At 40.3% G+C, this 115,711-nt stretch overlaps 11 protein-coding genes across 15 annotated transcripts; 8 read left to right on the top strand and 3 right to left on the bottom strand.

The window, feature by feature from the left end:
- Nucleotides 1-8,417: 8,417 nt before the first annotated feature.
- Nucleotides 8,418-12,135, bottom strand: nkiras2 (NFKB inhibitor interacting Ras-like 2). Of its 2 annotated transcripts, none has more exons than XM_085454733.1 (4): nt 12,067-12,135; nt 11,506-11,628; nt 10,867-11,108; nt 8,418-9,905 (listed from the first exon to the last, which is right to left on the bottom strand). In XM_085454733.1, exons 2-4 carry the CDS (start codon nt 11,597-11,599, stop codon nt 9,663-9,665), a joined length of 579 nt encoding a protein of 192 aa, XP_085310859.1. In that variant the 5' UTR covers nt 11,600-11,628; nt 12,067-12,135; the 3' UTR covers nt 8,418-9,662. The 2 variants fall into 2 exon arrangements, with proteins under 2 accessions (XP_085310859.1, XP_085310860.1); XM_085454734.1 differs by having other exon boundaries at nt 11,506-11,660; nt 12,067-12,103.
- dnajc7 (DnaJ (Hsp40) homolog, subfamily C, member 7) lies at nt 12,078-18,354 on the top strand. Its single transcript, XM_085454731.1, has 14 exons — nt 12,078-12,220; nt 12,954-13,042; nt 13,185-13,309; nt 13,760-13,873; nt 14,131-14,205; nt 14,355-14,473; nt 14,958-15,111; nt 15,241-15,405; nt 15,524-15,615; nt 15,775-15,848; nt 16,008-16,154; nt 16,493-16,645; nt 16,768-16,830; nt 16,950-18,354. The coding sequence occupies exons 1-14, from the start codon at nt 12,093-12,095 to the stop codon at nt 16,985-16,987; spliced, it is 1,536 nt and encodes a 511-aa protein (XP_085310857.1). The 5' UTR covers nt 12,078-12,092; the 3' UTR covers nt 16,988-18,354.
- Nucleotides 18,355-18,840: 486 nt separating this feature from the next.
- odad4 (outer dynein arm docking complex subunit 4) lies at nt 18,841-23,630 on the top strand. 2 transcript variants are annotated; one of them, XM_085454735.1, is made up of 11 exons: nt 18,841-19,072; nt 19,156-19,287; nt 19,396-19,549; nt 19,633-19,694; nt 20,662-20,812; nt 20,971-21,189; nt 21,278-21,485; nt 22,090-22,176; nt 22,279-22,475; nt 22,629-22,729; nt 22,815-23,630. In XM_085454735.1, exons 1-11 carry the CDS (start codon nt 18,959-18,961, stop codon nt 22,848-22,850), a joined length of 1,461 nt encoding a protein of 486 aa, XP_085310861.1. In that variant the 5' UTR covers nt 18,841-18,958; the 3' UTR covers nt 22,851-23,630. The 2 variants fall into 2 exon arrangements, with proteins under 2 accessions (XP_085310861.1, XP_085310862.1); XM_085454736.1 differs by lacking the exon at nt 18,841-19,072 and having other exon boundaries at nt 19,170-19,287; nt 19,467-19,549.
- A 917-nt stretch (nt 23,631-24,547) lies between these two features.
- Nucleotides 24,548-29,207, top strand: cnp (2'',3''-cyclic nucleotide 3'' phosphodiesterase). Of its 2 annotated transcripts, none has more exons than XM_085454737.1 (4): nt 24,548-24,671; nt 26,159-27,520; nt 27,612-27,736; nt 27,864-29,207. In XM_085454737.1, exons 2-4 carry the CDS (start codon nt 26,197-26,199, stop codon nt 28,329-28,331), a joined length of 1,917 nt encoding a protein of 638 aa, XP_085310863.1. In that variant the 5' UTR covers nt 24,548-24,671; nt 26,159-26,196; the 3' UTR covers nt 28,332-29,207. The 2 variants fall into 2 exon arrangements, with proteins under 2 accessions (XP_085310863.1, XP_085310864.1); XM_085454738.1 differs by lacking the exon at nt 24,548-24,671 and adding an exon at nt 24,735-24,889.
- A 1,304-nt stretch (nt 29,208-30,511) lies between these two features.
- aclya (ATP citrate lyase a) lies at nt 30,512-54,941 on the top strand. Its single transcript, XM_085454739.1, has 28 exons — nt 30,512-30,665; nt 32,917-33,077; nt 35,312-35,434; nt 39,488-39,550; nt 39,679-39,869; nt 42,689-42,768; nt 44,979-45,109; nt 46,215-46,333; nt 46,856-46,992; nt 47,090-47,151; nt 47,247-47,364; nt 47,491-47,645; nt 48,290-48,383; nt 49,797-49,938; nt 50,083-50,251; nt 50,333-50,437; nt 50,534-50,730; nt 50,803-50,884; nt 50,972-51,082; nt 51,196-51,323; nt 51,419-51,512; nt 51,609-51,763; nt 51,853-52,003; nt 52,123-52,266; nt 52,469-52,582; nt 53,097-53,179; nt 53,387-53,463; nt 53,556-54,941. The coding sequence occupies exons 2-28, from the start codon at nt 32,919-32,921 to the stop codon at nt 53,648-53,650; spliced, it is 3,279 nt and encodes a 1,092-aa protein (XP_085310865.1). The 5' UTR covers nt 30,512-30,665; nt 32,917-32,918; the 3' UTR covers nt 53,651-54,941.
- Nucleotides 54,942-56,021: 1,080 nt separating this feature from the next.
- Nucleotides 56,022-59,895, top strand: LOC146711758 (kelch-like protein 11). The gene is made up of 2 exons (XM_085454740.1): nt 56,022-56,588; nt 56,791-59,895. The coding sequence occupies exons 1-2, from the start codon at nt 56,125-56,127 to the stop codon at nt 58,373-58,375; spliced, it is 2,049 nt and encodes a 682-aa protein (XP_085310866.1). The 5' UTR covers nt 56,022-56,124; the 3' UTR covers nt 58,376-59,895.
- Nucleotides 59,896-61,726: 1,831 nt separating this feature from the next.
- On the top strand, nt 61,727-67,703 carry LOC146711759 (cytosolic 5'-nucleotidase 3-like). Its single transcript, XM_085454743.1, has 9 exons — nt 61,727-62,241; nt 63,219-63,311; nt 63,408-63,477; nt 65,595-65,641; nt 66,650-66,735; nt 66,811-66,900; nt 66,995-67,157; nt 67,238-67,438; nt 67,512-67,703. The coding sequence occupies exons 1-9, from the start codon at nt 62,095-62,097 to the stop codon at nt 67,614-67,616; spliced, it is 1,002 nt and encodes a 333-aa protein (XP_085310869.1). The 5' UTR covers nt 61,727-62,094; the 3' UTR covers nt 67,617-67,703.
- A 1,668-nt stretch (nt 67,704-69,371) lies between these two features.
- On the bottom strand, nt 69,372-75,451 carry LOC146711760 (peptidyl-prolyl cis-trans isomerase FKBP10-like). Its single transcript, XM_085454744.1, has 10 exons — nt 75,250-75,451; nt 74,579-74,724; nt 74,303-74,492; nt 74,063-74,208; nt 72,531-72,720; nt 72,274-72,419; nt 70,853-71,042; nt 70,497-70,639; nt 70,238-70,401; nt 69,372-70,114 (listed from the first exon to the last, which is right to left on the bottom strand). Exons 1-10 carry the CDS (start codon nt 75,447-75,449, stop codon nt 69,929-69,931), a joined length of 1,701 nt encoding a protein of 566 aa, XP_085310870.1. The 5' UTR covers nt 75,450-75,451; the 3' UTR covers nt 69,372-69,928.
- Nucleotides 75,452-75,526: 75 nt separating this feature from the next.
- Nucleotides 75,527-83,383, top strand: p3h4 (prolyl 3-hydroxylase family member 4 (inactive)). The gene is made up of 8 exons (XM_085454745.1): nt 75,527-75,584; nt 77,399-77,944; nt 78,772-78,921; nt 79,029-79,200; nt 79,283-79,411; nt 79,502-79,647; nt 80,152-80,235; nt 82,476-83,383. Exons 2-8 carry the CDS (start codon nt 77,498-77,500, stop codon nt 82,623-82,625), a joined length of 1,278 nt encoding a protein of 425 aa, XP_085310871.1. The 5' UTR covers nt 75,527-75,584; nt 77,399-77,497; the 3' UTR covers nt 82,626-83,383.
- A 1,651-nt stretch (nt 83,384-85,034) lies between these two features.
- Nucleotides 85,035-104,270, bottom strand: LOC146711762 (disintegrin and metalloproteinase domain-containing protein 11-like). Of its 2 annotated transcripts, XM_085454746.1 has the most exons (26): nt 103,561-104,269; nt 102,690-102,880; nt 100,197-100,273; nt 99,853-99,919; nt 98,113-98,195; nt 97,939-98,002; nt 97,796-97,856; nt 96,823-97,007; nt 95,397-95,468; nt 95,051-95,217; nt 94,873-94,957; nt 93,269-93,359; nt 92,781-92,832; nt 92,221-92,320; nt 92,011-92,082; nt 91,792-91,884; nt 91,385-91,465; nt 91,249-91,299; nt 91,107-91,170; nt 90,880-90,985; nt 90,057-90,176; nt 89,770-89,938; nt 89,382-89,493; nt 88,505-88,595; nt 87,262-87,279; nt 85,035-86,950 (listed from the first exon to the last, which is right to left on the bottom strand). In XM_085454746.1, the coding sequence occupies exons 1-26, from the start codon at nt 103,751-103,753 to the stop codon at nt 86,935-86,937; spliced, it is 2,481 nt and encodes an 826-aa protein (XP_085310872.1). In that variant the 5' UTR covers nt 103,754-104,269; the 3' UTR covers nt 85,035-86,934. The 2 variants fall into 2 exon arrangements, with proteins under 2 accessions (XP_085310872.1, XP_085310873.1); XM_085454747.1 differs by lacking the exons at nt 85,035-86,950; nt 87,262-87,279; nt 88,505-88,595 and adding an exon at nt 88,602-89,035 and having other exon boundaries at nt 103,561-104,270.
- Nucleotides 104,271-107,108: 2,838 nt separating this feature from the next.
- Nucleotides 107,109-109,843, top strand: 42sp43 (P43 5S RNA-binding protein). Its single transcript, XM_085455467.1, has 9 exons — nt 107,109-107,468; nt 107,578-107,678; nt 107,746-107,842; nt 107,975-108,063; nt 108,310-108,383; nt 108,549-108,629; nt 108,723-108,952; nt 109,110-109,163; nt 109,325-109,843. Exons 1-9 carry the CDS (start codon nt 107,334-107,336, stop codon nt 109,583-109,585), a joined length of 1,122 nt encoding a protein of 373 aa, XP_085311593.1. The 5' UTR covers nt 107,109-107,333; the 3' UTR covers nt 109,586-109,843.
- The last annotated feature ends 5,868 nt before the right edge of the window (nt 109,844-115,711 follow it).

Genomic DNA, 115,711 nt, shown 5'->3' on the forward strand with positions numbered 1-115,711 from the left:
TTGTTTTATTTTGGATTTTTTTTTTTTAAATTTACATCCTTTACAGCAAATAACTTTTTTAGATTGTATTACTGCTACAACAATATAATATAGTTTTAAAGACAGGAAATGTGACTTCACACACATTTAAGATGAGAAATTTCACAATCGTCACTAGTCAGAATGTAACACAGAAAAACAGCATATTAATAAATAATAATAAATAATATTAATAAACAACAGATAATCCTGATTATATTCAAAACACTGGGATGCTGTTGTGCTGTAAAATAGAAGCATCAATAGTGCCGTATTGATGCCACTGTTTGTGGTACAAAAAAAACCCAAATTGAGACTAGAGTTTGTTAAGCAGTGGAGTAAATCAATTTGTTCTTCAGCTTCCACTTTATTGATGATAAATGGTCTTTCTATTGACTGGCGAGACGTTTTGTCCGCTTGTTCCCAAGTGTTCGCCAGATGTGTCAAACACTTCCAACAGACTCACTGAATGCACATAAACACATCGTGGTTTAGGACAAAATACGAAAAACAACCTAGATCTTGTCTTTGCGAGGTTCAAAACGCCTTCAGCCTGACTTATTAAGATGAACTTACCCTGTGCTTTCAGGACAAATGCTCTGTCTCACAAGCTCGTGGGCAGTCAGCACAACAACTAGCATGCGACACGACTGATGGCTTAAAAGCAGCTGATATTTACAGCTAGAAGAAGGTCAGTAGCTCAGAGAATAAAGGTGGCACTGATACATAAACTGCTCGTGTTTACTGCTGTGTGGAATTGTTTTGTTACCCTGGTGTTTTGTGATGGTGAAAATGAAAAGAGCATCAGTGCGGCAGCTTCCATAGTGGAAGTTTTTTTTTTGTTTTTCCTTTGAAAAGACGACGGAATTTAAAATGTTATCTATTTTATGGGTCCCCGTGAGAGCTGGATGCTCAACCGCAATCATGAATCGCACTGTCATGCATCAGTAAAAGAGTCGATGGTATTGCATTGCCTTGTTGCCCTGTGACTGTGACTAGCAAGTAAAAATCTTCCCTTTTGAGGTTAGTGTTGTCAAAAGGAGGAAGAACATTCATAAATCATCCAAGCAAGTGACAAATCAATCCTTCCACAGTGAATGTTTTAGAATTTGTGTTGTTAAAGTCTTTTTTTCTCTCCCTTTTTCTGTCTTTTATGCGGGTCAATACAGCCACTGAGCTATTACACAGAGAGCCTTTGACAAGAAAACATATTGGCATTTTACAGAAATCTCTTCCTCGCTTTTTGAGCTCAGGGGCATGAAAATTAACACCATTGTGTACTGTCATCGCCCAAATGTATGGTACAATCACTGAACCACTGGATCAATTCTAGGCCATTAAAAAGAACATGATTGAAATGAGATGGTACATGATAACACCCTCAGGGGGAAACTAAGGTGAGTGTAATATAATTTCTTAAATGTTCCACTTGAGGTTTTCTCATTATCTTGCATTAACCTTTCCAGTCAACATGCCTGTTTGGAGCCGGCAGATCATTTCCTTTGCTGAAATTTCCAGACCCTGTCTAACTGACATTGTTTCTGCTAAAACTTCTAAACAACAGATGAATGGAACAAAATTAATTCATGTTCCAGTAACACTTTTTATCTTTAACTTGTTTTAGCTGTAAAATTGCAGATCAAAATCCACTGTATGTTGGTTTTGGTGAAATGTTAGGGCAATGAACCAGTAGTCATTATTGTCCATGCTGCCCAGCATGGACACTAGTAAATTAAAATATTATTCCTGGATGGGGGTCAGACTTAATTGGACAATTGACCTACAAGCAGTTTCCTGACCTTCATGACAAATGAAAGAGACATAATGTTTTCAGTTGAGTCACAGTGTTGAATTTTTATTTTATCATTTTCATTGTAATTTTAAAAATGATGCCCAAAGAGAAATCAGTGCAATTAGGCTGGAGAAAAAAAAGCTATCAGAGAGGTGAATGCACTGCCCGGGTCAGATACACAAACAGACCAGAGAGACCACAGGAGGACACTAAAGTGCATTGTGACAGAATTATTTCCACAGGCAAGAGGACCAAATTTGACTTTTCCGGAAAGCATCTAAAAGACTTTGTAGAGTTCTGGGGAAAAAAATCTTTGGACAATAAGAAAACAATAAGAATTTGTATTACAATGGAAAGAGAAAAATATGAAGAGGGAGAGAAACAGCTGATGATCCAAGGCATACGCCATTATCATTCAACTTGAGGCAATGTATGCTGGCAACGTTATATATGGCTGCCAATAGAACCACTTCACTAATGATGTTATCGCTAATAAATGGCACAGGATGAATCCTGAAGTCTACACACCTATACTCTTTATCCAGATTTAGCCAAATGCTTAAAACTGATCAGTGTTTCATGAAGCAAATGGATAGTGACCCAAAGTGAAATGCAAATGCAGCCCAAGAGTTTCTCAAGGTGAAGAAATGGAATACTTTTTAGTAGCTCAGTCAGTCAGTCCCAACAGAGCTTGATTTTTGGTTAATAGATGGAAAACTGATTACAAAAAGACCCATAAACAAGCACAACTAAAGGTGGCTGCAGTAAAGGCCTGGCAGAGCCTCTCAAAGGAGAAAACACAGCGTTTATCTACATGGGTTTAAGACTTTAGGTAGTCACTGACTGCCAAAGATTTTCATCCAAGTATTAAAAACAATTCTTATATCTAAAATTATGTTAGTGTGGCCAATTAAAAATGTCTCCAACTTCTAAAAATCTGTACATCAATCACATTGGTTGTTTGATTTAACACCCGCTTATGTTGTGTACTGAGGCAAAATTACAAGTTCAAAACTCATGGACTTAACCGGAAACCCTCCCATGAAACACAGAGTGGAATTTATTGATTTACATCGGCAGAAAACTTTGTGCCTCACATAGACAAAAACTGCCTTTAAAAAACAATGTCTGTCTTCAGTAAACAAAAGTGTTTGCTACGTAGTTTTTGGTTATAGGCTAAAGTGCAAATCCTGTCTCAATCTATTCACATAGTTCAGAACATAACTGCAGAAAATCAATTGCTGCTTTTTGTTTTTATTGTGCTGGACAAACTTGACTCTATGATGTGGATTCCAGTATGTCCAGATGTATATCCTAGTGTGATGTTAAAAAAAGTGTATGTTTCTGTTCTGTGTACTGTTTGTTTGTATATGTGTTTTTCTGGCTGCTGTTACAACCAAATTTCAATTAAAGGATTATTCTATCTTATTCTACAGTTCCTTACAGTGACCACTGGAGGGCACCAAATTCTCCTATTTCAGTGTGTATGTTTCAACACTAGCATCCCCAGGCTTCTACCTTTCTACCTATAAAACCCGGAGAGCAGCCAAATGGCTTTTAGCTAAGCTTTAGCTTCAGCCAAGTGGAAGCTAAATTGGCTAGTCATTCATATGTATATTGGGTCGTTATCTGGGAATTCTGGAGGGAGGGGAGTGGGGGTGTGTGATTGAGGGCGTGGGGGAGCTGCTAAAAGCTGTGCACTTCCTTTTGTGTTTCATCTTGATGCATTCTCAATAATCCAGGGAAATAAATCTCCAAAAGTCACCAACTTGGAGTGTTTCAGTTTGCCATCTTAGGGAGAAATCAACACACATGGGTGTATGTCCTTTGTTGCTCAGATTTATTGATAAAAACAGTACAAAAAACCAACCATTTGTACACATATTTACAAATAATAATAAAAAGTGAGTGAGTTAGTGATGGGTCGTTCGCGAACGAAATGGCTCTTAGAGCCGGCTCTTTGACGTGAACGACGCGAGCCGGCTCCTTATCGCGAGCCGTCACGTGGGGGGTTTTTTTCTTTTTTTCTTTCTCTCAGCCTCTCTCTCGCACTTTTTTTCCGCTTCACTCTGCACGCGAGCCTTGTGCTTTACGCTGGGCAGAGGGGGGAGGGGCGGTAGTTACACTCAGTAGCACAGGAACAGAGCCAGAGAGAGAGAAAGAGAGGCAGGGACAACAACATTAGAAAGGTATAGTAATCATCCACAACTATTTTCGGTTGCAGATGATAAAGGATTGAGAAAGTTTATTCATGCAGGTCCATATGACAGAGAATATGCATGTTCTTTTAGTTTTCATATTATAATTTATATTTAATTGTGTTGTGGTTTGCAGTGTTTTGTGTTCTTTTCACTTTAAATTTGTGAAAGGAAAAAGCTGAAAATTTAAATAGTTAAAACTTGAAATGTGAATAGTTGATTTTTGTATTATATGATTTATTTATTACATTTTATGTGGAGTGAATAAATAAAAGTATATTTACGGTGGCCCCTAGAGACAAAGCACATACAAACTTCAAATCACGTACGAACTCTGAAGCATGTACAAACTCCAAAACACGTACAAACTCCAAAACACGTAAAAACACGTACAAACTCCGAAGCACGTAAAAACTCAGAAGCATATAAAAACTCAGAAGCACATAAAAACTCAAAACACGTACAAAAGACAACAGAAGTGCTCCAGGATGCTGGGCGCAGTGTTGAGCCTTTGTTATCTTGTGGCTACACAAGCCAGCAAGTACCAACGACCGGATTTGGTGTGTGGTAATAACAGGTAAATGAACTTTTTTTTAAATTATTTGAATATATATATGAGTGCCTGTGTATAAATATACAAACAATACACACATGCTTTCAATTGTGTAATTTAAGTGATCTAGTAGCTCTGCTTTGGAAGTTCAGTTCATGCTAGAAATGTGTTTTGGAGTTTGTACGTGTTTTGTCTCTAGGGGCCACCGCATATATTTATATATAAACATATATAAATAAAACCACTTGTTTTTACGTTAGTAATTCCTTTTGTACATAATTTTATATTATTGTTAATAATAAATAAATTAAAGCAACAAAACAACCTGAAGAGCCGGTTCGGAGCCGAAAGAGCCGGCTCTTTTTAGTGAGCCGAACCGAAAGAGCCGGATCTCTAAAAAGAGCCGGAAATCCCATCACTAGAGTGAGTACAAACAATTCAACATTTTCAGCAATCACTCACAATCCTGGCACTGCCATGGTATCTGTAGTCTGCATTTACCACATGTGTATCTTTTGCAGTGAACACATCGCACAGTGGCATGATTGTTCTTGCAGTTGTGTTTGACCTGACACGTGGCTCTTTTTCCAGGGCTAGGTGTGGAGGGTTGTGTCCGAAGCAACTGTTCTTTTCTTGCCTTCTTCGCAGCTACATGAGAGCGAGCCAACTCTGTTGCAAGCGCCACCAGGAAGTCCACCCGTCTTTCCTTCGTCCCGGTGCATGCTTGATACAGCACATGTGCATTCAGTGCTGCCATGTCAATCATGTTATAAAACACGGCGACTGGCCAGCGCCGTGTTCCTTTGCGGACAGTGTACTCCCGAACCATCTGGTCCATCACATCCACGCCACACTTTGTTTTGTTGTAAAGGGAGACAGTGTTTGGCTTCCTTTTGGTGGTGTTATGACAATAGAGTCAACAGGATTCGCAGGGAAATTCCTCAATCCACTAGACAGACAGATCGCAATGTATTCACCACTCAGGTATGTTACAGGTCTTTTGTGGTTCTATGTTTATGTGTTTCATTGTGTGTAAAAGGGCTATGGAAATAACAATTTATCTTATTTCTTAGGTGTTTTCAACCTCTGCTGCCACGCTGACGGCGTATGCGGCCAAACGGAAGAAGACAGTCTATATTCTTAGCAGCATGCACAGCGTGGTTCAGACTGATAACACCACCAAAAGGAAGCCAAACACTGTCTCCCTTTACAACAAAACAAAGTGTGGCGTGGATGTGATGGACCAGATGGTTCGGGAGTACACTGTCCGCAAAGGAACACGGCGCTGGCCAGTCGCCGTGTTTTATAACATGATTGACATGGCAGCACTGAATGCACATGTGCTGTATCAAGCATGCACCGGGACGAAGGAAAGACGGGTGGACTTCCTGGTGGCGCTTGCAACAGAGTTGGCTCGCTCTCATGTAGCTGCGAAGAAGGCAAGAAAAGAACAGTTGCTTCGGACACAACCCTCCACACCTAGCCCTGGAAAAAGAGCCACGTGTCAGGTCAAACACAACTGCAAGAACAATCATGCCACTGTGCGATGTGTTCACTGCAAAAGATACACATGTGGTAAATGCAGACTACAGATACCATGGCAGTGCCAGGATTGTGAGTGATTGCTGAAAATGTTGAATTGTTTGTACTCACTCACTTTTTATTATTATTTGTAAATATGTGTACAAATGGTTGGTTTTTTGTACTGTTTTTATCAATAAATCTGAGCAACAAAGGACATACACCCATGTGTGTTGATTTCTCCCTAAGATGGCAAACTGAAACACTCCAAGTTGGTGACTTTTGGAGATTTATTTCCCTGGATGATTGAGAATGCATCAAGATGAAACACAAAAGGAAGTGCACAGCTTTTAGCAGCTCCCCCACGCCCTCAATCACTCACCCCCACTCCCCTCCCTCCAGAATTCCCAGATAACGACCCAATATACATATGAATGACTAGCCAATTTAGCTTCCACTTGGCTGAAGCTAAAGCCTAGCTAAAAGCCATTTGGCTGCTCTCCGGGTTTTAAAGGTAGAAAACGCCAAATGGCGATCCGTGGGGGTTTAAGTGTCAATCAAGGACTGCACAGTCGCTGATTTCAATGGTACGTTGGTCTATGTAGGTTCTCATTCATGCAAGTCGTGGCGGTCTTAAGCAGTGTTGGTCAAGTTACTTGAAAAAAGTAATCAGTAACTAATTACTGATTACTTCCCCAAAAAAGTAATCCCGTTACTTTACTGATTACTTATTTTCAAAAGTAATTAATTACTTAGTTACTTTTTAAAAACACGATTTACAACCTGAAGAGGTGATAAAGCATAGATCTTTCAGCCCAATTCTACTTTTTCTACATAATCCATCATACAAAATGTAATCAAATGGAGAGGTACCTTTTGATAAAAACTTGTTTTATCAGTTTTAATCTTTTAACTTTATGCATCAAGCAAAATTTTAATTATATGCAACATTCTCTGACTTGAATAAATTAGTTTAACATTTAAACCTATTTTCTGCACATTCCAGCACATAAAATAAAATATTTTTTGTGTTTACACTCACTCTTTCAAATAGATGCAAGTAAAACACAGCAGAAAATAAATAAAGTCAAAGACTCAGCGGTCCTGTTGCTCTATTTTCATCTGTAAAGCAGAACTGCGGTAGGCGGAGGTTTACCCTGGTGCAGGTGTGCCACGGTCAGTTGAAGAATCCGCGAGTTTCTCTGTGAGTTTCCCATTACGTCATTGCGCACTCGGTGCTTGCTTGGAAGGGGTTTTTTCGCTGTAAAAAGAAGTTTTCTTCCCACGCACGATGGACACTAATGTTTTTGTCACTTTTTATGGAATCAAACTCAAAGTAAGGTCAATACTTCCACGCTTTAAACGCTGCACGCTCATACTCTCTCCCACAATCGATATATGATCCATTGTTGATCTGCACACAGCTGTTGTCACTAACGACGCACTCGCTTACATCACTGTCGTGAGACATTCTCGCAAAAATCACGGTTTTAGTAACGCAGCGTTTCTACGGGAAAGTAACGGTAATCTAATTACCGTTTTTGCAATAGTAATCCCTTACTTTACTCATTATTTGAAAAAGTAATCAGATTACAGTAACGCGTTACTGCCCATCTCTGGTCTTAAGTGCTTGAGTTGAAGGGAGCTGCATTTTTTAAGCTTCTCCAAGCAGGCTCACCTCTCATCTAAAAAGTCTCTCCAGTTCTAAAAGCCCACAGTCACATTGATAATCATTGACCCACCCTGTCACTCACATTTAAGTCCACCAGCTCTAAGGCACTCTCGAGAGGCGTTTCAACCCACACTCATGTAACCTAAAGGACTCCAATTAGAGGTGAAACATCTTAAAGGCGTGGGCAATTAATTTTCCTAAGGGGCCACATGAGAAACTGGGACTGTTGTGGAGTGCCACCCACATCACTGGTGGTCCTTCAAATGCCATGAGTCTATTTTCAAGCGTGTGAAGACAACAAACATGTTTTAACTGATATTAGATGTGACTTGTGATAATCGATTAGCTACAGTTGAAAGTCAAATGAAAGTAGGGTCTTTTTACAAAACCATGTGAAAAATCCTGTTTAACCACAAGATCAGAGACTTCTGCAATAAAATAAGTGACAGCAGAGGTTGCTTTTACTCAAAATTTCTAAATCAGATTAAATCTTCAGTCTTCAATTCCAGCTTCTGTTTTTTGAGTTTTACATCTTACTGACACAATTTTGTAAATAGAAAAGTAGAAATAAGAAGAACGGTGCAGAAAATAGCAAACAGAAAAATAGAATGACACCTGTTCTATGTTGAATTACCTAACCCACAACCACAAATTCTAATTAGGCACAGTCAAAGGCTTTAATCTGTTTACAAAACATGCAAACATCTCAAAAAAGCACATTTTCAGGATATTTATACATAAAGGTTAATCTTCACAAGAAAAAAAAGCTGCATGATATAGTGTTGACAGACCCTGGAACTGACAAATTTTCACATTTCCCCATTTTAGTGAAACTAACATTAAAAGCTGCTCATACATGACTTCATGCTACACCAGTCCAGTGATAGGTTCTACTTTACACCCCAGAAGAAAAAAAAACCCAATACACCGATTTCATCAGTGACGAATGAATCGTGTTGACATTGAAATGGAATTTAACTAAATCGAGTGTTCTCTTTTACATGCAACAAGAAAAAGTAGCACTTCAGCCTGCAGAAACACTGAAATATCATCTGACCATCTTGTAGTCAGACTCATCACACCCGTACAGAAAGCTAAATGTGATAAAGAATCTGAGTGATTCACGTGACAATATTAAACAGTAAATCTCAGCAACAAACGTGTAAGGTGTAACAAATCTCCACATCAACAGACAGGACAGTTTATGTACAATATAAATAATGCATCTATGAAACCCTTTCAGTCATCATTCCTTTTCCAATATGATATTCAGCATTTGTGTGATGCAGTTATTGGGTAACATTTGAAACTGCTGCCATTTTTGGTTCAGTCCGTGTATACATTTAGTGCACAGGTTTACCGAAAGAAAAAAAAAAGTAGCCAGTGTACAAACTATGTGTAAGGTCCTTCGTCATCATTACAGTGAGCCTCAAGTGACTATGATAGCTTAAATCTCTGGAATCTCAAATATAAACTGAGATCAAAATGATGATTGTCAGTAGATCAAGAGCTACAGTATGTAGCTCTAAATCACACAGTCTATCGCACATGTTTATCAATGCAGGTGAAACAGTTTGAACATTTTTCTACCTGGAAAAAATGGGAATTATTTGAGAACGGGAAATGTGATACATATACAGATGACAGAGACATAAAGAATTTACAAAAATCATAATTAGTTAAGAATTTTGTTTTTAACAAATATGAAATGCAGGTGTTTTATTAATATTAACAGTGCTCTCTGTTTACAAAGATCCATACAATCATCCTGCCTTCCTTCTCAACATAATTTCTCTGCCTTCTCAAATTTTTACTAAGTCAATCCTTCATGTTGATAAAATATATATGTTTTAATAAAACAGGGTTTCCTTTAACATGCCTCCCCTTTCAAAAGCTGTTTCGGATATTTTAGCTATCTGTTGAACCACTGCCCTTATTCTTATTGCGGCTGAGAGGGAAAGTGGACTTGCTCTGTGGCTGGGTCATTTTGCTGGCGAGGTAGACAAAGGGTTCAATGAGTGTACGTCGGTCCACTACAGACACCTCCCACAGACGCACCTTCTCATTCTTCGCCCAATTCTGGGCCACGTTCAAGTCAACTCTCCTCTCTTCCTGCTTGTCCAGTTTATTACCCAGCACAACAATGGTTACCTATAGATCAGATTATCAAGTTAGTTCCACATTAGTCACTGTACAACTCTTCACATTGTGCTTCATGACAGCTGCTGTGGCTTCAGATACAGCAGATTGTCTGGTGAAAATTAAATATGACTGGGAGGAAACAATATTCAAATTAATAATTTAGAAATATCATCCCAGGACATAGGGCAGATGAATCAATATCTGGCATCTCTGGCTTGCTTGCTTCTTTAATATCCCAGAGACCTGTATCAGACCCAAAAAGCTCTCGAACTGCTGTGTCATGAATTTATAAAGGCTTGTCATCCCTCTTTAAGTGCACATTAATGAAACATGACCCCCAAAGCAAGGCTACAACAATGACTAAAGCCTGACAACTAATGTTACAATATTAAATAACAATGCATTCTGCATACTGGTGCAGAATATTCTGCAGCTTTATGTATTCTATATTGTACTGTTTTTATCCATCCATTTTCTTTCCCTTATCCAATTTAGGGGACAGCCTGGACAGGCCCTCAGTTTAACGCAAGGCAAATAGAGAGATAAACAACCAGTCACACTCACATTTACACATAATGGCAATTTAGAATCACCAATTAACCTAACTCATGCATGTCTTTGGACTGTGGGAAACTAGACAACCCAGAAAGAACCCAAGCAAAGATGGGCAGACAGTCACACAGAAAGGCTGGTGGATTAAAACCTAAGACCTCCTTACTGTGAAGCAACCATGCTAATCACTACACCACCTATACTAAACCTTTTTATGTATATCTATTTATTAAAAAATAGTGATATATTAGATATCACATATATTAGATGAGCCACACTTTGAGCAGAATATTTATGAGGTTTTTAATAAACATAACTTCTTCTATTCTGAAATTACTAGAACAGAACAAGTAACTGTGAGGTGTACCAATCAAAACCCATGCCCTCACTATACACATTAATTGTATTTACTGCTTACCTCTTTCTTGTCTCTGTGGCGATCAATGTCTTTCTTAAGGGCCTCCATTCGTTTAAAGGACTCTTTACTATCAATGCTGTAGACTAGTACGAAGCCATCAGCAAAAGTGTAGTAATGTCGGGGAAACTCCATCCCATCCCGGAGTCCACGGGTGTCATAGAAGCGCACCTGCTCTCGTGTGCCACGGTCAGTTTCTATGGAGCCAATATAGATATCCTCAAGGGTCTCCATTGGCTCTGAACCTACCAAGAAATAAACAAAGGTGGACACAAATGATGTGATATGCTGCACAAATATTAAGATGACAACATGCGAGTCTTAGATGTTATAAACTTTTAATACAACTGTTATATACTGTTAACTCACCAAGCGTTGAGTTAATTCATTTAAACTTTATATAGCACCAAATCAATTTTGCTACGTTTTAATCACGATTTCAGTTACGATTACATACTGTCACATTAGTTATAAATAACTAATGGACGACAGAGAGAATACTCACTCAATAACATCAACACTACTGCAAGTCGACAACAAATTATATTATGCTTTGCTGCGATCACTCGGGGATAAACCACATTGACCATACATCATTTGACTCATTGAGGTAATATATGATAATGTAGGGAAGCGACATACCTGCAACATGATTGGCATACAGTAGTTGTTCTAACACAGCCGTTTTTCCTACTGCGGCTTGACCACAAACCACCACTTTACAGCTTTTACCCATGACGGTTTCTCACTCTCCAGTCCGAAAATCTGTTTAGGACAGAAGAAACAAAAAACAAAAACTACCCAATTGATCAAAGCCATTACTTAGAAACAATGCAAAACACAACAACACAGTACGCCTTATTTGGTTTCCTTTGTAGATAAACTGTGCTACTATGCACACTAGCTAACTTACAAGTTAGAAGAGCCCACTGGCAAAAAAACACCCCTTTTATCTGACATAGTTATTTTAAGTTTTTGCGTCGCAAACGATAGCTAATTTGGAGACGTTTGTACAGAAAATAGCTTAGCATTAGCTTCGGGAAGACACAAAACCACTATATCACAAAACCAGCCATTAATGTTGCCTGTATATGACAAATGCTAGTAAAAACGTGTCTTCAAAAATACACACGCTGATACTTCTGGTTATTTTGCCGACATTTATTTGCTAATTGTCATAATTTCGCTTGAGAAAACGCTTACCTTCCCAAATGTGCTACTTCCTGTTTATGTTGTACGTAACGACTGCAGTATGTAGCCCCGCCTTTCTCATTGACGGCAAAATGGCGACGGAGAGCTGTGATGCTGTGAACATGGACCCTGACATGGAACTGCTCAGCGATGAAGAATTAGAAAGGTGGTGGAAATTACAGCTATGTTGTCAGCGAATGAAAAACGCGTATATCAAAGTCTTTTATTGATATGTGTGCTCAAAAGCCCCCGTCGTGTTAATTTTCTTGTCGCAACATGAGAGCTTACCAGCGCGCTACCGCTAACAGTTTAGCTAAATTTGGCCCTGGAAAGCATCTAGCTCGGTTGCCTTCCACTTTAGCTAGCCCTTGTGTTGGATTTCTGGGTTTCGTTCACAGTAACGTATGTAAGTTGGTGGTTAATCGTTAAGTGTGAAAGTTGATCGGAGTTAAGAGTTTTGCTTTCACATCCCAGAGATGACCAAAGCTGGCTAATTACTTAATGGCACCATTCAGTTAATGAGTGTTCGTGATGTGAAGTATGACAGGCCTCCAAAAAAAGTAACGGCAGTAGCCCTTCAGGATGGTGTCATATGTTCCTGGCTCAGTCTCATTGCTGCGTGTTGGCTGGGAATACGTGCACTCTGTCCTGCTAGTTTGACTTGTTCTATGTTTAGCTAACTCAGTCCAGCAAACTGTCAAATGCACATTGTGTCATTCTTTCTTTACTCGAAAACATGAATATGAAAAAAAGTAATTACCTACCTCTAGTCAAGAAACAATTCAGCAAGTCTACCTCTACTTATCTTACCACCTGTCATGTGTTTTTCTCTTCTCACTTGTTTTAGATTTGCCTGCAAGCTTTATTTGATTTCTTTCTTTTTGCCCATTTCTACACAGGGAAGCAGAGAGCTTCAAAGAACAAGGCAATGCTTTTTATGTCAAGAAGGATTATGCAGAAGCATTCAATTATTACACCAAGGCCATTGGTAATTCTTTCTAAACAATTTCAGTATATATTTCTGTGGATAGAAGCTATGCTAATTTCTCATGTGGACGAGAATTTTAACATTTGCATCCAACATGTCCCTGGTAGAATATTAATAAAATTTTCTTAATTTAACATAACAGATATGTGCCCAAAGAATGCAAGTTACTATGGAAATCGGGCAGCGACACTAATGATGTTGTGCCGGTATAGAGACGCTCTAGAGGATTGCCAGCAAGCAGTACGACTAGACAACACCTTCATCAAGGTGGGTTGAAGAATTAAAGAAATTCCATTCATATATATATATATATATATATATATATATATATATATATATATATATATATATATATATATATATAGATATATATATAGATATATATATAGATATAGATAGATATAGATATATAGATAGTAGTGAGGATTTTCCTTTGTAAATATTTCTAACAAGCAATGGCTTTAGAGCAATACAGATTTTCACATAGACTGTAAAAGCTTTTGTTTATTGCAGATCTTGTATAAGTCACCAGTGGTCTATATCTGTAGTATTACAAGGCCAATAAACACATAAGCTCCAGCACTGTTGTTGGTTGTAGTCTAGTAATATATTACATAACAGATAAATATTTTAGAGGCAGTCATATGTTTTTAATGATGTTGGTCATTACAGGGTATTATCACTTTAGGCTGTGAACTGTAAATCTTTTACTTACAGGGCCATCTGCGAGAGGGCAAGTGCCACCTGTTGCTTGGGAATGCTATGGCTGCCAGCCGCTGTTTCCAGAGAGTTCTAGAGCTGGAGTCAGACAACAGCCAGGCCCAGCAGGAGGTGAGTTGGCCTCAGTTGCAGAGAGCATGACCTAACAACTTGGACATGATTATCCACTATTAAATTGGCTTTGGCCAAGCCAGTGAAAATAAAGAGCAAAAAAAGGTTTGAATGGAAATCCAGTAGTAGTAGTTCACAATCACTTGTACTTATTCTGACCTGGATTTAATAAGCATGGCACTCAAGAGACTAGCAGTTTCTGAGAAGCACTGAAGTTCTTCCTCATGGTTACTGAATATCATAAATTCCTTTGGCAGGTGAAGAATGCAGAATCTATCCTTGAATATGAGAGAATGGCAGAGATTGGATTTGAGAAGAGAGATTTCAGGATGGTAAGCTACTCATTAGATACAGTTTTAGTTGTTTTTTTGTTTTGTGTGTGTGTGTTTTATTTGTGAGGTGTGTTATTTGTGAGGTGTATTATGTCATAAATACCTGCCAAGTCAAGCATCACGTACTGCAGGTATCTGCTTGTGTTTAGGTTGTCTTTTGCATGGACCGTGCCTTGGATTCTGCCTCCGCTTGTCACAAGTTCAAGATACTAAAAGCAGAGTGTTTAGCCCTGCTGGGGCGATACCCCGAGGCTCAGTCTGTAGCCAGGTAAGAATGCACACTTGAAAAGATTTATTTATTTTTTGACATTATTGTCAAAGGGATATAATGGGGGAAAAGTCACTGAGGTATGTAGTTGCCCTAACATGAAGTACAACAAAACAGTATGCCTTTCTCAGACAGGGCCACTGAAATGTGCAAGCAGTGATTTCCATGCAGGTTGAAGAACTGTCAGGATGAAAAATCACAGCTGGTCAGGGCACGGATCCTTAAATTTAATCACTCCAGTTTGCCTTGAACATGAAGATTCCTTGTTGTGTTTATATGTAGTGCTTACTATATGTTCTGAATAGTGGGAACAGCGATTGTCATGATTTGACTCTTCTGATCTTTACTAGGTTGTCTGCAATACATTAAACAGTTGAGTTTTCAGAAATGAACTTCTCCTTTGAAGATGGTGTAACAGTACATTTTTTAATGTGATTTACTCTTTTTAATTGCACTTTGCCTGTAATTATCTGTTTGTATCCAGTGATATTCTTCGAATGGACTCCACTAACGCGGACGCTCTGTACGTGCGTGGTCTTTGTCTGTACTATGAGGACTGCATTGATAAGGCTGTGCAGTTCTTTGTCCAGGCCCTGCGTATGGCTCCTGACCACGACAAGGCTCGGCTTGCGTGCAGAGTGAGTAACTCAGTAGCTAACAGCTAACACAAATTTAGCAGGGGGAAAAAAATCTCCTTCACCAGTCTGCTTGAGGTTTCAGTTAGCTCAGAGGAGCTTTTAAAGCTGCTGTATGAATTTTCTACCCAGAATGCCAAAGCGCTAAAAGCCAAGAAGGAGGAAGGAAACAAGGCATTCAAGGAGGGAAACTATGAGGCAGCATGTGAGCTGTACTCTGAGGCGCTAACAATAGACCCTAATAACATCAAGACAAATGCCAAGCTGTACTGTAATAGAGCTACAGTCGGATCAAAGGTAAGACATAACATTAGTTTCATTAAAATATGTCAATTGTAGGCATACAGACACCACAGGTCACTACCTTTTCCTGTCTCTTTGCCTCACATGTTCACATTTTCTTTTTCTTTGAAAGCTCAAGAAACTAGAACAGGCCATTGAAGACTGCACGAAGGCCATCAAACTGGATGAGACCTACATCAAGGCCTATTTAAGGAGAGCACAGTGGTATGCCGAAGATTTTACTTTGTTGTTAGTAGACAGACCAACTTGTATGTCATTTGGTTTCTTTAAGCAGAAGCTTCACTTTTTTACCGACACTTTTGTATTTTATAGTTCAAATTGAGTAATGAATTGACTGAAAGACTTGTGCTTGGTGTCCTGCAGCTACATGGACACGGAGCAGTACGAAGAGGCAGTGCGGGACTATGAAAAGGTTTACCAGACAGAGAAGACAAAAGGTGGGGGCAGAGCAGATATTACCACCTCACAGTGCTCCTTTTCCACATATTGGCACCTTTGGACTAGTATTAAGTTGCCACTTTAGAGACATTACATAACTGTTTTTAATGCAATGCTTACTAATCTACATGCTGTGTGTTTTTGACTTTATTACCTAGAACACAAGCAACTCCTGAAGAATTCCCAGCTGGAACTGAAGAAAAGCAAACGGAAAGATTACTACAAAATCCTCGGGGTGGATAAGAACGCAACAGAAGAGGAGATCAAGAAAGCTTACCGCAAACGGGCACTTTTACATCACCCAGGTGCTTGATTTCTACGTAAAAAGAGAACTAAACATCACATCAATGAAGAGTCCTGAATTGTAGGGGGAAGTTTTTCTGCAGCAAATATGGCCATATAATTTCCAGTGAAAAGATATTTTAAAACATTATTTTAGGGAACTGTTTTTTTTTTTTTAATCTTATCTTTATTCAGACATTTGAAATGAAAATCAGTTTAGATAATCCTTCAAAATAACTGCCTAAATAAGTGACATGGGTGATTTTTGGTATGGCAGCTGAGCTGTGAGATTTGCTTCTAGAAGGACTTTGATTTAAATTACCAAATATAATACTGCTTTCATTTTCCCCCCTCCCTTTAGACCGTCACAGTGGAGCTAGTGCTGAGGTACAGAAGGAAGAGGAAAAGAAGTTTAAGGAAGTGGGCGAAGCTTTCAGCGTGCTTTCTGACGCAAAGAAAAAGTCTCGCTACGACACCGGACAGGATCTAGAGGATGACGGCATGAACATGGGAGGTGAGCATATGGGCCGACTTCAGTGTGTGAGGTCTCAAGGATGATCAGATTGAAATGATACGAGAAAATTCAGCCAGATAGTTCCGTGTTCATGTCGCTTCTTGTGTTTTCTTTCTTTCCAGATTTTGATGCCAACAACATTTTCAAGGCATTCTTTGGAGGTCCAGGGGGTTTTAGTTTCGAAGGTAACATATGTTCTGTTTGAAAGTAAAAATCTGTCCCTCTGCCAGCCATTTGGAAGGAGTCCCACAATCTGAGAATATCCTAAATGCGCTAATGGTTTTGTTTTTTTTATTATTTTCAGCATCTGGACCTGGAAATTTCTTCTTCCAGTTTGGTTAATTGGAAGAGTCGACTACCTAAACAGTTACTACATCAGGACTTTCCAACAATGTCAACCCCACAACCCATCATCTGTATTTAATAACTGACTGATTTGCAAGTCAGTTTCCTGTATATGCCATTGACTGAATGAATGCAACCCAATGCAGCAAATGCCCGTCTAGCAAAGGACACCAAGTTGGCTCAAACTGAGTTGGTAGTTTTACTGGTTTTGGATTTAGTTTTCTTCCTTCCAGAATTAAACAAACTTGAAAGTCGGTAATGGCTAACAACACTGGTCCAAATAGTCTGGATTTTTCAAATAGGAAAGATTGCACAGCTATTATATTAGAGCTTTTAGGGATCCATGCAGGAAGTGCCATCCTGGGGAAAACTCTCGAGCAAGCTATTATCCTGCTCATCTCAACTTACTGCTGAGGGGGGGTATTCTCTGCATGACAGTTAATAACTTGCTCAGTGATTTGTGATGGAAATCACTGAGCAAGCTGCACCATCCCCGTTTTTTTTTTTTTTGTTTTTTTTTGACGAATCTGTCACACAGACAGTTGGCTGCTACGAATTCGCACTGAAAACTGCCTCCTTGTCATAAGCCTTTGGGAGCACTCAATCTTCTTTTTTAAGTTGACAACAGCTGGAGTCTAGACCTACGCATGTAATTCAGCCGAAGCACACTAGAAAGGCGGCAGAGGAGACGGCCGTGCTGGTTTTGTTGTCAGCAAAGTCTCCGTCCCTTCTGTTGTTTCACATTTGATGTTGCCATTCACAGATTGCTGCATTGTACATTTTACTGGAATGTAAAGTGTTGATTTGTGATAATAGTTGAGTTTCTTTTTTTCCATTTTTTTATCGTCATAATGTATATTTATTGTAAATTTGCTGTCTGATATAAACGTCAGCGTAAGATGAAGATGCTCTTCTCCTAAGATTGAAAGAGGCACCCACCATGAACACTACGTTGGGAAAAAAAATAACCAAAAAACCTCAGGAAGATGATTGGTTTGCTAGATCTGCATGGCATTTTAAGCTCAAATCGATTACAGTATACAGTAGAGGTTATTTGACATTGAAGCTGTCTAATTTTATTCAATGCAAGGTGGAGGCATCGAGCAAAAGTGACAACTTTATTGCTCCACATAAAGTGAAATCTGTTTGCTGTTGTCCAAAATGTTCAGGTGCTGTGTGATGATTGAAACGTAGGAATGTTTAATCATTTCCCCATTAGTCCATTGGTGCACTTGAGTATGAAGAGTGTCCTCATTTTGCTCTGATTGTTTTTGCTCTTTATGGTGAGAGTGAGACCATCCACTCTTTTCCCTGGAAAAGTACCAGCCATGACAATAAAGTTGGCCTCCTCTGGGTTTCCCCTAGATTGATATCTTTCTTTTGTTTGGAATCATTAGTTTAGAAGTATTGCATAAAGATACCGTGTGGTTTTACAGATTGCTGTGGGAGTGAGTCCTGCAATCTGGTATCATGCCAAAAAAGTGATGTCCTGTATTTGCCAGAAAAGAATGATGTATCTCGTGAATAGAGCTGCAAACAGTTATTGGGGAAAGTGACTTTTATATGTCTTATTTGTTCTAGTAAAATTTCACGGACATTAAAAATGTCTTTTTCAAAAGAGATCTGACCAAGAGGGCAGCAGAAATTAAAACTTTAAAAATATTTTAAGTTGCCAAAAAAGAACTGGAGTGAGTAAAATGTGAACCATAGAGTGGGGAAAATATCATAGTCATAAAGAGGCTTCTAAAATAGGTTTATATCTTTGTTTTGTTTCGGAATTTTAAGAAAAAAGTAGCGTGGAGGTTGGTGTACTGCAGGAGATGAGCAGCAGAGGGCGCTGCTTCCTCGCGATTCGTTTGTTGGTGTTGCTAGGATACCAGCTAAACGTGGATCGATGCGTTGGGCTAAAGTTTATACGAGTTAAACTGGCTTCAAGTTGACGGAAAGAAAGTTTAAAAGTGGCCAAAAATGGCAGACCTCGAAGACCAGCAATCTAAGGGCGTATTCGCAACTTTAATGGCCGATGGGAAATGGATGTACCAGGCAGGAGAGTATAAAAAAGCTATAGACAGCTTCACAGAGGTAAGTGTTAAGTGTCGTCGTTACCTTTTCTCTGATTTTTTTTTAAGCACTCTAGAAATGGCTCACTTCTTTTCTTTGTTTAGGCACTGGCTTTAAAGCCTAGTGACAAGCAGTGCTTTGTTGCTCGGTCCAGATGTTACCTGAAGATGGGAGGGTTTGACAACGCTTTGAGAGATGCAGAAGCTTCACTTAAAAGAGACAACTCGTTTTTTGAGGTAAATGTTTTTCTGCTGTCATGATAGAAAATGAGTAAAATGTATCTTTATATCCCCGCTAAAGGTTCAGTGCCTATTGTATACATTTGTTTTGAATCACCATTTTAGGGTTTGTACCTGAAGGCAGAAGCTTTATACTACATGGGAGAATTTGAATTTGCCCTGGTGTTTTACCACAGAGGCCATAAACTACGTCCACAAATGCAGGAGTTCAGACTGGGTATCCAGAAAGCACAGGAGGCCATAGAAAACTCTGTTGGCAGTAAGTGTCTTGTTAATAGTGTTGCAATCATCTCACATCTCCTTACCTAAAATATGAGCCGCTTGTTCTTTGCCATCTTTTAGGTCCTTCCAATGTGAAATTGGAGATTAAAGGAGACCTGTCATTTCTCAACATAGGTGGTGAGGTGAGTCTTTGGTGCATATATCTTCAGTAAATAATAATAATAATAATAAAAACAACCCCAATGAGGTAAGTCACAATTATCACAGTACAGCACAAACTCAGTTAAACTTAAGGGACATCATCTTACCAGCTGGGATGCTTAAACCAATGTGAATCGTGCTTTGGTGCATTGGAGAGGTAAGACCAAGGAAACCTCCAAAAGTCTTTGCAGCTGGTAACTAGGATGAAACTAGATGTGTATCTAGGATGGCACATCTATTCAATGTGCCATTGCAATGACGTTTTCTTTGTCTCCCAACACAGTTATCAGAGTGTGGAGCAGTTTGGTCAGAGCAGCATGAATGATTAGCCTTCTGGAGGTCTTTTTGTAGGGCTGTGGCAGTGCTCCTCCTGTTCCTCCTTGCACCAAGGAAAAAAATACTGGTGCAGCTCTCTTTAACAGCCTTTCTCCTGATACAAGTTCCCTTAATTTTTATTTGAGCAATGTATTTAACATGCAGGCTTAGAGGCAGAGCTGTTCTAATGGTACAAGGGAAATAACAATAAAAATGACAGTATTTGTCATTTAGCCAGGATTCGTTGCAGGAAGGCACTACAGCTCGCTGTATATCAAAACTGCTAGACAATAGAAAGATTTCTTCCCTCTTGCTATGAATCCAATGAACAGTTGTCTTGATGCATGCTTAATCATCCAGGTAGGTAAATCCATGTCTGAAGAAGTCACTTGGATGAACAATGAAACATTTCTCCCACTGAAAGAGACTGAAAATGTTACATAAACAGTTAAATCCATGCACACTCAAATCCTATCACCACCTGTATGTATTCTGTAGAACAAGGCTGAGTCATTGCTTCAATTATGTGTCTTGTCTCAATCCCCCCAAAACCCCTGCAGTTTTCTGTATGCAATGTTTAGCCTGACCTGTCTTCTGATGCACAGTGTTATGTTATGTTTCTGAACTGTTAAGAGGGCCAAACCAATTGCAGCTATCCAGAATCTCACAAAGAAGAAAAATCAGAAGACTGAGAAAACCCCAAAGAGTGAAAAGACAACCAAACAACTTCTGGGCGAGTTTTATAGTGACAAGAAATATCTAGAAAATCTGATGAAAGATGAAGGTAATTTGCTATTTGTTCAAATTTACACACACTGTATGTTTCTATGTATCTAACTGTCACCTAGCATATACTGTTCAAAATGTTTACTTAAAAAAAACAACTATATCTGTTTCATTCTTGTTGAATAATATTAATAGCTGTTATGTAATGATTTGCAGACTTGATAGAAGGTACAACAAAGAGTGGGGAGAAGGTGAAGGACATCATTCAGAGATGTCTGTCTTACCTTGACACTTGCACTGAATTTTGGCACCAGGAGAAGCCTACTTCTGCACAAGAAATGAGGCAGAAGTTCATGCAAGAGAAATGTACAAAGCGCCGTAATAGCGCACTCTCTTCTGGATTTCTGCTGAAAAGCCTGGATGAAATTGACAGAGGCAAGATAGCATTCTGGATAAACATAGACCTTGATTCTCTCTTTTACTTTCAGTTTAAAAATTCTCACTGTCCTCTTTGTCATCCCAGAGTTTATGTCCGGAAATGCAGAAGGCACTCTGAAGAAGGCAGAAGAAGTCATGAAGATGGTGCAGAGGTGGTCTGAGAAAGAGGTTCCTAATAAAAAAGAGGTTTTGGGCACCTTGCACAGTTGCATTGGCAATGCTTTGGTTGACCTGGGAAACATGGACAAAGCATTGGAGCATCATCAGAAAGACCTGGAGTTGGCCAAACAGTGGTGAGAAGAAAGGCAGAATAGGAGTAAAACTACATATTTGGACGAGAGATTAAATCCACCACACAAACTTCTTCATAGACCAGAACCAGTTCTATAGAACATATTACTATTGACCGTCAGCAGCTTCACTGGCTTCTTGTAAAGTATTGCATTCATTTTAAGATTTAGCTTCTTACTTTCAAGTCTCTCCATAATCTCGCACAACCTTATCTCTCTGGTCTTCTGCACATTGCTACTCCTTGCTATACCTTGAGATCCTCCTCCTCTTTTTCTTTCATTATACCACCTACTTGTCTGACTACCATGGATTTTAGAGCTTTCAGCCGAGTGGACCTCTCATCTTTAGAAATCTCTCCTGTAGCACACTCACAATATTGATTTTCTTCCTATTATTAAAACCAGCATTAAAATACATCCTTTTAAGCTCGCTTATTCTCTTTGATTCTGTAGTATTGAATTTTAATTCTACAATTTTTCCATTTTTTATACATACAGTTATGTGTCCCTGAGTGTCTTGAAAGGTTCCTATAAATATTTTTTAATCACTATTATTATTATTATTATTATTAAACATTAAGAAATCTTTTTTTTTTTTTACCTACAGCAAGCTCCCAGGAGCACTGTCCAGAGCTCTGGACAACATTGGCCGAGTCTATGTTCGAAATGAAGAGTTTGCAGAGGCCATTCAAGTGTAAGTAAATAATCAAATAATACCTGCACTTGAATTCATCCAAAAACTATGTTTATTTCTGACACATTTATTTAATCCTTTTTATTCCATTTTGTTTATAAGCTGGGAAAAGAAGCTTCCGCTGGTTTGCAGTGATTTGGAGAAGACATGGTTGTTACATGAGATCGGTTTGTGTTACCTGAAGCTCGATCACCACGAAGAAGCTCGAGATTATGGCGTCCGTTCAGTAGCTGCTGCTGATGGAATCGCCGATAAGAAGTGGCAGTTGAATGCCAATGTTTTGGTTGCACAGTCAGAATGTAATTGGTTATTTATTTATGATGCATCACTTTATATTAACAAAACAGAGACACGCAACTTTAATACTTTACTTCTTAAACCACAGTGTGTTTGAATCAGTCATACTGTTGCACAGTTCTTTAACCTGATCCCAGTTTACTCTTTTATATCAGTGAAGCTTGGAAACTATGAATCTTGTGTCACCCACTTTGAAAGAGCTTTGTCCTATGCCAAACTTCTAGAAGATGATTCTGCCATGGATGCTATTGAGAAGGTTCGTGCTTCTTTGTTGTATACATTCTTTTGTTTTCCTTTTTACGTACGTTTTTTCAGTCCTGACATTTCTCATTTGTTTTCAGGCCCTTCATGAAGCAAAGCAACACCTAACACAATGAGGAACCCCTTCAGTCAGAATGGTTGAGGAAAAGAAGAAGAAAGACTCATTTTGTGTGTGTGTGTGTGTGTGTGTGTGTGCGCGTGCGTTCATTTACACACCTATATGGAACACAGCAATAAAGCAGTAACTTAATCAAATGAGAAGATCATATTCAGAGTTGTAAAATATATCCGTTTTATGAACAGTGATTCGTTGTGGAATAAAAGTGTTTATGGGAGATGCTTAAAACTTGAATTTCGGATGTTCAGAAGAACAATGCATACCGACATTTTCTGTAGCATTTTTACTAAAGCTATAATTCTTAAAGCTTATGCAGAATTATAGTAGTTCTGAAAAACTCTTCTTTTTTTTTTTTTTAAATGAATATATTCAGGTACAGTCATGATGTAATTGCTGAGCCCATATTTTTGTTCTGTGCAAGTTCCATGACAAACTGAAATGTTATCTGGAAAATGTGTCACTTGATATACAAAGTTCTGTTTACTGATATAAATACTGAAACCTGGCAACCATTAAGTCCCATTAATCAGTATTACCTTAGAGCTTCCATATATAGAGATTAACTTATTATAGAGAACTTCCTTATTTCACCTTCCTAGTACCCCTATTACAAGGCGTGCACTGTGTGATTTGCAAACAGATGACTGCTTCTTGCAAATTTCCCATTGATAGAAACACAGCCTGCTTACAGTTCATAGTTTCTTCACAGAACCTTTATTTTACTGAAGTTTTAATAAGATGTTTTTCCATTAAAGAGAAGTTGTGTTACTGTCACGTACCCAAGTGTTTATGCAAACTTTTTTTTTACTGAAACACAATTGTTGTGATATGAGTGACAGTGTGTGTAGTGCCCTTTGAATTTTAACCACATACAATGTTTGCATAATATTACCTGTATATGCAAACTAAGATATACTAGAAACCTGTTTGCCTTTTTAAAATTTGGATATCTGTTTTTTTTCCTCTCTTGACTCTGTGACTCTTGTGTGACTTTTGTTTGGTAGTGGTTGTGACAACGGAAAATTACTTCCCTTTCTTTTACTTATACTGTTGTTGATATCTGTATAATTTAATTTAGTCTGAGGGTAGGTTAAAAGGAGGATATGTTTTATAAACACCTTTATTCGTGATTAGGACAAAAGTATTTGTGCCTGAAAACATAATACTTTGCAAAGTGAGATTCAGCCTTACTGTCAACTTTGCATTGTGTACAGGTTTAAACAATGGCTTTTCCACTGACCCAATGTGAACAAAATATACGTAAAATGGAACAGAGAGCTGTAACAATATGGATAAGAAACTACAAATGAGGTATCAAATATAAATAGGAATTACAAGAGATATATTAAAGCCTATATAACTGCTATAGATTAAAATATGTCTACAAGGTTCTAATTGTCATTAATATTTTAACTGCCATTCATTTTATAAAATGGGGAGTATAACTAATTAAACAGCAGATGCTCTATTATGTTAATATCAGCATCTATTAATACTATTTTGTCTGTAGTTTTAGTTCCATTCACGAGCTTCTCCTGAAATCAATGCAAATACACTGGAAAAAAGAAAAATAACCGATAAAATAAAGATTAGATTAAAGGTACAGCTTCCACAAAAGACTTCCGGTCTATAGAGGCGTGTCCTTGACCACGCCCAGATGCGCGTTCCCGGGATTTACTTTTTTTTTTTTTTTTCCGCCTTCCACCCCTTGAAGAGTGGGGCGGGTACCCGTCTGTGCTCAGGATTGCGTTGTCATTGTATTCAGAGAAACGCGTGGTCAGCGGCAGCCACGACCAGCTCCACAGCAGCGACATAACTGGTAAGCGGACGTTTTAGCGAACAAAACTCTTTTGAACTGCTTGCTTCAACGCTTTTGTTTTCCCGAACTACCTTAAAAATAAATTGGCCCAGTAACACGCGTCGACTTGTTTACACCCTGCGTGTTAAAGTTGTCGAGTCGTGGCGTTGCGCCTGCTGATGGTCCAGCTAATTTCTACTGACTGCCAGATTAAATTGGTTTTGTCTGGGCTGCTAACGGTAGGTGCACGCCACTCCCCGCCTAGCCACAATGTGCTGATAGTAAAATGCAGGCTAATCGCCAAACTCCCATCGATTTCCTTTGTTTAAAACGGTATTTAAGGTCCTCTGGAGGCTATCTCATAGATTTGGTTAAAAGAAATAGTTAGCGTTTTAATGTAATTCAAACTTTATTTAATCAACAAAATGAGAATTATCGTCATTTACTGATTATTGTGTATGAGATAAAGACGAACCCATTTTTTTTTTTCTGTTCTTGTTGCCCCTCTTTGTGTCTCTGGTTTCGATTGCTGTGCATTTAGGGTTTTTTTTTTTGGTTTTTTTTTCTAAACTGGAAAACACCGGGATTAACGACGGCCAGCTTGGCTTTGTTGCCACATTGTTTCGTGAGAGCTTCCCCCTTCTCCCCAATGACACGTCGTAGTTTCACCCTATCTGTTAAATCCAGCGTTTAGCAACGCTTTAATATTTGGTCAGAGCTTGCCATACGGTTACACTATGAAGTAACTACACTTCCGCGATGCCCCATTTTCTTTATTGCCCTTTGTCTTGTTTTTTGCTGGCAAGCTGTGGCGCATATGCAAGGTTTTAATACAGTGCTTTCCCTCAATTTACCAGTGAACTGGAGATTTTTGTGGTTTTACCAGATGAATAGGAATTCACGTAAAAGGGGGAGGAGAAGAAGACGGCATTCTTCTTTCACTTCTATGTGCACAAAGCTGCAAAACCCCCTCCGTCTCCAAAAATGAACATTAAAGCTCAAGTTATTTGCATGCCAGAATTTTCTTTTTTTCTCCCCACCTTCTGCAGATGTAAAATAGTGTGTGTTACTGATTTAGGGGAGAGGAGTATAATACAGCCTCTGCAAATTTTCAATATTGTGTAACTTCCCCTTAAGACATTCTGATTGCAATTCTTGCAGCACTGTTTAAATTGATGACCATCAAAAGACTTCAGAAGTGACAGTTATGGGGGAAAAAAAGACTAGGAGTTCCTTTTTCAAATATGTTTGCTGCACATTTGCATCGTCAGTTGTAGTTAAAGTGGGGTGTTTTTGTTTTTTGTTTGTTTTAACTGGAATTGATTATTTTTCTGTCTGATACACTTCTGGAAATCCCAAAATGTAACCGGGTCTTAAATTTTTAAGTTAGGCTAATGTGCTAGATCCGTTTTAAAAGTGATAAATGAATTTAATATCCTTAGTGAGCCTTTCCTTTCCTGAATTCAGTAAATTGATAAAACGATTTGTCTTCTGATTGTATGTTTAAGGTACATGGTGGTGTTTAAAGTTGGACTTTGAACCAGAAATGGATACTGAGAAGAGTGGTGAGGTTTTAGGTGCGTCAGAGACTCCACAGCAAGCGGAGACTGCAGTGGAAAAAGCAGCTGTGGAGACGCCAGTGGAATCCACAGAGCTTGAGAAGTCACCAGCTGCTGAGGAAGCAACTGGGAAGATGGCAGTACATGGTCAGGAAAGCGAGGTCGTGAAAGAAATGGAGGCGCTGAGTGTGACAGACAAGGTGGCGATGCCCACAGAAAAAGCTGATGCAGACTCGGTGCCTGGCGCAGCAGCGTCACAGCAACCAGAAGAGTCATCTGAAAAGAAAATCTCTGAACAGCAGCCAGAGAACAACCCAGAATCTTTGGCTTTGCAAACGCCCCTGGCAGAGAGCGCCCCTGAACCAGCGCCAGAGAAAGCGGCCGAATCTGTTCCAGAAATAAAAGTGCAAACATTACCTGACTCGGCCATGACACAGCAGCCAGTAGATACACAGCCACCGGGCCCAAAAGAGAAGGAACAAGCTGAGTCTGTGGGAGAACTGCAAAAAGCAATGGATACTGAGGCTGAAGGTGACTCCGGAGCTAAGCCTAAGGAGAAGGAAGAAGCCAAACCAGAAGAGACTGTTGTGGTGTCTGACACTTCTTCAGAAAAGCCAGCAGAAGCTGATATGCTAAAGACTGAGGCTTCAGCAGAAGTTGGAAATGTGAGCCCTGAGTCGGAGCCTCAAAAAGAAGAGGATATCGTCCCAGCTTCTGGCTCTCTGTCTTTTGCCCTTTTAGAACAGGAGCAGACCAAAGATGCCCTCCGAATCTCTCGTACCCTTGTTGTCCTTAGAGGCCTTCCAGGGAGCGGTAAAACCTTTTTGGCACGTGCCATAGCCGACACCTACAAAGACCACTGCACCGTCATTAGTGCTGATGACCATGGTGTTAAACCTGAAAAACCAGAATCTAATGCAGAGGGCTACAAAGCACTGGATGAAGCTGTAGTTGCTCGTTGCACAGACGGAAACTCTTCCTCTGTGCTGATAGTGGTAGACGACACCAACCACACCCAGGATCGCCTGGCCCGTCTAGGAGAGATTGCCGAGGAGAACAATCTTGTTGCTATCTTCTTGGAGCCAAAAACTGAATGGAACAGAGATCTTGGACAGCTGACCAAGAAGACCAAGCGTGGCCTAGAGGAAGCCCATCTGGCAGCCATGAAAGGACCACTTGAAGAAGTGTCCCTTCCTCTTTACTTTGGCTGGTTCCTTCTGTCCTCTATCCAGGACAAGATTAAATGCACGTCAATGGACTTCCTGAAAACACTGGACACCTTGGAGGCCTTCAAGAAACATTTGATTGACTGTGAGTGTCTAATTTTTATTACCAAGTAACTGAACTCTCTTAATTAGGGGTGAAAACTTATTTCTTTCTTTTCCTTTTTTGTCATAAACAGTTTCAGGAAAAGCTGAGGAGGTGGACCTTGAGCAGTACTTTCAACCAACAGGAATTCTCCATTGCACTACGAAATTCTGTAACTATGGAAAAGCTGAGGGTGCCAAAGAATATGCAGAGAAACAGGCAAGAAACAATTCAATTTTCCCAGAAATGAAAGCATTATTCATTTACTTGTAATTGCTGAACTAACATTGAATACTAACCATAATTTCATTTAATTTGATCTCTTTTTGTATTTCCTCTTCTCTAGGCTGTAAAAGATTCCTATGGTTCCATCTTCGATCTGTCACTTGGTGCCCTCTTTGTAACCCCTCGCACATTTGGTGCCAGAGTGTCTCTCACTGAGGAACAGCTTCAGTTGTGGCCAGCTGATGCTGATGCTGAAAAGCAGGTGGAGTCGGTCCCCGCAGCTGCCTCACTGCCTCTGGGAAGCCGCGCCCATGTCACTCTGGGCTGCGCAGAGGGTGTCGAGCCCGTTCAGACGGGCATCGATCTGCTGGAAATCTTGACCTTGCAGCAGGAAGGCCAGCAGGGGGAGCAAGTTGAAGAGATGGAGCTCGGCACGCTGACCTATTACGGTACGGGAAAGTGGCTGCTCAACCTCAGAGAGCCAATTAGTGCACCAGCCTGCTTCTCCAGCTTCTACGGGTGCAAGGAACCTGAGCCGACCAAAAAAGACCACGAGAAGAAAAAGAAGCCAAAGTGTATGATCTTGTAAATGGCAAACATGGGATGTGTGAGCTAGGATGACTGGAATTAAACTTGGGCTTCTTCTGTGCAAAGTTTGTGTGTTAGTTTGGGGTTTCACTTATAGCCATCCTAAATCCACAAGTTGTGTGCCTTTTTTACCATTGATTTGCACCACAACCCAAGATGCCTTCAATCCCATTAGGCTTGTTAACACGGTTCAGTATTTTCTTTTACAGATCAGTGCCAGAGGTTGCAGTACCTGGCTGTTTGAGGTCTTGTTAGCTGCAGTTTTACATAGTCTGCCCTCCTTCAGCTCCACTTATCACTTCTTTCTAGATTTCCTGTCTACATCAGTGTTTCTCACTATACTCAGCTGTGATAAACTAGGTACTTTCATTGCATGCTATGACGTATTTACACATTACTGACCTGCTAAGAGTAGCTCTGCCACTTTAACAGAATTTGTCTTTCCTTTGACGTAGTAGTGTCATTTCTGTGTGTTTGCGCAGCCTAGGAAGTAATAGTGACAATAACATATGGGCCAAAGTTGCGTATTTGAATAAGTGTATTAGATTGAATGTCATTTTTAGAGAACCTTCCTAGTAAGAATCTTTGCACTGTGCATAGTTTGAGAGGGAGAATGCTGATGGCATTTTGTTTCTGCAGCTTGCACTTAGTACTTATCAAATGCTGTGAATCAAAGTCCATGTGTTGCAATTTTCTTTTTTGTACTGCGTAATACTCATTCATTCTCTACAAAAAGCACTTCATGCATTGAATTACAATTTGTATCCTGTGATGGAACCTTCTGAAGGGCAAGTCCTACTTTGTGTCGCTCTTATGAATCACTATTTTTGCACTTGTTTTGTACACTTAATAAAAAGAACATGCTTTGCTCCAGTAATCTGTCTGGTTACTCTGGTTCCATGCATGCAAACTGAAAAAGTCATTATCTCCAGATGGTCGTTTTCTCACAGTGCTTGTAGTTGAGCACTCCAGCAGAGGGTGCTGTTGGTTGCCCCATGCTGCCATTACACTTTGTTTTTGTTTGTGGTAAAGTGTTGCCTGCAAACCATTAATAGCTTGTCATTTAACGTTCAAGAACTAGCTTTAATACTTTGCAAATACTGCAAGAAGATATGAAACATTACAATCACAGATTGGCTTGCAATACTTGTCTGAACATCGGTGTACCTTGCACAAGAATCTGGCACAGTATACATGTTTCAAACTTCTTCATAGACATGATGGCTGCCAAAAGTATTTCACGTGATGAAGCAAGTGCTCAGATGTAATCTGCATTTATAAGCTGACATGGTTAACATGTTCTAATATAGTGTGATATTTCATCTATCCTTCTATTACCCCATTAGTTTAAAAAAAATCCATTAGTTGTGCATACTGTTACAATACAAATACTACTTCTGGTTCCACCTCAACCCCCCCCCCCAGGCTGTATTGATTTTTTTTTTCCTTTTTTCCCATGCCGCTATCTAAAGTGCGCTTACCCTTCACTGCACCTTTTGAGCTAAAAATAACTGACCATGGATGGGTAAACTCGGCCATAACCCGGTGCTCTATATGTCATAAAGTTGACCTCTTAGTTCATTTTCTGTGCAAGACTGGATGTGCTGGTTGTGTGTTGGATCAAGTGATTTCCTCATTGGCTCAGGGTAGATAAAGAACAATGACAACCAATCAACGTCAGGGGTGCACGATCGCACTGTTTTCGTTCTCTGCCAGGTTTGTGAGAAAACCATTGATAGCTTCAAGTGCTCCCAGAAATCTTTCCTCTTATTGTTTCTAGTATGCCTGCTTTTCCTGTGTAAGGTTAATCTCTGTCGATGCTTCATATTTTAAAATGTTATTATAAATGTATTATTTAATTGTCTGATTATCTTCAAGCGCAGTATGAATAAAACTGCCCACTCACACATCCATCAATAAAGACAATAATGTAGGAAAGATGCGCACGTGGGCTAAAAACGTTTAATATCAAAGCTATAGCTACAGAAGCAAAAAGATAAGCATTAAAAATTATGTATTAAAATTAAATTACATATATACAGTGTTACCAGTTTATTTGCCTCGAGTGTGTCTTCCGTAACTTAGTTGTAATATTTCTTACTGTTCATGAAGGCAGCAAAAGTGTACGTTATGGAAAGAGCCAATCAGAGCCCAGGAAACATCAGCTAAGCCTGTCAGCAGATAGGCGATGGAGACAAAACTGACTGGGAACCTCGTTCTCCCGCACCAGTGGTCACCGCAGGCGGCAAGAGTGGAGCAACACTGCCGAGGAAATTCACCCATCAGACCATAACAAACTTATACAGCTGCTGACGACATAAAAACAAAAAACAAGGTAAAATACGCCACTTTGTTACTTAAAAACGCGTCTGTGGTTTTTCTTTCTAACTTCCTTTAACTATTTGTCTATTGTTTTCTCTCTCTGTCTGATAAGAGAAGTTAAACTAGTCAGTCCGTAAACCACGTTTAACTTGTACTTTTCCTACATCCTGGTTTTTAGTAAGTTTGAGTAAGACTTTAGTGAGTAGTGATGTGGATGTTTGCCAGATAACTGCGAGGCTGTCTGACCGGTTTGTAAATGAATGAACCAGACTGACCAAATCCTTCCACTGAGGGATGTGTGACTCAATCAGTAACTCGGTCCTTTAACTGTGTCAGGAAGATTTTGTTGTAATAGTTAGTGGGGTTATAATGAAAGCTAAAAATTATACAATGACCTCCAATTTTGATATTGGATTGCATTCTTTTAAAACGGCTTTTTATTTTGCTTCAGTTCTCCCTTCCCCAGGCATCCATCACCCTTTGTTATTAATTTAGGTTATAGTGTGTAATCTGAACCAGTGTTTCTGTGGATCAGTGATATTTAACACCTTTGACAGGTCAGGTGCAACAGAGAAATGAGATGATGTATGTGACCCCCGATGAGCTTTGCTTGAACCACATTTGCTGGTCTGGACTCGGTGCTGTTGTGACTCAGAGACAGCAGTGATCAATAATGAGAAAGCTCCATGACAGTCCCATTAATCCGTTAAAGAAATAGCTGCCAGGTCCGCAGTGTAGCACGCAGAGAACTGCGAGCAGACGTCAGAGCTTTCAGCTTATTAAATCTCTTATAGCAACAGACTGAGCAGGTACTCCATCCCTGAAAGGTTACATGGAGAATCCAGAGCGTCATCAGTTTACCAACACACTGTTGGAGGGTCAACTACATCAGTCAGTGTATCAGAAGTGTATGACATAAACACAAGTGAAGGCATGCAGTTAAAATAACAATGCTTAAATAAAAAATTAAATTTAAAAAACTAAAAACTTCAATGATCTTAAAACAGATCAGATCTAATGGACACCAAGAAATGATGGTAAGAAGGCACATACGTAGATTTTCTCAGTAAAACTGAAATGTCTAACAAGTTCGAAATGGAAATGGTCAGAATTTCAGTAAGTTGAAGTTGAACCTAAAAAGAAAAAAAAGCTAAGATCTAATGCCGTGCTTCTGCAAGATGTTCTGCACAGTATGCAAAGAAAAATGCAAGTCTTCAGTGTGAGATTTTCTCCTGTTTAAAAATGAACAGCTGTCATCGGAGATGGGTTCGGTGATGCTGCAGAAGTACTAGTTTCCTTATATTTTTGCTGCTTCTACATTATTTCTCTCATTTTTAAGTCCTGAAGCTGTTCATGACTGTTCATATCAGCATATTTACTTTGCTGTGGTCTTGGTATTATGAAATCAGATGTGTCTGTGCATAATAGGCTGCTTATAAAACTCAAACACTGATGTCCTGTTTTGACCTCTGTTGACTCCAGTGGAGATGACCTCACTGAGTGAAACATGCGGCAAAAGTGTAAAGTTCACGCCCCACCCTTTAGCAGTAAAATTTTACAGATGTTATTACAGATGCCTGAATTTCTTACTTTACTTCCGTCACATTTTGTCAGTAAAGGAAAGCAGGTCCTGCATCCAAAGATTATTTCTTATCTGTGCTGCATATTTATTGTTTATAATCATCATATAATTCATCTTGCAACTGTAAATTTGTGAGGTGAGTTTATTTAGTCATTTCTCCTCCTGCTCTGCTGGAGCTTTTGTGTGGATCCGGTTGTTGAGCAAATAACTAACTGCCCATGACTTCATTAGTGTGCAGATGAAACAAACCCATACTAATCACATTAGGGTTGGCTTTACTGTTCGTGTCCTGTCAGGTTGAAACAAACCTCATATGTGATTGTCCAGAAGGATAGAAGGCCTGATAGTGCCTCTAACCATGTTTCTTATTGCTTTACCGTTAAGTATGTCTGTTATTACTCACACTGAATATAAACCGCTGAGCTGTCTTTCAGTCATCTTGTTAGCAGACCATTTCTTGACAGTTCTGGGAGCACAGCAGTGCATTAGGGAACTCTTGCATAATTAGTTTAAAAAAACAAAACACCCCCCCCCCCCCCCCCAAAAAAAAAGCATGCTTCAATGTAACATCTTGTGCTTAGTTTTGTTTCTATCCACCACATGTTTGCTTTTCTGTATCAACCCTTACTTCTCATCTGCATATCTCCTCATACATCTCTCTCTGTTTGTCTCACCCGAGCAGTCATGTCAGCCAAAGCCATCTCTGAGCAGACGGGAAAGGAGTTCCTCTACAAGTACATCTGCACATCAGCGGCCATCCAGAACAGGTTCCGCTATGCAAACGTGACACCTGAGACCAACTTTGACCGACTGGCTCAGGAGCACCCATGGCTGCTCACAGAGGTGAGGCAGGAGAAACATTTAGGGCGGTAATATATGTGGATGGTGAAGTAATATTTTATTTAGCTGACTGAACAGTCATCTTGTTATGTCTCTAATTTATAGACCATTGATCTCCAAAGCACAGTCTCTTTTGCTTGTGGAAAAGGATATCCTCTTTATAGGCACGATTACTTAGGCTGGCAGCTGAGCGCTCTCTTGGTGCTTGTTAGCTGAAATCACAGACAGAGGAGGAAACCATCAGTTCTGTTCCATACTTGGTGGAAATTGGGCAAAGTAAAAGCACAAGAAAAAAAGAAGACGTAGAAAAAATTCATATTTGCACCACCAGAAGCCAAATGTTGAGCTGGGTTTTGCATTTTTGCACAGGTTCTCCAGGCTTCCAGTTTGCTCTTCTGTTACGTACATAGACAGCTATCATATCAGTTAATTTAATTACTCTGTTGCTCATCTTGCTCGATGAAATGTCATTCTCTGTTTGCCTCCCTCTCTGCTGATGGATTTTATCTGGAAGGTATTAGGAGGATGCTTAGGGCAGATCCACAGTGATGTGTCCTGCTGCAGAATTGATTCAGAAATTGCATTAACGTTCACCCTCAGCCCTCTCCTCATTTGCTCACTGGCAAGCACCCAGATAGTAATGGCTCCATTGTCATAAGTCATTCTTTTCATCTGAAGTAAGAGGAACTGGGTGATGCCAGTAGGGGTTTTATGTAATTTTTCAATTGCATCGTATGGGATGGTTGGTAGATGAGAGATAATTTCTCAAATACATGGCACCTCATCGTTCAGGTACTAAATACTTGGGATTTCCAGAGCAGTAAGGAATTGTTTAGCAATCCTATAAAAAACATACCTGCAGTCTTGTGGTCTGAAATAAAATGAACTGAGGAAAACAGTGTGTGTTTTATCACTGCAACATGAATATGCTGGCCCCTATCCATGCCTTTTCCATTCATTAATTCACTTTGAAACATTTGGCTTACACTGAAAGCAGAATTCATTCAGGACTGCAAATAACAGCCCCAGATTTTACCATTACTCTGCCAATTAATGCAGTGATTATGCATTCTACTGTTTAATAGATGTAGAAAGCATCATAAAATTCATGATTCATAAATTATAATTCCCAGAAGGCAAAGATTACATCTTTCTTTTTCTTTTTCTTTTTTTCTTTTTCTTTTTTTTTTGGAAGATTGATAAAAGTTAAAATTGCACTGAATAAACTTGAGATGGCATAAAGATAGGCGACATCAGACTCAGTCAGATTCAGACATCAGACTCCATCCTGTTTTTGCACACCTGCCACCACACAAGGTGCTTAGCTCGATAAGTGCAGACTTCCAAACCTCCTGTTATTAAAATCAACACAAAACCTGCGCCGGCAGGTTCGTGGCATGGGTGTTGAGCAGCTCCCGTAGGTAATGGGTATGTGGCTCAGTACTTTTACTATATACTTTATAATGAAATAGTTGCACTGAAGCTGGAAATTTCAAAAGGATTGATTAAGAATCACACACACACACAATGCACCCGACCCCTATGGCGCCTCCTGCGGGTGGTGGGCCTGCGGGAGGATGGGCCCATGTCTCCTCTTCGGGCTGTGCCCGGCCAGGCCCCATGGACTAAGGCCCGGCCACCAGACGCTCGCCCTCGGGCACCCTCCCCGGGCCTGGCTCCAGGGCGGGGCCCCGGTGACCCTATCCCGGGCAGGGTAAACTGTTCCCTCGGTGTCCTTTTCATAAGGGTCTTATGAATCGCTCTTTGTCTGGTCCCTCACCCAGGGCCAATTTGCCATGGGAGACCCTACCAGGGGGCAAAAGCCCCCAGACAACATAGCCCCTGGGATCCCTGGGACACACAAACCCCTCCACCACGATAAGGTGGCGATTCAAGGTGCCCCCGCGACCCGACCCCGGACAAAGCGGATGACGATGGATGGATGATTAAGAATCAGATTTTGGTTTTTTTTTTTGGGGTCATTTTTACCATTGCACTGGTGTCAAATCTCATATTTATGCTGTTAAAATGCATTAAGTGTTACCTCTAGAAACCTCTCCAGCTTTAATATTTTAAATTTGCTCCTTTAAAGTAATATTTACATACTAGTGTAAAAGCAGAATGACTACAGATTAAATTAGAACATTTACTTTAGACTTAGCTTTTCAAACTGAAAAGGTCAATTTGATGAATTCATTCAAAGTTTGCTGATAATATTTTTTCCCTTCCTCCTTCAGAGACTGGTGGTGAAGCCGGACCAGCTCATCAAGAGACGAGGCAAGCTGGGTCTGGTTGGCGTCAACCTGGACCTAAATGGCGTCAAAGAGTGGCTCAAACCCCGCCTTATGAAAGAAACCACAGTACGTCATCCACCCTCTGCCTCTCTGCTGTCTCTCAGGCAACTCCCTCCACCCACCCTTCTGCTTGAGAGCGTGCATTTTGCTGAACCGTCCTCCAGTCAATATTATCCCAGTGTTTTTCTTTTCCCCTTTTTTTCCCTTCTTCTTTCCCCTTTCTCTTACCCTCCTTCCCAGTTTTCCTTGCATGTGCCTGGTTTATGTTTATTCCTCCCCTGATGCACGTTTGCCTAAACAGCTGCCCAGTTTGTTATTGACTTCATTGCTAGCCTGCTGGTATTAAATCAATCCAGTCAGCTGAGGCAAGTGCTGCCACTGAAGAAACACTCACTCCATCAACATAGCACTGAGACGCCGCTTTGCCTCATAAACCCAGAAGTGAGTTACGGAGAGACTGGGTTGGTTCATAAAGCACTGAAGAAGAGTGTGTGTAGCACTGAAACTGCATATCTTCTTGCAAATTAGGTGACAGTGTCAGCAGTGCTACTGGCTGTAAATACGAATAAATGCAGCAGTAGTAATATACCTGCACTGGTTTTTTGCCAGCCCCCCCAACAATAAAGGTTGTTTCCTTAACAAGAGCATCCGAGGACACGCACCCTAACGTTCACATAGAAAGGCGCACACCCCTAACTGTACCTCTATAGTTTCCACCTTTTTCTTTACAACCTGCTCTTTATCTCTGCATGTCAGAGGTCAACTGAAACCAAATCCACCTATATAAAATCACCCCATCAGACACACGGTATTTTCCTCAGCACTTCACAACTGCCGCAAGGTATATCATTTTAATTTTTTTCTTTCGGACCCCAGACACAGCGGTGTGAGGTAGTTAGCACACAATTTGGCTATGTAGAAAACATCGTTTGTTTGGAATCAGCCGAGAGGTAGAATTACTATATATTACTACTTGCAGCCACTGCTGCTCTGTTGATGGTCTGTGCAGTGTTTCAGTTTGCTGGGCCATGTCATCTTTATTGTCCTCTCCCGAGGAGAAGTGTAATTCAGTAGAGTAATCATTTTAACTGGATGAAGTAATTTTGCAGATAAATTACCTTCACTAGTACAAACATGTATATTTTATTCATATGTCATTTACTTCTTTTGCCCTCAAAATGCACACAGTGAATGCATATTATTAAAATACTGGCACTGACCAGTGCTACCCCTCAGCATCCTACTGTAGAAACAGCTATAGCATCGATTTCAGAATCCTACGTCTCCTTGTTATTACATTAACGCATTCACAACGTTTTAGCAAACCTGACCTTTGACCTCTGCTCTTTAGTTCAAGGTCACTTAGATTCCAACTTGTCTGAGATTTTTAGTGGATAAATCTATGGTATCAATTTGAAGCTCCCATGTCATTTCGTTGTTTGTTATCACATCCACAGACTTAGACATCTACGCTGTTCGCCCTCCCGCGGGCATTTTAACATTAACTCTTCTGATCTCATATTTTCTGATGCTTGTCTTCCTCTCTGACTCTATTTCAATGAAAAAGTAAGTGGTGCTGTTTACAGGAACAACACCCATACTAGATTAACTTCCTCAACATCACTTCTAAATAAATATATCCTGTCACTTCCTTTATGATGCTCACACTTTGCTTGCCCACACATCTTCAGTTTTTTCAGTTAGTATTTAATGTTTTGTGGGGTAATAGTGACATAAGTGGTTAGGTTGAAAAATTCAGGTACAATATGACATTCTATAAAGGCATTGCTTTCTATTTTTCTTTATCAGCCTGTTTCATATTTGCCACTTTATTTATCTGAGTATAAGCTACTGTGAGTTTTTCAATCATTTTCACTACTGTCATCAATCTTTTCTTTTTATTTCTCCCCTTGAAAATGGCAGCTTTCACCCTTATTATATGTATTTTTTTTTCTTTCCTCCACGGCTGGTTGCTCTCAGCCGGTCCCTGGTTGCGTTGCGCCTGTTGGCCTTTAACAGAAGAACAGTGACAGCTTTCACTGAATGAGCTGTGGCTGTGTTAGCACTCTATGCCTGCAGTTCTACATGAGAGCATTTCCTTTTTTGTCATTTAAAATGTCAGTTCCTTCATTCACAGTGCTATTTCTGCACTTTATCATTTTTAATTTCATGTACATATATGTCTGCTTCTCCCACAGTAAATTTATCTTTAAATTGGAATTAGGCAGTAATGAAACATCTGTTGTTTTCCATAATAGATAGATATAGACCATGCTATAATGTGTTTTAACCCATGTGAGCTGCTCCCACACAATAATTATATATATACACACATATATATATATATATATATATATATATATATATATACATACATACATACATACATACATACATACATACATACATACATACATACATACATACATACAGTGGGGCAAAAAAGTATTTAGTCAGCCACCGATTGTGCAAGTTCCCCCACTTAAAATGATGACAGAGGTCAGTAATTTGCATCAGAGGTACACTTCAACTGTGAGAGACAGAATGTGAAAAAAAAAATCCATGAATCCACATGGTAGGATTTGTAAAGAATTTATTCATAAATCAGGGTGGAAAATAAGTATTTGGTCAATAACAAAAATACAACTCAATACTTTGTAACATAACCTTTGTTGGCAATAACAGAGGTCAAACGTTTACTATAGGTCTTTACCAGGTTTGCACACACAGTAGCTGGTATTTTGGCCCATTCCTCCATGCAGATCTTCTCGAGAGCAGTGATGTTTTGGGGCTGTCGCCGAGCAACATGGACTTTCAACTCCCGCCACAGATTTTCTATGGGGTTGAGGTCTGGAGACTGGCTAGGCCACTCCAGGACTTTCAAATGCTTCTTACGGAGCCACTCCTTTGTTGCCCGGGCGGTGTGTTTTGGATCATTGTCATGTTGGAAGACCCAGCCTCGTTTCATCTTCAAAGTTCTCACTGATGGAAGGAGGTTTTGGCTCAAAATCTCACGATACATGGCCCCATTCATTCTGTCCTTAACACGGATCAGTCGTCCTGTCCCCTTGGCAGAAAAACAGCCCCATAGCATGATGTTTCCACCTCCATGCTTCACAGTAGGTATAGTGTTCTTGGGATGCAACTCAGTATTCTTCTTCCTCCAAACACGACGAGTTGAGTTTATACCAAAAAGTTCTACTTTGGTTTCATCTGACCACATGACATTCTCCCAATCCTCTGCTGTATCATCCATGTGCTCTCTGGCAAACTTCAGACGGGCCTGGACATGCACTGGCTTCAGCAGCGGAACACGTCTGGCACTGCGGGATTTGATTCCCTGCCGTTGTAGTGTGTTACTGATGGTGACCTTTGTTACTTTGGTCCCAGCTCTCTGCAGGTCATTCACCAGGTCCCCCCGTGTGGTTCTGGGATCTTTGCTCACCGTTCTCATGATCATTTTGACCCCACGGGATGAGATCTTGCGTGGAGCCCCAGATCGAGGGAGATTATCAGTGGTCTTGTATGTCTTCCATTTTCTGATGATTGCTCCCACAGTTGATTTTTTCACACCAAGCTGCTTGCCTATTGTAGATTCACTCTTCCCAGTCTGGTGCAGGTCTACAATACTTTTCCTGGTGTCCTTCGAAAGCTCTTTGGTCTTGGCCATGGCGGAGTTTGGAGTCTGACTGTTTGAGGCTGTGGACAGGTGTCTTTTATACAGATGATGAGTTCAAACAGGTGTCATTCATACAGGTAACGAGTGGGGGACAGAAAAGCTTCTTACAGAAGACGTTACAGGTCTGTGAGAGCCAGAGATTTTCCTTGTTTGAGGTGACCAAATACTTATTTTCCACCCTGATTTACGAATAAATTCTTTACAAATCCTACCATGTGGATTCATGGATTTTTTTTTCACATTCTGTCTCTCACAGTTGAAGTGTACCTCTGGTGCAAATTACTGACCTCTGTCATCATTTTAAGTGGGGGAACTTGCACAATCGGTGGCTGACTAAATACTTTTTTGCCCCACTGTATATATATATAATTATTTTTTATTTATTTATTTTTTTAATTGGTGCTCCCTAAGAAGATTATTATTGTGTTAATGACTTGCAGGTGGGAAAAGCCAAGGGTGTTCTCAAAAACTTCCTCATTGAGCCATTTGTCCCACATAAGCAGGTAAAATAAATTCCTACCTTCTTTATATCTTAGCCTATTCATATCGTATTACCACAGATGCTAAATCAAATATTTAAAGTATTCAAGAAATATAATGGACAGATTTGTAAACTTTATCCATTGGTCAGGAGGAAGAATTCTATGTGTGCATATACGCCACTCGAGAAGGGGACTATGTGCTGTTTCACCACGAGGGCGGGGTGGATGTAGGAGACGTCGACGCCAAGGCACAGAAGCTACTAATTAAGGTGGATGAAAAGATCAGTGAAGACCTGGTGAAGAAAGACCTGCTGACTCATGTCCCCAATGACAAGAAAGTGTAAGTGGGATAGAAATGGTAAAGGGAGTGCATGTGCAGAATCTTGATGTGTGCAGGGTAGACAAAGACTGGGAGTGGACACAGTATGTACAGTTTATGAAAATGAGCATGAAACTCAGCATTAGTTAGAATTTGCATTTTTTTTTGCATATTACAGACTAGACTGGGGTTTCTGTTATTGTGTACTCTGTCAGTTTCTGCATATTTAGCCTTTAAGGAAGACTAAATATGTTCTCTTGCAGGAGTAATATTGTATATTGCCTTTACACAGTCTCATCCTCACAGAATAAGCAGCATCTTTGTGAAACCTGTTTAAAAACTAATACACCTTTTACATGATTAAATTGTTTTTTACAGGAAGCCTTTACCTTATTTCGTAGTAAGTCCCCACAAAACAGTATGTGCACTTAAACAAGAGAACAATTAAACATTTATAGACCTTCTCATATTAAAAAAGACAACATTACTGAATAAAAACATTGTAAAATAATATTTTGTTAACAATTTTATGTTCATTAATACACCCTGTCACCCAAACATTGATGTATTCATCACTAAACTGCTAAAAATAGAAGGAACTACTGACCAACAGGGAGGAGCAGCAAATAAATTAAGCTGGAGAGAGCACTTTAATATTGGCAGTAAATGTGGGGGGAGCAGTACACGGGCAGAGGGTTTCCATTTGCCCATTAGACAAATGACAAACTCCCTCCTTGGCTTTGCCTTTCTTCGATCAGCCTCCACCTCCCAGCCTTTTTTTTTTCTTTTTTTAAACGCTACAGCCACATTCAGAACACGTCCACTTATTTTGATGGGAAGGATACAGTGGCTGACCCTCCGCCAAACCCTCTTATCCATCTCTTCAGCATTGCTCTTGTGATGGCAGATTCTGGCCGTCTCACTGTCTTGGCTGACATTGAAGAAGCCATCCCAGAAATCACTCTGCCAGCCCCAGCTCACCTCCTCACCCCCACAAACACTTTTTTTCCTCACACTCTGGACTCAAAACAAAACCTGCATTTAGCTAGCAGACATGAGAAGCTGAGTCACTTGGGGTTTCGGTCATTCTTTTCCCCCCACGGGCCACTCGACGACCTGACAAAAGGCTGATACGGGTACAGAGGCTCAGAGCTGCCTGCAGAACTGACAGACAGGAGAGGAGAGCAAAGCACTGCCTCCCCTACAGCAACCTCTCACTTCTCTGTTTTGACATGTGATGGAGAAGGCAAATTAGATTGTTTGCATGCAGCTCCTGTTGTGTATATTTATAGCATTATTGTTAATATGCAGAGGATAATTTGTTTTGCAGATTAAAGATAAAAATAGTTAGATTCAATTCAAGAAATTGAATACAGACCATAGAAACTGTGCTTTGCATGTGAATGTTTTGCAGGTTTTACATTTTTTTGTCATGGAGATTTTGATATTCAAAAAGAGATGGATTCACAAAGATGAGTCCTTTTGCAAAGTTTTCATTGCTGTGTGTCATAAGCATACTAAAGGGACTCATGGGAATCAGAGTCTACCTAGGCAAAGATCATAGACTGTACTGTGTATAACAGATGGGCCCAGTCTCATTTTCTCCCTCACATCTGCCATCTTTTATGATTTGCCACAGGTGGATCTGACTGAAATAACATGAATGACCCATGCATCTGTATCACAAGCATGGAGACAGAGCACAGGAGGGAAAAACAGCTGGCTTCACAATATGCAACCCAGCTCTAGAACTCTGTTTCACTATTGATTCACAAGCTTGTGACCACAAATAAATTTCACTATCAAAGGATAATTTTAGCACCCTATTCCTAATTATATTTTGCTATCAAGATGATCTAATTAGTTAAGAATTTTTTTAAACATAATAAAATCACCACATAAATAGATCATACAGTCATCCATGATGCAAATTCTATACCTTTAAAATGCAATGTGTAAAAACTAAGTATAATTAATGTCAGTATAAAGGAGTTTTCCTTTTCTGTTTTATCCTGTTTGTGATTTTGCAAAAAGCACAGCTGTTTGCTTCCTCAGCTTACTTCTGTTGGTTGTGACTTCCACCACACTGCACCTTCATGCAATACAAAGTCCATGGGAAGGGCAGTGCAGTGTTTTCTCCTCTCTTTTTGAATGGCTAATAATTAATTGCCCTCTTTTTCTCTATCCTGCTTGACTGTCTTGTTTATTATAAGTAGGACTATGATTTACAAGATGAACATCTTGCAGATTAGATTAAATGAGGTTTCGAGCACTTCCCCATTTGTTTCAGATTTTACACCTGGCAGCCTGTGTCTGTCATTTAATTATACTGTCTGTGGCAAAGGGTAAAGTCATGCACTCATATTTATACTTTGTAGTCCTTCCTTATCTAAACATTCTGTGGCTTGTATCAGTCATGCTTCATAGAATAGATTTATAAGACATGAGTCACCACTAATATAATAATAATAATAAAACCTTATTATACTGGGGGAAACAAGGCGTCAGTGACAACTCTAGGGAATTTTTCTTCATAATAAATTGGCTGTAGTGTATTTAGTTGGCAACTTTTTTTCTTCAAAGCTAGTCTTTCAAGCTATTACACTCAAGTAAGTGACTAAGAGCTTGAGCTAGCCCAAGATTTGTAGCCAGCAATTTGTTTTATATCAGTGGATTTTTCATGTATTTAATTTTCCCCCCCTATTTCTAATGTGATTGTCTTGTATTATGCATCACGGCATCCAGACATCTCCATTTAATTCAGGCACTGCTGCAACCAATCCAAAAATCAGGCTTTTATACACTGAACTTATTGTTTCTCTCTCTCTCTTTTTCTGCAGCATCTTGGCCAGTTTCATTGTTGGACTTTTCAACCTGTATGAAGACCTGTTCTTCACATATCTGGAGATCAACCCTCTGGGTAGGGTTTTTTTTTTTCTTTGATTTTCTCAAGTCCACAATAACATAATAATAATAATAATAATAATAATAATAATAATAATAATAATAATAATAATAATAATAATAATAATAATAATAATAAACTTTATTTATAAAGCACACTTAAAAACCAAGGGTATGCCAAGGTGCTTAACAAGTAAAATAGAGTATAGGAGGAGGATAATAGAAATAGGACCAAAGCAAGTACTAAATATGCAAGCAGATAACTGTCACTAATACATAGGAAAGCAACAGGTACAGAGCAAACAAGAATTTAAATGAGCATAGAAGTGCATGATATAAAATCATAAAAGAAATATTAACTAGAGGGAAAGGCAAGATTGAATAAGTGGGTTTTTAATCGTGATTTGAACAGTGCAATGGAATCAGATGCGCGGAGGTCGAGAGGAAGGGTATTCCACAGTACCGGGGCAGCCAGAGCAAACGCACGGTCACCCCGGGACTTCAGTCGAGATCTGGGTTGGGTCAGAAGTAGTTGAGTGGCAGATCTGAGTGTTCTAGCAGGAGTATGTGGTTTGAGAAGTTCACTAAGATAACTTGGCGCTAATTTATTAATAGTTTTGAAGGTAAGGAGTAATATTTTAAATTGAATACGGTACTTTATGGGCAGCCAATGCAGGCTAGCTAGGACAGGGGTAATATGGCAAAATTTCCTGGTACCAGTCAAAAGGCGGGCTGCTGCATTTTGGACTGTTTGCAGTTTAAGAAGAAGAGAAGAGGGAAGACCATAGTACAAGGAGTTACAATAATCCAACCTGGAGGTCACAAAAGCGTGAATAAGCTTCTCCAGGTCCTCATGCGGAATATAATGCCTAGCCTTAGAGATAAGGCGCAGTTGGTGGAAGCTAGATCTCACTACAGCAGACACTTGCTTATCGAGTTTGAGCGAGCTATCCAGCAGTACACCCAAGTTACTGACATAGTCACAAGAAAAACTAGCAAAGGAACCCAGGGCAGCACAGAGTTGGGCACTATATCTGAACAGGCTACTGTTATAGCATCTACACTTTATTCTTGCACCAGCTTATTAATATGTTATCAGGTTGTAAAATTGGAAAGGGGACATCAAAAGGAAATTAGAGCGGAAAGCATCACAAAAAAATCATCATGAAACACACAGTTTTGACACAGAGGGGGGAAAAACATTAAATAATACATGCACTTTCTGTTTGATGAAGGCAGCATGTGTTTGCAAAGATGTAATTAGTAACCAGTACATGCCCTCTGGTAGTTTTTCCTGTTGATGTGGTGTAAGTTAAAGGATGTATAATCACTGTTTTTTTTTAAATGTGGGTTTTATTATATCCAGAAAAGACAAATTATATGGAAAAATGCTCTATCATGAAAACAGGCTATTTTTAGACATAGGTGAGCCCACAAAAGATGTCAGCTGAACAAATCTTGAAAATAATACTTAACGAAAGAAGACCTTAATCAAACAGACCTAACCGAATTCAGTTCAACTCAGTTTTATTTAAGTAACCCCAAATCACAACAACAGCGTCTTATGGCACTTTACATGGTAAGGTAAAGACCCTACAATAATGCAGGGAAAACCCCAACAATCAGATACCCCCTATGAGCAAACACTTGGCAACAGTGGGAAGGAAAAAAAACCCTTTTAAAAGACAGAACCAAGCTCAGGGAGGGGGAACTATCCACCATGACTAGCAGTGGAAACCACAGGGACTAAAAAGTAAATTTAATGTAAAGAAACCACATTCCCTTAATGCGGTCTCAGCAGATGGTTACGTTCAATTGGTTGGCATTTAAAACACCTTCACCCTTAGCCTCCTCCTTTGTTCAAAATAAGGCGGAGTGCATCAACAGAGAAGTAACACAAGAAAACCGAGGAAATAAATAATTAATGTATCTTATATAAATCAATGACAAAACAATATAAACCAAATGTGGGTGCCATCATTTAGAATACAGTGTAGTGTCTTAATGTGTATTAAAGCACATTAATCATACTTAATTAAATCAAACTAATCATTTGCTATACAGCTTCAATGACTGCATGTCACAATAATGTGGGAATGTAAGAACTTAAATCTGTATCTGATTTATATGATTGTGGTGTGTGTTTAATTACAAGATTATTTCTAGTTTATACTAGCATGCTGGAGTATACGTTTTAACATTACATCTTGACATCTCCCCTTTTAGTGGTCACAAAAGATGGAGTTTATGTGCTGGACATGGCCGCTAAGATCGACGCAACAGCTGATTACATCTGCAAGGCCAAGTGGGGAGATGTGGAGTTTCCTCCACCGTTCGGCAGGGAGGCTTATCCCGAGGTGAGGGGAGGTCTAGAGGGACAGAGGTAGAGATGCATCAGACTTATAATTGTGACCTCTTGAGACTGTTTCTTATTATTGCTCATTAGCTTTTTATCAGAGGTACAGTAGAACATCCATCACCTTCATCATTTCATAAATTGTGCCTTCCCAAACTAAAATAATGGCACTGTTTCAGTTAATTAAAATGTCCTAGACCTCTTGTGATGGCCTTCCTCAGTACTTTAAAGGTAAGAAGAAGGGGATAGTGTTAACTGCGATGGATCCTGTAAACCTGTTTTTAACCTGAAGAATAAATTGTATTTTTTTTTTAAATGGGTTTAAACAGGTTAGCTCCTGTATAATTATTTAGAAACAGTGGTATCGTCAAACATATTCACACGTAAAAATACTGTAGGTCTCACTTTGGAGAGGAAACGTGTCTCCAGAAAAGATTGCCTGGGCTGCAACATGTGCATAACGATTTGGAGAAAATAAATAAATTTACCCCATAGATGCATGAAATGTTCTGCTTTATTTGTTGTGGGAGCTATATTTATAATAAATGAAAGACCTATAACATGAAAGATTGTTTCAATAATTAGAAGATGAATAAGACTGATTATTGTACTTTTGAATGACACTGACAGAACTTAATATTTAATGTAGTTAAATATTAACTCGTAAGCTTGTAAATGGAAAAGGGCTGGGTTTTTTCTTTTTCATTTGTTTACAGGATGGTTGTTTTTTTGTCTGTTTTTGGGTGAAACATGTGGGAGCTGGTTTGAGACAGACTGTCTGTCTGTGTAGCAGACGGCCCGGTCTAATTGGGCTGCTGCGAGTCGAAGTGGAGATGAGGGACAGCAGGTGCCTTTGATTGGGAGCTTTTTTTACTCTCAGCCACCAGCTGTGGACCTGACTGTCACAAACAACCACTGATGTGCATCACATCCTCTGTCGCTGTCAATATCTATACAGTATTTCTAATTAATGGCCCCTTTAATGTTACAGGGCAGGCAAAGGACAAATTACAACTATGTAGTGAGATGCTTGTAAAAGGTCCGTCTCTGATTAAGGCAATATTTAACAGTGCCCGTACTTCTTTATCTTCCTTTTCCTTTTGTAGGAGGCCTATATTGCAGACCTTGATGCTAAGAGTGGAGCCAGCCTCAAACTCACTCTCCTTAATCCTCGAGGCAGAATCTGGACCATGGTGGCAGGCGGCGGTGCCTCAGTGGTGTACAGGTACTCAGTCATAGTGCTAACATACACACTAGAATCCATGGCTCTCAAGACTAAACAATCTCTAGTATTGATCACCATTAAATTCATTCCTCTGTGCATAATTGGGTTTAGCATTAGGGGAGAATGCCAGAGATGCAGTAGGGATACTGATAGTGCAGCAGTTTAGACTCTGCCCATTCAGCTGCCAGCTAAATTGGATTCCTAGATGTTGCTGTTTTACTGAGAGTCTGGAAGAAAGAGCGGTGCCTCACTTGCTCTGCCGTCTGTCGGGGGTGTAGAGTGGGACTTGCAGACCCATCAGGCGTGACTAATTATTTCCCCTGTGCACTGTTAAGTTGTATCTGTTTACAGTGCAGTATTAAATGAATAAAGGGGATGTGTTCTGGAGGTCTGTTTTTCCTGAAGTTGTGTTTATTGTTGCAGCTGAAAATGCCCCATATAAGAAAAACAGAGCTGTGGTTGCTTTTGTTGATCTGTTTCTTCTCTCTATTCTATCTCTTTACTAATATGAAACACCCTCAGTGACACAATCTGTGATCTTGGTGGGGTTAACGAGCTGGCCAATTATGGAGAGTATTCTGGAGCACCGAGTGAACAGCAGACCTATGATTATGCCAAGACCATCCTATCTTTGATGACGAGAGAAAAGCACTCTGATGGTGGGAATTGTGTAAACTTTCTTACTTACTTTCTTTCTTTTTTATTATTAACAATATTATTTCTATATGAAATTATTTCCATATTAATGTGTTCCAGGGAAGGTTTTGATCATCGGAGGAAGCATTGCAAACTTCACAAATGTTGCAGCAACATTTAAGGTACAGTGTGCATTTTGTTTGCATGGTGTTAATATATCAATATTTCTTATTTAATGTCATGTGTTAATTGAGCATCTCTGTCATTTTGGACAAAGGGAATTGTTCGGGCTATCAGAGATTATCAGGAGCCACTGAAGGAGCATGAGGTCACTATTTTTGTGCGGCGTGGAGGCCCCAACTACCAGGAAGGTCTAAGAGTGATGGGAGAAGTTGGTATGTTTTTCCTGATATGTTATAAATTTAGGCTTCATATTGTAATCTATCAATGTAGTCTTGAGACTAAGCACCTGCCAGCTGTTACACACCACAGTTAATTCGACTCTGGACCTTTCTCCACAGGAAAGACCACTGGCATCCCAATTCATGTCTTTGGCACAGAAACCCACATGACTGCCATTGTTGGCATGGCGCTGGGCCACAGGCCAATTGCCAACTTGCCTCCTATTGCTGCCCACACTGCCAACTTCCTCCTCAACTCCAACAGCAGCACATCGGTATGACGCGCACTGGCCTGATAAACCATCGAGATATTCTTGCAATTCACTGTGAAGTGTATTTACATCAGTCAGTTCCCTCAAATGTAGGTTGCATGCCACAGCCTCTGTTTCAGTCACTATTATCTTGTCCTCATAGTGAACCAGATTACACAGTTCCCTGCAATGCTCTTATATAAAGAGCATTGCAGGGATCTGTGGGCTGCTTTAGTCGTGAGTCTGCAGTTGGAAGTGCAAGGTTGTAGCGCGCCGCTCGAGGCATCCATTAAAAATGTGCAGTGCAAGATTTCAGCAAAGGAAGTGCGTGTGTGTGCATGCCTGTTTGTCTTTGCTTCAGATGTGCGCTACAACAGAAGAACAAAGTGAAATGAAATATGAATTGTCCTACTGGGAATTGGTGTGAATAAATGTGAAGTACTAGGAAACTGGGGTCATCAACAAAAACTATTTTTAATAGATTTCCAGGACACATGCACATCAAGTGCACGTGATCTCAACTTATCCAGCGGCTCTACCATTTATCACAGCTATCACAGCTAAAGCTGTCCCAACTAGGCTGTCCTTACTGAGAAACGGTTTTTTTTTTAGATATGCGAGGGGAAAAAAAGTTACTTTTTTCTTCTTCTTTTTTTAATACTTTCTAGACGCCAGCGTCCAGCAGGACTGCTTCTTTCTCTGAAAACAAAGGCAAAGTTGAGAGTTCACCAGCAAAGAAGCCTAAAACTGGAGCCCCCGTTGGTGAGAAACACCCCGACCATGAGACTACACAATAAATGCCAAAACCTTTCTGTTTGTCATACTTGCATCCATAGCTGGACTGGCCATCGGGCATACCGGGCATTTGCCCGGTGGGCCGCTGGCGATTTTTTGTTTTTATGGGCCGATCGATTTTTTTTTTTTTTTTTTTTGGAAGGGTATAAATAATGAAAGGTGTTGGATAGACGAACTAAAGAAAATGGAGAACAAAAAAAGGAAAGAAGGTGCAGAAAAAATTAGGGCCAAAAAGCCCTTCAGGCAGACGCTGCCAAATGTGTAAAAATAACTGAATTGTTTGGCGGTAGCTATGGCATAGCTTCCACAGATTTAGCAACATCAGCAAGTGGTGGAGGCCAGCAGGTGGATAAGGGAAAGGGGAGGCAAGAGGAGGAGAGACCGAGGCGGCCGCCGGTCATAGTGGCAGAGGAACTGAACTTCAGGCAAGAAGTTATGACCTGCTGTCTGTGTCAGATATAAACCAAGTTTAGTTGTAGTTTGTTTTCGTTGTGCTGACTTTTTACAGGCGCTTAGAATAACTGGTACTGCGTACTAGCTAGCATGATGGAGTTTATATACTGCTGGGCGGGTGCTATGAAGTTACTGATAGTAAATTTTATTTTATGCTTCAGGTTAGTTTCTCAAACTCCTCAAAATCTTAACAAATTGTGCCAATCCTTACATGTTGCACCAGGCTGATTTATCATCTAAAGTGGAGAAGTCTGTGACAGAGGAGACAGAAGAGCAGCAGAGAGAGATGGAGAGATGACTTCATGTCATCCATGAGGGATGCATTTGACATATGTTTCACATATTATAGCCCAACAAGTTACTCATAGCAATTTAAATACCAGCAATCAGTTTTTGGCAGACAATCACTTTTTGGCACAACACCGGCTATTGCAGTTAATAATACAACAGCTTCTTGCCATTTTTTGTGTTTCTTTTTATCGCTGTGTAACTGAGCTCAATTGAAAGCCTGCATGCGCTAGTACCTCTTGCCACAAGTTCCCAGAATCCTTTGCGGTTTTACCCCTGAATGACGTCACATTTTTGGTGGGCCGGTCTCTAGTCAAAATGCCCGGGCCGATTTTTTGTCCCAGTCCAGCCCTGCTTGCATCCATCACTGGATAGTAGGTAGAGGCGTTGTATGTCTGCACAGTTCACTATAGGTATTATAGCGCCCTCTGTGGTCAGCAATAGGTTTCTGCAAAAACTATTTCCATGCTTCCACTTTCAAATTTCATTTTCATATTTTCCAAACTCTGGGAGAAAATGGAGGTTACAGTGTTTTAATACAAGGACTCACATATCGATTTTCTTTTTTTTTTATGTCCAATTTTATTTAAACACTGCTAACAGTGCCACCAGTATCTAAGAGTTTTCCTTTCTCTGTAGGAAAGGCAACTACCCTCTTCACTAAACACACAAAGTCGATAGTGTGGGGCATGCAGACTCGTGCAGTACAGGGCATGCTGGACTTTGACTATATCTGCTCCAGAGCTGAGCCATCTGTCGCAGCTATGGTCTACCCATTCACGTATGTATGCTGCGCCTGTCCTCTTTAGCTTGTGTCTGCTCTCAGTGTAATGCCCGTTTGCTGTAATATAACTGTAAGAACCTCTGAGAGTACTGTACTGTTTTTACTGTTTCTTATATGCGTTTCTTGTTGGCTGCCTTCCAGTGGAGACCACAAACAGAAGTTCTACTGGGGACATAAAGAGATCCTCCTCCCTGTGTATAAGAACATGAGCGATGCCATGAAGAAGCATCCAGATGTAGATGTGCTCATCAACTTTGCCTCTTTGCGCTCAGCCTTTGATAGCACCATAGAGACCATGCAGTACCCACAGGTACCCAGCTGCAGCATCTGTGGCCTATAAAAACTTTAATAAGGGCTTCACAGTTAAGCATTTCTCTTTGTTTGTCTTCAGATTCGCACCATTGCCATCATTGCTGAGGGAATCCCTGAAGCCCACACTAGGAAGCTTATCAAGACAGCAGATGAGAAGGGTGTCACAATCATTGGACCAGCAACTGTTAGTTTTTCTTCACCTCTAATGAGAATTTACCAGATCTTTCTGTTTTGTTGTTGTTTAATTTAAGTAAACCACCTTTTGTTTTGTTTTGTCTAGGTTGGAGGAATCAAGCCAGGCTGTTTCAAGATCGGGAACACGGGAGGCATGCTGGATAACATCCTCGCCTCCAAGCTGTATCGCCCAGGAAGCGTGGCCTATGTGTCCCGATCAGGCGGCATGTCCAATGAACTTAACAATATAATCTCCCGCACCACTGATGGTGTATTTGAAGGTGTGGCCATCGGTGGGGATAGGTACGTATGTGCTTTTTGGCTCTGGATTTAAATGTGGTGTGAGCTGGGACATAATTCATAATTCTTCTTCAGATACCCAGCCTCTGTGTTTACGGACCATGTGCTGCGCTACCAAGACACTCCTGGAGTAAAGATGATTGTCGTACTGGGAGAGGTGAGGAGTAAATGATCACACACTGGTGCTCGGAGCTTTAAACTGTTGTTGGCTGCTAATTTTTGACTGTCTGTGCCCTTGTAACAGATTGGTGGCACAGAAGAATACAAGATCTGCCAAGCTATCAAACAGGGCAGAATCACAAAGCCAGTTGTGTGCTGGTGTATTGGCACCTGTGCCACTATGTTCTCCTCAGAGGTAAGAGGGCAGATTTAGTGTTTGATGCATATTAAACAGATGAGTAATGAGACATTCCAGAAATTAATTGTCGCTTTAATTGTGTTCTTCAATGTGTTACACAATGTGTTCAGGTTCAGTTTGGCCACGCAGGAGCTTGTGCCAACCAGGCCTCTGAGACAGCAGTAGCTAAGAACAAAGCTCTGAAGGAAGCTGGTGCATTTGTCCCTAAAAGCTTTGATGAGCTTGGGGATATCATCAAGTCAGTGCATGTTCATGAGGGGGAGGGTTAATATTCTTATGCAGCGATTCTTGATCTAAATGTAATTAATTTTTGTGTTATTTTTAATTTTGCAGCTCTGTATATGATGACCTTGTTGCGAAGGGAGTTATTCAGCCAGCTGAAGAGTTGCCTCCTCCCACTGTACCAATGGATTACTCGTGGGCAAGAGTGAGTATGCCAGAAAGAATAACTTTTTAAGAGCAGAGCTTTTAAAGGGTGTGATGGCAGTTGTTTTTCATTTTTCTCATTGTTTTTGCCTTTCAGGAGCTCGGTCTGATCCGTAAGCCAGCTTCTTTCATGACCAGTATCTGTGACGAGAGAGGTCAGGAGCTCATTTATGCTGGCATGCCCATCACTGAGGTCTTCAAGTCAGAAATAGGTCTCGGAGGCACTCTGGGGCTGCTTTGGTTCCAGAGGAGGTCAGGCTTGTAACTCAGCCATAAATAGCTCCGGAAAAATCTTTGAACTATGCAACCTTTTTATGATATTTCATCATCTTTGTATGCAGGTTGCCCAGGTATGCCTGCCAGTTCATCGAAATGTGTCTAATGGTGACTGCGGATCACGGCCCTGCTGTTTCTGGTGCACATAACACTATTGTATGTGCCCGAGCTGGCAAAGACCTCATCTCCAGCCTCACCTCAGGCCTTCTCACCATTGTAAGACACCCACACCTGTCTTTGATCTATTTACTTGATTTATATAGCTATAAAACTCAACCACCTAAATGTAATCTATGTCTTTCTTCCTGTAATGTTTTTTTTAAAATTTTTTTTAGGGTGACCGTTTTGGAGGCGCTTTGGATGCTGCAGCAAAGCAGTTCAGCAAAGCATTTGATAGCGGCATGCTGCCCATGGAATTTGTGAACAAGATGAAGAAGGATGGCAAGCTGATCATGGGCATTGGACACAGAGTCAAGTCGGTGAGTACCATGGCTACTTAGCGTGTGAGCATCTGATACAGCATCGTGTTATTCTGGCTAAACTAAGTATTTAAAAATACAAGAAATATAGATGTGCACCATATCTAATAATTCTTAGATCATGAGCTAATACTGATAGAGGAAGACAGCAATTTTGACTGGGGAGAAGAGATGTTGAAATTGAGTTGTCTGTGCTTTTCAGATTAACAATCCAGACATGAGAGTCCAGATCTTAAAGGACTTTGTGAAGCAGCACTTTCCTTCCACACAGCTGCTGGACTATGCTCTGGAAGTAGAGAAAATCACCACCTCTAAGGTAAGCTTGGAATAGCTTTTGGAAAAAACTAATTTCTTACATTATAGGGGACTTATTCTAATTATTTCCAGCTCCAAATTGTTGGACTCTACCAAAGTAGCTTTGCATAATTCAGTTCAAAATAATCTTTATCATCCAGGGCCTTGGTGCTGCCAGTTCATCGTCTGTCTGAAACAAGTGATTTTAGCTTCTCTTCACTTTTAACGTCACAATCACTTTAAGCGGAGCTTCGTCTCATTGGCTGCCTCCATAATCAATGAAATTTGGGATATCACCTGTTTTTCACATCTGTATCCAGCAAAGAGCAGAAAAAACTGAAGCTGAATGTTTAGGGCCGTCTAAGCGTTTGGCTAACACAGATTATATTCTAACGTCATTATTTGAAACTCTTATCATGTTTAATATGAGTATTTCTTATTGTAATAATGTCTATATATAGAGGGAGAGAGGGAAATTAATGAAGGGTATGAAAAGTCCACTTGTAATGATTTTATGCTGTACTTGTGTTACCAAGAAACCCAACTTGATCCTGAATGTGGATGGCTTCATTGGTGTGGCTTTTGTGGATTTGCTCAGGACTTGTGGTGGATTTACACGGTGAGCCAGTTTCTCTTTAAAGTTTAAACCAGGTTTCTCTTAAGAATGGCACTTTAACTAGAATTAAGGGATAGCATAGTTTTTCTTCCAGGCTTTTTAATAAAAATGATTACTTAGGAAGATGTGCTGAAACTTGTTGGGATTATGTGACAGAAGCATGTCTATATTATTAAAAAGCCCCTTTCCCTGTCTACCACACATTCACAGGGATGAAGCAGATGAGTTTGTGGAAATTGGTGCTCTGAATGGCATCTTTGTCTTGGGTCGCAGTATGGGATTCATTGGTGAGTTATCTGCGTGCATGGCAATGTCTGCAAGACAGCAAACACTTCTACTTTGTATGATAACCAGTCTTTCTTTTATATATCTCCTTAAGGACACTACCTGGATCAGAAGAGGCTGAAACAGGGTCTGTATCGCCACCCTTGGGATGACATCTCCTATGTACTCCCAGAGCACATGTCTATGTAATCAGAGGGACTAAACCATATAGCAGCAGCAGCTGTTTGGTCCCTCACCCTGCCATTAGTACCCCTGCACATACTGTGACATCATCTCAAATCAGTGCCATAACATAGGGAAGATGTTACGATTAATATAGCTGTAAATGCCAAGTGGTGGAAAGAATTTAGTTCTGGAAACCTGTCAGCGCTGCTCACATGATTAATATATAACCTGCTAAACTGTGAACCTTCCATCTTAAAATGTGTTTTGGAGAGCAATCGGATGAGGTATACAGTGGAGGAAGTAAACAGAAAGTTACTGATGACTAGAGAAGTACTGTTGTTTACCCCCAAATAATACATCAATATATTAAAGTAGCATGTGTGTCTGTGCGACAGTGTTTCATGTTTCTGTGCTGCTCTCTTCACTGTGCCATTTACTACAAGAAGTGAACATGTAGTGCAATAATTCCTATATAATATCAGAACATACTGTACATCAGATCTGTATTTGTGTACATATGAATTAATACTTAACTAACCAAATGGTACAAGAATGTTATAATTTGCATTTTCTGTATTGCCTTTGACACAGTAGTAATGAGTGATGCTTGTAGTCTGCTTACTGTGGGTGATGGGACCATTTTTATGAGTCATACCTAGCAGGTACTGCCATTTGCAGTGTGCAGGAAATGTTCTCTCCCAGCTGGTACAATATGAGGGAGTATTTTTTGAAAGCATTAAAATGGTCAGATAATGTTATTAGTCATAAGAACAACAAATATGTAATTAGTGGGGGGGTTTTTTTTGGGTTTTTTTTGTTTTTCCTCTTACCTGGTTATTTAAGAGGCTGCCATTGCATATGATAAATGAGACACAGTTAGTAACAAAAAGCTAAATTATTAATAAAAATATCTTTGAGCCAGCACAATTGGGGTTAAATAAAATGTATTATTTTTGTATAATTAATGAGGTATGGTTTTTATTCATTCTGAATTTTAATTCTTCTGAGTGCAGTTTTGAAGGTTGTTTCATGCCTGGTGTGAAAATCTTTTCAGAATGACTGAACTTCTTTAGAAAAAAAAAAAAAACAAGGTCCAAAAGGGTATCTATATGTGGCAGGCATCGCCAGTGTTATCCATTATGCAGTTGTGGTTAAAAAGTGTATCAAATCTGTGAGAAACCAGAAACGTGTTTTCAGTGTCTTCATGTTTTATGTTTTTTATCTTTGAGTGTGAGCTAAGTGTTCCTGTGTACTGATTTGTTGTATGTTGATAACGGTATAATTAAGTACATTAAAATGTAATCATTAAAATGTATCAATGCATGTGTTTGTCTTTATTCACAAGGGGGCGCCAGAACCCCACGGGATTAGTATCTCCTCCAGGAATGGGGATCGTTTTCTTCTTTAGACTTAAGAGCTAAAAAAGAAAGGAACCCGACTTCTTTACCTTTTGTGAAAACCTTAACATCTAAACTTAAAGAAGCCTAGTATCCTTCTGTTTTTAAGCTGTTGAGACTAATGTGTTCTGGGTGACATTACATGGACTTTTCCCTCAAAGGTAAACGTGTAATTTAGGACATTCGGAAGCCACTGACTGGACAACGGCTGAATTCTCCCAATTATTTAGTAAAATATTACACAAAAGCGAAAAAAAGAAAAAAAAAGTTTTTTAAATCACTCCAGCTGTTTTGAGGTACACACGTGTAGACAGGGTTATGAACGTCTCGACGTATCGTGAGACCAACGCAGTTACATCATGACTTAATAACAAGGTAGCGTCACTGTGCATTTGAGTGAATTAGGTATCTTACTGTCCTGTATAATCACTGCGAGTTTACTTGCTTTGCCCTGCTGAGAGTTAATTGTTTCGCCTTTAGATGTAATTCTCAAATCACAGAGACATTATTAGACGGGGACGTTTTTGTTTCAGATAAATGCATTGAACGGCTTTCATATCCACTGCGAACGAACGATGTTAAAGTGATTACATACATATTTGGTGTATTTACAGCGTGCTTGCTCTGAGCCTGCAGACTGAAAACAATTATGTTTTCCTGTCCATGTGTAGACAGGTAGGAACGCCTTTTACTCAGTGCGCATGTCAGTGACTCTGTTTATTTACAAAAAAAGCCGCGCAAAAACAACACTTTAAACTTAATGTATGACAGTACATGTTTAAAAAAAGGCCAAAATTTATCCATTGTGTCCTGTGTGTTAAATGCTATCATGTGCTGCACAGACCAGAACGCTAAAACTAACAATAAAAATAACCTCTTTTTTATTTTAAACTAAGGTCTTTTCTTCTAAAATTAAACTAAAACCTGAAAAAAGGGGTGATTTGAAGCGGCTTTTTAAAAGTAAACCCTCCCCTTTTCGCCCCGGAAGTGACGCAACGAATACGAAACGCACTTCATTGTTCTCCGCTTATATGTCTCCCCCGTTCCTTAGCTAGTTTACTTCATTTCCCACCACTGCTCATCTCCAGTGCTGGCAGTAGAATGGCAGCGGCGGCACCCAACCCGGAGGACTCCACCAGGAGCAGCGGTAGCAGCGGCACCAGCACGCCCAGTGCGCTTGCTGGAGACGGAGACGCGGAAGAGGCCGAGGAATTCACCTCGTCTTCCCACTGCTCGGAGCTTTCGCGGCGGCAGAACGAACAGAGGAAGCAGGGCTTATTCTGCGACGTGACGCTGGCCTTCAGCAGCGGGGCGGCAATGGGCAGCCTCCAGAGCTGTGAGTTTTCAGCCCACAGGTCTGTCCTGGCTGCGGCCACCGACTACTTCACCCCACTGCTGGGGGGACAGTTTTCCGAGTCCTTGTCCGGACGGGTGGAGATGAAGGAGTGGAGCTCAGAGCTGGGGCCGGACCCCGAGACGGTGGAGAGTGTTATCCAATATATGTATACGGGAGAAATACGCGTCAGTACCTGCAATGTGCATGAAGTTCTGGAGCTGGCTGATAGGTATGATCAGTTTAATTTCGCATCTTTTCTTTTTTCTTTCAGAAAGATGAATTAACTATGCATGCTATGCATTGGGCCTTCCGTAGAAGTATTGTTTTTGCGCACTGCTTGCAGAAAGAAGAGTAAACAGAATGCTGTTATGTAGTTGGCAGGAAATTTTATTGTCTAATCTTTACTGTATTTCCTTTGTTTACTTTGTCAGGTTCCTGCTGCTGCAGCTGAAAGATTTCTGTGGAGAGTTCCTTAAGAAGAAGCTGAGTCTGACCAACTGTGTGGCCGTCCACAGCTTGGCTCACATGTACACCCTGGACCAGCTGGCTCTGCGGGCTGCAGACATGATCCGCCGCAACTTCCACAAGGTTATCCAGGATGAGGAGTTCTACACGCTCCCCTTTCACCTGGTGCGTGACTGGCTATCAGATGCAGAGATAACCGTGGATTCTGAGGAAGTGCTTTTTGAGGCTGTGGTGAAGTGGGTGCAGAAGAACCCAGAGGAGAGAAGCCGCTATTTTGAAGAGCTGTTTCGTCTCCTGAGGCTACCCCAGATCAAGCCCACCTACCTGACCAGAGTGGTGAAAAATGAACGACTGGTGGCATCCAACGAGGCCTGCCTGCGGCTGGTGTCGGAGGCAGTAGAGGGCCATGCTATTAGATTTGAAAACCTCAAGTCGGCTGATATGGAGTTCTGGTCTTCGCACATGGCCTCCTTTCAGCCTCGCTTTGGTCAAAATATGGACGTTATCATGGTAGTAGGTGGAGTTTCGGAGGGAGGCGACTACCTTAGCGAATGTGTGGGCTACTTTATTTATGAGGACCGTTGGGTCAATCTGCCTCACATCCATAACCATCTGGATGGCCACGCCATCGCTGCCACAGAGTCCCACGTCTATGTAGCTGGTTCTATGGAGCCAGGCTTCGCTAAGACTGTGGAACGTTACAACCCTAATCGTAACACCTGGGAGCAGGTGAGCAACTTGACCACACGCAAGCACTCCTTTGGCCTGACTTGCATTAAGGATATCTTATACAGCATTGGTGGCCATGGCAACTTCAGCCCGGGTTTCAAGGATGTCAGTGTGTATGAGCCAGAGCAGGACAAATGGCACAATCTGGAATCTGCTCCCAAAATCCTGCGAGACGTGAAGGCAGTGAGTGTGGAGGACCGCTATGTTTATGTCACAGCACGCACACCCGTCGATACAGATAATGATGACGGATTGAAGACGGTGACCACTCGTTATGACACAGAGAGTCGCCAGTGGCAGGATGTTGACTCCCTGCCTCTTATTGACAACTACTGTATCTTCCAGATGGCTGTGGCATCCACTAACTTCTACCACACAGCCTCCTGCTGTCCTAAAAGCTACACAGTTCGGGATGAGGTTGCCAGGCAGAAGATTAGTGTGCGCATCTCTGATGAGATCCTAGAAAGCCTTCCACCAGAGGTAACCAGCATTGAGGGTGCTGCAATCTGCCACTTTGATGAGGATGTTTTCATCATCGGGGGCTGGAAGAACAGCGACGATGTAGACAAGCAGTATCGCAAGGAGGCCTATCGTTACTGCGCCGAGAGGAAGCGATGGATGCTGCTGCCACCCATGCCTCAGCCTCGTTGTCGAGCTACTGCCTGCCACGTCCGCATCCCGTACCGCTTCCTGTACGGCTGCCAGCGGTACCCCATGCCCCAGAACCTTGCCCGCCAGCGAGATCGCATGCAGCAGATGCAACAGCTTCACCGGCGCACTCTCACCCTGCGCCGGCAACTCCAGTCGCAGATAGAGTGTTGAACTGTCCACTGTGAGTTTGTCCGAAGATTTCCTGCAAACCCCAATTTCAATGCAGCTACCATTGTCCTCTACCTTGAGTCATTCACTAAAGCAGGTCCTGTTGCTCTCGTCCTGGATTTCATTAATCTGAACTGTGTGTCATCAGCTTTCATGCTGTGTTTGTGTTATTGGCTCATTTGTGGAAAGCCATGAAATATGTGGGCAGGTGTGTGCTGTCCTGCTGGTGGTCTGTGAGGAGGGATGTGATTATAAATATGTGAATAAGAGTGTTATAGTGCAGCCAACAACTAAATATCTGTTAGCCATTTATGTTGATAAAGAGGCTGTTTATCTCTTTATACGTAAATAGTATAAAAGCTGTATATGTATACATTTCTATGGATATTTTACATTCCTTTATTGTACTGGAAGACAACGTGGCATTAGTAATAATTGCATTCCTGCATTCTTAATGAACTCTCATTCCATTGTAACACTGTGACAATCGGTCCAAACCCCTTGTATCTTAACTGCTCTGTTACTACGGCTTTGCTTGTTACTGTACAGGCACAAAAACTAAATATGAATTAACACGAGGAGGTTGTTAATCATAAAATCCTGTAGACTAGTTGTAGACAGTTATATATTTGTGTGACTTTTCTTGCTCATGTAACAATAGTAATGTTTCTCCAAGTTTCCGACGAGGTGAAAAGATGAGAGGACCGTAATATCCCAAAATATGTGATAAGATGCAATGAAATCATTCCTTTGAGTAAGCTAACATTGAAACAATCTGCTCTGCAACTGCATTAAGGACCAATCAGCAGCAGCAGCTTAATCATTCCTTTTTTTGCACTTTGGTTATCTATTGCCCAGTGCATTCCCATTCATTCAACAAAGACATATTTAATCTTTGTGTATGAGTGTGGGAGGATGTGTAGGGCTTGGTTATCACTCTGCAAAGAATGGGAAAAGCTTCTGTGGAACGCCACTCTTTAACTTCTAAAGTCTTTAAAAAGTTGCCATTGCACTTTGACTTGTTTTGTTAATTTCATATCAGACGAGCTGATTGTATATTGCAAAGGCTTTGTTTTAGCTGTCTTGGAGTCAGTGAGATTTAATCTTCTTGGAAACAACAATGTTATCATTGCTGGTGGATTAGTTTCCAACATTAAATGTCTTGTAAAAGTTTGGTGTATATTGGAGTTCTGTCTATCGGAAGACTCCTTTTACCCGCCAAAGAGACGTAGAAATGAGAAAAACAAGGAATAAAACTTTAAAACAAAAGGGATTGTTTTATGAATGTGTTGTGACTGACATTCAGAAATTCCCATTCAAGCAGCGCTAATTATAGCAGTATAGGGTTACGGAGCGGAGAAATGATATTCATTTCCACTTTATGACCTAACATAAATGGCACTGCAAATATTAACTGAAATAAGCTATGTAATTTGCTTTGCATGTGATAGTCAACACTTTGTGTCCTTGGATGTATGAAATGCTAATGTCATCTCTTGAAATTAAAGTTGTTTTGTAAGACATTTGCTTGCATTGCATTACTGGATTGTGTACAGTCCAAAAGTCAGTTATTTTAGTTGACAGAGAGCTAAATGTGGGAAACATTACAGTATTGGTTTTTCTTGGCATTTTAAGAGGGGAAATCACATATCATTTATGAAAGGAAAACTGTTCAATCATGTAGCATGAATATTCTAACACTATGTTAAATTACTGGTAATTTTTTTTTGCTTGGTTTCAAAAAGAAGTTACACCCTTGAAACTCTGTCACTGTGCTATTTAATTCGCAATATTATAACCATTTTAATAACACGTAGTGAAGTTCATATTTCAGTCTTGTTTAACATTAACTATTTACCACGTAAAATAGTCACCAAAAATCTCGACAGTAACGACAATACTGGTGTTTCAGATTAAGTGGTGTTTCAGATTCGCTGGTGACAGTCAAACAGATGTGTCGTACACTTCTTTAGGAGCTACCAACGACCAACCGGGAAAATCTATAAATATTTCGTCTTTACAAATGCATTTATTTGCCTTTTGATTTTTTAACACGACGCAACAGTCTGTTTTAATTTATTTTGGATAATAAAAAAAGCGTGCTAGCTTAGCTGGTGCCCGCGCCGATGCCTGTTCATATACTGTTTGGAAAACGTTATTGTCATCATTATTCTCCCCACAAACTATCATTTGATTTGAGAATGGTCGGCACTACAACTAAAGCATATACTTTATATTATCTGCACTAGATGGAGGGGATGTGATTGGGCTGTGTGACAGTCCAACCAGATTAACCTGTGACACCAGCATCTGGACTAAATCACCTCGTAAGTCACCTGTTTCATGTTCAATACATCAGACAAGACCTCTGCAACTGTCGGTGTTTTGTGTAGTGTGTATTCCCATTTTATTCTATTTAGGATGCCTTAAATAATTTATTCACAAAACAGAAACCAATTGATTTTAGCAGAATGTGATGCTGTTAACAGTAAAGCAGTATTAAAATTCTGCTGGACATGGAATACATTTAGACTTTTATTTTCTTCTAATTCCTTTGTACTTTCTACTCCTTATATTTACTGACTATTTCACGTCACCACAGGCTTTACCCACAACAAACTGATTTCAGTTTAATAGTGTATTCATCAACAGCGCTTACTTCATATGACTGATGTAGAGATGAAAAATGCAAAACAACAACAAGCAAACAGGCATGTTATTTATGAATTATTTAGAGCATGATGCTCTAGTTGAGAATGGGAGGATGATTAATATAACTGAGATATAATCATATTTCATATTTCAGTTCATATTTCCTTGAATTCATGTTATCCCTTTATTACTTGGCATGAGGTTCAGTTACATTTGTACAAAAATAGCTGGCAGAAATCTTCTTTAAGGCACTCTTTGTTTTTCTGCCCTCTTTTCAGAGGTTGTACTTTTTCTCCAGTTCACACTTATCTATTAACATCACCTCTCTGATAATTTATTAGAATATGAATATAGTTTTAACTCAGACTCTGATGTTATCCTTGGAGCAGCTAAAGTATATGCCACAACTTACTCTATTACTATACCAGTAAAATTATTCTGAAGATAGTAAACTGAGAATAAACGCGTGATTATTTTTAAAATGTATTGTGTAGTTTATCTGTAAAGAAGCAGTGCGTAAAACACTGACCAGTTGCAGAAGTCATGTCTCATCTATTGAATATGAAACAGAAATCCTTCATTTGCCGAACAGTTTAACGTTGATGAAATTATGAGCAGGCATCATTAGAATCTTCTGCATTGCTCTTTCACGTTGCAGCGTGGGAACGTAGCCTCTTAGAACGCGCATGCTCTTTCTGTCAAAGGCAATGCGATATCGCGGACAGCTGTGATGTTGTGTTAGAAAAACAAAAAATAGCAAAGGAATTCAAGACGAAACAGATCTGCTGTTGCCGTGTAGAATAAATAATAAGCGTATACTGACAGCTCACGATAGGAGGCTTTAAAAAAAATCAGACTTAACGGATTTTTCGTGAGGATGTACCTGTGAACGCAACTCTCGTGAGACTTTGTGAGATTGAACATGGCGGCATACACTAGCTAGAACCTAAACAAAACTTCTGATCTACTTATAAGACTAGTCTCTCTTCAAAATCCTGGAATCTCCACCATTTACTGACCTGGGTGAATAGGAAGACTTCATTGGCGTCTTTTTACACCGAATTTTCACCATGAGGAAAAACAAGAACAAACGTCAACCTACCAAACGTAAAACTGCCAGTCAAACACAAAAGTCCAAAAGACCTCGTAATGATTCACCAAAAATGACAGAAAAGGACAGTTCTGAATTGACACCATTCGAGATTTTCTTCCAAAAGGTGAGCGAACCCACTTATCAATAGAAAATAACGTTTCCGCATTTGATACCAGACTCTCGCTAATTGAAATATTACACAAAGACATTCAACGCTGTGACCGTCGGTCGAGAGTCTCACAGTCCAGCTAAGCTTAGGATAGAGAATAAAATCAGACTGAAATCCAAACAGGATGATCATGAGAGTTAAAGTATATGACTGCAAACTGTGAAAAACCAATCCCAAACACTACCAATATGAGTACCCATTCTAACCCCCCACTGGTGATGTGGCATGTGGCGAGGAGTGTAAGACTTTCGTTTCGTTATGTTTGTTTGTTTTGTTTTTGTAATGATCTTTTTTTTTATGTCATTTGTTTTTCATTCATTTATTGTTAATTCTCATTCTACCCTTGGCTCCTCCTCCTAATAATACAGTATGGGGCTTAAGCAGGTGCACAGGAAGTTATGAACACACAAGTTTAATTTCAAATACAAGGACTCTTGTCTTCCTCGTGTATTTCCGACTTATCTATTTATTTAGTATTTGACATATTTCAATTATATATACTTCGTTTTGTTTAAAATAAAACACATTTTAAAAAGAGTTAATTCATTGAAAATACAGCTTAAAAATGTATGTTTTTTCACAAATCCTTCAAGCATACTTCTATACTGGTTAGTTTTTTTCCCCAGCTAGCTAAAGCCAGAGAAAGTCTATGGCTAAGGAATTTAGTGTTAACATGCTACTGCTTTCTCCTCTGAATGCTTTTGTTCATGTGAGAACTGCAGAGTCAGCATTAATCCCGCAGCGTTGTCCGTGTTTGATACTCACCAGTCAGGAGATTAAAAACCTGATTTTAGCACCTATCCTGCTGGACTGGTGTTTATCGCACTACTGTCAATTAAATTTAGCCAAACTCTGAGCTTTACACATGCTATAATCAGCACCTGGACTTCACCTCACCATCTGTCTCATCAACATATATTCTGCCTGCACAGATTGAAAAGTTCTCCAAGCTGCACATGAAGGACCGTGACAGGGTACAAGAGATCCTGCAGTCCATGCAGAAGGCTGGCTCCAAAACCCTGCAGGTATCCACATCACTCACTCCTCTTATAAACATATTCACCCCTGTAAGAAAATAGAATATTATTTCTTTCATGATTTTTATCTCGTTTTTGATCCAGGTGATCTCAGATTTTGACATGACCCTTACAAGATTTGAATACAATGGGAAAAGATGCCCCACTTGTCATAGTGAGTACACTCAAAGTACAACAAACTATATATAATAACTCGAATGTTCTGTTACCCTGCATTTGCAGGGGTAGTGTGTTTATGAACTACACTGACATACAGTGGGTTTACAAACACAAAACCTTCTAAAAGAATGCTCTTTATACACACGGTTTCCAAGCAAGGGTGGTGCAATAAAAACCACTGGAGGGCAACATTTACATATCAAGAACAAAAGATGAGACAAAAGGTGTTGAAGATTGTCAGGCAGCTCCATGGGATATCTAAAGACTCAGACAACAATTACAAAGGGTGAAAGGCTCTAGACAAGTAACAAGCTCAAGGTTCACACATTCCAAAGTAAAATGGTGATCAGGACCGAATGAGGAACTTCCTCTAAGCAAACTAATGCAAACTAAGTTAGCATTTAATTGGGACTCAGATTGATGAATCCAAATGAACATACTATCGGCATTACTCTATCTTTTCCATTCTATTCCCCACGTGATCTCAGACACACAGTTTGCAGTGCTTACCAAATGTATTAGATGACCTTTCATAAAAACAAGAAAACACAAATGCTTGAGAATTCTATTAAAAACATATATCAACTAAATAAATTAAATGACAAACTGAAATAATGTCTTTATATATATATATATATATATATATGTATGCTGTATACTGGACCTCTCTGGCTTAACTGTGGGCAACTGCGGATTTCAGTCAAATGGTCAAAGAGAAAGTAAAATATTGAGACACAAGATTTCTTGTATTTTTTAAAGAGGATCTAGCAACGGTATAAATCTGAATTATCAAGCCTTAAACAACAAATGGACATTATTCATTGCATGCTAAACTTTTCCAATGGAAAAGTTTACTTTGTAAACTAAGCAGCACTTGGAAATGGGAAAGTTTACAAAGTAATGGAAAAGTTTAGCTTTAGTCTGAGATTCAGAAGAGAAATCTTTATTTGAAAAGGGGGGAGACTGTTTTGTTTTTCTTAAAGACTTTTCTGCAGGAAACTCCAGGGAAAGGGAACAGAACAGAGGGGGTAACAGAAACAAGTGGAGGTTTCTCTATTTACATAAGGAGAAGAATAGACACAAAAGCCTGGTGAATGACCATGGGGGTACCAGTATTTAGAGATACAATAGTGATAAAAGACCAGATGTGAAAGAGTCTAGACAGGTGACAAAATCAAGGTTAACACCTTCCAAGCCAAAGTGGTGATAAGGAATGGAGAGAATAAAAAGCCTCTACAGGGGACATTTAACGACATGGTATTAACATTAAAATGGTGAGAAACTGTTTGCCTCAGTTTTCAGCAGGTCTCCAGCTGGGTAGACATCTTGTGACTGTGAAAGCCATAGCTCTGCCTGTAATTCCTCTTCCAATATGGATGACTTCTTCTTGGGAGACAATAGAGAGAAAGGGTGTGGAACTTTTGTCATTATAAGAGGATAAGAGGACAAAAGCCATGCCAGCAAAAAGCCCCCCATAGCTTTTTATTCAGATATGTACAATTCTCTTGGTGTGTACGCCACACATGCATTTGAACACATGTTGAGAATGAAAGATAATACCACCATATCTACACTTATTACACCACTGAATTCATCTTTGTGCATTCATCTTTGTGCATTCATCTTTGTAGTGAGGGGTTTGAAAACCTCAGGCCACTTAACCTAGTTAGTGGATGATGAGATTTTTAATGGAACGGAATCAAGCCTATATTGGATAAATTGAAGGTGAAGTTTAGGGTAAGTCTGGATCAGGATGTAGGGTAGGTTGGTCTTGTGATCCCTACCACATATGTCCTTGGTCAGTAATAGTAGACTCGATCAGGCACTGACTCATGGTTAATAATAGAAAAAATGCTTATGCTAAAGTCATATATATACTGGTGCATTTCCCGTAGATCTAAATGTAGAACTCAATTAGCTTTTTTTCCCTCTTTCTATCTTCATATAAAATTAGAATTATTTGAGCCTACTCAGTATTTTTATACGTTTCACAGACCACAATTCAGGGTATTTAAAATGTTTTTATTTGTCAGCTGTTTGTAGTTTGAGGTCGCCATGCATATAAAAGGTTTTGGCTGAAAGACACATGACTGTCATTTTGTGTATTTGCAGATATTCTTGAGAGGAGTGATGTCATCTCCAGTGATTGCAAAAAAAAGGTAGGCAAAACTTCTAGTTTACGATTGAATATTTTTTTTATAGTGCTTTTATATTAACACTGCATGTTTTAGTACAGTGTCCACTTCAAAGCAGCATTATATATTAAAGTATGATGAGGAGTTTTCTCCCAAATTGTTGTGTGGTGGGAGAAATGGAAGCATGCAGTCCACAACCTAGACTATGCCTGTTAATCAGTTTTGTGTAAATATTATCAGGAAAACATGCTGCACATTAAAAATGTGTTTTTCAACAATAAAAGTCACAAAGTGGTTTACAGTACAGAATAAGAAGAAACGGTAACACTTTAAAATCATGACAGACTGTTAAGCTTTAGAAAGGTATTAGTAAGTACTTAAAAATACTACTGAAATTAATCCGCCTTAGTATGTCATTTATCAATGCAGATATCGATTTTTATTCTTGATTTATAAGCTCATCTATAACATGTTCATGGTATCTTTTACAAAGTTTAAGTGATTAACAACATCATTTTATACCTAACTATATATATTTAATAATTATGATGCAAGCTCATCGTTTGTGAGTGTGATGAGAGCATTCAGAAATATTGGTTTTAAAACTGACAGCTAGTTAAGGGATGTGGCGTGAAAGGAAAAAGGGTTATTTTTGACCAATACATGATGGATATTATTAGATACAGGCATTCTGGTATTTCTTGTGTCAAATAAAAGTTACTGTATCCAAAAGGTGAGTAAGTACAACATTTGTTTAGTGTTTCATGAGTAAGCTGGTCAACACTCCGGACTGAGCCAGGGACAAAAAAGAACTTTGCACATGAATAATAAAAGTGAAGTATGTAGTGATAATTGAATTGAACCTGAAGGCTTGCTCCCTGTTCATTCATGCAGGGGGTTTAAAATAACACCCCAAATAACTATCCAGAAGCATTGCCCAGATGGCTGCTGAGTGGTGGTGAGACTTGCCAACTCTAGAAGAATTGTGATATTTGCTGATCAGTTTTTATAACACTGTCATGTCCTCTACAGCTGCAGGGGCTGCTCGACAAATACTACCCCATAGAGATCGACACTACGCTGTCAGTAGAGGAGAAGCTGCCTCTTATGGTGGAGTGGTGAGTGTGTACACAGAGCTATGACTTGTGTTTAACAGTGTTGGAAGGGTATTTAATAACTCGACTGTATCTCAGGTGGACAAAGGCTCACGAGCTGCTGGTGAATCAGAAAATTAAGAAAGATGGGTTAGCCAAGGCGGTGAGGGACTCTGACGCCAAGCTGAGGTATGAGCATCCCCGAAGATCTGTTTAGTTCTTGAATGTTGAAAACATTTTTGTAATGCAGCTAATGTGGATTCTTTTTCATGTCTTTTAACAGGGACGGCTACAAGGATTTCTTTGACCACCTGCATGAGCACAGCATCCCCCTGCTCATCTTCTCTGCTGGAATAGGAGACATCCTGGAAGAGGTGATACGCCAGACTGAGGTCTTCCACCCTAATGTCAAGGTCATCTCCAACTACATGGACTTTGATGAGTCTGTGAGTAGCCACACCACATACTATAACCTGACCTCCACTCAGGCATTTAAATAATAATTTGACTTGATCTGTTTGCACAGGGGGTGCTGAAGGCTTTCAAAGGAGAACTGATTCACATCTACAATAAAAGGGAAGGTGCGCTGCTCAACACCGGACATTTCCAGGAGCTGCGCACACAGACAAATGTGCTACTACTAGGAGACTCTCTAGGGGATCTGAACATGGCTGATGGAGTGCAGGACATGGAGAACATCCTCAAGATCGGCTTCCTTAATGACAAGGTAAGCAAAAAGCATGCACGCAGTTATGTTCACTAAAGTGAATTGATACTTATCTATTTTTTAATTTCCACAGGTGGAGGAGAGGAAACAATCATACCTGGACTCATATGACATTGTGTTGATAAAGGATGAAAGCTTGGATGTTCCAAATGCAGTTATTCGCTTTCTCACTGAGTAATTGGACCTACCTCAGCTGATAGCTGTAGCCTAAAAGCTGCATGTGTGTGTCTACTGTTCAAACTTTGACATAAATGGCGGTACTTGACCTAGTATTTGCTCTGAAAACGACTTCCATTCTCTTACAAAAAAAGCACCTTTTCGGTGAATTGTAATCTGAAAACAGACACTGTTTTTTAGCACTGCAGTGCCATCTTGTGGTGGCCTGTCGGTAAATACATTTAGGAACAGGGAAAGAAAAGATAGAAAACATATTTCTATATTTAGAGTCAGTAATTTGTAATAACTATTACATTGAAATTATGAGAATATTAGCAAGAAATACAATAAAAAGTTAATAAAGTAGTTATGTTTTGCTACAAATTTTAAACTTTAGGTTCAGTGTTTTTAAATCACTGAACGGTCTGATGCTTTCTGTCTATCTGAGTCTGGAATAAAAGAAAAAAAAAATTATGTTGCTGCTTCTTTCTTCGACTTCTGCCTTGAGTCATTACAGTGGTCGTCATCTCAACTTTGCCTCTCTAACTTCATCTCCAAACTTCTCTTACCAAACATAACATCATAGCAGGTCTCAATACTATGTTTAATCCATTCACTCCGATGATGACCAGCCACAAATCACGCCTGACACTTTTCTCCACCAACTCCATCCTGCCTACACTCTCTTGTTCACCTCTCTCATCCCTTAACTCAAAGTAAGTATTAAGAAGAGCTGGTTGCCATAATAATGGTTTACAGTGGGTTGACTCATATGACATTGTGTTGATAAAGGATGAAAGCTTGGACGTCCCAAATGCAGTTGTACGTTTTCTGACTGACAGTAATTAAACTGACTTGATATTGGAGATTCTGGGACCATCAGCTGAGAAGGCCCAAGCTGGCCCAGAAACTTTCAGCTGGATTGTTACTGAAAATCACTGAAGAATTTTCAACACTGTCTATCACCCCTGCTTTTAATCTAAAAACAGACTTTTAAAAAAATCAACTGCAATTTTTATTTGATGTTTGACACTTTGCTTTTAGAAAAATATTTTTGTATATTTTTTTTTTTTAGCAATTTGTAATTTTAACTTTTTTCACATAACAGAAATGTGGTGTTACTATTCTTTCTAAAACCTTAAATGAAGCTGCTTTTGGGCACTCCCTTCAGGAGTCACCACAGTGGATCAGCTGCCTCTATCTTACCCTATTCCCTGGCATCTTCCTCTGTCACGCCAACCCTCTGCACGTCCTCCTTCACTGCATTTTTGAACCACCTCTGTGGCATTTCCATTTTCCTTGTACCTGGCAGCCTCGTGTTCAACATCATTTGTCAAATGTATTCACTATCCTCCTCCTCCATATGTCCAGAGGATCTCAACGTTGCCTCTCTAACATGTCTCTGCTTTATAACTTGGCATCTGGGTCTCCAAGCCGTACATGATGGCAGGCATCACTACACTCTCGCTGCTGCCCTCCTGTCACAAATCACCGTCAACCTCAATCTCCAGCCACTCCACCCTGCACTCTTCTTCAATTCTCTTGTGCATGTTCAAAAAGTATTTTCTTTGTTGGTCTAATCGTCCGCTGACGGTGTGGCATAACAGTTTATGATTTGTCCTGTTGTCCAAAATAATTACCTATTTATTTTCAGCTATGCCAGAAATAAAACTACACAAACACAGAGGTGGGCATTGCATTTGCCTGAGACACCGGGGCTGTTGTGCAAGGCCAGACCAATTGAGTTTAGCTCATTGACAACACACAAAGGTTTTTTGTTATAAAATATTTTATTGTACATTGGTACACAGCCACAAACAATACTGTACAACTAGTGTTTTTTGTAATCATTTTTATATTAAGATGAAGGACCAAAGGTAAATCTAAATTGCTAAATCAACAGCAAATCACATGACTTTTGTAACAGCTGGACTATTGTGGAAGTTGGGCCCTGCCCAGATTCTTGGTAAATGACATGTGCCTTCCTTACAGATCTTTTTTCTTCCATCAGCATTTTAAAAAGCGCTTCTGGCCACAACATACTGACCATGTTTTTGACATATCACAGTTATAAAAACACTGGTGTAAAAGTTATTAATGATGGCTGAATCTCATATAGCTGCTTTGGGTTCAGAGTTTTGGTAAACAGATGTTTTGTATGGAAAATACAATTTTTCCAACTACAGGGCGAGTTGTCTGAAGTGAAAAGGCCCAGTAGATGAGAAATGAGTCCTGAAAAATTCAGAGCTGTTCCACAACACACTAAAACAACAGCGTTACCTCAGCCATTGCACGCCTGTACTTAATCACCAGTGAAACACGTAGATGTCCTCTTTATAGCTCATCTCTTGCTTGTTTGGACACGTCATCCTCTGTAACCGTCAGTTCATCTTCTACGATCTTGCCATCTTTATTACGGTCTTGATTATCAAACATGTCCTTAATAATGCTGTCGGCATCAATCCCCGGCCGAAGACGACCTTTGCCTCCTTGAACCTGGAGCCTGATGAAGACTGAAAACTGGAGAATATTGGAGGAGTGTCTAAGTTATAAAACATTTTTACTGTGTGCAGCAATGTTCCTTTATTTAAAAAAAAAAAAAATTAGAAGGAAAAAAAAAGTCATTTTAGCTTCTCTTTTTACCTCCTCAAGGGGGACCTGTTTGTCTCCATCAAGGTCCATAGCAGGAAAGAGGGGATCAGGGCCATCCCCGACCCACACAAACATGTAGCCTTCAGGTACACCCTTCTGAAGCTCCACCAACTCCAACTCAAAGAAGAGCACTGCACTCCTTGGAACTCCTCCGGCTGGAGATGCCATTAAAGAAGAGGAAAATTACATGAAAAAGAACAAAAAATAAATAAATAAATAAATACTGTATCTGAGTTTCTTGATGACTGACCTTCATTTTCACCATGGCCAAAGTGGGGAGGGATGACCACTTCTCTCCTCTCGCCTACACACATGCCTCTTAAACCTTCCTCCAGACCCAGGATCACATTATTTCCTCCCAGAGTAGTGATAGAAAGTGAATCATACTGGTCCCTGCAAAGTGATTCATAACTATTTTTAACAGAGAACATTTAGGAAAGAAAAAAAAACAACCTGGAGCCATGCAAGCATACATGCTTTTGTCATAAAGACAAAGATGGTATGAATTCGAGGCCCACGGAAATCTGTCAGACAAGGAGCCAGCAATGATTACATGCATGAGGTGGAGGGTGCAGTGTAGCAGAGTGAACAGCAGAGGGCGCTCACGAGGTGTACAGCAGGGTGCCGTCCATCAAGGAGCAATTGTAGCGGTACTGAATCAAATCGTCAGCTTCACTTCTCATGTTACACTCCTGAGGCTTATGGGTAACTTTGATATTGACTGGATCTTTTGGGTTGTGGAAATCAATGACGTGAATGTCAAAGACGAGCACAGCAGATCCAGGAATGAAGTCTCCTACAAGATAAAATGAAAAAACAAAACAAGAAACATGACATTTATACACATAGAAGTACAGACGCATGCGTTAAAAATACTTTGATAAAAGTTGAAGTACTGATTCAACTTCTTTACTCAAGTAAATTGAAATAGTACAGGACCTGAAATGTATTCAAACTAAACAAGTAAAAAGTAACTCTTTTGAGGATGTTTCTATGAGCTATTGTTGTGCAAAACTAACTGAACCTCGTGCTATAGTAATATAATAAAACAATTAATAAATGAGAATACAAACTTTATTTCAGTCTGAACTGTAATTCTAAAAATTGTACTCAGCTTGAATCAGTTATGCAGAACACGAGCATTTAAGAAGAAAAGCACTATTTTTTTGTTGCATACATTGTAGACGATGACTTTGCCTCCACAGCTTAACAGGGAAATGAGCACAGTCAGGATTAACATGGGATTCAGCAGATGTGGGAATGCTAAGATTGATTGTAGTGGTTCAACGTGGGGAAAAGAATTACAATAATTTCTATTTTGGGCTCCAGCAGATTTTCTTTGTGTACAGACTGTGATCAGCTGACTTCTACTGCTGCTGCTCTTTGTTTGATTTACACAACTGAATTCAACAAGCTGTAACCCAACATTTCACAAGCTAACTTCGCTGATTTCCATCCCTTACACTGACAATATACTTTTTACACTGTCTTTATACTAGATGGTATTCAGTTGCCCTTTTTCTGTAGAGCTAGCTAGATGCTGAAGTACCATGACTACAGAACATCTACACTCGTTCCGGTGATGTGCCAAAAACACTGGCCTACTTTAACCTGACTGTGATGCTATAGATTATTAATAAATTACATGGTTTTACCTCATCTTGTTGTATGCGATACCCCCTGGTGACTGATATACCATTAGATACACTATTGCCTTACATATGTAACTTTTTAGGCTCAAATCACTTTGATGTTTGAATGCACACAGGGACATGGAATAACTCCACTCAAATTCCTTAAACCTAAAGTAACGAGTCTACTTTGAAAATGTAAGGAGCAAAAAGTACACATATTTGTGTGAAAATGTTGGGAGTAAAAGTAAAAAGTTTTCTGAAAAATAATTAAAGTACAGATACCTAAAAATTCTAGTTAAGTACACTAAGTATTTGTATATCACTACTTCCCACCTCTGATGCGCTCACTCAGACAACACTTTAAAACCTCCTATTTGCAGACATCAAACTCACCGACTCCTTTTTCACCATACGCTAAGTGAGGAGGAATTACGACCCTCCTTTTCTCTCCTATGCACAGCCCCTGCAGGGCTTTGTCCATCCCTTGGATCACGTATCCCATACCGATGTAAGTGTTGTAGGTGTTATTTCGCTGATAGCTGTCAAAGGAGAGTGAGAGAGAGCTTGAAAGAAGCTTATTTGGATGATAGCTTATTTACTTTCTAAAAATGAAAAAACAAACAAACAAACAAAAAAACTCTCAAGTGTACCTCGAGTCAAAGAGTGTGCCATCCTGAAATGTGCCATTGTAGTGGTAGCGGATGTAATCTCCAGTCACTGTTGTGCGCGTGCAGCCTTTAGGCACTTCCTTTGCCTCCACGATTACATCATCCTTGGGGTTAAAGACATCAACTATCAGCACCTCGAATACCAGCGTGGCCTGAGGAGGGATCATGGTTCCTGTTGGGAGGAAAGAAGCATGTTCATGAAAGAAAGTTATTAAAAAAAAAATTAAAACTCATTGAACAAGTGACCACCTAAATCCTTTTTTATCTACTCCGATTCAACTGAGGTTTGTTAAATGATTATTTAGACAACTCTAAAACATCCTCACTCACAATTTTTGAAAATAAATATAAAATAAGACAGTGCAATTTAGACAGTACAAGAGATTGAATAACCATCCTGCAGCTAGCTTAGCCTCTGTTACTGCACTCAGCGCTTAGGAAATCCAAACCCACAAGCATTTACACTCCACATCGAAAATGAGAGGATGCATATCTGTGGCCAACACTGGTTACCAGCAAGACAGCCAATTGAATTTGAAAGTATCCATATTGAAGCTTTGCCCAGCGCAAACACCAAATAAGACAGCAAGGAAGGCCATCCAGTAAAAGTCAAAGTAATGGATTTTACTGTAACAAAATTTTGTCCCTACACACATCCTGGTCTCCATTTTATAAAGTACGCCCAAAGTTTTAGGATCAACTTTCAATCTTTCTGATGCTTTATTTTCCTTGTACTAGAGCAGGAATGTCAAACTGATTTCACATCGTGGGTCACATATAGAAAATATTGATCTTAAGTGGGCCAGACTACTGATACTCGCCTTTCAGTCACTGAAAATAAGTTTAACTAAACATTTATTTCCCGTGACATCTTAATATAAGAAGTGCAATCTCAACAGCACATCTCAGTTTTTCTGTCAGCACTACTCGTTGGGCTTTAAATTGTAAGAAATAAATGTGCAAAATGAGTTGCTTAGTTGCATTGTTCACATTTTCTAACAAAAGCATGTTTTTTTTTTTAGAAAATGTGAACAATGAACCCATTGTAAAAAAACAAAACAAAACAAACAACCCAGAAATTTAGTAGATGGTGAAAAAACAGTTACTTTTCCTGTAAGTTCATTGTTTATCTATTACATAATTACTGGTGTAGTATGAATAGCCATAGGGGAAGTCTCTAACAGGAGGAAAAGCTGTACAGCTTGTGAATATACTAGTAAACAATCATCAATCAGTCATCATAAAGACACTCATAAATGTCCTCTGACAATTTCTCTGAACGTTAGCACACCAAATCCTACACGCAAAATCAGAAATATATATAAAAATACTGATATTTGAATGTGATATGCAGATAAACATGCAGAAAACATATGAAGTTTTAAACTTAACCCTTTAAAAGAAACGAAACAGGTCACTATGATTATTAATAAGAGGTTACATTTTGAGGTTGTCAACAGGTGAATTAAAAGAAATGCCACACTAGCCAAAGACATCTTAATAGTAGTTATTACCGTAGCCATTCTCTCCGTATGCCAGGAAGGGTGGGACGATAATGAGGCGTCTTTCCCCAATACACATGCCCAGAAGACCCTCGTCCATGCCTTTAATGAGGTCACCCTGGCCCAGGTAGGTGTCATAGGTGGCATTCCTCGAGTAACTAAATAAAGAGTTGACAGTTCAAAGTTCCTGATAATCAAAGAAACAAACAAAGAGATGCTTTTCAGCTTCTAATGAAACTTTTGCCCTCTCACCTGGAGTCAAAGAGTTCACCAGAGAGCAGAGTGCCGTTGTAGTGGTAACGGACAAAATCTGATGCTGCAGTTGTTCGCCTGCAGCTCGCAGGTTTGTCGAGAGTGCGGATCTCAACCTTGTCCTTTTCGTTCCAGATATCCAGCAGAAGGACATCGTAAACCAGCACAGCATCAGGAGGGATTATACCACCTGAACAGAGATAGAGATCAGAGTGTCACAAGTCAGCCCACATAATGCCACCAGTAAAGTGCCGTCACTGCTGTGCTCCTCTGCACCTGTTCCTATGCTTCCATAGGCCAGATGTGGAGGGACTGTGACCCTCCTGCGCTCGTTGACACACATGCCCAGCAGACCCCGGTCCATCCCTGCGATGAGTCTGCCCAGGCCGACCTGGCTGATGAAAGCTTTGCCTCGATCATAGCTGCAGAGGCGGTGATGGAGATGAGAGTGAAAAACAGCGTGAACAAAATAAAAATGGGTTGTGATTTTTTTAATTAATTAATTTTATTTTATTTTTCAAGGGAATGGAATGCAAGGGAGGTATGCCATCTACTAACTGCCCAAAACTAACCCGTGTAGATACTAAATCACAGCAAATAATTGCTGTGATTTTCTCAGCTTCACCTCTGCTGAAGCTGAGATGCTACTGACACGTTTGCAGTCATCACTGCTGCAGTAAACATATGTGAAGAAAAATCCATTAAAAGAACAAATAAAATGCGTGTTAGCTTTCTTTACTTCTGTGCTTACTGTAATAACTTTTTTACTGTGTAAGCATTGCCCTTACTGCACAGTGAACCATTTTTAATCACACAGTAATCATAATTTCATTGAAAGCTAACGTTACAAGCAGTTCGTGGGAACTGTAGTCCTTTTCTATACTAACAATTAGCGCTAGTTAGCTCATTCTGAAGCTAAACTAACTGACATTTCGCTGTAACTTCACCTGGAGTCAAACTTTTTCCCGTCTTCAAAGAAGGTACCGTTGAAATGATAACGAACAAAATCTTCTATTTCCACTTCTCGAGGACAAACTTTCGGAATGTCATAACGATCCACGACAACGTCGAGTAACGGACCGGGGCTACAGTTCACAGTCAATAAGTGCGACAGAAGTAAAAGCTGAAAACATGCCAATAAATCCATTTGAAAAGCTGCTCAGTAGAGTGAGAGCCCGTCTGCCCGCCGGTGATGTGGTTCAAGATGTGGAACCGATACAGCAGCAAAAAGTTGACGCTGGTCTGGCCGTGAAGCTCGTTTAAATGACATAGATGACTTCCGGTAAGGGATTTCAAAATAATAGTCCTCCAAACAGAGAAAAAAAAAGACACTTTAATATTCAATATAAAAGTTGATAATGCTTATTTCAACTTTTTTCCCCCTGTAAGTCTAACTTACTTTGTGTGACATAAATAATAATAATTATGATAATAATAATATTATTGTACATAAACTATACAGATTTGAAATATTTAGCATGTAAAGTACAAATATACTTGATTTTATCTGAATGCAGCCTTCCTATATACTTCTTACACTCATGTCTGGTTATCATCTTCGGGTATCAATAGGGAAGTATGGATAAATAACCACATCTGCTTTGAGAGATAAGTGTTAGCCAGGAAAAGGGACACTTCCGCTTAAAGTGGGACCCTAGGTCACCCTATTTGTCATTAACATTACAGATGTATAATGTGAACGGTAGAACATTATGAAAGTGTGTGAAAACTGAAAAAATAAGATTGTTTGCCAAGTGTAGAAACTTCCAGATATGCGGTCTGGCTGTTAAGTGGCACCGTGTGTTCCAACCCTGAATGCAGCACAGCGCACGATCTGAGACACATACATAATTTATTTCTCATTAATAATACTTTATATTTTTTAATGTGGATGGAAAACTAAACACACTTCCGGCCTTATCCCATCTCCTTCAGGCTTGCTTGTCGTATCTTTCTGGCCCTGTACTCCAGAGAGGAGCAGGAGGGGGAGTGGCCCCGGGGCCCCCACCCTCTTTCTAATGGAATCTTGCAAACGTGTAATGCCTGTCCCAAAAGGCCCGGCTCTATGATTTCAGCTCACAAATGAAACGAGCCTGAATTTGTAATCCCGTATCATCTGGTGGCACATTTCAGGGAGGCAGGCTCATGCAAGGAGTCTTCTACGGTTTAAATAGTTATTGCATCCTAATAACCATCTCATCCAGACACCCCGAAGGGCTTCTAATGGTAACTGCAAAGATTTTGAAATATTGCAGACACGGAGTTCAAATATGCCCACAAGTCATGTGTCAACTATGCGCATGGATTTTTAACCTCACTAGTCTCAGCTTGTCCATTTGCTCGAAATGTCAGCAGAAATCAAGAATCTTCAACTCATAAGACACTTCGTATGAACATTGATAAATATTCATGTAAATTTAAAAAAAAACGATTAAAGTAATATTACATCTGGTTTGTTTGCATCTTCTGCGTTTTATGTGGAAAACATTGACCCTTTTCTTCCCAACTCATTCTGTGACGTCTGTGTCAAGCCCCCCAGAATTAACAAGAAATATACCGGAAGTACTGAGCTCTATTTTCAAGGTAATTGCCAAGATTGCATTTTACCGACTGCCAAGCTGCATTTAAAACCTTATATTTTTTAAAACCGTTATATTTTGGAATTTTAAATAAACGAAAAATACTCCAACTTGTAGCGAACCGGATGTTTCTTAATGATATTTATAACAATTAATATTAATTTCACAACCACACTTTTAAACTAAGAAAAGCAGGTTAATCCAGACATTCTAAAAATGCAGCCTTCCAGTAGCTTTTACGCACAAAAACATTAATTGTCATGTTGTTTAAATTGTTTAATTTTTTTAAAAATGAGACTAACTATAAAAATAATATGCACACACGTACTGTGTTCTATATGATTTATCTTAAACGAATATGTATGACCGATGCCATCTTTTAGAAGTAAATACTGTACAGAATGAGCAGAAGACAAGAGATCAATATTTATTTATTTATTTTGATGAACGCTCATTAAAGCTTTTATTCTGAAAATCTTGACTAGATGTTCGCGTTTTCGTCCCGTGTTTTTTACAGGTATCACAGACATGAACGATCCCTGTTAAAGTAAAGAAGGAGGTCTCCTGAGCCATTCAAAGCACTGACAGACGGCTGAGGGAGCCTGTGAAGGTAAAGATGCTCACGAGAAGCTTGTTCCTGGCCTTCTTCTTCGTTATTTTTGCGCCGGTGGACGCTCAGTATGAGAAGTACAGCTTTAAAAGTTTCCCTCAGAAGGACATCATGCCGCTGGAATCCGCGTACAACTACGCGATGGAGCAATACGGAGCGCAAAACTGGGCAGAAACTATCAAGTTCCTGGAGCTGAGCCTGCGGCTCCACCGGCTCCTCCGGGACAGCGAGGCTTTCTGCTGCAGCAACTGCAGCTCCGTCAGCCGGGACAACGACACCCTGTTCGAGGATACCAGCCTCCGCGTCATGCGCCACATCCTGCTGAGAGCTGCTTGCCTTAAAAAGTGCAAGGCAGATTTTCCAGTGTTTAAGCTTACATATCCACGGAGAGATTTATTGGAAACTTTCGAGAAAAGGATACCTTATCGTTACATACAGTATGCATACTTCCAGGTGAGACTAAGTGTGGAAGTGAGTTCACTGGGACTCTGGGAGTGTAATGCAAAGTTGGTGCAGTACTTAAGCACGGCATATCACAAGAATATCTTACGCGTAACGGGAGCATTCATTCAACAAAAGCGTCTGCAGTTGGCTTCTCTAGACAGGCTGGCTCGTTTTACTTACCGAGAGGAAATTTCTAGTGGGTTAGCTGTGGAGTGTAATTTCGCCACTACTTTGCTGTGCGCCCTCCTGCTGGCCAAGCAGCAGTTGAGCATGTGCCACGTCTCTTCCAGTGTTCCCCTAAAAACAATCCCCCTATTCTTCTGTCAGAGTGATGGGGGGGGGGGGTTACTTAGTCGGCAAGATCTTTCGCGTAAAAAGTGTGCGTAAAAGTATGCTTGGTCATTAAATTGCCTCCACACTAACAACATCCATGCTGTGGGGGAAATTAATTGAACGTACATCATCAGAAACCCTTTAACTCTGAATCCTAAAAGCAGGATATCTGCTGTGCCCCCCTCTTTCACTCAGAGATTATTCTGCATATTTATTTATTGTTGATTAACCCTCCCCCAAAATGATACCTTTTATTATACTTCAAACTAACAGGGTATACCGACCCACTTCCACGAACATCTGTCCAGATCTTTTACCTGACTCTGGTGTGTGATATCTGATATTATCACTTAGTTTCCAACCACTGCATCTATCAGCTGTTTACTGACTTCTCAAGAAATGATGTGCTCTGACATGTCCTCTTTTAAAAACGTTTACCTTAAAAGTAAAAAAAAAAAGTATCTTCCTGTAACTCCAGTGCCATGTGTTACATTCTCCCTCAGCTTAACAACCTGGAGAAGGCAGTGGCTGCAACTCACACTTTCCTGAAGAAGAACCCAGATGATGTCCTCTTAACAAAGAACATGAACTACTACAAGACACTGTTTGACGTGGAGGAATATCTCATTGATCACGAGGAGCAGCCATATGAAGTTTGTACCCTAAGCACTGTCGTATTGCACCAATGAGAGGTCTGATGTTTGAGTTCTATGTTGTTTTTTTTTGTTTTTTTTTTTAAATGAATCTCTTTACTACACAGAGTGTTTTCTTGAAAAGTGTGACGCTCTACAACAACGGAGACTTCAGCAACAGTGCTAGAAACATGGAGCAGGCCATCACACAGTACTTTGAAGTATACAACCTCTGTTTAGCTGGCTGTGACAGCTCATATGAGATTGTGGAGTTCAAAGATTTCTATCCCAGCATGGCGGGTAAGAGGAGAGTCATTCAGGAGCAGTCTAAATTCAGATTATTTGAGGCAAAATAACATTTTCTCCTTCTTGCTTCCATCAGATCTCTATATAAATGCTCTGAAATGTAAATTTAAATGCGAGGAGAACCTGACACCCAGCGTTGGAGGCTTCTTTGTGGAGAAGTTTGTAGCTACTATGTATCACTACCTCCAGTTTTCTTATTATAAATGTAAGAACTATTACCAAGACTTTGGCTTTGTTTTGCAGAGATCTGTGTAATATAATGGGTTTTTTAAAACATGTATTACTTTGTTTCCAGTAAATGATGTAAAGAACGCTGCTCCGTGTGCAGCAAGTTACATGCTGTTCGACCCCAAAGACCAGGTGATGCAACAAAATGTGGCGTATTATCGCTTCTACCGGGAGCAGTGGGGCCTCAACGATAATGATTTTGAACCTCGGCCTGTGAGTAAAACAAAAACTGTACCAGTCTTCATTCATCGGCTCTTCCAGGACTTGAGCGGTTTAGCTGCAGCTCATGCAGACTGGATTGTTTGGAAGCAGCAGGCGGTGCATATTGCAAAGCAGGAAAATGGTAGCATGAAGCGGTCACGGCGTGAACATTAACACAATTTCAGGGTGGTAATTAGAAACTTGTATAGTTGTGTACGGCAGATATGTTTTCCTGTCTTTTCTGCAGGGTGTAAAATTGGCAGCAGCTGCAGTGCAGTTTATGGGCTAGACCCATCTGAAGCTGGTCTAGCCTGTAAAGTTCTTTGCATCCTGGTTTTAAATACATGTAGTGCTGCTGTAAACACATGAAGGCTTCTAAACTTAGAGGAGAAAAGCCAGTAAACAAAAAACCAGCTAGCCAAATTTGTCATTCAGCTCTGTGTTGTAAAACTGTTTGTTTGTTCCCACTGGTTGCTTGAGCTTACACAAAAGCTGATGTCCCTTTAACTTTTCCAGGAGGCACTGAGGTACTTTAACCAGACGACCAAACAGAAAGAAATGCTGGAGTTTGCTCTGAGCTACCTGCAAACAGACGATGAGGTATGTTTCTACACTTGGCTCAAAGGCTGATGTTGACTAATGGCGCACTGTTTTTAGACAGCATGAGGGCTTGAGCTTAAGCGTCAACGGAAATTACATTAATTCCTTTAAAGAAAGAAAAAAAAATTATCTGAAGGACTAATCTTTATACAATATGGCATTTAATTAGCAGCATTAAACAAACCGAACTGTGGCACCAATTTAGCAGAGGACAAGCTATAACAAAATCTTTTGCCAATGAGTTTATGTTACTTATTGCTGGTTTCAAACCTTATCTAATACAAAATGATGATCATTTTGATAGATAGACTGCAGTCTGAAATATTATAAGAGAGAGACATGGTGCAAAAATAATTCTCACTGAAAATGCCGAACAAGGACCAAGTCAATCAACAGCTCCAACAGGAAATGTCTCAATCAAGCACACACACAGTGGAGGTTCACAATAGTTTCAGCACATTCCTCTACATTAGAATTGTAAAGACTTGGATGAATGTACGCTACCAAATGTTGTTCATACATAGTAATATAGCTTATAGAGGGGAAAAGCCTTTAAAACCTATTTTAGGCAAAGACTGGGAAAAGATTTATTTATTTCCTCAGTAACTTCAGTTTGCCGGTCAGATCCAACACTCTCTCATGACTTTTGGTTTCAAGAAGCCAAGATGGCTAGAAGCCCAAACATCAGTGCGACGCTTCAAAACCACACTTTACAAACCAATGGGTGACGTCACAGTGGCTATGCCAATCTTTTTATATGCTGCTACAGTGGCAATGCACTTAATTTACAAGTTAGGGATAGTCCAGTTTGAGACTCTAAATATGTATTGTTTTAAATGTCCATTAGGAAAACACTGAACGCTTACAGTCTGACTTCTATACCAATTTGACATTTTCTTACAAAAACAGTAACTATAAATGTTCATCTAAACTACAAAGAAATCCTTTGTTATAATCCAGCTACTGGTATACAGCTACGATGATCATATCTGACTAAGCTTGCAGAGATAATTATCTCTGAGATGTTTTTTTTTTTTCTTTTAACAACAAAAACAAAATTCCACCGGTCCCCTTTGTGCTGGAACAGTGGTTGAGGTATCAGATGCAGATGCCTGAAAACCTCAGCAGATAAAATCCAAACTCTCTGCAGGACTACAGAGGATAAAAATAAGTCTTTGACTTGGAGGATCCAGCTGGGGTTTACTGTTATTGTTTTTCAAAATGCAAACTTCATATCTTCTTTAGGAGTGTAGACCTTTACTTTGGGGGAATTAACCAACAAACTAAATGTAGAGAACACAAAGGAAAATAAATCAGAGGATGAAAGGGAGAAACAGGGGTGAAGGCTGCGGAAGAAGGGGTGGAGGGGGTTGTCTTCCGGCAGCAGTGTGTGGTATGTGGCTTGGAGGTGTTGGCCACTGAGACTGTGCCACATCCATTTAACTCAGGCCGGCTCCTCCCAGCTTCACACTGCCTGGACCTGAGAAGGGGAAAGGAGGACTGTGAAAGTTCAGGCTGAATTACAGGGTGCAAAAGTTGACAGATTTACAGACATAAGAAGAAGAATGTGTCAGTGAATCTCTGAATAGTACTGTAAGTAAGGCTACGTCCACACTAGCCCAGATAGATTTGAAAATGGCCTTTTCATCTGAAAACACTCCGCGTCCACACTAGTGTTTTCAGTCGTTTTCACAGAGTTGTGCATCCACATTGAAAGGGCCGAAAACGCTTAAGTTCCATTACTGCACATGCGTGAAACACAAGAAGATTCAGCCTGCCTCATTTCTGTCTGCCGTTTATTTACTTTCCAGCTCATTGAAACGTTGCAGCAAAATGTCGAGGAAAAGCACCAAGTTTTTTGCAAAAGCGAGTGAGAATTAAAGAATTTGAAGAAAAGCTATCTGAAGCATGTACAAACTGATATTAATCTTTAATAGGGCTGTCAAAATTGAGAGCAAACAAAACAACTCCGCTACCTTAGTTTAATTGGTCACATGACTGTATCACATGACTAAAATGCGTCATCGTTTTCGAAAGTCTCCGTTTTCGCTGTCCGCACTGTGACGCTAAAGCACCGTCTTCAAATGTATTCGTTTTCGAGAGCGTTTTCCTTCGGGGAAAGTGTGGACGGGAGGCCAAAACGGAGAGAAAACAATGCGTTTTCAAACGCAACAGTGTGAATGTAGCCTCATTAAAGAGTTTTCTGTTAATTTGTTTTGTTTTTCTCTTTTACATTTTAGGAAGTTGTAAGTCCAGAAGAAATGACCACCTCTCGCTCAAACCATCCTGACACTGAGTTTGAGGGTATGGGGGATTATGAGGAGTCCCTCCTGGCTGATTGGTGGCAGGAACCCAAAACTAAGTGGGACACTGGAGAAGTCATAGACTGACATCTGTCTTTATCTTCGAGCAGAACACTTTCACGTCCAACTCTGTCCCACCTCCCATGAAAACATGCCCAAAAAATGATGAACCATCTACAGACAAACATCTAGATTCCTATCAGTATTATGCAAAAAAAACCAAAAACACAGAGCCCCCCTGGTGATTGATTGTGGGGATTTCTTTTTTTCTGTTTTTTTGACAAGATTAAAATTCACAGCCTTGTTAGTGCATGCACAGCCATGAGTAAATGACGTTTGTGAGGTGAGAACAAATCTTAAATATGCACGGTAACAAAATAGAAAGCTACTTTTGTTATCAGGGAAAAATCATGAATATATTTGGATTTTTTCACTTTGTTATGTGAGCTTTTTCTCTCCCCCTAATCTCCCAGAGTGAGAAGCACCCTGTGTGTTTAGGGCCCTCTTACTGCAGGATATCAAATTTCATCCAAGTTACATTAACTCAACCCATGCTTCTTGTCATGGTTTATCTTACCGGGGGGCTCTGTTTTAATTTTAACTTAGTTGGTTATTAAATGGACACAATTACCCATCATGATGATCAGTATGAAAGACTAATCAATCATTGGTCTCAATGCTGATATTTGCCAATGACTTTTCTACAGTTTTTATTTACTGTTATTTAATGAAAGCTGTGAGGTGTGATATAACAATGCTGACATGGGGCTTTTATGTTGTTATTTGTCATCCACCAATAAGATATTGGTAATAAGATGCTTTTAATTAAAATAATTTAATGTGTTCTTTTTGATTGGAATCATACATTTTTTTTAAAAATAACTACTTTAATAAGCTCAAATATACTTGCATTGTAAAAACTATTTTGATTACATTACTACTCTAATCAATTTATTGTGGAACCAAGTTTGATTAATATGGTGAAGATGTTTGATAAATTAAATTTAAGGTTTAAAAATAATGTTTTTATATTGCAAATGTATTTGACGCTTGATTTAAAAAAAAAAAAAAAAAAAAAAAAAGACAATGTAGAGGTCGACCTGGTCTCTTGAAAAAATGTAAGCATCCAGTTTATATTATAACATGGGATTTACCCTATAAAAAGGCAGTTAATCTTATTTAGCAAGGACCCAAACCACAAAAGCAAATGAAAAAAAATCTCATTGAAGATCTGTGGCGACTCTGGGGACAACAGCGGAGCATGAAAGCAAGATGTGTGGGGCATTTTTAGATGTACAACAGGAAGGCAAGTGTTTGGGATGTAGTTGCGCTCATGAACCTGAGATAAATAATCACCATTTAGCACAAAGCTCTTGCTGCATGGTTCACCCACTTTGCCCTCCATGTAGAGTAACGTGCAAAAGTCTCGAGCCACCCCTCATTTATTCAGTTTGTGTTAGTAAAATGGGAAAGAGGAGCAATTTATTTAAACATGCAAAGGCAAAGAAATGGAGTGTAAAAACATATTTTCTATACGATCATGGTTTTCTTCAGCACATCCTGAACTTTCTTATAATTTATTTAAGTAGTGTTCAGAAATAGTTCTCAAAGGACATTCAAAGCTCGTCTTTGGAGCTTTGAAACCGTTAAGCACCAGGCATGAGGAGCCTGGTGCATATCTGGCAGTTTCCTACTCTGTGTTTTTTCTATTTAGGTAGGCTTTTACTACATTGGCAGTGTGTTTGGGATCTCTGTTAAACAATTAAGCTCTTTCCAGATGGTATTAAATGATGGATCAAAGTCTGATGGCATTTTTCTTCCATTGTAATTCCATCAGTTTTGACAAGATCCCCAACACCACTGGCTGAAATGCAGCAATAAACCTTGACAAAGCCTCCACCGTGTTTTACAGATGACTCTATCTCTCTTGACCTCCTCTGTGCACATTGGTAATAATTTGAGGGAAAAACTTCAAATTTGAATTCATCACTCAGACCTGTTGTTACTGATTTTCAGTCCAGTTCTTGTGTAATCTGGCATACCTCAGTCTTTTCTGCCAGTTTCCCTTCCTTTATTTTGGCTTCTTGACAGTCACTGTTCCACTGAGATCATTTCTGATGAGGTGTCAGTTTTTTAAGCATATGACTTTTTTTTTTTAAGGTATTGCCCAAAGCCAAAGTTTGAAATCCATCAGAAATCCTGGAAAACTGTTGCTCAAGAAAACTTCAACAAAAATTAGGAGAAAGTCTGCCTCGTGCACAAAATATAAAGAAATGAGCGATTTCAGACTTCTGCACAGTAGTGTAAATAGCTCTGATAAAAGCTTTAATGCCATATAATTTACGCAATGTTTTGCATGATTCTTTTCTACCTTCTTACGATAGTTTCATATAATCATTATATTTAAAAAAAATTAAGAACCAGAAAAAAGCAGAAAGTCTAACCATCGATTAAAGCTGTGAAATACCAACAGACACAGGCAGTGACATGCGAGAGTAAGAGTTCTGGCTTCGTGTTTTAATATTTTATTTTCCCTTCATTTTAATCCATTTGCAGTCTTGATTTCATTCCTTTTCATTGATTAATTTCAAAAAAGATAGTCTCTAAAAATATGGGGTAAGACGCATCTCATTTTCTTCCTTCTTCTTCCCGATTGCATTTGATATCCACTCTGTACATATTGTATTAATAACAATAGTGCATTAGCCATAGTGCAAAGCTCAAAACAAACCAAACTGACCGCATACGCCATCAGACAAGCTGCATTCTGGACCCCGAACCAGATCTCTTTAATCTCATTTACAAAGTTTCTGGGTTGAGGCGTTCACCCAGGGATCAGGGCTATCAACAAATGTACAAAAGACTCATGGCATTTCATTTCAGTGGTAGTTAGAACTACAAGAGAAATGATGAGATGGCAAGCGTAGCTTTTTTTTTTTTTTTTGGCCACATTTAAAGATGCATGGACAGCTTTGTCTACAGGAGAGATTTGCAGAGGCAGGGCGTGTCAGGAGATGGATAGCTATAAATTTTCTCAAACAGATAAATTATTTTTTAAGCATAGTTTTAAATAAATCTTCATACATTGCATTTAACATTCAGTATATCTTGCACATATTTACAAATAGGTGTGCATACAGTTGGCTAGTGCTCATTTTTTTTTGTAGATACATGGCATGTTGAATTCTTTCTGTGCTGCCTTTAGGGTGCGTGGCTGCAGCGCACAACAGGTTGTAGAAAGAGATGATCTGCTAGAGGTAAAAACCAGTGATGGGAGGAATGTTCAGGTGTACACAGACACAACTGCCCCATAACATTAATGTAAACACACACATTCTTACTTTCTTTAAAAACCTCTTACACCCATACATTCACTCCTGAGCAGACAGACATAGTAAACTTCCTAAGCGTACAAACTTTGGGCCCAAAAGTGGTGAACACGCACAGACAGATATTGTGGAATGTATGTTGGTCGGTCTGTCATCGAAAACACTAAGTTACGGTCTCTGCTGCTTCATATATATGATATTTTTTTTAATGATCCCAAAACCACAACACCTAGCTTCCTTTTTTTGTACCTGAAAACTTGAGGGTGTGGGAGATTGGTGGGCAGGTAGGATGCCTCAAGTTAAGACTCAAACTGCAATCCAGAACAAACAGCTTCTACGATCAGTCAGTCCTTACTCACCTTTTCTTTGGAAAACATGCTAACAACAGTGTTCTTTTTGTTAAAGTTATCTCAACGTTGCCAAATGTTGTAGATTAAAAACTAATTTCTGTCCATTTTAAGATGCACCTTGTCAACGTCTGGACCTCGGAGGAACTGTATCTTAGGTCTGTTTCCTTAAAGAAAAAAAGGAAACAATACAGCCCCTGTTATGTTATTTCAGTCTGTGTGTGCTAGTCCAGCATTTACTCAAGTGACGGCCGGGTTAGTTTATGTGCAGGCAGGCATTGGAAAGACGTGTCTCATTTGGTCCACCTTTGATATGTTCTTGATCAGACTGTCCGAGACGTGAGAAGAGGTACACAGACACCAAAGCACATTCGTATAGCCACTGGACTGGAGGAAGACCCCGGTGTCTCCCACAGGGAGAGCCACCTGCTTGCTCTAGGCGTGGCCTGGACGTAATCCTCAGTGGCCTGCTGGCAGCAGCCACATGAGTATGATTTGGCTGGTATGGTGAGAGGAGCTCCACAGGTCCCAGGAGGACAGACGAAAGGAGCAGACGCGATCGTGGAGGAAACGATGCTCGGAAGAGGTTTTGGAGATATTGTGGGACAGTAGTGGAAGACCTATTTTTTTTTTGTTCCCCTCTTCTTCAACGTGAAATGACACAGTGCGAGGAGGAAGACAGAAGTGGACAGGACACAGAGACAGAAAGACAGACAGATCTTATCCTCCACCAGATCTGAAAGACAAGTGAAAATTAAGCACTTATTAATATAGATATGCTGATATAGGTGATAGGAGATGACGATGAGAGAAGCTATTTTGCTTTACTGTTTTGTAGCTGGTGTAATAGGAATGATCTAAAGTATTTTTAAAAAATTTTTTAAAAAGGAGAGAACTGAAATGGAAAGGATTGAATAAGTTCTGTGGAGATGATTTTCAGATGGTGGATTACTGTGTCAGCAGCCATGCGGAGTGAGTTTGGGATGAGATAGTGGGATATTTTTAGGATGCAGCTCTGTGTACAGATTACATGGTGATATATTATACCTTCCTCTTCGAATGTTCCTGCATCCCATGAGAACGCCAGGAGAGAAGACAAAATGTGGAGATACTTAAGTCAGTATTGATAAAAGAAATGAAGAACTCATGACACACAAATAAGAATTAATGTGCTTTGCAAGTTATAATTCTATGTAAAAAGCAAAGTAAGTAGCAAAGCAAGTAAACACAACTTAGAGTGGACTTAAGGATTTTAAAAAAAAATGAGTTTCCTTCTTGTCAAACTGCCTCAAGTCAAGTCAGAATTAGCTCCATCATGACTCAAACAATGACTCAATCCATTATTCATCTACCAGTCCTTCCCTAAATCTTCATCACATTGTAGTGATCACATCACATGCAGCAGGTCTACAGAAGTCTGCCACAGCTATGCCTGATAATATTACCCAGTAAGCCAGCAGTATGATTAGGAAGAGAAAACTTTGCTTATGGCTCATGCACACATGCACACATGCACACATGCACAGACACTTCTGGCCCCAAAAGGACTGACTGCATTCTATAAACTAAGAATCACTTATTGCTTCTTAATTTACTGTTGTCTATATATCAAAGAATTATCATATACATCATATATCATATATACTGACTGTCTATTAGAGCAGCAGTAGTCCTTTTAGGTCAGACCATAAGTAGTGCATAATAGCAAGCATGCATAGGTGGAATAGTGCGGAAGGAGCACTTCAGCAAGGGCATTTGAGGTTAGGATGCTGCCTACAGAGAAAAGGGATAATGCAGGTGTTTAAAAGCACCAACGTAAGAGTATATGACAAAATGAATGCTTAGGTAAACCCAGTGTCAAAAAAACAAAACAAAAACGTTTTTAGTCTTTACATGGAGAGTAAACAGGTGGGGGAAAATGTGGCACCAGTAGGGTAAGTCAGGTCTGTTCTAGTAGACTTGAGAAAAGGGCTGTAGTGGTTCCTGGCAAAAAACATGTCTTGCCCTGTCATTACTAAAAAAATGGGTCTGGAAAGAGGATGGAGAGGGAGGAAAGGTGCAGGATGGAGCTCAGAGTTGATTACAGCGTAGTTGTGTTTTGTATGGATCTTAAAAGCCAAAAGCGGTTCAAGCATTAGCACGTCTCAGACTTGACTCCCCATTTCCCCTCCCCTGGGCTGGGCAGTGAGTTGCAAATGGGCATCTAGTTCATAAACGTGAGAGTGGGAGGGGCGGGGACGTCCTTTAGGTAGAAGCAGACAGGTACAGAAAGGCATGCCAGAACTCTTACTTAAATCCCCATCCTGTTCCCCCTAGGACTATAGCTGCCAGGAGAATAGCACCTGCGATGGACCCTATAATGATATTGGTGCCACTTGGACCTGCGCAGAGGAAGGAGGAGGGAAGGAAGGGTGCGGAGGAGGAGGAGGAGGAGGAGGAGGAAGAGGAGGGGCAGAAACAAAACAACACCACTAAAAAACACACGTCAGAAGACAGCATCAACACTGTACATCAACAACATCAACTAGAGAGAGGGAGAAAGAGAGAGAGAAAGATGGCAAGATACCTGCAGACAGAAAGAGAGATGCAGGGAAAGAGGAAGTAACCAGCCCATGGGGTGGAGATGGGAGAACAGGCGGGTGAGCGAGGGAAGTCAGGAAGACAACAGTAACAAAAATACAAAGGAGAGAGTGTTTTATTACTTTGTTCTCATTCCACCTCTCCTGCTCTTTCAGCTGGACACCCTCCTGCTCAGGGTGGCTTTGGCTTTTTTGGCTCTATAAGAGCAGCAGCTGCTCAATTGCTCTGTGTCATTGGCAGACTGCAAGAAAGTAAGGAAGACACTTGAAAATCGCAGTGCCTGCAAAGCACACAGTACCACCACACACACACATTCACTACATACACATGCTCTAATGGATAAATGTGTCTCAACACACCCACACAATCTTCCAACATTGAAACCAAGACTCAGCAGGAAGGATAACACTGTGTGGTCTAAAAATTAACTTCCTCACAATATTCAGGTAAACTATCCTTTTTGTCCAATGTGAGGTAGTCGACTTCAGTACATGAAGAAGCTAAAGGGATGATGGGTAGAGACTATGAGGGGGATGTGAGAGGCAGACAGAAAGAGAGACATGGACAGGGTGAGAGTTGCTATGGACCTTTCTTCTCTGGGCCTGTTGCGACCGTGGGCTCAGGGATGGGATCGAAGACACTGCAGTCCTTCCCGGTGTAGTCCCTATCACAGATACACTTCACTTCATTACTGCAGGTCTGCAAGAGATTTGATGGGAGAGAGGCCCAATTAGCTATCTGCTAAGAGAAAGACGGGGCAGTTGAATATAAGAACATTAAAATGATTTGGTATTGATCAACATAATCAACGTAAGCCTGTTCTTCAAGCAGGTCCTATGTGTGATGCTTAAAAGGGTGTTGAAACAGTTAAAGTTCACATAAAAAACATTAATTTTTCATTCAAATTTAGACTGAAAAAATCGACAGTGTCACTCTAAAATGAGAAGATATTAGCTTTGTCTTTTTTTCTTTTACCCCATGGTCAGAACAAATGCGTCCGAAGTTGGATCCTGGGCATGTGCTGAGGTTGAATGCAGCCACAGGGAGGCAGCGTCTCTCCAAACACATCATGTTGGGACCACATGGAGTGCCATCCTCCACATAGCCCAGGTCTGTGCCGTCCTCTAGCAGAGCATGGCCACCCCTAATTGAAGCATCCAAACATAGAGATAGATAGATAGGACAGAGTTAGAATTACAACACCAAGGGATACTAATGGACAACAGCCTTTGTGACTGATTGGATGAATTTAATGTGACTACCTGCAGTCCAAGTACTTGTTCTGGTGATAGAGGGTGAAGCTGGTCACTTCACCTTGGAGGTCTCCAAACTTTGGCTTCATTGTCACATTAGCACAGAACAGGAACCCGCATAAAACATCTCTAAAAGAAGCCGATGCAATAAGAAAAAAGGAACATGACATTTCACCAACAGTGCAATTCATAAATGTATTATAGATTTCTATACATTTATAGAAGTTTTATTTTTCCTTACTGACAGGCCAACTGAGGATTATGTTCAGGTCACGCCTAGAATGAGCAGGTGACTCTTTCACATTCATACACATATAGACAGAGTTTTTATTCCATCCTTACAGAACTTTATGAATGACTTCCTGATTGATGCATCAGTAAATTGGTTGAGATTGCACACAAGGACTCTTTGAGGACTGAATGATTCAGAGATTGAATCACAGACCTTTTAATTAGTGGAAGACTATCTCCTGAGCCACAGCCAGGGTGGATTTTTTGGGGGTGTGTGAATCCCTCTAATTTTCAAACTTTTGCTATTTTCAGGATGTCTGGAAGGGTCAGGCTCTGTGGAGCCTTTTTTGTTGTCTCTCTGGACACTGTCCAGCTGCTTGTTGTCTTGGGATGACCATACCGGCAGTATTGCATGTGCCCATTTTTCCTCACTTTTCTTTATGTTTGAATCTTTTGAATCTTTTCAGTGAAATTGGTGGAAAATCTTAAAATAAGGCCACCATTCAAGAGACACTTGAAATTCAGACCGTGCAATAATAAGGAAAATGCTAACATACAGTGCAAGAAAACCAAAAAAGAGAATCGGGAATTTGCCACTTACGGCTTGTTGCACTGGAGCCAGCCTTGGCCATCAGGACCGGGGCCACAATTTCCTTTTTCTGTCCCCTCAGCGTTCAGCTTCTCATAACAAAACCTGTCTGCTGAATCTGAGATGGGAAAAACAAACAAATATACATATTCATATTTTAACTATCAGAATCAGACTAAACTAGTAAAATAAAAATGTCATATGCTGGAAGAGATGCTGTGGATGTGTTTAACACATACTATAGCCCCAGAGCCCCTTGCATTGTCCATCACGTGTCCTACATCGTCCACTGTAACATCGTCCCTAAAGGGGTGAAACAGTGCTAATTAGTGTACCACAAACTCAACTGCATATTAGAAAACAGCCAAAACCATCTCTTACCTGACTATTATCACACATGTATCCATCTAGCTTGTGGACATTATGAGGGCACTGCAAAAGTAGGAAAGTACATCATGAACTGGAAGCCGTTTTATGTGATCTTACAGTTTTCAGTGTTGTGTACAGAGAGTGCTACCTCGCTAGAGTCTCCAGTGCAAGTTTCCGGGATGTCACAGTCATTCACAGCCTGTCGACACACCACGCCTCTCTGCTCATACTAACACGCATCAGAGAAAAAAAAAAGGCATCAGACAAACATGTCAATCAGTTGTCATATGGGTGATTTTTAATGCATGCCGCGCAACCATACAGGCTGAGAAGTCTGAAAATGTTGTGAGTCATAAGAAACATGACACACTTCTTGTTCTTGTCACCGCACCAGCATAAATTAAGACTTTCTGAATCTTTTAAATTTCAGAAGTTTTGATAACATATAAAGGAGAAAAATACTATAAATGCTCTGACAAAGTAAACCTGATGTTCAAATTTCACTCAGTCAGTTTAATTTACTTTTCAGGCTCTTTGTAATACAGGGCTGCTCACCTTGCAGCCACTGCAGCAGAGTCCGTTACTGCACATGGCATCATGGGTAAGGGTGCACTTTTTACAGCAGGCTCCTCCCCTACGGGCACATTCCTGCCACCACAGACATGAAAACAGCTGAGTTCCAGAAAACAAGACACCATTTGGGGCCCATACATAGACATGATGTGGAGACGCTACCTGTTTCCAGTAGGTTAACCAGTCTAGCCAGCTACTTACCAGCTGGGATCCACAATCACACTCTTCTCCTGGCTCCACAAACCCGTTCCCACACTCAGGAGGGTCCAAGAGCTAAAAGAGACAAAGGTAAAAGATTAAGTAAAGGTTATTCAAAGGATTAAAGCAAAAAAATAATGTGCGACTCCGAATTAAATATGTATTTTGATTTAAAAAAAGATTTCACAGGCCACATATCCACATGGCCCTCACCTTGTTGGGCTTGTTGAACAGGCAGCTGCCACCTCCCTGGAGCAAGAACTGGATGTACTCGTCAACGCTGCAGCGAGAAAACTTTCTGGGCAGATGGAATCTGTGATGACAAAAAAACACAAAGGAAGATCAAGACACTACATGACAAGGAAATAAAATAAAAACAGCATGATACTTTTCTGTCAGTAAGGAATGCCAGATCCATTGTGGGTGTCTGTGCCATCACGTCGCAATCTGACAGAAATGTTACCATCTGTAGTAAGATATTACTCAAATGAATAATTGAAATCTTTATTGTTCCATCTGGCAAGGGGAGCTAAATCCAAATCACTCATGTAGTAAATACTTTCAATTCACCATTTGTAATTCTTACACGGTGACCGGCACACTGATGTCTTATGTTTCAGCAAATTTGCACAAAGCATCAAATGCATCGGTGATTATCACTGGCTTGACTAATCGAAAGACAGTAAAATTGAAAGTTTCTCTCTGTTACAGGTGTTTCATTTTTTAAGTCAGGGAAATTAGTAAGACAAAACTGTAGCTTAAAGGGATTTTACCCTGTGTCTTCCATGATGCATCCCACCCAGGCATCTGGGCATTTGCAGTCTCCTGTGAAGAACGGCAAAGATGACAGACATAAACTAAAGGAATAAAATAATGCACTGATCTTCATTTATAACTTAAGCTGTGACGCTTTAAATGCTGCTGCAAGACATTATGAACTTGTACTCATAACAAATAAAGATAAGAGATACAGTATAGATCTATGTGTTTGGCATTGAAAAATACAACTGATGGTTATAGAGCCTATTCTTTAGTGGCAAGGATGCTTTAACCACCACCTCCTCCTTCTTGGAAGCAGGTGACTAATCACCTAATGAAGGAGTATAATTACAGAAGAGAACTGCTGGACAGGGACACTAACACCTCCACCCCCACTGCCTTAATCCTACCAGCACCAATGTTGCTCTCTTACTTTGTTAATCTATTCACTCCAGTGCTGGGTTTACAGTTCCCTGTAAATAAAGCTTTCCTTCTATCTTACCTGCAGAGTTACGTGCATTGTTCCACCTCATCCCAATGTTCTGGCCAAGACTCTGGCACAAAGTGATGGCCATCGCACCTACATTTCCATACTGAAACAAATTCACATGGAATGCATGTAAAAGTTTGCTGTGAAGTGGGGACACATATTTTGCGACACATATTTATTGTGAGTCACATAAGTTGAGTTTATCCATCCATCCATCCATCCATCCATCCATCCATCCATCCATCCTCCCCCTGTCATTTACATCTGTGTTGTGGAGGCAGGAATCTCAGCAGTGGCAGATGCCAACAGACTCAAAACAACTGATTGGTAAGGCCACTAATGTTGTGGGAATGGAGCTGGACTCCCTTAAGGTGTTGCCGGAGAGGCGGATGTTGTCCAAGACAAGGACAATGCTGGACAATACCTCCCACCCACTCTATGACGTGCTGGCTAATCACAGGAGCACGTTTGTGAGAGACTGAGCTTATCCACCACAAAATGACAAAGGAAATCATTGTTGCCTGTGGCCCCGTGTACAACTCCTGCATTTAATGCACAGTACGAACTGCAATAGTTACACGCTTTTGCACAAAACACGTCACTTAGGAAGCACTGAACAAGCATCCTATCCAGATGCCCAAACCACCTCAACTGGCTCTTTGAATTTGGAGGAATAGTGCCTCTGCTCTGAGTCCCTCCCAAATGGCTGAGGTCCTCGTGCTATCTCTAAAAGAGAACACAGATACTTGCAGTTCTGCTGCTTATGTCTGTGATCTATTTCTTTTGGTCACAACCCAAAGCTTGTTAGCTATATATGAGGGTAGGAACTTATAGTGACCAGTAAACTGACAGCTTCACTTTCCCTCTGTCCTCTCTCTACTGCAACAGTCTCCTGTTCCACTAGTCCTTCACTTTTCAACAGACCCTAGAATACTTACACTCATCTAACTTATGCAGTAGCTCGTCTCTGCCGCAGTGCTGATTCTACGACTTACAAACAGGATAAAACTGCTGTGCTGGGACACCTGGTCCCTCTGCCTGGACAGGCTGCCAGTCCAACACAGAGACACAGCCAACTTTCACCTCCACACAATCAATTTAGAATCGCCTGATAATCAAACACAGATATCTTTAGACTGAGGGAGGAAACCTGGGCACCCACAGGAATCCCACATAAGCATGAGTAGAGCATGAAAACTGCACAAAGAATAGCCCCAGTCACTGAGCAGGTTCAGTCTCGCAACTTTTTTTGCTGTACCTACTTGAAAATATATGCTTCATATAAATTATTTTCAGCTATGTTTTAAATCAGAGAACTTAGTCCTACTTATTGATGATTTGATTTTAATATTATAACAAAAATACATAAAAAATTAAAATTTGGCTTTACAACTAAATTTCAATTTATATTATAAGTCCAATTAGAGATTCACAGTAATACAGTAGTTAGCACCACACCTCTCGCGCTATGATAGCTGAGATAACCTTTAGTGGCCATCAAATGGATAAGCTATTAAGAAAACTGATGGATGGATGGATTACTCATTTTAGGTTAAAATTTATAATAAACCCTATCTGTGTAATAGAAAATTATAATCATGTTATATTTTCCTTACCTCGTTAATTCCTCCTCCTCTTGTTGGAGAACACACCCCTCCTGTGTAGGCTGTCCCACTACGGCTACTATGAAAGTTACGCCCTCTGTGAGCACAGGAAAGCCAAAGTTGCAAGTCCAGACATCACATAAGCTTTAGTTCCCATTAAAATTTTATTTATTTATTTTGACGGTCTTACGAGAAAAGATGGACTACATCACTCTGCTCTCTGATGTTGTCCTTCCTGTACTTCATGAAGTTTTGCAGCGTTGTCAATGGGTCTTCCACTACTGGCATCATATTTTTAGAGGTCCAGGTCTCCATGGCGACCAGTACAATCCTTGTGTTGAGCTGTTCCTGATAGATCTGAGGAACACAAAATGCCCATCAGTGCACTGCTTCATTTGGTGTTTTGGTCTGATTTTTTGTAAGTGTCATCTGGGACAGATCATTCCCACACACACACGTGTTTATTGACAGGTGGCGAAGTGAGAAGGCAGAGTTTAGCAGTAGGAGGATTAATTTCCTGCAAACCGATCACTTACCGTATCCGCCGTGTTGACCACAGCTTTGGCAAAGTTCTTGGTTTGGCTGCTTGAGCGACGCAGCTGTACAAACTGTAGAGGAAAAGACGCACAGATGGCTTAAGAGATGGATCACATCAGCTCTGCTACACACAAATACACAATCAGACATGTAATTTGATTTACTTGTACTGACCAAGTGATATAAGGAATGAGTTACATGGAATGTTTCAATGTACTTCTTGCATGACCAATGTCAACTGAAGTGGCAAAGTTTCGGTTAATTAAATGAAATGCAAATATTGCTTTTTGCTTAACAATGAAATCTGTTGTATTTGACTTGTAGTTTCATCAGTGTGTTACTTGTGTGTTCCCCCAATGTTCTTTCTGCATTCTGTTCAGTGTAAGTTTGCATCAGCTCTGTACCTAGTAGTTTGTCTGTGCCTTTCAGTTTGTTCCCTGTTTTACTTCAGCAGTGGGTTATCTGTTGTGTCTTCCTGTGAGTCTTTTGTTCCCCTTTTGATTGTCTTGATTGTCTACACCTGTGTCTCATTATGCACCTATTTCCACTTCCTTGATTACACTCTATATCATCTATTCTGCCAGATATTTCTCTTTAATTTAGTTTTCTAGGTTTGTAGTCTCTCTGCCTCTTCATGTTTATAGTTTTACCATGACTCTTATCCATCCTTACCTGTCAAAGGAGGTCAGTCTGTCACAGTTTTTTTCTTATTGCATATCCATTGCTTTGTCTGTATTCCTTTAAGAAACGTTCAACTAGCATATGAACACCTGTACACTGTCCAGTCCTAACATATTCTGATGTCAGTGTAAGCTTGGAGCTAATGAAACTGGACTGCCTGGCCTCTGGCAGCTTTGTTGCTATATAAAAATAAAAGCTCATATGTTTGTGTACAACTAGCAATATGTGACAGCCCCAGGCCCTCTTGAGGGGTTGCTCTATGTGGGTTCTGTTTGCGTAGCAAGGTTTCCTGAGTGGAGCTGAGTGGGATTAGCCATACTGCAGAACACCTGGTCACTGCTCTGCAAGTGGCAGTGTGTCATCCTTCTTTGTTGAGCTGGCCACTAAAAAAAGGTATTAATTTAAATGCTGATATTATGATGATAAAATGTATATTTCTACTTGTTACTGGGCTCTGTATTTGATTTATCTTTTAACTTGCTATTTTTTACTCACAAACTGCTATCAGACAAGCATTTGCAGCTATTCTTGTTTACTGTTAGCCATGCAAATCCTGGTGATATTTAGGTACTGCTCCTCTCTGTACAAGTACATTTGTAATTTTGGGGAGATTTTATGTCCTTATTGATTGTGGCACTGAAATTTTAGACAATAAATAAGGAGAAGTACTGGACAAACCATGGGGTATGTGGTTAAGCAGTACACACTACAGTCATCAGGCTACCAAGAACCTTTAGCACTCACCATATCATTGTCATTGACCACCATCAGCTCAATATATTTGGTCTCAGTCTGCACAGAGGGCTTGCGAACACTTCGCTTGGACCGTCGCAGACCCCCAGACGCCTGCTGCTCCCTCACTTGGTCCGGTCTGTCATCATCATCACCATCACCTCCTCTGCCATCCCACTCACTGTCCTCTGTACAGTCTGGACACATAAAAAAGCAGAGCTGCAGGCAGTTAGAGGGAAATATTACTTTTTAAGGAAGATAGAGGACAGAAAATTATTAGCTCAAGTTGGCTTTAAACAATGAAAAATCGAATCTTTAAGGTGACCTGTTATAATTTTACTCATTTTCTGAAACATATGTACTGTTACAAGAGCAAATAATAATGTTAAACATTGCAAATTTTTCAAATAATACGCAGAGAGTTCCTATGAACCAAAAGCTCTGTGTCTGACTACTCTAAATGCTCAGTTTAGATGTTTTCTCTACACTTGGCTCTGTGTGATGTCACTGAGAGCAAATATGCCAAATGTGGTCATCCAAACCAGGACGTTCGGGCTATGACCCAACTACTGTTCAGGAATGGCAGCCAATCAGAAGAAGGTTGACTTCAAGGCTGGAGGAAGGGAGCTAAAAATGCTTATTTCACAAACTTTGAATGATACAAAGCTACTCTCTGCAATTTAACATAACAACAAGGTTGGAAAGGAACAAAACAGGTTCCCTTTTGAACACTGTGAATGTAATATATTTAAAATTATTCTTATTATTTAATTATACCCAGCTTATTTATCCATTTCTTATGAATTTGATTTGATCTATTTTTATGAAATGATTTTGTATTTTTGAAAATGGCTGCTTTTGAGCAGCTTCTGTGAATCAAAAAGTGACATTTATTTTCAGACTTTTGAAAAATTGCGCTTGGCATAGGTTCTTTCCTAAATGAAGTCAAATGTGTCATGAATGTAAGATAAGTGTGGCTTTATACCTGGACAATGGGCCGGAAGTCTGATATCAGGCATCCTGCGTATTAGGTGAGCACCATCATACTACAGTGAAAATATTAAGATTAGGACCTAAAACAAAAATGTTTAACTATAAAAATCTGTATTATAGTCACAGGTCATTTACCTGATTGCTGTCATTGTGAAAGGGCTCAATACCGTAAGAGAAGAAGCCATCAGAGAACATGCCACTGAGAACCACCAACAAGATGAAGAATAAAGGGTGAGTTTGGGAGGCTAATTTGTAACACACAGGGAGTTAGTATTTGAAGTTACAGACAAGGTCTACTGTCAAACTCACCACAAGCCATGGCATGTGGAGACAGCTGCCCAGGACTCTGGTAAACCTCTTAACCTTCCCTGATAGTAGCAGTGTTCCCCTCCCTGTGAGGACAAAGAACCACTGCTTAGTACAATAACCTCTGCTGACACACTCTCAGCTTCATAGGGACAATTTCATAGATCATTTGATATCACAATAGGTGAGAAGTGAGGAAAAACCTCTCCGTGCTTTCCTGTTTTAAGATGTTAGTGGCACAGTTTATGACCTACTTGTATCGTGTTCTCCACTCCTTTACTCTACTGACAATAGAGCTGGAAGTACACCATGCCCAAGGACCTCTTCAATAAATCAACACTAACATTGCCCACACAGTTATTTCTTAAAATTTAATGTGGAGTAACTGTACAGCAAACAGGCTGCGACTAAACGCAAAAAACCCCAAAGAGGAATCTGCTCTTGTCATGTAGCACTGACGCTGCTTTGCAAGGTTAAAGCGGTGAAGAGAACCAGCGGGAAATGTGAGAACCATTGATTCACCTGGATTAAATTGATTTCAGCAGGGCGCTTTGACCTCACAACAGCAGCTCAGGGAAACAATGCCTTTGAACTTGAAAGTATTTTAATCACAGGGATCACTCTGGTTAAGTGCTGCCCTGAATGCATCATGCCTGCTATGTCCAGAAGAAGCGGCATCATCACATGAAGCCTCCATCCAGCTGAGGGACAATCTGGTCTAACCACAGGTCTCCAGCCTCAACCCTGCATGCCCCTTCTCTCTTTTCACCACTCCAGGCACAATCTGACTGCCTGTGAACACACATACACCCCCAGAATTACTCCTCCCCAATCCCAAAGCTCATCTTGCTTTTGTATTAACTGGCATTTTACTCCATATATCCCCCTCCTCCTCCTCTCATTCCAGATCTGCTCTTCCCTCCCTTTCGGTCTTCTTTCATTCTCTTCGCTGCCAAGAACTTAATGACACTGCTGAGCTAACTGGTTGCTATGGAAACAGGCTTGTGATTGGTCAGGAGGACCGAAGGAGAGTTCGAAATGATTGTGGGTGGGGATGTGAGAGCTGGCTGAGTGGGTGGGTGGGTGCTGGGGGCAGTGAGTGGCACATTTGTCCACGAAAAAGCGAAGAAAAAAAACAAACATTAGCCATCCCTCCTGGCTTGCACAATGCAGTCACATTCCACTGGTCCCTCCTGACAAGCACACAGCTCATCGTTAGATGTCAAGGTTTTATCCCGTTTCCACGTTCGCTCGACGATTCTCTCCGTGGGCTTGTGATTTTACACCACGGGCGATCACTTCCTTTCTTTCTCAGCAGTCTGAGAAAAGCAGAGAGGCATGCATACGTACTGATAGGCAAACCCACATATGTGCAGACCGGTAATGTTCACGAGCTTACTTCTAAAGCAGGGAGGACGAAATGCACTTTCCATAAATAGATGAAAGCACGAGGTTGTGATCAAATAGTAGAAAACATCAGCACAATAATTTTAAAAAAGATGGCTTAAAAAGTGTGTTTTACTTCTAAAATAAGAATAATAAAAATAAATACAGTTTGAGCCGAAGGATTTTGTTATATAATCTGATCTATATCAGTTCAGGATTGTCAGGAGGAAGCAAAACTTTAAGTGAGTGTTGCACTGCTGCTCTGGTCACTCTCTTTAATATGCTGATAATGCTGCTTTGAATCACGTTCATGCACTGAAATCATGTGAGCATCCCACCTTATGCAGAAAACCTTACCACAGACTGAAAGGGACTGCCATCCTGGTTAAAGTGCCGTTCTACATAATCTGAAGACAGAAGATGGCTGCAAAGAGAGATAAGATATTATAAATACTTGCAACAGCATCCTTTCTAGTCAGAAATAATAATAATAAACTGGGATTTTTTTCTGCTGTCTGTTCTCCCCACAAATTTATTTGGTGTTCCCCATCTTGACATGAAACATAATAGAGGCGCTAAGTGCATTTGCTTAAGTGTGGGGAAATGCTAATTAGAACAGCTGCAGTAAATTAAGAGCACCCACTGATACAAAATGTGCAAAAAAAAAAGCAGATCTGATGAATTTACAGGGTAATACTAACTGATTTAATTCCAGGTCTAAAGTGAAGGTGCGTCCAAAGGCTTCTACTTGGAAACAGCTCTGGGCCAAGTGGACAGGCTGAAAGAAGAAAAAAGAAAAAAACGCTAGAGAGATGGATTTGACAGCTGATAAATTAAAGTGTAACAAAACAATTGTGGTTAGATGTGTCACTCTGTGAAAGCCACAGAAGGGTTGTGAAAAAGTCTCATGAATAATTCAGCAGAATCAATACAGTGTAAGGTCTAAAAGCATCTCAGCAGCTGAGATATTATGATTTATAAAGTCTGCATTGATCAGCACTGGCTGCCAGCTTTCAGGCAAGCTTGACTCCACAGAGCTATGGCTGTTTAGGAGCTAAGCTGGAGTCTCGTGATAAGGATAAATAGAGGAGGTCTTCACAGGAGGATAGGAAGAGGAGAAAGCGTTACTCCTATGTATTCAGCCATGCTGTGTCCCCGGATGGTCAGCTGCCAGGCTTGAGGACGTAAGGACACCGCAGGGGCAGGAGAGAGTGAAATTTACTGCGGACCAAACAGTATGTCTCTTCAGCAGCTTCGACTGTGCCAGCGTGGCTTTGAACTCAGTCTGGAGGAACCGGCTGCAGTGAATCACTGGGCTTTTACAATAAAACGCATCACTATGCAGAAATTATTCCCTCCATTGAGTACAGACAACAGATTTCTTACTATTGTCTTGGAGAGGCTGCAGCTTGGTACCTCTGTCCCTGTACAGTAACACTGCTCTACTGCTTTAGATTGTTTCTATTTAACTGTTCTTGACGTGGCTGAAAGACATTATTTTTAAGACAAAGTAGCTGCTCTGATGCTGCTGATGGTATCACAAAGACTTAATATCAAAAAAGTTCATATTTGTCTGAATCTGTCACTCAGTCGCTTTCTCATTGTTGCTGGTTTCAAAGCCGAAACAATCACACTAAAAGGTCCTTTTTAGAAACTCCTCTTCAATTGTGTCACATCATTATTTTCGTCTCCAGCAGCCCCCACCTGCTACAGATCTTTTAAAGCCATTGTGGATACTGAAATGTAAATTGCTTAAAGTTCAATATACATTCTTGCATAAAATAACACTTCAAACAACACATTGTAAGATTTATGCTAGCATTGCTCTCACACAAACTGCCTTGCTCCATAACTTTATACCTTTATGATACCTTTATCTTTTTCCTTGAGAACATCTGATTCTAGATGCTAATCTATATTCATCTAATAATCTGTAGAGTTTAAGCTATGCCGAAATGAACGCAATGTGCAAAACCAAATAAATCAAATCAGCCAAAATGTTGCTTCATCTATTTTTGAACACAGTGTGATGTGACAGAAAAAAAAGAACAAGTTCAGCTCATCCCTCCCTGCTGCTTCTAAATTTATCTGGTCTCTTATTCCGAGCATCTTAAATATTTAAAAAACAAAACACAGCAAGTGAGGCAGCTGAGACTTTTGAAATCTTGTCTACGGAAAACCATTTTATGAACATATTATAGTTATGCTTATTTAAGACACCATCTCTTCCCAAGATTATAGCATATGTATTCACTCAAATCTTGAAGCATGTGACTCTGGTGTGTGTACTGAGCCTAATATACTGTCAGAGAGAGAGAGAGAAAGAATGGGAGAGACAGTGGATGGGGGAGAGTGCTCAAACCTCTTGGACCATCCAGCACTTCTTACACAGGCCTGTTCTATAATTAATGGGACATACTTCAACACACTACTGAATAATAAAGAAGTCAGAGACTCAGCGTGGCATCCGAGTTATCAGATGATGCGACTATTTCAAGAGAGTCTACCTTTGTCCTGTGGAGATGGTGGTCGCTTCATATATCGCGCGGCATTTAAACAGCTCTTTGATTAACCAGCATTTGAGCAGTGCGTATTAAGAAAGCCAAGTGTTGTTTCATAACTTGTTGCTAGAGGTTACAGCTTAAATTTAGGGAAGGGAAAAATAGCTTCAAGCAACAACTCTTCTTGGTAACACCCACCGGACGCTGCTTCACTTCACATTCAAAGGGATTTTCACTGACTAAATGGGTCAAAATCGCAAGGAGTAGAGGCTGCTGCAATACACCGCCCTGCGCTGTTATCTCTGTGTAGCAGGAGCCGCATGAGCAGTGGGGAGCTGAGCACTGCACTGTTTTACTGACAGGGAGGAAAAGGAGGTTGACACCAACAAAATAAAAGTCTGTCCTGGTGCTGTCACACCCTTGTACACGCATGCAGTTATCTGCAGTCGAAATGGTCAAGGATTTCCTGCATTTATGCCTCGATAAATGCAGGAAATGATTGATTTTAGTGCAGGGCAAATGTTTTTAAGTTCTCATTGAAACATGTATTTATGCATTACTCACGTGGAATAGTTTCTTTTTGTTCAATTTAGAGTGAAATGTATCAGTTTCTTTTATTTAGGAAGGGTCCTAAAACCTTGTCTGGGATCCTTTACAGCATGGGAATAAACAGAATTAAGGATGTAAGCTCACCAAGGTGTCCCCGGTGCTATTCTTCACCCTGGTACCCAAGTAGTCATGAGCCATTTCTTCTTCTGACTTGATTTGCTGTACGAGGCGCTTTGGATAAATGATCTCGGTTGCAGTGTCCCCACTCTCCGCCCGGCCCACTGGGGCAAACCAGTCCCACATGCTTCCATCCTGCTCCAGGTTCCTGTCAACACCTGTATGTAATACAAGAGGAAAACTCTCACAGTGTGTTTCCACTAGGCACTGCAAGTTAGCAACACAAGTGAACCTGCCCAAACAGAGCAGCGGGGATTTCTTTAAGGATAAAAAACAAGCACAAAGTAATGCACATTTAAAACAAATCAGCCTGTGAGCGTCTTCATCTGTAAGCTCACGGTTTGGTGACCTAATTTAACAGTGAACATTATTTATCCGTAATAGTATTTTATAAAAATAGTGGATATAGCTAGATGTGCACGCTCTGATGGAAAATAATTAGAATACTTGTCATTACTTAAATTATCTACAATAGGGATGCTCATATAAGCCTGCATATTGTGAGTATACAAATGAAAGGCTCACAAATCGTCATCCCAGGGCAATAAAATGTAGTTATATTCTAGTGCTGTAGATGTTTCTTCCTAAATGCTCGTCTGAAATGGTTATGGATACGTTATAGGTAATGAGGCTGCAGTGGGAATGTGTTGATGCAGCAAATTGTGCTTTCAGGCCAGTGGGCTGTTTGGCACCGAGATCCCGCTACAGTAAAATTACGAGCCTACACCGGGGTTCGAAAAGTGCTGTTCACGGTGAAAAAAAGAGTGGATGCAAAGGAAACGAAAGGGGTTCTCCCTCTCTCGATCCAAACCCCCTCGCTCGCTTCTCTCTCTCTTACCTGAGACTGCAAGCCTCTCGCCCACTGCAGCAAAGACCGTGAAGCACCACACCGCCAGCATGATCTTCACATATTCCCCCGGATTACAGCATGGAGAGCCGCAGGATGTCACGAACCCGGCAGACGGAGTGAAGAAAAGACTAAAAAAATCACACAAATGATGGCGAGGATCCAAAATCAATCTACTAAACATCTGACGATGTGCCTCCTCTCATCTCTCCCCCTCTCTATCACTCGCCCTCTCAGCTCCGGTCAACACTGCTACAGAGAATTTGGATTTGCATATCAGAATGATGAAAAAAAGAAGTGACAGGCCTTTGTCGGAGATGATGGATACAGGCCTAGAGAGTGATCAGTTTAGAAATAGTGTGGAACGGGAGAGTGCGCACCGCGGAATCATAGCTCCGCAAGCCTGCGCGGGTGCGTATGGGTGTATGGATGAGGTTGTATGTGTGTGTATATGCGAATCTGCAGTATGCGGAAACGAAGGGATGGGAAACCGAAGAGCAATGCGTTGGGTCTGCGGTGAGGAGGACACGTGGGACGCTGGTACCCTCCTTCATCCCGAGCTGCCTCCTCCTCCCGTTGCCATGCAGCTCTGCGCAAGAAGAGGATGCGACAGCCCGCCAGCCGGAGAAAAGCTCGAAAGGGGATCAGGGATGGGCAGTTCATTCATTTTCTGAACATGAAGGAGTTAATCAGGAGTATCCGGGAAAGCGTTGACATGAAGATCACAGCTCTATAGGGGATGAAAGTGGTCCCGACCGAGGAGAGACATTATGAACCCAAGACACCCTCTGACAAACCGGCTACAGCAGAGGCCATACTGTTCACACCTTGTTTCTGCCTTAAACAGCTCAAACTGTTCAAGATATTCTTACGATTCATTTTTATTCATTTCAGCACTGCAAGTTATACCAAATGCCATAAAAATAAACTTAATCACAGGGATCTCCAAATGTTTAACCTGTTTGAATGCATCCTGCTGTTTTAACATTTAGAAAAATCACTGTTTTTGTAATGAGAAGCTGGTTTTCACTTTAAGAGCCAGTGTTACATTCAGCTTATAGGTCTGGAAATATGTAGCAAAAGAAGAAAACGTAATATTAATGCTGGAAAAAAATGAATGTTACATGTGGTCCACTGAGTACTTACTTAACCACAGCAGAGCGGCTAAGTGAATATGCACGACTGCTACTAAAGTGTAATATCAGGGACTGATTAAGTCTTTTTATTTGAATCAAGCATCACACAGAGCATACTGCCCAAACACACTGCTGTCAGTGAAATGAAAAACTCCAACTGACCACTGTGAATGTCCCTACAAGAACATTACATGATCATGTTGACTAAAGTAACTCTAAAGCTTTTGTTGGCCCCAGTGATCAGTAAAACATGCTGTGTTCAAAGGGATGTATGAGTTTAACTGCTTATGACTCCTAATCAGAAGCCACTAATGGAGATGGACGCTGAAACCTGCAGTCTCTCTGCTGTCTCTCACCTGCTGGGTTTAGCTTCCCTGGTGCAGTCCAATCTCAGCAGCCATCCTATAATACATCAAACTAATGGAGAAAAACTGCACCGGCACCCCCTCTGAATATTTCATTTACCTCCCTTTGAGACAAGCAGAGAAGGAGGAATAGCAGGAAGAGATGGAGGTGGGAGTATCAGGAGGAATGCAGCATAAGCTAAAGATGCTCCTGCCCTGCCAAAATAAAATAAAATATCATAAAATAAAATAAAATAAAAAATGATGGCTGCCAGAATATTGCAGTTCTAAAACTTTAAACAGACACTGACTTTAGTCTGCACTTTGCTGCTGGCTTTCTGATTCAAACACTAAAGTCTTCACTGTGATCTGGTAAGTGGTCACATAGTGCTGATGCAGTATTCTGCAGTAAGACAGCTGAGTTGCAAGTAGTGCAAAGGTGGCTCTGTGAGCAGGGATGCAGTGGTCACACTGGTTTTAGGGTGAATATAAAGGATATGAGGAATTCCATTTTTTTTAAGATTTCAGGTTACACTTAAATGTAAGTAATGTATAATAATCACAATCTTGAACCCTCTTATATCAGAGCTTGACAGAGACAACTCTTCTCAAGCAGCCAGTCCTGAATCAAAACTTGTACTATAGACAGTCGATGTTGATATGTCACAGTAATAAAAGCACAGGTGGAATCACAGTAAATCAGCATCCATCACTATACACCTCCCATACGTGTTATATAAAGGGGGATTCCTTCTGTAGCATATAAATGTTTGAAGTCTTGTTAAGCTGTCTAACACCTTCTGCTAAAACAGGGGAAAAGTCTCAACCAGCTTCTACAATGATTCTCATTAAAAATCCAACGGACGTGTTGAGAAACAGAAGGCATTTGTTTCAGAATGCAGGACATACACAAGTAAATAAATGGGAATACCCAAATACTTTTACAGTTTGTGCATGAATCTGAATGGCAGAGCCAACTGTGATAGAGACACACTACCCTCTGGTGTGGACTGTGCTGTATCACAGTCAGCGCTTTAATTGAATGGGAAAAAAAAGAAAATATCCAATGAGAAGCAGTTCTTTGTGTGAAAATGTCTCATTGATGCCAGATATCAGAAGACAATGGTCAGACTGTGTCAAGCTGATATGAAGGCAACAGTAACTTAAATATCCAACTGTTAAAATTCAAAATGTGTAAACAACTCAAAATCCTCTGTTCATTCTCTGTTCTTTCCTCAGGCTAGTGGTGTAATGATGTGGGGGATATTTTCTTGGCTCTTTAATACTAACTGAATATCATTTAAATGCCACAGCCTACCTGAATATTATTGCTGAGCATGTCCATCTTTTTACTCATGTACATTTCTGATAGTTGATTCCAGCAGAATAATGTGCCGTGCCACAAAGCTTAAATCACCTTCACCTGGTTTCTTGAACATACCAACGAGTTCACTGTGCTCCAGTGGCCTTCACAGTGACTGTATCTCAGTCTAATAGAGAATCTTTGGGATGTGGTGGAACTGGAGGTCTGTGTCATGGGTGTGCAGCCGACAAGTTTCCAGCCACTGTGTTAAGCTATCATATAAATTTGGACCAAAATCTCTGGGTAGTTTTTTTCTGCACCATGTTGAATTTGTCTCATGGTGAATTAAGAATGCTCTAAAGGCAAAAAAAAACCAAACAAAAAACAAAAACAAACAAGATCCAACTTGCTGGTAGCAAGATGTGCTTAATAAAGTGGGCAGTGAGTGTATATTTCCCATGGTACCTCTTGCCACAGGTACAACTCTGATTACCTATGTAATCAAGAAGAGCTTCAGCGTGGAGTGTTAGTAAGGGGTGTTGTTGAAAGAGTCCTTATTGTTAAGTATGAGCCAATTTCATGAAGGCATGTTTACAATATAGCCTCCTTATTAGAATTTAACATCACAGTTTGCTGTTTTTAATCTCTGATGTGTCTTCTTTAGCCGTCATTGTATCACTTCAGGAAAAAAAAAAGTATAGCAACACTCATGGACAGCAACGTGACGAGCTGATTGATGTGCTGGTTTGCCCAGGTTTGTGTGACTACAGCTGGGCCAAGTGGCGGAAAATGAGGTAATTAGCAGTTAATTGGTTTCAGGTTCTCTCTTAGAGTATAGTAAAGCGTGACTCATCGCCTGGTGTCAGGACGCTGCCAGTTAACTAATTAAAAGCTTTCCAGAGAGTATAAGACTGGCAGGGAACAGCCGCTCGGTTTTCATAACGTTCTGTAGTTAGAGTAACTTTCAGATATCAGAAAAAAATGAATGACATGCGAGCTGGGAAACCTGTCGGCGGTCAACCGCTGGAGTTATTCAGCTGTTCTCATGGCGAGTGTGGCGCAACTTTCACCAGGCAGTGGAAACTCAAAGAGCATGAGACTGTGCACACCGGGGCGGTAAGGAAAATATTCAATTACGCAGTGCCAAAGCCTTTCTTTCTAAACCCTTTAAACTGAAAAATAAAGTAAGAAACAGTAACTTTACAACTATGACAAATGCGTGCAGCGCCCGTGCCAGTGCGCAGTTGCCGGCTGCGGTCGTCGCTTCTCCAGAAGCTCTCACCTGCGGCGCCACATGCTTGAGCACACCGGGGAGAAGCGATTCAAGTAAGTAACTCAAACACGGTTTTCCTTCTCTCAGCTGTCGTCTCACTTTGGTTTCTGATTCATGCAGATGCAAGTTTGTGACCTGTACAAAGACATTCTTTAACGCAAGCAAATTGAAGAGACACGTGCGCTTCGCCCATGGAGACAAAAATAAGTACTTCAAGGTTTGTGTGAATATACACTTATACACCAGATGGCACCAAAACTACATAATTTGCACCAGCTTCGTTTACTTTTGAGATAAACCGGTTTTCAAGCCTTGTCATTTTAATCACTTGTGCATTCCCGTCCTGTAGTGCAAACACCCAAACTGCTCTCTGACCTTCAAAAAGCGCAGATTGTTTAAGATGCACCTGAAGGAACATGAAATGGTTGCCAAGTTCAAGTAAGTCCATGTAATAGCTTGGATTCATATAAAATATAGTTCAGATTTTGCTCTGCTTTAACATATACTGACACTACTGTGTGACTTAAAGAAATTGCTGAAGCTGTCAAATGAGTTTCTGTATTAAAGATGATACTTTTACTGCTTTAATCAGCGTTTATACCTGCAGAATGAGCTGCCAATGCCTATGTGGGGTTGGTGTCTGTGATTAATTTTTACTTCTGTCTTTACTCCTGGGATACTTAGATGTTCGAAGGATGGATGCGCTGCCACATTTGACTCCCATATTGCCCGCAAAGCTCACGAGAAGAAGCATGCAGGTTGGTTTAATCTTGGTGGGGACTTGTCGTCTTTAATCTCGGTACAGTTTTTTCATTAAAATGGGGTTGAATGCTTTTGTGTGTAACCTTTTCATGCATTGAAGACAAAATAAACATGGCCCAGAAGGGAGATGGTGGATGATCTCATTTGTCTGGTCTCTGCAGGTTACCGCTGCCCTCATACTAATTGCCAGGTATTTGAACATACCTGGGGGAAACTTCAGAAACACATGATTAAACACCCAGGTGAATTTGACCATAGTACATAGTTTTTGTTTCCCTGCTCAGTGCTTTGTTGGTTAAAGGATGGCCCAGTTAATTGTTTTTTTTGTGTTGCAGCCACATTTACATGCCAAGTGTGCAAGAAGGAGTTTAAGAAAGTGGATTCTTTGCGGAGGCACAAGCGGACGCATGCTTCCCACAAGCCTGTGCTGGTCTGTCCCAGAGATGACTGCCAGGCTTACTTTTCTACAACCTTTAACCTGCAGCACCATATTCGCAAGGTGCACCTTGAGCTGCTCAAATACAGATGTTCCTTCCCTGACTGTACTCGCATGTTTGCTATGCGGGTAGGTCTCTAGCAAGAAACTGGAAATGTGTACCTACTTTAAATCAAAAGAGATGCCAGTGAAACATAACATCCAGTTTTAAAGTAGCTTTAATAATAAACTTGATTTGCAATTTATTTTTTTTGGAACTTGTGTAGTGACTGTTTTTATTCTGCAGGAGAGTATGACCAGACACCTACTTCGCCATGACCCAAATGCTACCACTCTGAAAGTAAGACCTAATGGTGTAGAAGTAGACTAAAGCACCTACATATTTCTCTGCAAACCTGTTACAATTTAAATTCTTCAGGTCTAAATCTGGGGGTTCACTAATTCATTCATGTTTAATATGTGGAGTTAAACCAAGTTCATTTCAATTTTCTGACTCAACAGAAACGGCAGCGACCCAGGAAAACCTGGCAGAAACGCCTGAATGGACAAAATCTGCCACTCGTGGAGGAAAACCTGCGTCACCTATTTGCTCTGCGCATGCGAATCTCCAGACGTGCCAAGGTGGAAACGAACCTCTCAGGCCTCTTCAATGAGCGCAAGATCCATCACTATGTTGACCCAGAAGTCAATCTGCGTAACCTGTTTGGGATCAAACAGCATCAGGCTCTGGAGAAGAACGAGATTGCGCCAGTAAAAGGTTAAACAAGGATGCTTCCAGGCTTTTTGGTTAAGTTAGTACTTTGTTTCAAAGTTAAACCAAAGTTGTTTTTTTTTCTTGTTTAGACAATGGGTCTTTTTCCTTTTGAATGTAGATTGTATACATTAAAATACTTAAATTTCAAAGCAGTGTAACTTGACACATTGATTAGGATGTCAAGCTTTTGAGTCTTATTCTGGAGACGGCAGGTCTCAGCTGAAACACTTATTTTGTAACATGGCTTTTGACCCAATAAAAATAGTTGTGAGTTTCCTCAAAGTGGTGCTTGAATTCTAAGTGCTTGAGTGTTTAGGTGAACTGCTGAAGGTCAGCCCATCAGTGGCAGGTGCTGAAGGACCAAGATTTGTTTAGTCATATTAATTGCATCTCATTGTGAACACACTCAAACAGCTGTTCTTCTCCTGCATCTATCTTTTGTGCTTGCTTCGGGTGCACACATCAGTTGACATTTGCTGAACATGTTGGCGCTCATTAAATATGAACGAAGCACTGCACATGAGTAAGAACTGATGCACACAGCATGTCGTTTTGGAGGCGGATGAGACTTTGAACACAAAGATGAGTGTCTGCTGTCAGATCTGTACAATGGAGGTTAAGCTGTTGCAGTTTAGAGCCTGGCCTTTTTGTTTGGTTACACAAAAGGGGAATGGCAGTTATATGTACAGAGTAAATTTGTCCACCTGTCCAAAGTTGAGCTGCAACTAATTTTCTCCAGTGTACAACCTCGGTTCTTCGCGGTTTATGGTGTTACACAATAAAGACTTCAATAGTTCATAACATGGATGCGTCTCCCTACATGAAGGGAGATATTTGAGCTTCTGTAACTTCTACCAGCCACGTTTTTAAAAACATGTGACAGCTTTGGCCAATCATACACATACAGGCGGGAACAGAAATGCAGAACAGAAAGAAATTGCTATTAAAATCAAACCAAACTCTCCTAAAGGTTCTCAAAATTCAGTGTTGAAATTGCATCAATGCATTACACTAAATCTGTGGAAGTGGCCACTTCCACAGATTAAGTTTAATGCAATTTGATGCAAAGGCTTAGCTATGATCTCTGGTTTCAGAATTAACAATGGCTTTAGCATTAGTCGTCATTGTGGTGTATACTGGGCTGTTACATTCATGCCCTAGCTTATGTTAATGACAAATTCCTAGTTTGTAGACCGGCAGCTCTTTTGGGATTGCATTAAGTTCTCTAGGTGTTTGTAATGAAACCTTAAAATGTTTCACTCCTGTAAATGTCGTCTTAATGGTTCAAAATCAAGTGATATTTATTACAGACAATTTATGAAGGCATCAGTACTTTTAGGCTGGCTTTAAAATGTTTGAACTATTAATCCACAATAGTTGGCATTTGCTCATGGGTTAATTGTTCTTGCTTTAGTTTATACCCTTCAAGCTTTTAAGAGTAATGAGGGTGGTGTGTGTTATTTGGCTGGCATTTAGGTGAGGAAAAAAATCAATAGAAGCCACTGGTTGATCTCTAACTTGTTTATTTGCAAGTAAGAAATGACCCTGCAGAAAATAAAATCTGCATTTTAAAATCAAATGGTGTCCTGTTTAATACATTTTCCCACTTCATTTTTGTCTGGGAGTTCAGTAAAACCATTTCCTTGTTATCTGTTGAGTAAGTCCTCTTTCTCTTGGTCTAGTGGAGTAAGACGAAGTCCATTTCAAAGCTTCAGTGCAGCTCTGCAACAGCCTGTCACTTTGAGTTTGAATGGTGTCTTTACTTCTGTTTCTCGTTGCTTAGCCGGAGGTCATTGTGCTGCCTCTGGCCTCTTTCCCTTTTTTGATGTCATACATTATTCTATATCGCACCACAGCTGACCTACATGCTCTGCCGAGCTGTAAGATCAGTTTTCAGGTTCACACAATCATCCTCCAGCAGTTAACCGTGTCTGCGTCATCCGCAATTCTTTCCCATGGTCACTGTATAGCTCATTCCTTTATAAAATGTCATTCTCAAAGCACAGATAAAAGCATCAAACACTGAGAGCCTCTCGAGATCCTGATATTGCTTTGGAAGTGTGATGTGACTTTCAGGGTAAGACGGAAGCAGAAATTTAAAAGGCGTGTGTTTCTATGGTGATGCACACAGTAAACAAGATTTTTGTCAATAGATTAAAAAATATTTATCTTCAGAAGAACTAGGACAGTGTTTGCTGTGGAAAATACTGGAGTGATTGGATGTTCCTTGTTGACAGAGTTGATAATTGTTTTCAGCAGGTGCCACAAGAGTCAGCGGGCTGTCTGATGTCAGGGGCCAAGTGCTGGATGGATACCAGCAACGCTATCAAACTGATTCACTCAAATTTAACTGCACCCTCATCACCCTCCTCTGGCTCTCTGTAAAGGCCATGCCAATTATCCACAGAGTGAGCATGACCTTTGGTCTAACTTTCTGAGATTGATTTTAGCAGCTTGTGCGTCAGACTAGCACAAAAGCAATTTTACAATACCATCACTGCAAGGGTGACTAGGACATGGTTTCATATTTACGACTATCTGATGAAGTATTGGTTTCATTATTTATTGTAGCTGTTCTTGTTTCCAAGTCCTTAGAAAGGCTCTTTTAGTTCCAGGATATAAATCATCCAGTCTCAACCATCCATCCATCCATTCGCTTCCACTTATCCTTTTCAGGGTCGGGGGGGTGCTGGAGCCTATCCCAATTTTCCCTAATTTATAAATTTTTATTCACACCTTTCAACTTTTATCCAAACTAATCTCAACTTGCAGTTTAACATTCATGGCTCTTCTTTAACCTTATATATTGTTTGGGAAATACTTTTTAACAGCACTGTAGGTCACCTGGTGAACCAAGTGAGCTACACCAACAACTCAGTCTGACGTTGACTTTGCAGACAAGTTTGAGGCTGACCATCAGTCAGCTTCAAAATAAGCCAATCAGCAACCAGCAAGAGGAGACTAAGGGATGTGCAGGATGGTGAAGCTGAATGATCGTCTGGCCCAACATATAAGCCAATGTGTTCCAGCGAGGGCCATCACAAGTGGTGGTTGCTCTTGTGCATGTCCCCTGATTTAAACACAGTTCGTAGATGCAGTAGCAACAAAAAAGAACAGATGCAATGCATGTCCCAAGTTGTCCAGGATGATGCAGTACATCTATTAAGTGTAAGGAGTACACATGCAACACACAAAGCAAAACTGCCCCCCCCCCCCCCCCCCCCCCCCGTGTTTTATAGGCTGAATAGGCATTTGTTCAGTGGGCTGATGCAGTCTATACTTTCAAGAGTACAGTAAATTTTGTAATTCATTTCAAAGAAGCATCAATACTTAGAAACCTTGATTCAAGATAAACGTTTTTTGTTTGTTTGTCTGTTTGTTTTTACCATGTAATGGTTATGATTGTTTTACTTTAAATTACATTTTATCAGATGGGAATTCCTGATATTAACCATATATATAGAATATATAATGCATCAAACTGGGATAAAGCAAACATCTGTTAAGTATTCGTAAATAAATTGGTATGACTTTATTGATTTAATAAGCCAATAATGCAGTGGATCTTACAGATCCGCTAATGTTGGCTGAGTAACAAAAAGACGAACTCCATATTAAACATGTAAAACTAATATACAGCAAATGTATCAGCAACAAAAAGGAAATTATTATGTATCTAGTGATGATGTAGAGGTTTGACCATCTTCTTTGCGATATGCTCCCTCTGTGCTTCAGTGTAAAAACATCTATGTTGTATTTTTATACAACCATCACTCTCTTGATTTTTAATTAACGGTGGCATTGCTAGTGTTCTTTTCCACTCTAGGGAAAAATGCATCAATAATACCTCTGACTTACCTCAATTCTGCTATGAGTCATTTTTTATTCTGATGACGTAAGCTTCTCGATAAAATTGCCTTGACCTACAGGAGCTAAAACTAACTGAGAGGCTTGAAAAGCAACAAAATGATTCAGCTAATGTCTCAGCTACAGTGAAAACCTGCATTTTTGTTTTCATCTCTAACACAACAAACAGGAACTCTATTTCAATTGTAACTTTACAGGTAAGAAAAGCACAGTGTGTACGCTTAGTGTTGGTGCCTCGTGCTGGTACAACTACGCTGCTCAAAAAATTAAAGGGACACTTTGAAAACACATCAGATCTCAATAGGGAAAAAATCATGCTGGATATCTACAGTGACATGGACAGGATAACTTGTTATGGAATGAAAGGAAGCCGCATTGTTTGATGGAAATTAAAATGATCAACCTACAAAGGGCGTAATTCAAAGATCACCTGAAAATCAAGGTGAAGAAACGAGCCCATTTTGCCAAAATTTCATTGTAGGAACACAAAATGATATTCAGTAGGTTGTATGGTCCCCACTTACTGTTACTTCAAACCTGACAATGTTGGGGCATGCTCCTAATGACATGACGGATGGTGTCCTGAGGTACACACTGGCAGTGTTAAGTAGTGTTGAATATCCCAGAGGTGTTTGCTAGATTTAGGTAAGCCAAGCTCAGGGGCCAATCAATAGTATTAATTTCTGCATCCTCCAGGAACCGTTTGCATATTCTCATCACATGAGGGGAGGACCCAACTGAGGAACAGGAGGAACCCGATACTCACTGCACCAGCACAGGGTTTAACAATGGGTCCAAGAATTTCATCTCGATACCCAATGCCAGTCAGGGTGCCGTTGCCAAGCCTGCAGATGTGTGTGCGTCCCTCCATAGATATGCCTCCCCAGACCACCACCAAACCAGTCGTGCTGAACAATGTTAGGAGCAGCATGACACTTCTTCAGAGCCGATCATGTCTGTCACATGTGCTCAGTGTGAAACTTCTCACATGTGTGAAAAGCACAGGGTGCCAGTGGTGGAGATGCCACTTCTGGTATATGGCAAAAGCTAATCCAGCTCCTCGGTGCTGGGCAGTGAGCACAAGGCCCTCTAGAGGAATGTGTGACCCCCAAGCCTCATGAATTCTACTTCTAATTGTTTGGTCAGAAATCTTCACACCTGTGACCTGCTGGAGGTCATTTTGTAGGGCTCTGAGCTCATCCTGTTCCTCCTTCCACAAAGGAGCAAATACTTGTCCTGCTAATGGTTTAAGGCTCTTCTACAGCTCTGTTCAGCTCTCCTCCAGTATCTGCCTGTCTCCTGGAGTACTCCATGCTCTTGAGGGTGTGCTGGGAGACAGCAAAAATGAGAAGGGAAAAATGTCAGTAGCCTCCACCTATAAAACTGTTACAGGAAAAATGATTCTATGTTTCTTTACCTTCTTTTAAATGTGCAAGCATGCCCTTTTGTCTATGGTTAGATTAGTTTAGAATGATCTTTTTAGACTTTCTCAGCAAAGACATACTGTTTTGGGACATATTGTTTTAGATTGTTTTATCTCTCACAGCTTTCTCCCAGCTCTCTACTGACGAGACTAGCGCCACATATGGAGTTGTTTATTTTATCTGTTTTGTATTTTCTTATCCTGTTCTCACTGTCTTTCCTATAAAAAGTGCCCAGCCTCTGTACACGTTGTGAGTTGTTCTGAACAGCTTACCCGTGTGCACGTTAAAGCATAAAAAGTGATCTTGTCTCATTGTGTCTTTATTTCTCCTGGGTCTTTTACAGAGTTTTCCCCCAACATTTCTTGGTCCTTCGACAGCCGGAGCGCCTCCATCGTGTCCCATCTCCGTGACCAGTCCACGTTGTTCGTCTGTCGACAGCTCACACACCAGGTGTGTGATAAAAGTCCAAGAGCGTTTAAATTCGGGTCTTGGCCAACGTCTTAGAAAGCGACCCACGGTGGTGGGGCCCGATCGAGGTGGACCAGACCCGGCGACACTGACCAGGTAGATACAGACACACTGACACAATCTTGCGTAAAAGCGCATTTTGAATTCAGGGAATTTAAAATAGCGGAAGTAGCTCGTCGACTGGTAGCTCTGGGAGCTCGTCGACTGGTAGCTCTGGGAGCTCGTCGACTGGTAGCTCTGGGAGCTCGTCGACTGGTAGCTCTGGGAGCTCGTCGACTGGTAGCTCTGGGAGCTCTGGGTAGCTCCCCCAGCTGGGTCTAGACTGGGTCTAGGGAGTAAGTAGCTCTGGGAGCTCCCCTTATCATAAGGGTTCTG

This window comes from Copadichromis virginalis, linkage group LG4 (assembly GCF_057382275.1).
Source record: "Copadichromis virginalis isolate Kocher_CV1m ecotype Utaka linkage group LG4, C_Virginalis_male_GT1.1, whole genome shotgun sequence".
Classification (NCBI taxonomy): domain Eukaryota; kingdom Metazoa; phylum Chordata; class Actinopteri; order Cichliformes; family Cichlidae; genus Copadichromis; species Copadichromis virginalis.

What these genes read in the sequence shown, in the direction of transcription:
- LOC146711758 (XM_085454740.1), top strand. Translation starts at nt 56,125, where the DNA reads ATGGCAGCGGCGGCACCCAACCCGGAGGACTCCACCAGGAGCAGCGGT. An exon ending in GTTCTGGAGCTGGCTGATAG is followed by an intron (nt 56,589 to 56,790) that starts GTATGATCAGTT and finishes TTACTTTGTCAG; the next exon opens with GTTCCTGCTGCTGCAGCTGA.
- dnajc7 (XM_085454731.1), top strand. Translation starts at nt 12,093, where the DNA reads ATGTTGTACGTAACGACTGCAGTATGTAGCCCCGCCTTTCTCATTGAC. An exon ending in AGCGATGAAGAATTAGAAAG is followed by an intron (nt 12,221 to 12,953) that starts GTGGTGGAAATT and finishes ATTTCTACACAG; the next exon opens with GGAAGCAGAGAGCTTCAAAG. An exon ending in TTATTACACCAAGGCCATTG is followed by an intron (nt 13,043 to 13,184) that starts GTAATTCTTTCT and finishes TTAACATAACAG; the next exon opens with ATATGTGCCCAAAGAATGCA.
- 42sp43 (XM_085455467.1), top strand. Translation starts at nt 107,334, where the DNA reads ATGAATGACATGCGAGCTGGGAAACCTGTCGGCGGTCAACCGCTGGAG. An exon ending in TCACGAGAAGAAGCATGCAG is followed by an intron (nt 108,384 to 108,548) that starts GTTGGTTTAATC and finishes TGGTCTCTGCAG; the next exon opens with GTTACCGCTGCCCTCATACT. An exon ending in ACACATGATTAAACACCCAG is followed by an intron (nt 108,630 to 108,722) that starts GTGAATTTGACC and finishes TTTGTGTTGCAG; the next exon opens with CCACATTTACATGCCAAGTG.
- LOC146711762 (XM_085454746.1), bottom strand. Translation starts at nt 103,753, where the DNA reads ATGTTTAGTAGATTGATTTTGGATCCTCGCCATCATTTGTGTGATTTT. An exon ending in ATAGCACCGGGGACACCTTG is followed by an intron (nt 100,274 to 102,689) that starts GTGAGCTTACAT and finishes TTCTTCTTTCAG; the next exon opens with CCTGTCCACTTGGCCCAGAG. An exon ending in AACAGGCCCAGAGAAGAAAG is followed by an intron (nt 88,596 to 89,381) that starts GTCCATAGCAAC and finishes TCCTCTGCGCAG; the next exon opens with GTCCAAGTGGCACCAATATC.
- aclya (XM_085454739.1), top strand. Translation starts at nt 32,919, where the DNA reads ATGTCAGCCAAAGCCATCTCTGAGCAGACGGGAAAGGAGTTCCTCTAC. An exon ending in GAGAGAAAAGCACTCTGATG is followed by an intron (nt 46,993 to 47,089) that starts GTGGGAATTGTG and finishes AATGTGTTCCAG; the next exon opens with GGAAGGTTTTGATCATCGGA. An exon ending in GCTATGGTCTACCCATTCAC is followed by an intron (nt 49,939 to 50,082) that starts GTATGTATGCTG and finishes GCTGCCTTCCAG; the next exon opens with TGGAGACCACAAACAGAAGT.
- LOC146711759 (XM_085454743.1), top strand. Translation starts at nt 62,095, where the DNA reads ATGAGGAAAAACAAGAACAAACGTCAACCTACCAAACGTAAAACTGCC. An exon ending in TCGAGATTTTCTTCCAAAAG is followed by an intron (nt 62,242 to 63,218) that starts GTGAGCGAACCC and finishes CTGCCTGCACAG; the next exon opens with ATTGAAAAGTTCTCCAAGCT. An exon ending in AAGATGCCCCACTTGTCATA is followed by an intron (nt 63,478 to 65,594) that starts GTGAGTACACTC and finishes GTGTATTTGCAG; the next exon opens with ATATTCTTGAGAGGAGTGAT.
- p3h4 (XM_085454745.1), top strand. Translation starts at nt 77,498, where the DNA reads ATGCTCACGAGAAGCTTGTTCCTGGCCTTCTTCTTCGTTATTTTTGCG. An exon ending in TACAGTATGCATACTTCCAG is followed by an intron (nt 77,945 to 78,771) that starts GTGAGACTAAGT and finishes ATTCTCCCTCAG; the next exon opens with CTTAACAACCTGGAGAAGGC. An exon ending in ACCTGCAAACAGACGATGAG is followed by an intron (nt 80,236 to 82,475) that starts GTATGTTTCTAC and finishes TTTACATTTTAG; the next exon opens with GAAGTTGTAAGTCCAGAAGA.
- LOC146711760 (XM_085454744.1), bottom strand. Translation starts at nt 75,449, where the DNA reads ATGGATTTATTGGCATGTTTTCAGCTTTTACTTCTGTCGCACTTATTG. An exon ending in GGGAAAAAGTTTGACTCCAG is followed by an intron (nt 74,725 to 75,249) that starts GTGAAGTTACAG and finishes CCGCCTCTGCAG; the next exon opens with CTATGATCGAGGCAAAGCTT. An exon ending in AACAGGTCCCCCTTGAGGAG is followed by an intron (nt 70,115 to 70,237) that starts GTAAAAAGAGAA and finishes AATATTCTCCAG; the next exon opens with TTTTCAGTCTTCATCAGGCT.
- nkiras2 (XM_085454733.1), bottom strand. Translation starts at nt 11,599, where the DNA reads ATGGGTAAAAGCTGTAAAGTGGTGGTTTGTGGTCAAGCCGCAGTAGGA. An exon ending in GTATGCCAATCATGTTGCAG is followed by an intron (nt 11,109 to 11,505) that starts GTATGTCGCTTC and finishes ATTTCTTGGTAG; the next exon opens with GTTCAGAGCCAATGGAGACC. An exon ending in GCCACAGAGACAAGAAAGAG is followed by an intron (nt 9,906 to 10,866) that starts GTAAGCAGTAAA and finishes TCTGATCTATAG; the next exon opens with GTAACCATTGTTGTGCTGGG.
- odad4 (XM_085454735.1), top strand. Translation starts at nt 18,959, where the DNA reads ATGGCAGACCTCGAAGACCAGCAATCTAAGGGCGTATTCGCAACTTTA. An exon ending in CATAGAAAACTCTGTTGGCA is followed by an intron (nt 19,550 to 19,632) that starts GTAAGTGTCTTG and finishes GCCATCTTTTAG; the next exon opens with GTCCTTCCAATGTGAAATTG. An exon ending in CTGGAGTTGGCCAAACAGTG is followed by an intron (nt 21,486 to 22,089) that starts GTGAGAAGAAAG and finishes TTTTACCTACAG; the next exon opens with CAAGCTCCCAGGAGCACTGT.
- cnp (XM_085454737.1), top strand. Translation starts at nt 26,197, where the DNA reads ATGGATACTGAGAAGAGTGGTGAGGTTTTAGGTGCGTCAGAGACTCCA. An exon ending in CAAGAAACATTTGATTGACT is followed by an intron (nt 27,521 to 27,611) that starts GTGAGTGTCTAA and finishes TGTCATAAACAG; the next exon opens with TTTCAGGAAAAGCTGAGGAG. An exon ending in AAGAATATGCAGAGAAACAG is followed by an intron (nt 27,737 to 27,863) that starts GCAAGAAACAAT and finishes CCTCTTCTCTAG; the next exon opens with GCTGTAAAAGATTCCTATGG.